General features: G+C 46.4%; 1 protein-coding gene across 3 annotated transcripts; it reads left to right on the forward strand.

Annotated features, from left to right (window-relative positions):
- Positions 1–16,823: 16,823 nt before the first annotated feature.
- LOC147117252 (retinol dehydrogenase 12-like) lies at positions 16,824–90,579 on the forward strand. Of its 3 annotated transcripts, XM_085988064.1 has the most exons (8): positions 16,824–17,213; positions 32,523–32,629; positions 51,806–51,961; positions 53,354–53,458; positions 54,810–55,019; positions 58,243–58,435; positions 89,687–89,767; positions 89,960–90,579. In XM_085988064.1, the coding sequence occupies exons 1-8, from the start codon at positions 17,200–17,202 to the stop codon at positions 90,060–90,062; spliced, it is 969 nt and encodes a 322-aa protein (XP_085844190.1). In that variant the 5' UTR covers positions 16,824–17,199; the 3' UTR covers positions 90,063–90,579. The 3 variants fall into 3 exon arrangements, with proteins under 3 accessions (XP_085844190.1, XP_085844192.1, XP_085844191.1); XM_085988066.1 differs by lacking the exon at positions 54,810–55,019 and having other exon boundaries at positions 16,825–17,213; XM_085988065.1 differs by lacking the exon at positions 89,687–89,767 and having other exon boundaries at positions 16,826–17,213.
- The last annotated feature ends 53,600 nt before the right edge of the window (positions 90,580–144,179 follow it).

Consider the following 144,179-nt stretch of genomic DNA (forward strand, 5'->3'; position numbering starts at 1 on the left):
GGGAGGCACCACGTAGGAGCACACGTAAGAGGAAAATTCTGCACAAATAGTCTCAAGGGTACAATTTTGTGTTTATTGTAAAGATGCCATCATGTCGTTTTTGAACATAAAAATTCTGATGGCAAATGTTGCAGTTGTGGCGTCTGTCATTTCGCTATTGGGGCTTCCACACTGGGGCCTTAGGAATACTTGCAACTGTCAGTATGGTGGTTAGAGTGCTCGGAATCCTCTGGTTCTTGGCCACTGTCAAAGCTCTGGTAAGAAGCAGCGAGGCAAAAGTGATTGATTGACTAGGCTAAGCAAATCTGGCCAGGATGAGTGTGTTCCTTGCATCCCGGGCAGCAATGTTCTCACGTAATGCTGCCGTTGGTTGATGGGCCTCTGCAGGATGTTCGTTTTCGCTTGCCTCCTCCTCCTCCTCCTCATCTGAGGAGAATATGTGAGGAGCCACTTGGTCCTCAGGCATCTGCAAGCCACGACGCTGTGCCATGTTGTGAAGTGCACAGCAAACCACGACGATTCTGGAGACCCTGGCTGCTGAGTACTGTAGGGCTCCACCTGATCTATCCAGGCATCTGAAGCCCATCTTCAGCAAACCGATGGTTTGCTTGATAATGGATCTGGTGGAAATGTGGCTGGAGTTGTAGCGCTCCTCAGCTTCGTTGGCTGGCCTCCTCAACGGCATCATTAGCCACGTCCTCAGGGGATAGTCCTTCTCTCCAAGTAGCCATCCGTTAAGTTGGTCTGGCGGACTGAATAGTGGAGGCACACTAGACTGGCACAGTATGAAGGAGTCATGGCAACTGCCAGGGTACATGGCACAAACATGCAAAATTTCCTTCTTGCGGTCACACACCAGCTGAACGTTGAGGGAGTGGAAGCCCTTGCGGTTGACAAAAATACCGGGATTGCGATGGGGTGCCCTGAGGGCCACATGTGTGCAGTCAACGAAGCCCTGCACCCTTGGAAAACCTGCCAGATTAGCTAATCCAACCGCTCGCGCTGTGACACTTGCTCGATCCAACAACACTCAAGAAGTTCAACACCATCCAGGACAAAGCAGCCCGCTTGATTGGCACCCCATCCACCACCTTAAACGTTCACTTCCTCCACCATCGGTGCACCATGGCTGCAGTGTGTACAATCTACCAGATGCACTGCAGCAATTCGCCAAGGCTTCTTCGACAGCACCTCCCAAACCTATGACCTCTACCACCTAGAAGGACAAGGGCAGCAGGCACATGGGAACACCAGGGGTGCAATTAAAAAGGATATTAGGAAAGCAAAGAGAGAGCATGAAAAATTCTTGGCAAGTAAAATCAAGGAAAACCCAAAGATGTTTTATAAATATATTAAGAGTAAGAGGATAACTAAAGAAAGGGTAGGGCCTATTAGAGATCATGAGGCTAATCTGTGTGTGGAGGCGAGAGATGTCGGTAGGGTTTTCACAAAGGAGAGGGGCGAAGCAGACATTGCTATCGGGGGGGAGGAGTGTGAAATATTAGATGAAATAAACATAGTGAGAGAGGAAGTATGAAGGGGTTTAGCAGCTTTAAAAGTGGATAAATCCCCAGGCCCGAATGAAATGTATCCCAGGCTGTTAAGCAAAGCAAAAGAGGAAATAGCAGAGGCCCTGACCATCATTTTTCAATCCTCTCTGGCTTCAGGTGTGGTGCTGGAGGACTGGAGGACTGCTAATGTGATAACCTTGTTTAAAAAGGGAGAAAAGGATAGACCGAGAAATTACAGGCCAGTCAGCCTAACCTCAGTGGTGGGAAAATTATTGGATAGAATTCTGAAGGACAGGATAAATCTTCATTTAGAAAGACATGGCTTAATCAAGGATAGTCAGCATGGATTTGTTAAGGGAAGGTCGTGTCTGACAAACTTGATTGAATTTTTTGAGGAGGTAACAAGGAGGGTAGATGAGGGTAGTGCATTTGATGTAGTGTATATGGACTTTAGCAAGGCTTTTGATAAGGTTCCACATGGCAGACTGGTCACGAAGTTAAAAACTCATGGGATCCAGGGCAAAGTTTGAAGTTGGATTCAAAACTGGCTTGGAGACAGGAAGCAGAGGGTAATGGTTGATGGGTGTTTTTGTGACTGGAAGGCTGTTTCCACTGGGGTTCCGCAGGGCTCAGTACTAGATTCCCTTGCTTTTTGTGGTATATATCAATGATCTAGACTTGAATATAGGAGGTATGATTAAGGAGTTTGCAGATGATACTAAAATCGGCTGTGTGGTTGATACTGAAGAAGGAAGCTGTAGACTGCAGGAAGATATCAATAAATTGGTCAGGTGGGCAGAACAGTGGCAAATGGAATTCAATCCGGAGAAGTGTGAGGAAATGCATTTGGGGAGGGCTAACAAGGAAAGGGAATACACATTAAATGGTAGGACACTGAGTAGTGTAGAGGAACAAAGGGACCTTGGAGTGCATGTCCACAGATCCCTGAAGGTAGCAGGCCAGGTAGATAAGGTGGTTAAGAAGGCATACGGAATGCTTGCCTTTATTAGCCATGGCATAGAATACAAGAGCAGGGGGGTTATGCTTCAACTGTATAAAACACTAGTTAGCCCTCAGCTAGAGTACTGCATGCAGTTCTGGTCACCACATTACAGGAAAAATGTGATTGCACTAGAGAGGGTACAGAGGAGATTTACAAGGATGTTGCCGGGAGTAGAGAATCTCAGCTATGAGGAAAGACTGGATAGGCTGGGTTTGTTTTCCTTGGAACAGAGGCGGCTGAGGGGAGACCTTATTGAGGTGTATAAAATTATGAGGGGCTTAGATAAAGTGGATAGAAAGGACCTATTTCCCTTAGCAGAGGGGTCAAAAACCAGGGGGCACAGATTTAAAGTAATTGGTGGAAGGTTTAGAGGGGATTTGAGGGGAAATTTCTTCACCCAGAAGGTTGTGGGGGTCCGGAACTCACCGCCTGAAAGGGTGGTAGAGGCAGGAACCCTAACCACATTTTAAAAGTATTTGGATGTGCACTTGGGATGCTCTAACCTACAGGGCTACGGACCAAGAGCGGGGAAGTGGGATTAGGCTGGATAGCTCTTTGTTGGCCGGCGCGGACACGATGGGCCGACATGGCCTCCTTCCATGCTGTAACTTTCTATGATTCTAGGACCACCACCTGCAAGTTTCCCTCCAAGTCACACACCATCCTGACTTGAAAATATATCGCTATTTCTTCATCGTCGCTGGGTCAAAATCCTGGAACTCCCTAACAGCACTGTGGGAGTACCTTCACCCCATGGACTGCAGCAGTTGAAGAAGGTGGATCACCACCACCTTGTCAAGGGCAACCAGGGACGTGCAATAAATGCTGGCCTTGCCAGCGACACCAACATCCCATGAATGAATAAAAAAAAGAAGTGGGGTCTCTGCTCAAAGCGCTTCCACTTCACACCCGTTGCCCTACCCCCTCAGTTAGTGCCCCACATGCTGCCTCCTGTCCCGATTGCTGAGTCTGCCTCCTGTCCTGATTGCTGAGTCTGCCCCCTGTACCGATGGTCGAGTCTGCCCCTGCACAGGTGCAGGAGGAGCAGTCTTTTGCGGGACCCTCACGGGCTTCAAAACCCAGAGGGCTAAGAGCATCTGAGCAGTCAGAGCAGGGACCTGAGCAGTCTGTCTCAACCTCTGCTGAAGCCACAGGGGTTGCACAACATAGAAGTAGTACAAAGAGGAAGGTGAAAGAATTCTAGTTGCATAAGGGTATGCACATGGGTTTGTTATGCAATATTGCACTGTGAAGATTTTGTTGAAATTTGGAGGCGCATAAAATTATTTCTTACCACCACTTTCCCGTCTTGCCCATTTTTGCCTGCTGTCAGGCAAATGGCCTTATCACTTTTAATGAATGGTAGGACATGTCTTAACTGCGAGCAATGGCTGTCTGTGAAAGGAATGGTTTGGTTATTGTAGGATTGCCTTGTGGTGGCAGGTTGGGGGAATGTGGGTTCAGCATCTGGGTGCTAGATGGGTGCACTGTTGCAGCCTAACTAAATTGTGCCATTATGTGGCCATCCTGGGCGTCCCAGGCATCCCAGGCAGCAATGTGCATTGCTGCTGGTGCCATGTCCACATCAAGTTCCTCCTCGTCCTCCCCCTGTTCCTCCCCCTCCTCCTGTTCCTCCTCCTTCTCTGAAGAGGCTCTGCGCCTTGCTCCTCCTGCAGTTCCTATCCTTGCTTCTGCGCTATGTTGTGCAGAGCGCAGCATACCATGATCATTCTAGACACCCTGGCTGGTGCGTATTGAAGGGCTCCTCCAGATCTGTCCAGGCATCTGAAGCACATCTTCAGTATCACAATTGCTTGCTTTATTACACATCTTGTCGTCATTTGGCTTTGATTGTAGTGCTCTTCAGCCTCAATGCTTGGCCTTCTCAAGGGTGTCATCAGACACGTCTTCAGATGATACCCTTTGTCTCCAAGCAGCCAGCCGGTAAGTCTGTTTGGAGGTGTGAAGAGCTGAGGGAGGGTATGTTGTGTATGTACCTTTAAGGGAATAACTGGTCTTAGACTGCAGTACCGGCAGTGACCACCCCTGTATAAAAGGCCCTAGCAGGCTTCTGTAGTTTCAGTTTCAAGCTGCCTCTTGTTCAGTAAAGTACCTGTTAACTGCTCTCCCGAAGTCCGTGTATTATTGAGGCGCGGACTTTACAGTGGCAACGAGTAAGTTCGAACTCACCTGCAGTGTGGCATCATCTCATGGGGATCTCGCCTGAAAGGAAGGTCCTGGAAGGTCGTAGTCTGAGCAACAGGCATTGACCGAGGGCAACCGCCCAAAGAATCCATCGGTGTTTGGAGAATTGCGGGAGAGACTGTGGTTCCAGCAAATCGTGCTGGTAGCAGGTAGCGCGCTGACCCTTCCGGACTGCGGCGGGCTCAAGCTCGATCGAGCGGCTCTAGAAATCAGGCCGCGCAGTGTTGCCGGGAAAAGAAAACAAGAGAGAGAGGGTGGAGCACACAGGGCGCGGTCGGTGCTCGAGAACAGGACAGCGGAGAGAAACTAAACGGGGGGGAAGGAAAGCGAGACGCGCCGAAGCTGCGGGTCGCCGCCATTACCTCGTAGAACGCTAGGAGCAGCGTGGCAGTAAGGGGAAGAAGCAAAAGCGCGGGAGGCACCATTTTATCCCATTGGGGAAGAAGCAAAAGCGCAGGAGGCGCCATTTTATTCCATTGGGGAAGAAGCAAAAGAGCGGGAGGCGCCATTTTAAATCGCCCAAGATGCCAAAAAGGGGCAGTATCACTGCTTTCGACAATGAGGTAGAAGACTGGACCACGTATGTGGAAAGAATCGAAGTGTACTGCAAGGCAAATGAGGTGGCTGATGGACAGAGGGTGTCGGTATTATTAAATCTGATGGGTGCGAGTACGTATGGCCTATTGCAGAATTTAATTACCCCAGCTAAACCAATGGAGAAAAGTTTTGAGGAGATTGTTCATATCTTACAGGAACACTTAAGCCCTACACCACTGCTGATAGCAGAAAGATTCAAGTTCCATAAAAGAAACCAGCACAAAGATGAGAGCAATGCTGAATATCTTACGGAACTACGCAAGTTATCGAAGCACTGCCAGTTCGGAGCAGGACTGGCAGACACCTTACGGGATAAGTTTGTCTGTGGGCTCCAGAGTGAAGGAACCCAGAAACTACTACTTTCAAAAAAGGACCTGACGCTAGAACAGGCTTTCAGCGTGGCAGTATCCTATGAAGCAGCAGCACGGGGAGCTGCGGAAATACAACAGAAACCACAAGAATACAGCGCTAACGAAATGGCGTATGGAGCCGAAAAGTGCTATCGCTGCGGCAGAACAACCCATGAGCAGAAGGACTGCTGGTTTAAAGACAAAATATGCAGGCAATGCGGGAAAATGGGACATATAGCAAGAGTCTGCAGGTCGGGAAAGAAGACCAACATGACAAGAGCTACTAAGGAACAGTATAGGAAAGTAAAGAAACTGGCAGATAGTAGTTCAGAAGATCAGGAGAGTGATAAGGACTCCGGGAGCAGGCGACTAAGTTGTTTAAAGTTGCACAACGTGATCGCAAAAGAAGTTCACCGAACCATTTGGGTCACCCTCATGATAGCAGGGTCCCCAGTGAAGATGGAATTGGACACAGGATCAGCCCTAACTGTCATGAATCGACGAGACTATGAGCGGCTATTCTCACACATACCCTTAAAGGACACGTCCATTGTATTGAAGACATACACGGGGCAAAAGGTGTACCCCAGAGGAAAAATAAGGGTGCCAGTTGAATATAACGGAAAGGAAACACAGAAACTATACATGTATATACTACGAGATGGAGGACCACCATTATTGGGACGTGAATGGATCCGAAGACTACAATTGGATTGGCATTCCATTCTGGCAGTAACTGTGACTGACAAAAAAGATGATGACGTCGCACCTGGACGTCTGTCACAAATTCTATCTGACGTGGAAGAGGTGTTCCAACAAGGACTTGGGACTCTAAAAGGAGTAAAGGCAACCATAAAGATTGAGGATAACGCAACCCCAAAATTTTTCAAGGCCAGACCGGTGCCATATGCGATACGCCCAGCTGTGGAAGCTGAACTGGAGAGTCTGGAGCATTCGGGGGTGCTGTCTAAGGTGGACTGGAGCGAGTGGGCCACACCCATCATTCCTGTAATGAAGAAAGCAATGAGCAGCATGCCTGGGGAGCCAAGGAAGGTTCGCATCTGTTGGGACTTCAAGGTGACTGTGAACCCAGTCCTGCACACAGTACAGTATCCACTTCCACGGATAGAAGATATTTTTGCCTCACTATCTGGAGGGAAATGTTTTACAAAGATTGACCTGGCTCAAGCGTATCTACAAATGGAGGTGGAAGAAGCATCTAGGAAATACCTCACGATAAACACTCGCAAAGGCCTTTACCAGTACAATCGACTGATATTTGGGGTAGCATCAGCCCCGGCTATGTGGCCGAGGGCAATGGAACAAGTCCTGCAAGGGATCCCGGGGACCCAGTGTTATTTGGACGACATCCTGGTTACGGGCGAAAATGACAATGAACACCTTGCCAACCTGGAACAGGTGCTCACGAGATTGCAGGAATATGGGCTACGAGCAAACCGTCCCAAATGCGAGTTCTTCAGGAGACAAATCTCGTATTGTGGCCACATGATTGATGAGGAAGGGTTGCATAAGTCGCCGGACAAGATTGAAGCTGTAGTCAAGGCTGCAGCACCGGAAAATGTGTCGCAACTGAGGTCGTTCCTCGGGTTGGTGAACTACTACCATAAGTTCTTGCCGAATTTATCTACAATTCTGCACCCACTGAACGCCCTCCTTCAAACTGGTGTAACATGGAAATGGAGTGATGAGTGTTAGCGTGCCTTTCAGGAATGTAAATGCCAAATCACTTCAGAAGAAGTATTGGCCCACTACAACCCAACACTACCGATTCGGTTGGCATGCGATGCGTCACCTTACCGCATCCTTATGGCTGTCACACAAATTCCGTGACGGTTCAGAGAGGCCAATAGCCTTTGCATCGCGCTCGCTAACCTCAGCCGAGCGTAACTATGCCCAGATTGACAGGGAGGCCCTCAGCCTGGTGCGGGGGGTGAAGAAGTTCAATCACTATCTGCACAGGCAGAAATTCACCCTACTGACTGATCATCAATCCCTGGTCTCAATTTTTAACCCAAAGAAGGGTGTTCCGGTGATGACGGCGCAACGGCTGCAAAGATGGTCTCTTTTTCTAGGGGCACATCAGTATGACATAGAGTACAAAGGTACGAAACAACATGGAAACGCTGATGGGCTGTCACGCCTACCGTTGCCTACGGCGGAAGAAGCACCTGCAGTGGACCCTGTAGAGATATTCCATGTGACCATAGTCGAATGTTTGCCTGTTACAAACGCAAGTATTGAGAAGGAAACACGAAATGACCCGACACTCTCTCGGGTCTATGATTTGACGGTGAAGGGATGGCCAGCATATGGCGACTCACTGTTGCCAGCATTCTCGCCAAGGAGGGAACAGCTGTCAGTGTGCCAGGGAACCTTGATGTGTGGATCCCGAGTGGCAATTCCACCCAAGTTGAGAGATAGAGTACTCAATGAGCTTCACGAGGGTCATCTGGGAGGGGTAAAAATGAAGAGCCTAGCCAGGGCGTTTGTGTGGTGGCCGGGAATCGATAAAGAAATCGAGGATATGACCAAGAGATGCACAGGATGCCAGAAGGGCCAAAACGCTCCACCACAGGCCCCGCTACATCCATGGCAGTGGCCCTCATCTCCATGGCAATGGGTACACTTTGATTTCGCTGGTCCATTTATGGACTCAATGTTTCTAATCGCTGTGGACGCCCATTTGAAATGGCCAGAGGTCATTAAAATGTCCTCCACCACCACGGAAAAAACTATTGCAGTCCTAAGGACCATCTTCGCCAGGAATGGGTTGCCAGAACAGATCTGTTCCGACAATGGCCCACAGTTTGTGTCTGAGGATTTCCGGAGGTTCCTGAAGAATAATGGGGTGAAACATTACACATCTGCCCCATATCATCCAGCCACAAATGGATTGGCTGAGAGGTTTGATCAGACCTTTAAAAAGGCCATAAAGGCAATGTATAATGATGACATACCACTGCAACACAAGGTGGATAACTTCCTGTTTGCTTACCGGAATGCGACACATGCAGTAACCAACCAAACTCCAGCCGTACTGCTTTTCAACCGGAGACTAAGATGTCGCTTGGATTTGCTCAAACCAAACATAAGACGAGATGTTGAGGATAAGCAGTTCCAGCACATAAATGAGAAGCCGACCAGGAGCTTCAAGATAGGGCAACCAGTCTTGGCCCGCGACTACCGAACAGAAAAATGACAGCCAGGCACGATATGCACACAGCAGGGACCACTAATGTACGCAGTGGACGTTGGAGAGAGCATCATGAGACGCCATGCTGACCAGATTCTAGAGTCACAGGAACAAGCCAAACCTGTACCACAAGCATGTGCACCTGGTAATGAGCCCGAAGTACAGATTGCGTCTACCTCAGAAGCAGGGGTATTGGAAGCTGACGAAACAACCAATGACAATGAGCCAGAATTGACTCCACCGCCAGAACAGGATACTCGAGAAAGGCGCTATCCAGTCCGGATCAGGAAGCCTCCTCAAAGACTGAACTTATAAATGATTATTTCAGTTGATGTATATATTACTGAGAAAATTGTAATTATAATTAGTTATTATTTAGTTGTTAAATGAATGTTATGTACTGTTTATCTAAAAGGGGAGGAATTGTTGTGTATGTACCTTTAAGGGAATAACTGGTCTTAGACTGCAGTACCGGCAGTGACCACCCCTGTATAAAAGGCCCTAGCAGGCTTCTGTAGTTTCAGTTTCAAGCTGCCTCTTGTTCAGTAAAGTACCTGTTAACTGTTCTCCCGAAGTCCGTGTATTATTGAGGCGTGGACTTTACAGGTGGACTGGCACAGGATGAATGAATCATGACAGCTCCCTGGGAATCTGGCACACACCTGCACACTGATCTTTTTTGTGGTGCAGACGAGTTGCACATTGATGGTGAGGAAGCCCTTTCATAGAAACATAGAAACATAGAAGATAGGAGCAGGAGTAGGCCATTCGGCCCTTCGAGCCTGCTCCACCATTCAATGAGATCATGGCTGATCATCCAAATTCAGTACCCTGTCCCTGCCTTCTCCCCATATCCCTTGATCCCTTTAGCCTTAAGAAATATACCCGACTCTTTCTTGAATATATTTAATGAACTGGCCTCCACCGCCCTCTGTGGCAGAGAATTCCACAGGTTCACCACTCTCTGGGTGAAGAAATTCCTCCTCATTTCAGTCCTAAATGGCCTACTCCTTATCCTTAGACTATGACCCCTAGTTCTGGACTCCCCGACCATCGGGAACATCCTTCCAGCATCTAGTCTGTCCAGGCCTGACAGAATTTTGTAGGTTTTGATGAGATCCCCTCTCAATCTTCTAATCTCCAGTGAGTATAAGCCCAATCGACACAATCTCTCCTCATACGTCATTCCTGCCATCCCAGGTATCAGCCTGGTGAACCTTCGCTGCACTCCTTCCATGGCAAGAACGTCCTTCCTCAGATAAGGCGACCAAAACTGCACACAATACTCAAGGTGCGGTCTCACCAAGGCCCTGTACAACTGTAGCAAGACATCCTTGTTCCTGTACTCGAACCCTCTTGCTACGAAGGCCAACATTCCATTTGCCTTCTTAACCACCTGCTGCACCTGCATGCTTACCTTCAGCGACTGGTGCACAAGAACACCCAGGTCTCTTTGCACTTCCCCCTCTCCCAATCTATTGCCATTCAAATAATAATCTGCCTTCCTGTTTTTCGGTTCACTAACACTCCTGGGTGATCTGGGGGTGCCTTGATCACCACATGAAGACAGTCGTTGATGCCCTGCACCTGTGGGAAGCCAGCCAGAGCTGCAAGCTCGAGCACCCACTCATTCTGACTGGCTTCATCGGTGGCAAAGTGTACATAACTGCCTGCCCTGGCAAACATGGCATCGGTGATCTGTGTGATGCATCTGTGGGTGGCCGACAGTGAAATTCTGCAGATATCTCCTGCAGAGCCCTAGAAGGAGCCTGAGGTGAAGAAGTTGAGGGCAGTGGTCACTTTGACAGCCATTGGTTACGCGTGTCCACCAGGTCCACTTGGCAGCAGGTCTTCTTCCAGCAGCTACAAATGTCTGCCATGACCTGATGTGATAGCCTGAGCCTCCTGAGGTACTGCTGTTCAGTCGTGTCCAAGAAGCTGATCCTCTGCCTATATACCCTGTGTTGGGGGTATCGTTTCCGGCAAGTTGCATCCATGTGCTCATCCCCTCCTGTGGATCAGCAGGTTGGTGAGGAGGAGACTGCTGCTGCTCCTGCTGGTGTTGTTGGTGCTGGCGCTCATCTTGGTCCTTATCTGAGGTCCAAGGTGAAACATCATAAGTGGCACCCATGCTGATCTGATAGATGACAGATGTAAAGTGGAGATCAGATGCACAAATCTCCAGTGTAGTGAGAGTGACCTCCCATGTAGTGAGAGTGACCTCCAATGTACTGAGAATCAGCTTCAAAGTACTGTACTGAATTATCAGAACAAGTGCTGTGAGCATAAGCCTCTCCCTTAGGCAAGGAAGCAGGTGTGAGGTCTCAGTACTTATTAAATTTTTTGACTGTCTTTTGTTCAGCCCCCTCAATTGCTGATGTGCTCTCACCTTGCTTTCACTGGAAGTATCCAGGAAGCCCGGGAATCCCATGCATACTCAGTAAAACTTGAAATCCCAGGTAAAAAAGGCTCTCGCTCGCAGCCTAATGCGCTCAAGTTAAATGTAGAAGCCAACGGGTTGAAGCCGGCTTCCCGTCACACTATCAATGTCAGCGCATTTAACCCCCCACCCGCTTCCAAACCCACTCACTCTTTCCTGTTAAAATTTCGGCCAATATTTCTGTGCTTGTAAGGACAGCTTTCGTTATGAGACCCACTCTCTGGAATGCTGAGTTGATCTAAGTTAGCTGTAAAACAAATAGTCATGGTTATGGAGGAGGTGATGCTTTTAGTTGAGTTTAAAAAATGGGACCATTGTAAGGAAGTTAGCAAAGACATGGAGGGCTAAATAATAATAATAATTCAACTTTATTGTCATTGTACAAGTACATGAACAACGAAATGTGATCTTGCAAGCTCCCATGAGTCCAGTACAAATAACGTTAAACATAAATAGCACCGTCCTGGGAGAAGCAAAGCTGCTGCGTCTATACGCGTCACCATTCCATTATTCCTCCTGTCTGACAATCTTCAGCCCAACACCCAAGCCTGCTCACCAGCCGCCCCTCCCGGGGCTCTTTCCGTGACCTTCTCACCAACTGCCCCTTCTTGGGGCTTCTTCTGTACCTGGTCTTCCCTGATGGTCACCCCTCCAGGTATTAACCAGGCCTGGCTCTGCTTAGTTTCCAAGCCTTGCTAGTGACCCTGTCCCTAGTCCCAGGAACAGGGCTGTGCCCAAATTTAGCAACTGTAACACAAGTTTCCCACAGCCTTTGCATCGACATGTGTATTGTCTGTATCATCCCCTCTAACAAAATCTGTAAAATTAAGACTCTGCATTTAGAACCTTTATTCCTGGTACTGAGACAACAGTTCCAAGTTGCTTTCTCTAACAGTAGTAATCAACAGTGAGGGTACAAAGTTTGTATAAACTGGAGAAAGTTGTGGTTCATTGAAGACTGGATTTTGGATAAGCAGTCTCACAACACAGAGGCAGTGGAGGGATAGAAAGAGGTGGTGCAGAGATCGAGTTGAGTGTCTTCAACGTACCTGTACAAGCTGACTCCATGTCTGTGGATGATATTGCCAGGGAGCAGCATATAGATGAGGGAAAGGGGGTCAAGATCAACTCCTTGAGGGCCTCTGGAGATAACAGTGCGGGGGGCAGGAAGAGAAGCCATTGCTGGAGATGCTCTGGCTACAATCAGATAGGTAAGAATGGAACCAAGTGAGGGCATTCCCACTGAACTGGAAAAAAGAGGAAAGGATGTTGGAGGAGGATGGTATGGTCGACCATGTAAAAGGCTGCAGAAAGGTCAAAGAGGATGGGGAGGGTTAGTGCACCATGATCACAGTCAGAGAGGATACCATTTGTGACTTTGGTTGGGGCCATTTCAGTACTGTTACAATAACGAAAACCTGATTGGAGAGATTCAAACATAGAAGGCATGGATTTAGGAGGGACAACACATTCAAGAACTTTGGAGAGGAAATGGAGATTCAAAATAGGGTGGTAGTTTGCAAGGACAGATGGGTCAAGGGTGTTTTATGGAGGGAGGTGATGATGGTGATTTTGAAAGGCAGGGGGACAATACCTGAGGAAAAAGAATCATTTACAATGTTAGCATGTACACCAGGTAGGGAACTCGGGTAGTAAGCAGTTTAGTGGAAATGGCTTAAGGGAGCAAGGGATGGGTCTCATGGACAAGATGTGCTTGAAGAGGGCATAAGGCGAGATAGTAGAGAAACTAGAGAAAGACATGGGTTCAGGGCTAGGGCAAGAGACCATGGAGGAAGGTTTAACTTAGTGGGCAAAGGAAAGGAAGGAAGCAACAGAGGCATCTGAACGGATGGTCTCAATTTTAATGACAAAGAAGTCCATTAACTCTTTGCACTTGTCTTTGGAAGTGAGGGTGCAAGGGACAAGGGAGAGAGGAGCTCATTGACTTCTTTGTCTCTAAGATTGAGACCATCCATTCAGCTGCCACTTCCCTTCCTTCCTCTAGCCCACTGGACCAAACTTCCTCTAAGGATCCCCCCTGCCCTAGCCCTGAACTCACATCTTTCTCCAGTTTCTCTCCAATCACCCCTCATGATCTCTCTGCGCTCATCTTGTCTATGAGACCCACCTCCTGCTCCCTCGACCCTATTCCCACCAAACTGCTGACCACCCAACTTCCTTTTTCTGGCTCCCACACTAGTTGATATTGTTAACGCTTCTCTCTCCTCAGGTACTGTCCCCCTCTCCCTCAAATCTGCCATCATCACACCCTCCTCAAAAAAAACCTTGATCCCTCCAACCTTGCAAACTACTGCCCCAAAACCCAACCTCCCTTTCCTCTCCAAAGTCCTTGAACGTGTTGTTGCCTCCCAAATCCATGCCCATCTTTCCCGCAATTCCATATTTGAATCCCTCCAATCAGGTTTCCGCCCTTGCCACAGTACCGAAACGGCTCTCATCAAAGACATCCTTTGTGACTGTGACAAAGGTAAATTATCCCTCCTCGTCCTTCTTGACTTGTCTGCAGCCTTTGACATGGTTCACCACTCCATCCTTCTCCAATGCCTCTCCACCGTCATCCAGCTGGGCGGGACTGCACTCACCTGGTTCCATTCTTATCTATCTAATCGTAACCAGAGAATCACCTGCAATGGCTTCTCTTCCCGCTCCTGAATCATTACCTCTGGTGTCCCCCAGGGGTCTATCATTGGCCCCCTCCTATTTCTCAGCTATATGTTGCCCCTTGGTGACATCATCCGAAAACACAGCATCAGTTTCCACATGTACGCTGACGACACCCAGCTCTACCTCACTACCTCTTCCATCGACCCCACCACGGTGTCTAAATTGTCAGACTGCTTGTCCAACATACAGTTCTGGATGAGCAAAAACGTTCTCCAATTAAATATTGGGAAGACCGAAGCCATTGTTTTCGGTCCCCGCCACAAACTCCGTTCCCTAGCCATTGACTCCATCCCTCTCCCTAACATCTGTCTGAGGCTGAACCACACTGTTCGCAACCTTGGTGTCATATTTGACCCTGAAATGAGCTTCTGACCACATACCCACAGCATATCAAAGACCGCCTACTTCCACCTCCGTAATATCGCCTGTATCCACCCTTGCCTCAGCTCATCCTCTGCTGAAACCCTCATCCATGCCTTTGTTACCTCTAGACTTGACTATTCCGATGTACTCCTAGCTGGCCTCCCACATTCCTCCCTACGTAAACTTGAGGTCATCCAAAACTTGGCTGCCCATGTCCTAACCCGCACCAAGTCCCATTCACCCATCACCCCTGTGCTCGCTGACCTACTTTGGCTCCCGGTTAAGCAGCACCTCTATTTCAAAATTCTCATCCTTGTTTTCAAATCCCTCCATGGCCTCGCCCCTTCCTATCTTTGTAACCTCCTTCAGACCCACAACCTCCCGAGATATCTGCGCTCCTCTAATTTTGCCCTCTTGAGCATCCCCGATTTTAATCGCTCAACCTTTGGCGGTCATTCCTTCTGTTGCCTAGGCCCTAAGCTCTGGAATTCCCTCCCTAAACCTCTCCACCTCTCTACCTCTCTCTCCTCCTTTAAGACGCTCCTTAAAACCTACCTCTTTGACCAAGCGTTTGGTCACCTGCCCTCATTTATCCTTATGTAGATCGGTGTCAAAGTTGTTGTCTTAAAATACTCCTGTGCAGCACCTTGGGATGTTTTACTACGTTACAGGTGCTATATAAATACAAAAATACAAGTTGTTGTTATTGTTGTTGAGAGGGATTTAAGGAGACGGTTGGTAGTGAAGAAAAGAAGCCAGGTAGTTAACTTTTTTCTCCAGGATCATCCTTAAGTAGTGTGTGGTTTTATAAGAATATAAGAACATAAGAAATAGGAGTAGAGTAGGCCATGTGGCCCCTCGAGCCTGCTCCGCCATTCAATAAGAGCATGGCTGATCTTGTACATCAACTCCACTTTACTGCCCTATCCACATATCCCTTGATTCCCTTAGTGCCCAAAAATCTATCGATCTCTGTTGTGGAGTATTTTAAACCAACACTTGACACAAGATTTTAGATTGATAATCAAGTTGTCTTTATTGCATCGGTGGGGAAACAGTCTGCACTGTCTTAGCCAGACTTTTCCAAATTGGTACAGCAAACACTACATTTTTATACATTACAACACATATGTTCAGCTCATTCAAAATTCATTCCTGCCACCTGATTGGACCTTGGCCCGCATGCATCTTCACTGATTGGTTGCCTATGCCACGTTACATTAAAGTACCGCCTTTATTACCGAAAAAGTATATGTCCGTTATCCCACAAGCTGTTGTTGCACCTATGACCTTTGTTTATGCCAGATGGGGTCTCAGCAACAATGTACTTCTGCCTCATTGTCCTCTTTTCCTGCCTCTCTCGGCCTCTTTTACTTCCAACTCATTGTTTTACTTTCCTGCCAGAACAGAACTTACATCCTCTTCGGCCTCTTATGGTTCCATGTCCGGCTATGTTATCTCAACTACCAATTCAGCAACTTAGAAAAAGCTTACTACTGCAAGGTATGGTCTTTATTACACCATTCAGCGAAACTGCCAGCGATGTCCGTTTAACTCTTTCCCCACTGCAATCTCAGTCTTGAATATACTCATCGACTGAGCATCCACAGCCCTCTGTGGTAGAGAATTCACAACCCTCTGAGTGAAGAGGTTTCTCCTCATCTCGGTTCTAAATGGCCGACCCTTTATCCTGAGACTATGACCCCTAGTTCTAGACTCTCCAGCCAGGAGAAACAGCCTTGCAGCAGCTACCCTATCAAGCCCTCTAAGAATTTTATACGTTTTGGCAGAGGAGAGTTATGCTGGATAGCACTTGATATGATGGTCCAATCAAGTCTGGTGATGAATGGTTATACCAGTTGTGTGCCAGGCACTCTCAAGTCTGCACCCCTTGGACTTTAGGGAGTGAAGATGGTGTCCATACCAGGGGGATTGATTTAGTATTATTAGCTAATTCTATTATATGCCTCAGATGTGTTATATATTGTTTAGCACTTTCCGTTTTTATTACTGCATTATTATTTTAATGTGTTCTTAAAATGTGGGCATTGCTGCATGTATCACCCATCCAGGGTTGCCTGGTGGTGGTGGTGGGCCTTGTCCTTGCAATACTTAAGGTCTTGTGGTAATGGTCTTCACTCAACTGTGTTCAGCAGGGAACTCCTTAGTGATCATGAAGAAACGTAGTGTAACACGCCTCTAGACGTAGGAATGTAACCGGTCCTGTTCTATTTGTTTTCAAGGGTGCGGAATGTTCCGTGTCCAATCTGAATGTGCGAGTATGGGCTCTTGTTATCTCAGATACATCTCTAGCAAGTTAACCAGTGACACTGTTTCTAAGCTAAACTACCCTCTCCCCGCCCACCACACACATTGCCTGGGTCACTGTGACAACAGCGCAAGTTGTTGGTAATTCGTTTTGTAATAAAGGCCGGTCATGTGGCAAATGGGTCATTAACAACAGGCGCGATGTGTCTCCAATGACTCATATGTCCCAGCAACTGAACAGAGCCGCTGAATGAAACGCAATTTAAAAACATAGACACCAGACGGCGTAAAATCAAAATCAGCAAGCTAAATGAAACCCGCCCCGCCCTGATCTTATTCGGAAAAAAACAGCACAGGAGCCGCCTTACTGGGAGGATGTGATTGGCGGATTGCGAGAGTCATGCATGTGACAATCTTCTCAGCTTCTGCGACAGAGGGAGAAGGAATCAGGGAGTGAGTGCGTGCAGCATTCAGGACATCTGCACCCAGCCACAAGTGGATCGGAGCGCAGCCCACCAACCCTACCCGTACCACTGCAGTCAAGTCGTATTCATTCTGGCAACATGTGTAGCAGGAGGTAAAGGGCTTTCATGCACTGCATTCCTGTACCCTAAGGGTGGCAATGGGGCTTTGAAGTCCTTTTAAGAACAGCAAATTCCTTTTTTTAAAAGCACCAGTAATGTTGCTCCCACTTGAGGTTGGAGTGTGGTAGACTAACAGAAGTTAAAGGCAAATAACAACAGAAAATGCGGGAAAAACTCAGCAGGTCAGGCAACATCCGTGGAGAGAAATTTGAGTTGACGTTTCGGGTCAAAACCCTTTTTCAAAACTGGAAAGGAAATAAAATAGATCGAAGGCAGGGCTGCGATCGAACAAAAGAGACATTAAAAGGTATTCAAAACCAGACGAGATGGTAATAGGCCAGTGGAGACAAAAGACAGCTGAGATTAGGTGTGAAGTGTACTGGCAGGATAGGAAACAGCTCCCACCTGGCAGCTGTCTCTTATCCTGCCGGCACACTTCACACCTAATCTCAGCTGTCTTTTGTCTCCACTGGCCTATTACCATCTCGTCTGGTTTTGAATACCTTTTAATGTCTCTTTTACTTCTTTTGTTCGATCGCAGCCCTGCCTTCGATCTATTTTGTTTCCTTTCCAGTTTTGAAAAAGGGTTTCGACCCAAAACGTCAACTCAAATTTCTCTCCATGGATGTTGTCTGACCTGCTGAGTTTTTCCAGCATTTTCTGTTGTTATTTCGGATTTCCAGCATCTGCAGTATTTTGATGCTATTCCAGCACTTTTTAAAATTTGTTTTACTGCAATGTTAGTGTTTATGTCCGTTTGGCTCAGTGACAGAACTTTTGCCTCTGACTCAGCAGATTGTGGGTTCAAGCCTCACTCCAGGATTTAAGCACTTAAATCTAGGTTGACTCTTCAGTTGCAGTATTAAGACATTGTTGGAGGTGCGGTCTTTGGGATGAGACTTGAACTCAGACCCTTTCTGCCTGTTCAGGTGTATGTTTGATACCGGAAGAACTTCGCTGCTGTTCTCTAAATTGTGCCATGGAATCTTTTATATCCATCTGAGAGGGCAGATGGGAACTCGATTCAGTGTCTCTGACAGTGCAGCACTTCCTCAGTAACAAAGTTGCCTCTAAGTTTTTTTTGGGCCGCGCAGCCCCTTTAACGGGCTGCATGGCCCATTCAAAAATCCATGCATGTGCGGTTTTTGCATTTAAAAGCCGGTGAGCTGGCTGTGCTGGAGCTCCAGACTGCTGCATGGCTGCACTTAAAGGGTACATTGCTCAGTACTACACTGTAGTGCTTAAGTCCTGGAGTGGGGCTTGAACCCATAATCTTTTGACTCTGGTGAGAATGCTCCCACTGAGGCAAAGGGTGAAATATATGTAATGTTAAGGTAGGCATTACAGGTTATTCCTTTTAGTAACAAATGTAAATGCTGTTATCGACCTATGTTGTACTCTGATTTTGAGATCATAAGTTCATAAAACTCTGGGACTTAACACATATGTTAGCTTCAGCATAACTTTATACCAAGTGTGCAGAAATAGAATTTTGAAGTTTGTTTTCCTTAATAGCGAGGGGCCGATTGGCCTACTCCTGCTCCTGTTTCTTTCTTTATATGGTGTTGGCTGCAAAATCATTTACAATTTTTATTAGAGTGAAAAACTATTCCTGCTAACCAGTGAGGGATGGAATTTTTGATGTGTAAACTGAACAAATTGTAGATGCCCGTTACTGCCTATCCTCCACCCCGTATAGAAGATTACAATTGGCTTTGATTAATTTTCCATTGATGGGCCTCCTGTATTAAGGCTGTCTCTTGGTGCAGTGAATACAAAATCATATCCTCTCTCCTTGGAGTAGAAAGTCATTTTTGGTGTTGGGCGTTGCTCTTCAATTCAATTCAATTCAATTCAAATCGCTTTATTGGCATGACAAGTTACATCTTATGTTGCCAAAGCATCGAAAAACATTCATGTTTGTTCACAAAAATACAGATCTATCCATACAGTGTATAAACAGATATATCCCTGAGTGTATAAATATACTTTCATATAATTTATATATACTCTTTTCTTATATTTAGTGGTTGTCCCTCTGTTTATGGCAAGCTGTAACATAGTGTGCCGCTAGTGTTACACAATTTCTCTCTTCCCCTAGTAGGTATGGGAGTTTTTGGTCGTCATTCAAATTTCTGAATTCCGGGCATATTTTTGTGAATTTTGGGTAGAAATTCTCCCTTATGCCCTGATATTTTCTACAAGCTGTGAGGAAGTGCATCTCTGTCTCAACCACTCCCTGACTGCAGTGAGAGCATATCCTGTCCTCTCTTGGTAGCCGGGTCTGCCTGTGTCTACCTTTTTCGATCACCAGGTTATGTTCACTAAGTCTGTACATTGTCAAAGTTTTTCTCAGTTTGCTATCCTTTACCATGGTCAGGTAATCAGCCATGTTGTATTGTCTGTTTAGGGCCAAGTAGCAATTGAGTTTGCTTTGGGTTTTTGTTGTTTCTGCCCAATATGACAGATATTTTTCCTTTTGCTTAGCGACGATTGTGTTGGGTCGAATTCTTTGTGTTACGCTGTCACTGTCCTGGGGCTGGTTATTGTTAGTAGTGTTAGTAGTTACTTCACTGAGTCCCAGGACTAGTTGACTGAGGGTATTCTTCTTTATGGTCCTCTCTTGGCATTTCAGGGCTTCGTAATGATAGCATTGGGGGTTGCTCATTTCTAGGTGTTTCCAAAATTTGGTGGCTCTTTTTTGGATAGTGATTATTAATGGATATTGGCCTAGTTCTGCCCTGCATGCATTGTTTACGGTTTTCCTTTGAGTCCGGAGGATACTTTTACAGAATTCTGCATGTAGGATCTCAATTGGGTGTTTGTCCCATTTTGCAAATTCTTGTTGTGTTAGCGGTCCCCACACCTCACTGCCATAGAGTGCAATTGGTTCAATTACTGATTTGAAAATTTTGAGCCAAATGCTAATTGGGATTTCTATTTGGATTGATTTTTTAATGGCATAGAAAGCCCTTCTTGCTTTCTCTTTCAGTTCATTCACAGCCAGTTTGAAATTTCCCGTAGAACTGATTTTTAAGCCCAAGTATGTGTAGTTAGTGGTTTGTTCAATTTTGGTTGTTCCTAGTGTGAAATTTATTTTGGGTCCCTGATGTCTGGATCTTTGCTGGAACACAAGGACTTTGGTTTTTTGGAGATTTATTGTCAGGGCCCAAGTCTGGCAGTACGACTCCAGCAGATCCAGGTTCTGCTGTAGACCCTCCTTAGTTGGTGACAGCAGAACCAGGTCGTCTGCATAGAGGAGGAATTTAACCTTGGATTCATATAGGGTGAGGCTGGGTGCTGTAGATTGTTCAAGTAGTTTTGCCAATTCATTTATGTAAATATTAAAGGGTGTCGGTGAGATTGGCGAGCCCTGCGTCACCCCCCGCCCCTGTGGGAAGTATTTTGTTTGTTTGTCTCCAATTTTAGCTGCACATTTGTTGTTTGTATACATTGATTTAATTACATCATATGTTTTTCCCCCTACCCCGCTTTCGATAAGTTTCAGGAATAAACCGTCATGCCAGATGGAATCGAAAGCCTTCTGGAAATCTATAAAGCATGCGTAGATTTTGCTTTTGTTTTGATGAACGTGTTTGTCAATTAGGGTCTGTAGGGTGAAGATATGATCTGATGTTCTATAGTTTGGCAGGAATCCAATTTGGCTTTTACTCAAGACATTGTGCTCCTCAAGGAAGTTTATAAGTCTTTTGTTTATGATACTACAGAAAACCTTCCCCAGGTTACTGTTTACACAGATGCCTCGATAGTTATTTAGGTCGAATTTGTCCCCACTTTTGTATATGGGCGTTATGAGTCCTTTGTTCCAGATATCAGGGAAGTAACCGACACTCAGAACCAAGTTGAAGAGTTTTAGGATAGCCAGTTTCATTTTATCGTCTGTGTGTTTAATCATCTCGCTTAGTATGCCGTCTGCCCCGCAAGCTTTTCCTGGTCGCAGGTCCTTGAGTCTTTCAAAAAGTTATTTTTCTGTTATTATGGAGTCTAGCGGGTTTTGGTTATCTTTTATGGCCATTTCGAGCTTTTCCAGTTTTTTGCATATTTGGTGTTGCTCTGGCCTTAGTGTGTTTTTCTGGTATAATTTTTCAAAGTGGTTTTCCCATGTGTCTCCATTTTGAATGGCCAATTCGTTGTGTTGTTTTTTGTGTAATGTATTCCAGTTGTCCCAGAAACAATTGGAATCAATGGATTCCTCAATGGAGATGAGTGTATTCTTAATATATTGCTCTTTTTTGGTTCTGAGTGTGTTTCTGTATTGTGTTAGTGTCTGACAATAAGAAAGGCGTAATTCCTCGTTTTCTGGATGTCTGTGTTTTTGGTTTGATATTTTTCTAAGTTTTTTCCTCATGTTATGGCAATCTGGGTCAAACCATTTTTCATAGTTTTTTGTTTTGGGTTTGTTCTTGCGAGCTTTCAAGTTTGACCTTGTTGCCAAATTATCAAAAATATTGTTTAGGTTATTCACTGCCCAGTTTACACCTTTATTGTGAGTGTATATGTTATCCAGAAAGGTGTCCAAGAGAGCTTGAGTTGATTCATTGCTAATTGCTTTCTGGTATTTTTCCGTGTCGTTTTTGGCCCACCTGTACGATTTTTTGGTGTTGTACAGTTTACTGGGTTGTGTTTTTGTGTTTGTTTCTGTCTTTTTAAGATACATAGTAATTTGACTGTGATCTGACAGTGTTGTTTGTGGTTTGACTGTGAATGCTTTGAAAGAGTATGGGTCCAAATCCGTAATCATATAGTCTACGGTGCTGCAGCCAAGAGGTGAGCAATAGGTCGATCTTCCTAGGAGGTCTCCTATGAACCTACTGTGGTAAACCACGTTCACTATCGTTAGCACTGTTCACCACTGTTCGTTATAACTGTATCACTGACCACTATTGTATCACGGTACGAGGTCGCCTCTTGCCACACTGCTATACCTGGGATGACCACTGCCGACTCCGCCTTGGCTCCACCCACCAGGCCAGGTATAAAGGTGAGCGACTGGCTGGTATTCCTCCTGCTTGGATCGGATCACCCACGAGAGTGGGCTGTTATTTAGTCAATAAAAACCTTTAGTCACCTTCGTAACTCTTCGCCTTTTATTGGAGGAATTGATAGGTATATCAATTTTATTGACTAAATTTAATGATGTCCGACAACGAGTCACAACCGGCGGAGGAGCCACCAGCGCAGCTCCCAGGAGCACAGCCACACCAGCCAGCTTGGCTGCGAGCCCTCAGACCGCCGTACCTGGACCTGAACCCACGAGCAGCAAACTCAGCCGCAGACTTTAAACACTGGCTGGTCTGCTTCGAATCATACCTGAGAGAATCCAGCGTCCCTCAGGCATCCAAACTAAGTGTCCTGCAGGCACAACTGAGCCCGAGAGTATACACTCTCATCGAGGACATGACTACCTACGAGACCGCCATCAACCTGCTGAAACAGAAGTACCGGACCCCGGTAAACTACATGTACGCTAGGCACCTCCTAAGATCACGGCCGCAACAGCCAGGAGAATCAGTAGCCGAATTCTCACAGGCGCTATATGCACTCGCCAGGAACTGTGACTTTAAATCGGTGTCGGCAGCCGAAAATACTGAAGATAATATCCGCGACGCATTCCTGAAAGGCCTACGGTCCGAGTACTCACGGCAAAGACTGCTGGAAGCTAAAGACCTCAGCATGGAAAAAGCTGAAGCCCTCGCTATCTCCCTGGAAGTGGCCCACCAAGATCAGGAAGCATTCACCAGGTACTGCTCGCGACCCTGGGACTCGGGCCCGACCCCTACCACAGCACCCTTCCCAGCGCCGCCCCCGGGACCTACCTCTGCGTCGGCGTCCCGGACCCGACCGGCCCCGCCACCCCCGGCACCGGCCCCGACATCGGGCATCCGCGATCGGGCCGCCGGCTGTTTTTTTTGTGGCCAGGAGAAGCACCCGAGGTCGCGCTGCCCAGCCAAGAACTCCATATGTAGAACCTGCCTGAAGAAAGGCCACTTCTCCAAGGCCTGCAGGAGCGGATCCTCAGAGGCCAGCAGTGCCGCATGCGAACTATGGGGGCGGCCATCTTCGTTTAGGGCAACTGAGGCCAGCATCCCCACACATGAGTCATGGGGGCGGCCATCTTTGTTTAGGGCAACTGAGGCCAGCATCCCCACACATGAGTCATGGGGGCGGCCATCTTTGATTAAGGCAACCGACCCCAATAGTGCCTCATGGGGCCCTACCTCGTGGGAGACGCCATTTTACTCACCACGCCCGACCGCCTCGCCCGCAGATGACAACGACTCGCTCAGCTACACACTAGCTTCCGTCACCCTGGACCAAGCCCGCCCGCACCATCTGTCCAAGTCAATGATGGACATCAAAGTGAACGGCCACGCCACGACCTGCCTGTTCGACAGCGGAAGCACGGAGAGCTTCATCCACCCAGACACGGTGAGCCACTACTCCCTCTCTGTCCTACCAACGCGCAGCCGAATCTCGATGGCATCGAGGTCCCACGCCACGGACATCAGCGGCTACTGTGTCGTGACCCTGTCGGTTAAGGGCACGGAGTATAAAAACTTTAAACTCCTCGTCCTCCCCCATCTCTGCGCTGCCGTCCTACTAGGGCTGGACTTCCAATCCCACCTCCAAAGCGTAACCCTAGCATACGGTGGACCCCTCCCCCCACTCACAGTCAACAACCAGCAAACGTTAAACCGCCCACCGCGTAACACCTGCAGCCTCTCCACCCTCAAGGTCCCGCCACCCTCTCTGTTTGCTAACCTTACCCCTGACTGCAAACCCGTCGCTACCAAAAGCAGGCGGTATAGCGCCGGGGACAGAGCCTTCATTAGCTCTGAGGTGCGGCGCCTCCTGAAAGAGGGCATTATCGAGGGGAGCAGCAGCCCCTGGCGTGCCCAGGTCGTAGTCGTAAAGACCGGCGATAAAAACCGCCTGGTCATCGACTACAGCCAGACCATAAACAGATATACCCAGCTGGACGCATACCCCCTCCCCCGCATATCTGACATGGTCAATCAGATTGCACAGTATAAAGTATTCTCGACCATCGACCTGAAGTCGGCCTACCACCAACTCCCTATCCACCCTGAGGACCGCCAGTATACCGCCTTCGAGGCGAATGGGCGCCTATACCACTTCCTTAGGGTCCCCTTCGGTGTCACTAATGGGGTCTCGGTCTTCCAAAGGGAGATGGACCAGATGGTTGACCAGAACGAACTGCAGGCTACATTCCCCTACCTAGATAACGTCACTATCTGCGGCCGCGACCAGCAGGAACATGACGCGAATCTGGAGAAATTCCTCCGTACGGCCCAACGGCTGAACCTCACCTACAATAAGGAGAAATGCGTGTTTAACACCACGCGCCTTGCCATCCTCGGCTGCGTAGTGGAGAACGGAATCATCGGCCCCGACCCAGAAAGAATGCGCCCCCTCATGGAGCTACCCCTCCCCCACTGCCCTAAAGCACTTAGGAGAACCCTGGGGCTTTTCGCCTACTATGCCCAATGGGTACCCAATTACGCGGACAAAGCCAGACCCCTCCTGAAAGCCACTTCCTTCCCCCTCACGGAGGAGGCGTGCACGGCCTTCTCCCTCATTAAGGGAGACATAGCCAAGGCCACGATGCACGCAGTGGACGAGTCCATCCCCTTTCAGGTGGAGAGCGACGCCTCCGACTTCGCCTTAGCCGCCACCCTAAACCAGGAGGGGAGGCCAGTGGCCTTCTTCTCAAGGACCCTACAGGGCCCCGAGATCCGACATTCGTCGGTCGAGAAAGAGGCCCAGGCGATCGTGGAGGCAGTACGGCGCTGGAGGCACTACCTGGCAGGCAAACGATTTACCCTCCTCACCGACCAGCGTTCGGTGGCTTTCATGTTTAATAACAAGCTGAAGGGCAAAATCAAGAATGACAAGATTTTGAGATGGAGAATCGAGCTCTCCACCTACGATTATGAGATCTTGTACCGGCCAGGCAAGCTGAACGAATCCCCTGATGCCCTTTCACGAATGACATGCGCCAGCGCGCATATCGATAGGCTTCAGACCCTCCACGACCAGCTCTGCCACCCCGGAGTCACCAGACTCTACCATTTCATTAAGGCCCGCAACCTGACCTACTCCATCGAGGAGGTCAGGACCATGACCAGGAACTGCCAGACCTGTGCGGAGTGCAAACCGCACTTCTATAGGCCGGACCGAGCAAGCCTGATCAAGGCCACCCGCCCCTTCGAGCGCCTGAGCATCGACTTTAAGGGGCCCCTCCCGTCCTCTGACCGTAATGTGTACTTCCTCAACATCGTTGATGAGTACTCCCGTTTCCCCTTTGCCTTCCCCTGCCCCGACATGACCAGTAGCACGGTCATTAAGTGCCTGAATGCCCTCTTCGCCTTGTTCGGGTTCCCGAACTATATACACAGCGACCGGGGCTCCTCCTTCATGAGTGAGGAACTCCGGCAATACCTCCTAGAGAGAGGTATTGCAGCAAGCAGGACCACCAGCTACAACCCCAGAGGTAACGGTCAGGTGGAAAGAGAGAACGCGACGGTATGGAAGGCCGTCCTCTTAGCCTTAAAGTCTAAGGGCCTCCCAACCTCCCGCTGGCAAGAAGTCCTCCCGACAGCGCTGCACTCCATCCGGTCATTACTTTGCACGGCCACTAACACCACCCCCCATGAACGAATGTTCGTTTTCCCCAGGAAGTCGACTACGGGAACCACTCTACCAACCTGGCTGACCGCCCCGGGGCCGGTCTGGCTGCGGAAACACGTGAGGACCCATAAAACGGACCCCCTGGTCGAGAGGGTGAACCTCCTGCACGCCAACCCCCAGTACGCCTACGTGGCGTACCCAGACGGGCGGGAGGACACTGTCTCCCTACGAGACCTCGCACCCTCAGCCGATCCGGAAACACCGCCACCACCCCCCCCAACCTCAGTCCAGGTAGACGGCATGCCGGAACCCCACGAGCCCTCGCCGACCACGCAAACACCAGCATCAACACCGGATAAGGCACCAGCACCGGATAAGGCAACACCACCGCTGCGGCGATCGGAGAGGCTTACGAAGCCTCCGGACAGACTGACCTACCAGAATTGGTAGTACACTTCACCCCGCCGGACTTAATTCTAAACAAGGGGTGAATGTGGTAAACCACGTTCACTATCGTTAGCACTGTTCACCACTGTTCGTTATAACTGTATCACTGACCACTATTGTATCACGGTACGAGGTCGCCTCTTGCCACACTGCTATACCTGGGATGACCACTGCCGACTCCGCCTTGGCTCCACCCACCAGGCCAGGTATAAAGGTGAGCGACTGGCTGGTATTCCTCCTGCTTGGATCGGATCACCCACGAGAGTGGGCTGTTATTTAGTCAATAAAAACCTTTAGTCACCTTCGTAACTCTTCGCCTTTTATTGGAGGAATTGATAGGTATATCACCTACCATTGACAATGTACAGACCCAGGCTTCGACAGAGCTGCAGGAGCTGTTTTCCGTTGGTATTTGTCTGCTTGTCGCAGTTGTGCCTGTATGGAAGGGAAGGGATATCGAAGTGGTTATTCCCGAATATGTAATTGTTTCCCTGATTATTGGTGAAGTCTGGTTCTTCGCCAGTTCTTGAATTGAGGTCACCACAGATCAACACGTTCCCCTGGGCCTGGTATTGGATAATTTCCCCCTCAATGTTGGAGAAGGTGTCCTCTTTAAAGTACGGGGATTCCATTGGGGGGATATAGAGTGCGCAAATGAAAACATCTTGGGTGTTAGAGATAATCTCCCTCTCAATTTTGAGCCACATGTGGTTTTCGCCCTTTTTTATAAATTTGATGCAATTCTTAAGCTCTGTTTTAAACCAAATCAGTATGCCTCCGAAGTCTCTGCCTTGGGTTACTCCTGGTAATTTATTGGAGGGGACCACCAGCTCTGTGTACCCTTGGGGACGGCCAGTATGTCCTTTTCCTTGATACCAAGTTTCCTGTAAAATGATAATATCTAGATCTTTAGTTTCATCTATGAACTCTGGGGTCCTACTCTTCACGTCGAGCACTGAAGAGCGTAGACCTTGGATATTCCAGGTCGAAATATATAAGGATTTCATGTTAAGTTTCTTGCTATGCTGGCATTTATCTCATGAATTGTGTTGCTATTAAAGTCTGTTCTTGGCAATATTGTGGAAACAGTGATTCTAGTGTTTGGAAATGTATTGCTTGCCTTCCTAATCACTGCTCTGAGCGATGTTGCTACCCCTTTCTGCTGGGCCTTTAGGTCATTTGTGCCCGTGTGTATTATTATGTGTTGGGGGGAGCCTAATTGGGTTTTGGTCAGCCATTCCAGGGCTCTGTCTGTTGTTGGGCACCAGATCTTTTCTAATTTACTTCTAGGGAAGAGCTTTTTCTCCCATAGAAATTTCCCATTTGAGTCTATGAGTATTACGATGTCAGCCTTGTTTGTGTTTACTGTCTGGTGGCTTTCGCCTGGACTCATAGCGTGTGTGTTGGGCTGGGGTGGTCGTGTCTGGTGTGTGCGCTCCTCTTGTGAGCGGCTCGCTTGTGGTTCCACAGTGGTGGGGGAAGACTGAGCTTCAGTATGCTGGTTGGTCTGTGTGGCACCCCTTGTATTGTGTGTCTGCTGCTGTTGTTCAGTGTGGGAGTGCAGCTGTTCAGTCGGGCTCTGTATTGTCTTATCTCTAGCCTCTGGCTGCTGGCCTAATGGTGCTATCTCTCCTCTATGGCTCTCTTTGTTTTCCTGCAGCTCTTTCACCTGATTCCCAAGTAGATTCACCTCTCTCCTGTATCTCTCCCTCTCTTGCTTTTTGTTTGTGTTTCAGCTTAAGGACCTCCTCTCTAAGTTTAACCATCTCTGTCTCTAACTGATTAAATTTATCCTTTAGTTGTATCTGGCTGTGTGATCCCAGGGTATGTGTCTGGTCGGCCCTGGAGGGCTCACTCACTTCCTGGCTAGGCTGCTCTTCTCTTGGTGAGCTGGAATTAGTAGGGGGACTATGTGTGGCTTTCTCCCTGGTAATTACACTGGGGTTAGTCAGTTGTATCATGTGGCTGTGGGGCCCTGGGGTTAGTGTCTCTTCACATTGATGACTCTGGGGGACCACCTCTGGGGTGTGTCTGCGGCAACTTGTCATCTTCTTTCTTCCATTGTCTTAATTTAACCTAAACTTGCATATACTGTAACTTCTTGTATTGTTTTATGGTGCCTTTCTTGGTGGTTAAACGTGTGACATTAACACCGTTTCTATTTCCAGGTAGACAGTTTCTCCGGCAACTCACTTGGGTAAACAGATACTATGTACCTTACTGTAACAGAATCTCATTTAAGCAATGATATACCTATCATCTCATCCAATGAAAAGCGACGAGTTAAGAAAGTAACTATAGGTTTTTATTGGCTAAATAACAGAGCCCACCCTCGTGGGTGATCGGATACAACAAGGAGGAATGCCAGCCAGTCGACTACCTTTATACCTGGGCAGGTAGGTGGAGTCATGGGCGGAGTCAGCAGTGGTCAGCCCAGGTATAGCAGCGTGACAAGAGGCGACCTCGTATAGTGATACAACAGTGTGAACAGTGATAACCATAGAGTAACGATATAACAGTGATAACTATAGTGTAACGCTAGTGAACGATAAAAGTGGTTTACCACAAGCAATTAAAGGCCAGTTTAGTTACATAGACTCTTTATTGTTACATAGGTTCCTTTTGATATGATGTCACTCAATACACATTTTTAAAAGTTGTAGCCATCAGTTAGTGGGAGTCTTAGCAAGTTAGCATGCTATAATAAGAGTCAGAAAGACTTGTACACTGCCTTCAGTCAGCAGACTGTCTGGTTAATAGTTTTTATCGGAGGCCACTTGACCCAAAGAAGGGAACCACCTTTGTTTGGTCAATGTCATCTGCTTCTGTATATAAATGAACTGCCATTTAGCCTGAATACTAAAATCACTTAAGGGAGGAAATTAGACTCTTGTTAGATTAATGATAATTAACCCCTTTGCTTGGACAACGGCAATATTACATCCTTCATATCTTACTAGTTAATCTATCTTGTCTTGTTCAGTGTATAAATCAAACAATTACAAATCAATTCATCCCCAGATGCAATAGTGGTGAGATTTTACTGGCACAATGTGCTTCTCTCTTTGAAAGGAAGCACCACTTTGTTGAATTAAGTATTGGCTTCTTCCAAAGATAAAACAAGAGATCCACTGCCTAGGTAATTGATGGGAACAGAACTTTAGCTAAATTCACGACGAAGTAGAAATCAATGAATTTGGGTGCAGAATGTACCTCCTTGCTGGCTTAGAACCACTGGTGAAAGTTAAAGCATATTCTGCTGTGTCATGATCACTTCATAGGGTACTATGCAAAAGCTTTCTCTCAATACTGTTTGCAAAGGAGCTAATTAAAGTAAATTGGGTGTTTTCTTTTTACTAAGCGTTGTTATTGCCCTGATGTGACAATCCAAGATGACGGTCACTTTGGTATGACCGTGCATTACGCTAGCTTGAACATTTTCTTCATAAGAGTTTATCTTTTGTTCCTCCCTTCCAAAATTTTCATAGTATGAGGAAGGATTTTAGATTACCTACTAAAGTGTGGACTTCCTCATTCTTTGAATGTAGCTTTTAATATATACAAAGTTCCTTCTTGGTTTTCAGTTTTCCTTTGATCCAATGCACCATAGAACTTTCCAATAAAGTAACTTTGTGTATGCTTCCAGTCTCAAAGTAGCTAGTTCTATCTTGTATCAAATCAAAGAATGAAGCTGTGGGTCAGAATGGGTGCTTTTATGTAACTGGGATGGGAACAGCACCTGACCAAATGCTACTGTTTGGCACAAAGCTTTCAATGGAGCCATGACTTTCAATATCTTTCCTAGTCTGGTTGAGATCTGCTGATTCCACACAGACAATCATTCACTGAAACAAAAGCAAAATACTGGTGATGCTGGAAATCTGAAATAAAAACACAAAATGCTGGAAATACTCAGCAGGCCAGGCAACATCTGTGGCGAGAGACACAGTTAACGTTTCAGGTCGATGACCGTTCGTCAGCCACCTTGGTTTGTATGACTTAGAACCACACGAGATACTTTGTTTACCAACAGAATCGTGGGGAGCCAAGCATTTTCACTTTAATTGCTTTTACTGTATAATTTCTTTTGCAGCTTATTAGAAAAATAAGGCTGTATTATGTTTAAAAGAACGTGTTTTCTCCCTGCTAACAATTTGAATTTCTGCTCCCTGGCAGAAGTTATAAACTAACTTATATTTTTACAAAATGTTTGTAAATACCTCAGTACTTTCCCTAATCTGTGCCCTCCCCCCTCTCCCACACACACAAACCAGAATATTCTCTTTTTTAAACTTCTACTGCTTTAAGAATTGTGATATAGAAGTGACAATAAAAGAACACATGGTAGATCTGGTCTGTCTGTCCTGTCTACTTCTTGAATTACGCAAGTATCTAAACATAATAAAGATTATTGGCTATCCCTTTCAAACCTATGTATTCAAGTGTCAACATTCAAATAGTAATAATCATCTTTCCCTTCCTGCCAAAAAAAACAGGATGTGTATTCCATCTCTCGGATCTGTGTAATGGATAAGGAGCTGAACCTATTTCTCTTGAAAGCAGAGCGAGGCAAGGTTATCCACTGCCCATTTTATTCGGGGTCTTCATCTACAGTGTGTTGAATGCCATCATAAGGGATAGAGTTGGAATCTCTGTTCCAAGCATTTATGAAAGTATTGCAAATTATATTGTGTCGTTGGCAGACTCAGTTGGGGCTCTGGTTTGGCTTTGTGCTACCACTTTTTGATATAGTGGTGAATTCTCCAAATAGGGTAATTTGGCTTTTTATGGCCCAAGAGTAGATTTCAGAGGCATTCATTAGAATACAGGGGCATTTTACCAGTTGTTGATTTGTATTGGCAATTAGCAGTGGAGGTGGAGGCCAACATCAGTCTTTGGGACACATGTTGAAAAGAGGCAAATGCCACTTTGTGCATGCTTGTTATTTATCATCGACAGCAAAGTTCAGATGCAGGTTAAACTTGTGACATATAGGACATGTGTCCAAATAGTTTGCCTTCTTGATTCAGATAATTCCTAAGGATTCCTGAAGTGAAAACACATTGTCAAGACATAGTAAGGAGTCTTTCACTTTACTGTGTTGTGCCTGATCTGGGTTTTAAAATTAGAAAAGTGTTCCAATACTGAAATCCCTTGTCTAGTGCAAAATTTCACTAACACTTCAAATTCCCACGCCCCCGCCCCCCCTGGTGTTGAAGGGGTAAGGTAGGCTTGAGTGTAAAACTTAATTCTGAATCTGAAATGATTGGAAAGAGAATATACTGGAAATCATAGCTGTTTTAACATTTCTGGTGACGACCCTTCATCAAAACTGTTATTTTAGAATTCCAGCATTTTCAAGTTTTTAAAATCTCTGTCGTGTAATGAAGTGAATGGAATTGGATCAGTTCCATTCTCCAGCCCAAAAGTTTTAAGCCAGTTTAAGCTCAATTTTGGTATTAAAAGTTCTCATTATTGTCATCATGAGGATTTCAGTAAACAACAACAACTTGTATTTATATAGCGCCTTTTAATTCTTTGGCTTTAACTACCCCAGAGGGCTGTGGATGCTCAGTCGATGAGTATATTCAAGACTGAGATTGATAGATTTTTGGGCACTAAGGGAATCAAGAGCTATGGGGATAGGGCGGTGGGTAAGTGGAGTTGATGTAGAAGTTCAGCCATGAGTTTATTGAATGGCGGAGCTGGCTCAAGGGGCGTTCGAGCCTACTCCTGCTCCTGTTTCTTATGTTCTTGTTAATGTAGGAAAATGTCCCACAGTGTTTCACAAGGACAGAAGATGACAATTGACACCGAGCCAAAGATGGAGATATTAGAAAAGTGACTAAAGCTTGGTCAAAGAGGTAAGTTTTAAGGAGGGTCTTAAAGGAGGAGAGTGAGATGGAAAGACAGGGGTCTCGGAAGGGAATTCCAGAGCATAGGGCCTGGATGGCTGAAGGCAAGGCTGCCAATAGTGGGGTGAAGGGAGTGGGGGGAAGCTCATTTCCAAAGTTGGAGGAACACAGAGTTCTTGGAGGATTGTAGGGCTGGAGGAGGTTTTAGAAGTACAGAGGCATAATAAAGCACAGTGAAATTTCATATCTGTGATAATACGTCAGTCTTTAGCATAAACCAGAATTACAATTAACATGTTGCTGTGAACTTTTGTTTCTCATCAACAGAACAGTTAATAAATGGTCAGAAGCTAGACTGGATGGAAAGACTATAATAATAACTGGCGCTAATACTGGAATTGGCAAAGAGACTGCAAGAGACCTGGCAAAGAGAGGTACAAGTAGCTTAACAACTTGTTATAGTTTAAATGCCTTGAAATTCACTGGTGGTAGTGGTTATATGACTTGAATTTTCTGGGATTAAATATAGCATTTTCAAACTGTTATTTTTTATTATTGATTGTAATAAAGATTTTGTGACTCAAGTTTAAATGTAGCACATAAATAGTGACCTCGAGACAAATATAAATTTAGTGATGTTGGGAAGTACATCAGACCAGGTGGAAAAAGATGGAAAACTGTACAAATTCCCACTAAATTAGAAGTCCCAATTAATATGTCCCGACCTGGAAAAGGTACAATAAGGGGTCTACCTTCAGAGGTTGGATGGAATAGAAATAGTTTCACTATGTTTCTAACTTGCCTTCTGACCTAGGGGTGCAAAATGTTCATTCCGATACACTGAGCACATTTTGTTTAAATAGTAAGATATTAAAATGAATAACTTTTTATACAGTATCGCATGTAATATGCATTTCTTATTCACATTTTAATATCTTAAACTGCAAGACTGTATCTGTAACCACAAAAACATACAAGTTCATATTTGTTGTGATAATTGTATTTGATGAATAAATTGTGTGTAAATATCACCTAAGGGTAAAGTAGTATAATTTTATGTTGGAATATCAGACCCATAATACAACAACAACAACTTTGTTTATATAGCACCTTTTAAAGTCCCAAGGCTTCACAGAAGTGTAAACAGACAAAAAATCAATTCCAAGCTGAAGTAGGAGATGTTGGGAGTGATCACTAAAAGATTGGTCAAAGAAGTGGGTTTTAAGGAGGGTCGCTTAAAGGAGGTGAGGAACTTGGAGAGGTATAGAGATCTAGGAAGGGAGTTTTAGAGCCTAGATGGCTGAAAGTGCAACTGCCAATGATGGATGCAGGAGCCCAGAGTTGGAGGAACACAGAGTTCTTGGAGGGTTGGAGGGCTGCAGAAGGTTACAGAGATGGAGAGGGGTGGGGCCATGAAGGAGATATGAACACAGAAAGAGAATTTTAAACTTGAGGTGTTGGGGGACTGGGCACCAAGGTAGGTTAGTGAGCACAGTGGTGATGGGTGAGCAGGCCTTAATGCAGGATAGGATATGGGCAGCAGAGTTTTGGATGAGCTGAAGTTTATGGAGGGGGAGCGATGGGAGGTCAGCCAAGAGAGTATTGGAATAGTCGAGTCCGGAGGTGACAAAGGCATGGATGATTGTTTCAGCAGCAGGTTGGCTCAACCCGGGCTGGAGATTGGTGATATTACAGAGGTAGAAGTAGGTGCTCTTTGTGGTCGAGAGGGTATGGAGTTGGAAATTCCGCTTGGGGTCAAATAGGATGCCAAGTTTGCAAACAACAGTCTGTTCAACCTGAGACAGTGGCAAGGGTATGGAGTTTATGGCGGGAGTCATAAACAATGGGTTCAGTTTTCCCAGTGCTCAACTGGAGGAAATTTCGGCTCATTCACGACTGGAAGTCGGACAAGCAGCCAGACAACAGAGGCAGTAGAGGGATCAAGACAGCTGATGGAGTGATAGAACTAGGTGTCCTCGGTGTAGATGTGGAACCTGACGCCATGTCTTCGGATCATGTCACCATAGGGCAACATGTTGATGAGGAGGGGTCCAAAGATATATAAATGTGCTTTAAACATAAAATAAGGCAAAATGGGTTGATCCAGATTGCTTCAGCTGAACAGTGTTGGAGAGGTGTTCTGACAGAGAGGCACTTGGATATTAATGACTCAACTATACAGCTATCATTTGTGTACTAATGTACAGTTTTTCATGCTTGCACAGAGTGGATGAATGTATTGTTTTAATGCAAAATTTAGCTACTACCAACCACTACAAGTGAAAGGTGCCAGTGTATCTATAATTCATGGACAAGAAATATACACCATTTAGCAGCCACCACAATGATTGAAGATGACAGATAAACAAGTGATGATGCATTTCTGAAACACTCAAGTGCTGCTTCTTTCAACAGCACAGTTTGCCCTGCCTGTTTGTACTGGCTTCTCAGTTCTGATGAATATATATACTGTACATACAGAATTAGTCACTGGATGTACATCTGCTACTGTACATATAGGAATTGTGTGCAAGCTTTACTTTTATTCTGAACGTTGCTCACAGATAAACTGTGAAGCGTTTGGTACTCGGCTGAACCACCATCTTCCACATTTTTGTTGTGTGGGAACTGCGAGTAGGAATGGCATCCAGTCTTGGCAGGGACCAGTCTGATTTTATATAAACAAAAAGTAGGACTTCTGTGGCTCAGGCCTTTATAATTTTCTTTACAGAGTATGCAGCTGAGCCGAGCTGGCAGAGTCCTGCGCCCTCCGACTAGGACTCTCCACTGCTGTCCCTGTCTCCACCATCTGCTGATGCTCACTTGTGAGCTGTGATACACCAGGTGACAACACTGCACTATCTCGCGAAGGTACCACCGAGGTGTGAGTGTCTGCACTGGTGCTGGGTGCGCTGAATTCTGCTGACGCTGCGCCCTCAGAGGTTGCAGCTTCCTCTGAGGAGTCTGGAGGCTCAGGCTGTTCTTCCTGGATAGTGGGGATGGGGGCTTTTGATGGTCCTGTGGGGAGTAAAGGAAAGAGTCCGAGATGTGAGGCTAAGGTTACATGCACATTGAATATTGCAGATGATCAAAAGTCAATCTGTTAGAGCATCAGAATCATTATCATGCAATGTCAATGAGAGAGATGATAAACTATTCTGTCACCAGCTTGCGCTGATGCACCCATCTGTCCGTGCCCCACTTGGGCATCCTCCTCCACTCCCACGATCTCCAGGGCCGCCACCTCCCAGGGGGTGAGCTGGGCTACTGAGGGTGGCCCTCCTCCTGTCCTTGCTCTTTCCCTCTTATTGTGAGCTCTCTTTTCCTGCAATGAGGGAGACAAGTGGAGTTTGAGTGAGAATGAAGGAGTGAGTGTAGAGAATACATCTCATTGATGGTTAGAAGGAGACAAAGATGGGGTGAGGTTAGAAGGAGACAAAGATGGAGTGAGGTGGCAAGACCAAGGGCCCTCCCTGTGTGTTGTAAGTTGTTTTCATAGCATCACCGCGATAGGGAGTGTGAGGGCTGCATCGTCGAATAGTTAGTGTAATGATATCAGCAAATAGTGATGGTATTTGCCTGTTTGATTATGATGCCTTACCAGCATATTTGCCTGTTTGATTATTTATGCCTTACCAGCAGAGGGCATGTGAGAGAGGCAGAGTTTAGTTTTAGTTTCGTTTTAGATGGATCTCTAAGATGGTGTCTCCTGTAATGCTGTTAACAGAGTTGAACATACTTTAGATTAAAAGACATTCTCTTTCATAAATGTGTCGTCATTGAACCCAAATACAAATCAATACATGGTGTCAGAAGTGATTGAAAGAGATGAAGAGGAAAAATCTGAAGTTAAATCAGCTCTCCACATATTAGCAAGCCAAAAGAGAACATCGTTACTTACCATTGCAGAATAGCTAACGAAGTGAAAAAATGGAAGGTTTACACCCACCGGCGAAGCTTCAGTTGACAGGTAATGTGGCTGAAAATTGGAGGAGGTTCAAACAACGTTTGGAGTTGTATATAGCGGCAATCGGAGCTGACGAGAAAAGTGATAAAATGAAAGCGTCAGTGTTCTTACATGTCGTGGGTGATGAAGCGCTGGAGGTGTATAATAACTTCACATTCGCTGCTGATGGAGACAAAATGAAGCTAGATAAAATAATGGAACAGTTTGAGGCCTACTGCATACCTAAACGTAACGTGATGTTTGAGAGGCACAGATTTTTCACATGTGTACAGAAAACGGGAGAGACTATTGATCAGTATGTGACTGAACTGAGAAACAGAAGCAAAACATGTGAATTTGGGGGACTGACAGACTCGCTGATAAAAGACAGACTGGTGTGTCGTATTCCAGATAATGGTCTAAGGGAAAGACTGCTAAGAGAGCAAGATCTAGACCTAGGAAAAGCCATAGCACTGTGTAGGGCTACAGAGACTGTGAAGTCGCAGGCAAAGGAGCTGTTCAGTGACAGTAGCTGCAATGTGGATGCAGTGAGTAAGAACGGACACAAACCGTTTAACAAAAAGAGCGCCAATGTGAAAAAAGAGGCGTGGCCAGCGAACAAAAATGAAAGGGGCAATCGAAAGTCATGTAGTCGATGCAGTACACAGCATCCACCAAAAAAGTGTCCAGCATATGGTAAAACATGCAATAGTTGCAACAAAAACAACCATTATGCCCGTTGCTGTAAGAACCAAGCGCAACAAAGCAAGGTCCATGCAGTAGATGAAAGCGAGATAGAGGAGTTCTATGTAGATGTTGTGTCTGAAAACAAAAAAGAAAAAAGAGACTGGATGTTGACACTAAAAGTGAATGACATACACATTCCATTTAAATTGGATACTGGAGCACAAGTTAATGTGATATCAGAGACTGATTTTAAGAAAATTAGACCCAGACCAAAGATACATGGAATAAAAGTGAAAGTGACAGGATACTCCGGTACTGATATACCAGTGAAAGGAAGATGCATTATCAAAGTGACACACAAGGACAGAGAGCACACGCTAGCATTAATCGTGGTGCCAAAGGATGTGCAGGCCATACTAGGTTTAATAGCCTGTGAGAGACTGAACCTGGTAAAGAGTCCTCGTTGTGGAAAGCGAAGGAGAGACAGTCTATGATGAACTTATGAAAGAGTACAACGACCTATTTAAGGGTCTAGGCTGCCTTCCAGGAGAACACACGATCAGAGTAGATAAAAGTATGCCAACGGTCATACATCCATGCAGAAAAGTTCCGTTTGCTCTTCAAAAGCAACTGAAGGCAGAGTTGGACAGGATGGAAAGCCTGAACGTGATTCAGAAGATAGATGAGCCAACTGAGTGGGTGAGTTCCCTCGTCGTTGTGGACAAAAAGAATGGAAAGCTCAGAATTTGCCTGGATCCAAGAGATCTAAACAGAGCAATAAAGAGAGAGCACTTCAAGCTTCCTACATGTGAGGAAATCATTTCACACTTTGCAAATGCCAAATATTTCAGCAAGTTAGATGCATCATCAGGATTTTGGCAGATGAAACTGGACGAGGCAAGTTCAAAACTGTGCACGTTCAACAGTCCATTTGGCAGATACAGATTCCTAAGGTTACCATTTGGCATTGCCTCAGCTCCTGAAGTGTATCACAAAACTATCCATATGATCTATGAGCACCTGGAGGGAGTTGATACATCAATGGATGACATCATAGTATGGGGAACCACGAGAACTGAGCATGACGAGAGACTGAAAAAAGTGCTGGAAGCAACAAGGAAAACAAACCTGAAGCTGAATAGAGAGAAATGCCAGCTCGGGGTGACAGAACTGACATTCGTGGGAGATATCCTTAGCAGTGAGGGCATCAGACCAAATCCCAGAAAGGTGTCCGCCATTGAGAATATGCCAAAGCCACAATGCAAAAAGGACGTGCAGAGGTTTAATGGAATGATCAACTACATGGGTAAATTCATATCCAACCTCTCAGAAAAGATGGCGCCACTGAGACGACTAACTGAAAAGAACATAGAATGGGAATGGAATCATGAGCATAAGAAGTCATGGAGCGATCTAAAGAAACTGCTCACAGAGGAACCAGTTCTGAGGTTTTATGACCCAGCGAGACCCATCAAGATATCATCAGATGCATCACAGAGTGGGCTCGGTGCCGTTCTTCTGCAAAAATATGACTACTGGCAACCTATTGCATATGCATCGCGCTCAATGACAGACGCGGAGACGCGATATGCTCAAATAGAAAAGGAGCTGCTCAGCATCACATACGCCTGTGAAAGATTTCACCAGTTTGTGTCAGGACAAGCAATCAGTGTAGAGACTGACCATAAGCCCTTGATTGCATTGTTCCAAAAGCCACTAAATAGCTGTCCGCTTAGAATACAAAGAATGATGATCAGGCTGCAACGCTATACGCTGAATGTTGCGTACACACCAGGTAAGCTGATGTATACAGCAGACACGTTGTCCAGAGCTGTTGACCCAAGTGAGCCCGCAAACACCAAAATGGATGAAAAAGTGAACGCCTACGTGGACATGATCACAAGTGCACTGCCCATAGCAGATGCAAAAATGGAGCTCATAAAGACTGAGACAAACAAAGATGAAACAATGAGACGACTGAGGAAAAGCATCTTGGATGGATGGCCCAACATGAAGTAAGACTGCTCACCTGACATGGCAGAGTACTGGAACTGCAGGGCGGAACTATCAGTGGTCGAAGACATCATCTACAAAGGAAGTAAAATAGTTATCCCAAAGAGTCTGAGAAAAAAGATGCTAAAAAGGATCCATGGAGGACATCTGGGAATCGAAAAGTGTAAGAAAAGAGCATGAGAGGTGATGTACTGGCCACGAATCAACCAAGATGTGACAAATGAGGTGTCAAACTGCACAATATGCCTGAAATATCGAGCAAGCAATCCGGTAGAACCACTAAAGCCACACCCAGCACCAGACAGACCTTACCAGAAGGTAGGCGCTGACCTATTCGTATGTCAAGGGAAGGACTATCTTGTAGTCACAGACTATTACTGTAGTGTCCGTGTGTAGATAAAGACACTGAAGACAGGAGTTGGTTCATAGGTATTTACTAAGCAAGTCTGGGGGGGGTTTCTAAAGGATATACACAATACACAGGCTTATATAGCCCAAGTGGCAATTACCGGCATTACGCACACCTGGGGCTCTTAAAGGCACATACACCACAATTCCTCCCCTTCTAGCTAACTAGTACATCATATTTTAAGTAATTATTAATTACATGTTATATGCAAAATAATATACATTGCTGTATTAATTAATTATAAGTTAGCCTCTCAGGAGGCTTCCTGACTCGGTCCGGATAACGCCTCGGTGGTGTAGTAGGTTCTTCTGGCAAGGTTGATTCGGCTTGAAGGCCAGTGTCGGGTTCATCGGGCTCCAGTATCACCGGATCGGAGGTAGATATGGGTATCTCTACTTCATCGTTAGATGTATAGAGTGGTGGTGTAGGTTGTCCCTTTTCGGATGACTTGATGATTTGGTCAGCATGGCGCCTTATTATGCTGTCTCCGATGTCCACGGTATACATCAGTGGTCCTAATCGTGTGCAGATAGTTCCAGGCTGCCATTTCTCGGTACGGTAGTCCCGGGCCAAAACCGGTTGGCCTATCTGGAAGGCCCTAGTTGGCCTTTCATTCATGCCCTGAAACTGCCGGTTCTCCACGTCCCTTCGGATGTTGGGCTTAACCAAATCCAGCCGGCATCTTAGGTTTCTATTGTAGAACATCATGGTGGGAGTTTGGTTAGTAACCATATGCGTTGCATTCCTATATGCAAATAAGAAGTTATCCACCTTGTGCTGAAGTTTTATGTCTTCATTACCCATGGCCTTTATGGCCTTCTTGAAGGTCTGGACAAACCTTTCAGCCAATCCATTGGTGGCGGGATGGTATGGGGCGGACGTGTAGTGCTTTACCCCATTGTTCTTTAAGAACTTTCTGAATTCTTCGGACACAAATTGCGGTCCATTATCAGAACATATCTGCTCCGGCAGCCCATTCCTGGCAAATATGGTCCTTAATACTGTGATGGTTTTTTCCGTGGTGGTGGAGGACATCTTTATTACCTCCGGCCACTTGGAGTGTGCATCAACTGCGATTAAGAACATTGAGTCCATAAATGGACCAGCAAAGTCGATGTGCACCCTTTGCCAGGGAGATGAGGGTCACTCCCATGGATGTAGAGGGGCCTGTGGCGGAGCATTTTGGACCTTCTGGCATCCTAGGCTGCTCTTGGTCATGTCTTCGATGTCTCCATCGATACCTGGCCACCATACAAACGCCCTAGCTAGGTTCTTCATTTTCACTCCACCCAGATGCCCCTCGTGAAGCTCCTTTAGCACTTTATCCTGGAGTTTGGGTGGAATCACCACTCTGGATCCACACATCAAGGTTCCTCGGCACACTGACAGCTGTTCTCTTCTTTGCGAGAATGCTGGCAACAGTGGTTCGCCATGTGCTGGCCATCCCTTCACTGTTAAATCGTAGACCCGTGAGAGAGTAGGGTCATTTCTTGTCTCCCTTTCAATGGCAGAATTTGTCACCGGTAGACATTCCACTATGGTAGAGTGGAATATCTCTGCTGGGTCTACTGTAGGTGCCTCTTCTATCGTTGGCAACGGTAGGCGTGATAAACCGTCAGCATTCCCATGCTGTTTTGACCCTTTGTATTCAATGTTGTATTGGTGTGCCCCTAGAAAAAGGGACCACCTCTGTCGTCTTTGTGCCGTCATAATGGGGACACCTTTTTTAGGGTTGAATATGGAGATGAGGGGTTGATGGTCAGTCAGCAAGGTAAATTTTTGTCCGTGTAGGTAATGGTTGAATTTCTTTACTCCCCATACCAGGCTGAGTGCTTCCCTGTCTATCTGGGCATAGTTACGCTCAGCTGAGTTCAATGAGCGTGACGCAAAAGCTATCGGCCGTTCCGAGCCATCAGGGAATCTATGGGACAATACCGCTCCTATGCCGTAAGGGGATGCATCGCACGCCAGCCTGATTGGTAGTGATGGGTTGTAATGAGCCAAAATTTTCTCGGATGTGATTAAGTCTTTACATTTATGGAAGGCACGTTTACAGTCTTCGTTCCATTTCCAAATCACTCCTGTCTGTAGAAGATCATTAAGAGGGTGTAGAATAGTTGATAAGTTCGGTAAAAATTTATGATAGTAATTTATTAATCCCAGGAATGACCTCAATTGTTAAACATTTTCAGGTGCTGGGGCTTTTATAACTGCTTCAATTTTTTCAGGTGACTTATGCAACCCTTCCTTATTAATTATGTGGCCACAATATGATATCTGATTTTGGAAAAATTCGCACTTGGGGCGATTTGCTCATAGGCCCCGTTCTTTCAGCCTAGTGAGCACCTGCTCCAAATTGGCAAGGTGCTCGTTGTCGTTTTCTCCTGTTATAAGGATGTCGTCTAGGTAGCATTGAGTCCCCGGAATCCCTTGCAGGACTTGCTCCATAGCTCTTTGCCAGATAGCTGGAGCTGATGCTATTCCAAAAACCAGTCGATTGTACTGGTACAGGCTTTTGTGTGTGTTTATTGTGAGATACTTTTTAGAGGTCTCCTCAACCTCCATCTGTAGATATGCCTGTGCCAAGTCAATTTTTGTGAAACGTTTCCCTCCGGATAGTGAGGCGAAAATATCTTCTATCCTCGGAAGAGGATACTGTACCGTGTGAAGGACCGGGTTTACAGTCACCTTAAAGTCCCCACAGATGCGAATTTTTTTCTGTTCCTCAGAGTTATTTTTCAATGTTTTTTTCATGACTGGAACGATGGGTGTTGCCCATTCGCTCCAATCTATTTTGGATAATACGCCTGCCTTTTCCAAATTCTTCAGCTCTGCCTCGACTGCTGGACGTATTGCGTATGGCACCGGTCTTGCCTTAAAAAATTTTGGAATTGCTGTATCTTCCACTTTTATTGAGGCGGTGATGCCTTTCAAGGTTCCTAGTTTCTCTTGAAACACTTCTTTGGCGTTGGCCAAGATGTCTTTTAATCGTTCAGGTATGATGTCATCATTGTTTTTTGCCTTACTGGTCACCGTCAGTGCCTGAATGGAGTGCCAGTCTAAACGTATCTTCCTTATCCATTCACGTCCCAACAACGGTGGACCACCATCTTGTAGAATGTATAAATACAACTTTTGTATTTCTTTGCCGTTGTATACCACAGGCACCCTTATTTTTCCTTTGGGGTAGACTTTCTGCCCCGTATATGTTTTTAAGATAATGGATGTGTCTTTTAGAGGTATATGCGAAAATAGCCTCTCGTAATCTCGTCGATTTATTACGGTTAGAGCTGATCCTGTATATTGCTCCATTTTAACTGGGGACCCTGCTATTGTGAGGGTAACCCAAATGGTTTGGTAATCCTCTTTGGCAAGTACATTATGTAATTTGAGACAGCTTAGTCTCTTGTTTCCGGAGTCGCTATCGCTATTCTGGTCTTCGGAGCTATTGTCCGTCATCATTTGTACCTTCCTGTACTTTTCTTTATTGATTTTTTGTTTTCTGTCAGTGGATTTATTTTGTCCAGATTGGCATACCCGTGCAATGTGTCCAATCTTACCACATTGCCTGCATGCTTTGCCCTTGAACCAGCAGTCCCTCTGGTTATGGGTGGATCTGCCGCAGCGATAACATCTTCCGAACTCCTGTGTCATTTTATGGGTGCCGAAGTCCTTTGTCTCTTGTTGTATCTCTGCAGCTCCTTTTGCTGCTGCTTCGTATGATACAGCCATACTGAAAGCTTTGTCCAATGTTAAATCTTTTTCAGAAAGCAGTCTTTTTTGTGTTCCTTCACTTAAGAGACCGCAAACAAATTTGTCTCGAAGATAATCCGATAGTCCTGCTCCGAATTGGCAGTACTTTGATAGCTTTCTTAATTCGGTTAGGTAATCAGCGTTACTTTCATTCTTGTGTTGATTTCTCTTGAAGAACTTGAATCGTTCCGCTATCAGCAGCGGTGTTGGGTTTAAATGCTCCTGCAGGATATCAACAATTTCTTTAAAAGTCTTGTCCTTTGGTTTGGCTGGAGTGATTAAATTTCGTAACAGCCCGTATGTCTTCGCGCCCATTAAGTTCAGAAGTACTGAAGCTTTTTTTTCATCTGTTATTCCATTTGCAGTGCAATAAACCTCTACTCTTTCCACGTATGTGGTCCAATCTTCTATTTCACCATCAAAAGCCTCAATATTACCAGATTTAGGCATTTCAGAAAAGATACGGCGCTTCCCGCGCTTTTTTTTTCTGTAGCAACGATATGGCATTTCCCGCGCTTTCCCGCCGCTGCTACCGATAACAACGCTGTTTTACTGTGGTTTCCGTTTATTCACTGTTGGAGACTCGTTCCCGACGGAGGTCTAAACGCTGACCTGCTTGCCGTGCCGGCCGTCTCTCGAGTGCACCCTCCCAGTCCGTTATTGCTTGCCTCCGATTTCGCTGCCTGTCTCAGCTGTAGAGCCCGCCGCTGGAGCTCCAGCCTGACGCCCAGGAAGGATTAGCGCAGTACCTGTCACCAGCTTGGCCAGCTGGTGAAACCACAGTTTCTCTTACTTCCTTGAGTCTTCTGGACGCTGGAGGAATCGATGTCCTTGAGGTGCTGCCGAACTGCAGGTAAGTCCGTTTCCACTTCGTCGCCACTGTAGTGTCCGTGTGTAGATAAAGACACTGAAGACAGGAGTTGGTTCATAGGTATTTACTAAGCAAGTCTGGGGGGGGGGTTTCTAAAGGATATACACAATACACAAGCTTATATAGCCCAAGTGGCAATTACCGGCATTACGCACACTTGGAGCTCTTAAAGGCACATACACCATAATTTCTCTTAAAGGCACATACACCACAATTACTCCCTGTATCCAGAGGTTTGTAGACTGTACACCACCACTGCAGATGCTGTGATAACATGTATGAAAGCCATATTCTCCAGACATGGCGTGGCAAGCGAGGTCTTCACAGACAACGGACCCCAGTTTTACAATGCAAGTTTCCGACACTTTGCCAAAGAGTGGGACTTTGTCCACACAACGTCAAGTCCTCACTTTCCACAGTCCAATGGACTAGTGGAAAAATCAGTCCAGACAGTGAAAAGACTGATGTACAAGGCAAGAGACAGTGGAACTGACTTCTACCAGAGCATGATTGTATACCGCACAACGCCGCTCGAGTGTGGTATGTCACCAGCCCAACCCCTTATGGGACGTCTGCTAAGGTCAAACCTACCCATCCCGGAGAACCTCCTGAAAACAAAAGAGGGGGAGAAAGTGTGGAAGTTCAAAGAACAACAGAAAGAAAAGCAAAAGTACTACTATGACAGAGGAACACAAAACCTACCTGAACTCCACACTGGTGACCAAGTAAGGTTCAAAGACAAAACAAACATATGGACTCAGAAGGGAACTGTCCTGAGTGAAGTTCAACCAAGATCATACACCATTCAGACAGATGAGGGTGCTGTTCTGCGAAGAAATCGTCGAGATCTTCTCATGGGACCAGCCACAGCAAGTCAAAAGACTGATACTGTTGAACAACTTGATCACACAGCAGGTCAAAAGACTGATACTGTTGAACAACCTGATCACACAGCTGAGAAATCATCACCTGAGGCAACAACTCAGATTCAAGGACAATCAATCAGAAAATCCTCAAGACGCGTGAAGCCTCCTGAGAGACTCATTGAGCAAGTTTAAGGACTATTGTTATAGAAGGAAGTAATGTTATCTTATTCTCTCTTCAAGTTATAGAGTATTAGCATATTTCATGTGAACACACAAAACAAGGTTAAAAAACCTTGATAATAATATAAGTTCATTAAGTGTTACAGTTAAAATGCAGAGTAATACAAAGAAAACATGTTAGATAAAAGTAAAATACTTTTGTTTTAAGAAAGGGAGATGTAATGATATCAGCAAATAGTGATGGTATTTGCCTGTTTGATTATGATGCCTTACCAGCATATTTGCCTGTTTGATTATTTATGCCTTACCAGCAGAGGGCATGTGAGAGAGGCAGAGTTTAGTTTTAGTTTTGTTTTAGATGGATCTCTAAGATGGTGTCTCCTGTAATGCTGTTAACAGAGTTGAACATAATTTAGATTAAAAGACATTCTCTTTCATAAATGTGTCGTCATTGAACCCACATACAAATCAATACAGTTAGGTGAATGTGACCATAGAGAGAGGGAATGGGTAAGGGTGCAGGGATGTCCGTGTCAAGTAGGATGTGGAGGAAGAGGTTGTCAAAGCTGTGTGCTGGTGAGGAGAGGCAATGGGGATCAGATTGAGGGTGATGGGAAAGTCATACTCACTTTTCCAGTGCGCAGAAGGTCATGAAACCTCTTCCTGCACTGCAGCCAGGTTCTGCGGCACATAGACAAAGAGTTGACCTCCTGGGCCACTTGCAGCCACACAGCTTTTGTCTGCTGGGGAGGCTTCTTCCTCCCTGAGGAAGGGAAGAGCACCTCTTTATTTGCTCTTGCTCCCTCCACCAGAGCTTGCAGGGCGATGTCATCGAACCTTGGTGCAGACTTTGGCCTACTGCTGGACATATTGGCTGGAGGAATCTATCACAGCAAAGGGCATAAGGTTTGCAGTCTACAGAAGAAGCAAGGCTGCTTGCAGGTCTTAAATCCAGCAGCACTGATGACATCATCGGAGGTGACTTTCAGGATGGAAAGACTAAGTGGGCCAGGGGTTCCCACACGCTGGAACTCAATTGCCCAATTAGGGGTAAATCGCATATTTTTCCCACTTCAAATTGGAGTCAGGTGGCTAACACGAAAAGCGGCTGACACGCCCCCAGCCCGCACCAATGGCAAAATCGAGCCCCATCTCTCCTTGCTGTAACAATTTGTATTTTTTTTATTCGTTCCGTGATGTGGGCTTCACTGGCAAAGTCAGCATTTATTGCCCATCCCTAATTGCTCTTGAGAAGCTGGTGGTGAGCCACCTTCTTGAGCTGCTGTAGTCCGTGTGGTGAAGGTACTCCCACAGTGCTGTTAGGGAGGGAGTTCCAGGATTTTGACCCAGTGCCGATGAAGGAACGGCGATATATTTCCAAGTCAGGATGGTGTTTTAACCCATGTTGTCTGACATGATCTTCCTGCATTCTTTTTAATATATAAAATTAGGATGTTTTATTTGTAGCTTGTAAATCTCCAGGTTATTATTATGGTGTATGGTTAGGATTATGTTGCACAAATTAAGCCATTGCAGGTTGCAGTATTAACCTCCAATACTGTGAAGAAAGGTTGAGAACCACTGTCTTTTTGTGTTGTAGTGCTGTAGCACATTATCAGCCTGCCAGTCCCACCCCGGAGAGTAGTTCAGACAAAAAGCACCTGTCTTAGAAATTTTAGGGCAAACTTATAAGTATCAGCCTTGGCTCAGTGGTAGCACTTTTACCTCTTGAGTTAGAAGGCCATGGGTTCAAGTTTCATGAGATTTGAGCACATCATCCAGGTTGACACTTCAGGAGAAGACTGAGGGAGTGAAGGAGTGCTGCACTGCCAGAGGTGCCATCTTTCGGATGAGCTGCTAAACCGAAGTCCCGCGTGCCCTCTCGGGCGCACGTAAAAGAATCCATGGCACTATTCGAAGAAAAGCAGGGGAGTTTTCCCAGTGTTCTAGCCAATATTTATCTCGCAACCATCATCACAAAAAACAGATTATCTGGTTATTATCTCATTGCTGTTTGTGGGACCTTGCTGTGTGCAAATTGCCCTATTGCCCTAAATTATAACAGTGACTACACTTCTACTTCATTGGCTGTAAAGCATCTTGGGATGTCCTGAAGTCATGAAAGGTGCTATATAAATGTAAGCTCTCTCTTTATAAATATCTGAGCTGAAGTATACATCTTTGAAAGCTTATGAGACATTTCAGACTGATAGATGAATTTCTTTTTAAGAATATATGTCTTTTTTTTAGTGTGCCTGTGTTTATGTATGTGATTTATGTACATATAAATAATATAAAATAAAAAATTGATACCCATCTCTTGTACCTCTCTTCAGTCTCCAAATGAGAGAAGGTTAGTCAAACACTTCTTCATAAAGATGGTCTCTCTCTGAGGTCTTTGAGCTCATAGATTTTTTTTAACCTCCAGTGACTATGGCACAATATACAGCCCACTGCACTGAACTGGTAACTAAGAGGTTATAGAAGAAAAAACACAGTGCTTCTTTTATGTCATCCCAACCTTCAAATTCCATGATAAAAGGAACAGACTCTACATTTTATAAACTAGACTGGTAATGTGTTGCTTGAATTTCACCATCCGATAAATTAATTGGATGCCATGGTAACAGCCAGACCAGTTGTCCATATTGATTTTGCAAGATGAATGCAAAATTGGGTATTTGTTAAACTGTTTTGCAATAGTAGATTGCAGTTGGATCCAATTCTTTGTTAGGAAACCAATCTTTGCTTGGATTTAAATTTAAAATGCTCAGTCTTTTGAATTAATCATTAGAAATGAGTGTGTTTTGTTTCTAATCTGTTTTCCAAGGTTTCTGATCGAATATTTTCAAGACAATAATCTCTATATAACTTTAATTATCTGGGCTACCCTGTTCTATTGAGGAAAGTATTTGAATAATTTTGAACCAGACAGTAGTTAAAAGATCAAGCATTAGCTCACCTTGGTAGTATCCAGCTGCTCTTTAGTGAAAACCGAAAATGTTGGAAACACTCAGCAGGTAAGGCAGCATCTGTGGGAAGAAACCGAGTTAACATTTCAGGTCGATGCCCTTTCATCAGAACAGTGCTCTTGATACAACATTTTGTTTTTCCTTCAAAACTATTGCGCATGCAAAGAAAGATCATTTTTGAATGTTTGTTTAATTATGCTTCATGCACTTGTAAAGTTTGGCAAGTAAACCATTAATTGTTGCCTAATTTACTCTGGAACAAATAATCCAATCCAATAAATATTCTACAAGTAGAAATACATCAGTGGTTGACGCATCCTAATTGATTCACTTTTTAAATATTTGTGTAATGTATCTTGCACAAGATTTACTTGTCAGTACTTTTGCACTAGTGAAGGTCCAAGGCATCGTTCATGGTGAGTCCAAGGAATTTTTGTCTTTGATGCCTCTATTACCTTTATGATTTTTGTCTCTTTTTTTCTTCACACCTTCTGGTCCTTTCTCAGTCTTCTCTGTCCTGCCAGCTCTTCTCCCATGTTTCATCTTCTGGTCATTTCTGTGTCTTTGTCTCTGTGGGTAGTATTGTGGTGCACAACATGACCTGGCTTCTGGAGGACTGGAAGGTAAGTATAATGTTACATATGCTTTTACTGCTTACAGTAAAGGTTGAAACTAACACCCAATTGTGACAGAAATAGGGTGTAAACTAAATAGACTTAACTCTTAATGGGCCAAAATTAGGGGGAACGGTAGCATAATGGTTATGTTACTGGACTGGTAATGCTCTGGAGACATGAGTTCACAGCAGCTGAGGAATTTTAATTCAATTAATTAAATCTGGAATTTAAAAAAAAGCTAGTATCTGTAATGGTGACCATGAAACTATTGGATTTATCATTAAAAACCCATCAGGTTCACTAATGTCCTTTACATAGAAACATAGACATAAGATAGGAGCAGGAGTAGGCCATTCGGCCCCTCGAGCCTGTTCCGCCATTTAATGAGATCATGGCTGATCATCAAAATTCAGTACCCTGTCCCTGCTTTCTCCCCATATCCCTTGATCCCTTTAGCCTTAAGAAATATATCTAACTCCTTCTTGAATATATTTAATGAATTGGCCTCAACTGCCTTCTGTGGTAGAGAATTCCACAGGTTCACCACTCTCTGGGTGAAGAAATTCCTCCTGCATCTCAGTCCTAAATGGCTTACCCCTTATCCTTAGACTGTGACCCCTGGATCTGGACTCCCCCGCCATTGGGAACATCCTGCATCTAGTCTGTCTAGTCCTGTTAGAATTTTATAAATTTCAATGAGATCCCCTCTCATTCTTCTAAATTCTAGCGAATACAAGCCCAATCGACCCAATCGCTCCTCATAATTCATTCCTGCCATCCCAGGTATCAATCTGGTGAATCTTCGCTGCACTCTCTCCATGACAAGAACATCCTTCCTCAGATAAGGCAACCAAAACTGCACACAATACTCAAGGTGTGATCTCACCAAGGCCCTGTACAACTGCAGCAGGACATCTTTGCTCCTGTACTCAAATCCTCTCACTATGAAGGCCAACATACCATTTGCCTTCTTAACCGCCTGCTGCACCTGCATGCTTACCTTCAGCGACTGGTGCACAAGGACACCCAAGTCTCGTTGCACATCCCCTTTTCCCAATCTATTGCCGTTCAGATAATAATCTGCCTTCCTCTTTTTGCCACCAAAGTGGATAACCTCGCATTTATCCACATTATAATGCATCTCCTAATCAACAACCTGTCCAAATCATACTGGAGTTTCTCTGCATCCTCCTCACAGCATACACGCCCACCCAGCTTTGTGTCGTCTGCAAACTTGGAGATATTACATCTAGTTCCCTTGTCTAGATCATTTAATATATATTGTGAATAACTGGGGTCCTAGCACCGATCCCTGCAGTACCCCACTAGTCACTGCCTGCCACTCGGAAAAAGACCCATTTATTCCAACTCTTTGCTTCCTGTCTGCCAACCAGTTCTCTATCCAAGTCAGTACCTTGCCCCCAATCCCATGTGCTTTAACTTTACACGCTAATCTCTTATGCGGGACCTTATCAAAAGCCTTCTGAAAGTCCAAATACACCACATCCACTGGTTCTCTCTTATCTATTCTACCAGTTGCATCCTCAAAAAATTCCAGTAGATTGGTCAAGCATGATTTACCTTTTGCAAATCCATGTTGACTTTGTCCGATCCTGTCACTGTTTTCCAAGTGCTCTGCTATTACATCTTTTATAATGGACTCTAGCATTTTCCCCACTACCGATGTCAGGCTTACCGGTCTATAATTCCCCATTTTCTCTCTACCACCTTTTTTAAATAGTGGGGTTACATTAGCTACCCTCCAATCCATGGGAACTGTTCCAGAGTCTATAGAATTTTGGAAGGTGACCAGCAATGCCTCTACTATTTCTAGGGCCACTTCCTTAAGTACCCTAGGATATAGATTATCCGGCCCCGGGGATTTATCGGCCTTCAATCCCATCAATTTCCCTAACACCATTTCCCTACAAATACTGATTTCATTCAGGGAAGAAAATCTGCTGTCCTTACCTGGTCTGGCCTATGTGACTCCAGACCTGCAGCAATGTGGTTGACTCTTAACTGCCCTCTGAAATGGCCTAGCAAGCCACTCCAGTTGTACACAACTGCTACAAAAAAAAAAGAATAAAGCGAGACAGACCACCCGGCATTGACCTCTGCGCCGGTTTCGGACATGACAATGGCACACCCAGCCAAGTCGACCCTGCAAAGTCCTCCTCACTAACATCTGGGGACTTATGCCAAAATTGGGAGAGCTGTCCCACAGACTAGTCAAGCAACAGCCTGACATAGTCATTCATATTCCCAGAATCCTACCTTTCAGCCAATGTCCGACTCCTCCATCACCATCACCATCACATGTCGTGTCCCATCGGAAGGACAGACACACCAGGGGTGGCGGCACAGTGGTATACAGTCAGGAGGGAGCGGCTCTGGGAGTCTTCCAAGTTGACTCCGGACCCCATGAAGTCTCATGGCTTCAGGTCAAGCACGGGCAAGGAAACCTCCTGCTGATTACCACCTACTGCCCTCCCTCAGCTGATGAATCAGTACTCCTCCATGTTGAACACCACTTGGAAGAAGCACTGAGAGTATCAAGGGCACAGAATGTACTCTGGGGGGACTTCAATGTCCATCACCAAGAGTGGCTCGGTAGCACCACTACTGGCCGAGTTCTGAAGGATATAGATGCCAGACTGGGCCAGCGGCAGGTGGTGAGAGAATCAACATGAGGGGAAAAACCTACTTAACCTCATCCTCCCCAATCTACCTGTCGCAGATGCATCTGTCCATGATAGTACGGGTAGCAGTGACCATTGCACAGTCCTTGTGGAGATGAAGTCCCATCTTTTAGCTTTTCAGATAAGTTTCTTACACTCATTTGCCTGGCTTTTATATTTGTCTGAATCCATGTGTAGCTTCAAAAATTAGGAACAAGAGCCCCCAAATTCCTCTGTTTGGGGGGTGTAGGGGTAGAAATTTGAAGCTGGACCCGAGTACAGTGAGTTCCAGCCCTTTTTCTGCCGGTCAGAAAGTCCTGTAGCTTTGGGGGCCAGAGCATAAATATTAGTAGGCCTGGTTTCTGCTAGATGAAGAGAGTTACAATCGAGTCCATTAAAGGTAGGATCTTATTCTGCTTTTTTTAATTTGGACTTGTAATTGTTTTGTTGTACTTGTTTACCTTTTGAATAAAATACATTTTGAATCAAACGAGAATACAGATTTTTCACCTCGGCATGAAGATGATGATAGCTGTGGGGGTCTTGAGCACAAGTTCAGTGGCCATGTTTTTAAAAAAATTCTTACCCTTGTACTATATGTTCTTGTGCACATAGGAGCCCATATTATCATGGCATGCAGAGACACCGAAAAAGGTGATGTTGCAGCTAAACAAATAATAGAGGAATCTGGAAATCCTAATATAATGGTGAAGAAGTTGGATTTAGCTGACACCAGCTCTATTCGGGAGTTTGCTGCAAAGATCAATGATGGTATGCTGTTCTTTGTTTCGAACTGTAACACATTCTCGTTTTATTTTGGTGTGCTGTTTTGTGAAAATCCCCCCAAAAAGAGCAGGTCGCAAACCTGCACAATTAGAAGAGTGAATAGAATAGTTTGTAGCATTACGAATGGGATGCCATCCTCGTAGAATCACAGGCCTCGGGATTTGCAGGGAGGGTGTGGGCAAGGCCGCAATTGGCTGTAGCCAGGGATGTGGAGGCCCTGTGGATCTCAATGACAGGGCCTCATTTAAATAAAATGCTGCAGTCTCCCACCTAACAACTGGCCAGATCGGCAACCTGGCCGGCGGGCGGTAGCATAAGCGAATGTCAGATCACTGGCAGATAGTGAGGTTCGGGGCTTTGACAACCATGGGGTGGGTGGCGGGGTGGGTAACTGGGCAGGTGTAATCAATCGGGGGGTGGGTAGCCCACTTCAAGGCAGGCATAGGCTTCCTTGTGTGGCCTGATGGAGCACTCCTGCCCCTCCTGGCCAACAAGAAAATCTGAAAAATCAATTTAAAACTTACCTGCTGGGCCTCCTCTGGCCCAGGATCCAGCTACCAGCAGGTTCTGCCTGGCGGTGGAGCCGACACTGCCCCCCACCCCCCCCCCCCCCCCACAGTGCTCTGGCCTCTGCTTGATAGTGACCATAGGGGCTATAGAAATCACAGGAAGAAGGTGGCCATTCATTAAATCCTATTTCAGATTGTTGACTGGGATTTATTTAGACTTTAGTGAGGTAGGTTTATGTGTCATACTGTTCGCAAAACACACTCTCGACCAACTAGAATCTCTTCATTAGTTAAGTATATATATTTGTAAAATGCATTACCAACATGGCTGGAAAAGAAATCGCTTTCAGTCTTTGATGTTACTCAGTTTTGGCACTCATACTCCTGGGAAGGCTGAGTAATCAAGAGTGTGTAGTAAGGTCTTGACTTTATTCAATAGCATTGCCCATTATTAACAACTCCTATGCATCAATTCTGACTTGACTATACTCCTCTGCAAGCAATTGTCACACAAGCAATAGGTAGCCCCTCTAAACCACAGAGTAACTTTCAAAACACACTTCAGACCAAATAGAATCATTTCTAGTTAATTGTGTATGGGTGTACAATACATTACCAGCATTATTTAGGACAGTTTAGAAATTATAATTTCACATTGCATTTTTTTCACGTACATGCTTTTGAGTTGGATCAAAAATGGTTTTTACGACAAGAGTGCATTTTATTTTTAAAAAGGGGGTAACAAGATTTTAAAATAAGCAACATTGAGTAAAGTTTTCCATTACAATAATCAATGGATTAATGTTAAATTCTGCAAGATATTACAGTGGATTCTGACTAGATTTTCTCTGTTGTGTGTCTCCCTCAGAACAGCAGCATGTTAACATTCTGATCAACAATGCTGGAGTCATGATGTGCCCTTATTCCAAAACAGTAGATGAGTTTGAGCTGCAATTTGGGGTCAATCATTTAGGTGAGTTTAAGTATAGAAAATCATACTGATTTTCTAAAGTTCTCTGATACATCAAATAAATTAGTTTTCAGATGTCTTTATTGTAAACTTTGGCTTCCTTGTAATTATTTCCATTTTTAAATCTCCTTCATAGGAGTGCAAATTTGGATTTGCAGTTTTATGGGTGCCATTGTAGTTATTGGCCCGGAATTTATGGTCAGCGGTGAAGCAAAGGCGTTTGCCGCTGGCTCAGAAGTAAGCTTTGCACAAAGATCTCAAACTCTATGTCAAAGTTCAGGTTTTCCGACGTTCAATTCAAATCAACGGAGTATAGTGGGAATCCCCTAGTGCGAGCTGCTGTGATGTCAACAAGATGTCTTAGCAGCCAATCAAAATGCAGAATTCTCACAGACAGCAAACAAGGAGTAAGCTCTTAAAATTCTAACTTTTAAAATACGTTAGAGAGGGCACAACAAAGATTAGTGCCCTCACATGGGGGGAAAAGGCAAACCTGAAATAAAGATGAACAAACTTTAAAAAAAAATTATATTTAAAGTTTCTTAAATATTTTAATTTTTATTAAATTGATAAAATTCACACTACACAAGTAAAAATTAGTTTTTTGAAGCCCATAACCTTTGTTTAGCTGTCAATAAGCTGTTCAAATCCCAGTTGCACCTAATCCTTTTGGGTCTAATTTTTTAGTAGGGAATTTAACAGCGTTTTCGTCAGTTTCCCTGATTTCAATGATTACACTGATTGCCGGCTCTATGCGGTTGGGGGTGGGGGGGCATACAAAGCGCAGCCGGTGTTGGAGCAGTGGATGAGAGACCGCCAGTTTAGGATTTGCCAAATCCCAAAGTTGCGGTCAGTTTCAAAGGCGGAACAATGACGAACATTGCCAGTTCGCCGTCATCTGGACCGCAAATTCCGAGCCATTACCTCTGCATGCCAAGGAGTAGTAGACACTGCATTTTGTAAAAGCAAAGTGTTTAAGGATGATCTTAATCTATTTCCTTTTCAAAGGATCTGATTTAGTCCAGTTTCATCTTTGTTGTCGTAAGCCCTGAATAGTATTATTAAAACCTTTTGTTAGGCTTTTGGTTTCTGTAGTGGAGTTAAAGCAATCGCGATCATATGAACTGCTCCTCTGACTAGAAAGTTGGGAGGGGGAGGGAAAAAAATGTATCCATTCCTAAAATAATGTATTCCAGACTCTCAATGCAAAGAACCTATGTATGTTGTGGGGGAAAGGGATGAAAGAGAACCTGGAAGCTCCAAATGGCAACATGAGGTTGTGAGGAGTTCGCATATCCGCTTCCCAAGTTCATTTAAAATAGTGAAACTGTATGAATGTTTGCATTTTTTTCAGGTCACTTTTTATTAACCTATTTAATGATTGATTTGATAAAACGGTCTAGTCCTGCTCGTATCATCAATGTCTCCTCTGCGGCACACAAAATAGGAACCATTAACTTTGATGACTTAAATAGTGAGAAGCGCTACAATTCCACGAAAGCCTATGCACAGAGCAAACTAGCCAATATCGTGTTTACAAGGGAACTGGCTCGAAAACTCGAAGGTAAAGCCAAGTTTAAAGTAGTAAGTAAGAAGTCACTGAATTACATAAATGGAGCATGAATGGTTTTGTGAGCATTATGCTTAGTTGCAAAAAAAAATCAATGTCCCTTAAAATTGCATTGAGCCTCCATTTAAACAAAAAAAACTATTTACCAAAATATGCCAATTTTCCAAAAGTCTGCTTTTGAGAAACCGCATTGCACTGTTTTTGTTTTTCTGGCACTTATATTGTATTTTTCCCTATGCTTTTCCCTTTTTTTGTAGAGACAAAGCTTTGTTTCATAGCACTGTTTCAATGATGCAGGGTTTGCTTTTTATGCTCAAAGCATGTGGCAGAACAGAAGAACAAAATCCAATCAAAAGTTGAAAATTTTATTTTTGATTGTGGTGCCAAAGAATGGATTCATGGTTTGGGTCACCAATTTACAACTGTGTGCATATGAGTAAAGTACAATACTCGGATGTAAAATGATTAGGAATTCTTACCACTTTTTGCCATTTGTGACTGTGTCAGCTGTAGCTCAGTTGGTAGCACCCTCGCCTCTGAGTCAGAAGGTTGTGGGTTCAATCCTGCTCCAGAGACTTGAGCACAAAAATTCCAGGCTAACACTCCAGTGCAGTACTGAGCGAGTGCTGCACTGTCGGATGAGAGTTAAACCGAGGCCTTGTCTGCTCTCTCAGGTGGACGTAAAAGATCCCATGGCACTATTTCAAAGAAGAGCAGGGGAGTTAATCCCTGACCAATATTTATTCCTCAATCAACATCACTAAAACAGATGATCTGGTCATTCTCACATTGCTGTTTGTGGGAGCTTGCTGTGTGCAAATTGGCTGCTGTGTTTCCTACATTACAACAGTAACTACACTTCAAAAGTACATCATTGGCTGTAAAGCACTTTGGGAAATCTGGTGGTCATGAAAGGCGCTATAGAAATGCAAGTCTTTCTTTCTTTAACCCAATTTATTTGTCCACTCCAATATGAAATGTGTGACTCTGGTATTTTCTACTTATTGGTCCAAGATAGAACCTTTCTGTTTAAGTTGTGCATTTACAGAAAGTCCTAGTGAGTTTGACGAGGAATCTGTGGTGCAGTGCATTAGGATACTGCCTGCTGATCTCTGGTACCTGTGTTTAAATGTAGCCCAGGAAGTAGCATGAATGTTTTCTCTGTGTGTGCAAGGTTACTAAGCACCAAGTTTGAGCTGGTGGGCATGTTTTGCATGATATAAATGTGCTGTAATAATCGCTGTTAAAATTGGTAATCTGATGCTGTGTGGCCATAAGGTGTTAAAAATGATGTAGGATGCACGCTCTGATGTCCGAGTTAAAGCACATAGTTCGGGCAAAGGGACACAGATAGTAGGGTCACAAAGTTAAGGAAGGCAGTTTGAGTGCAGGAACATGTTAGCTGAAGCTCTGCAACAATAGTTGTGAGGGGAAACCAAAAGTTGTCTGGAGTCACACGAGTGGAGGGTGCATGTTAGGCAGCAGTACTCAAGAAATTCACTGAAGGGAGTGGAATGAGGTTGTGGATACATTTGAAGAGGAGGCCTTGAAGTCAATCTGCTGGGCAATGGGCAGCCATTGAAGATTGGATGGGTCACAATTCAGTACCGATTTGGATAGGGAGCTTTGAAAATCGAGTTGTTGGAGAAGTAGATTTGAAGTTAAATAAGGTCAACTATATTTGCTGTTCTCCAATCCTCCAGTACCATCCTGTTGGCTAAGAAATCCCCAAACATTTTGGAATTGTTGGAGAGGTGGGCTTGAAGTTCGAGGATCTTCAGAGAGACGGTGGGCGGTAGGACATGGCGTGGTAGTTCAAGAAGAATCGAGGGTAGGCTTCTTAAGGATGCAAGTGATGGCAGTAGTTTTGAAGAGGGTGACAAGGTTGAAAATATTGGCAAACATTTAGGTTGAGGAGAGGTAGTTGGGTCAGGCTGGGATCGAGGGAGCAGATGTTGGGTCTTGAATTGAGCCTGAGAAATGGGAGTGAAAGAGTTATTTTGCAGGGTGGTGGGAGTTGGGAGCTGCTGTGGGGCTGGAGGGGTGCAGCTATCCAAGCAACTAGCCTCACTTTTTTGGAAACTATCTTCATTAGCTTTTTCTATTGGGCATCAGAAGTTACGATAAACATTTAGCGATTGGAGGAGCCAGCTTTTGGTGCAGAGCTCAGGATTGCCCTTGGCCTCCAGAATAATACTGGAGCAGTAGAAGTCTTGGCCGCAAGAAAAGCAGCAATATGCTTGCAGTGATTGTTAGATCTTGCAGTTTTCACAAGTCAGGGGTGAGCTTTCTGTGCAGAAGCCCAGGCCTTTGTATTTGAGATTGTGAAAATGGCTTTTGCACCATGGAGTGGTAGGAGTGAGATTGGCTAGGATCGAGTGAGGATGAGGTCATCAAAGATGGAGGCAAGGCAGTAATGACCAATAGTGAGGACACTGGCAAGAATTGTGGGGGAGCAGCTGGCAGGGGGTGCGGGGGGTGGGGGCAGTAATCATAGGGTTCAGGGTAAGGAAATGAAAAGAAAAGAGTAATGGTAACTTAGACCTTCAAATATTAGGTGGATGTACACACAGGTATGAGGAGAATTAGGTAGGGTGAAAAGAAGGGTGGAATGGTATCTAAATGGAACTCTGGTTTACACCTATTGGAGTTGTGGGAGTAGAGATGGGGCCAATACTGGGGGGGAATGATCAGGATGGGAAACTAAGTTTTGTTGGAGATGAGGGAATCAAAGGTGAGGGAGTCATTGAGTGAATGAACAATTGCAGAGCTGTTGTGGCAAATGAAGGGCCAAAGGCTTGGTACTTGGGGCTTTGAGAGCAGTCCTAAGTGACTTTTTAAAAAATTTGCTCCTGGGATGTGACCGTCACTGAATGCTGAATGTGGAACGCGTTACCACAAGGAGTAGTTGAGGTAACCAACATAGATGCATTTAAGGAGATGTTAGATAAGCACATGAGGGAGAAAAGAATAGAAGGATATGCTGATGGGGTTAGATTAAAAGGGGTGGCAGTAGGCTTGTGTGGCATAGGCCAGTAGGGCTGAAAGGCCTCTCTTTGCTGTAGACTCGATGTAACTCCATATCAATTTACCAAGAACTCTTTGCAACTTTTCAAGGAAAATAAAAGTATATATTTGTAACAAATAAGTGCAATCAGGGGTGTATAATGGTCATCATTTGCCACTATAAGTGCAATTATTACACTTTCTCTAATAGGGACAGATGTGATGGTCTTTACCTTGCATCCTGGTGTGGTCCGGACTGATCTATCCAGACATTTGAATGTCGTAGCCCGGTTTGGGCTGGCAGTGCTGCGACCTTTCACCAAATCACCATCAACTGGTGCAGAAACTACAGTTTATTGCACCGTGGCTCCAGGACTGGAGCAGGAAACTGGACAATATTTCAGGTAAAAGCAGAAAGAAACCAGTGTTACTTTTAAAGAGGGAAACAATTATTTTTAAATGCAATATGACCAATAACTATTACATTCTCAAAGTGGTGATGTTAATAAAATGGTTTTATGTAGTATATTTCTGTAGCTCAATTTATATAGGAACTTCATGAGGAGTAGGCCTCACATTGGTTTCAAGTGCAAACTGAAACAACATTTTCCAGTAAAAATCCTGACTCTCGTATTTGTGAAGGCTCTTGAAATGTCATAATGCCATTAACTCCTCCAGTGGCTCAAACCCATACAGATTGTGGTGAGAATGTGAAACTCGCTACCACAGGGAATAGTATAGATGCATTTAAGGAGAGGCTAGCTAAGCATATGAGGGTGAAGGGAATAGAGGGTTATGCTGATAGTTAGATGAGGAAAGACGGGAGGAGGCTCAAGTGGAGAATAAACGCCGGCATGGACTGGTTGGGCCGAAGGCCTGTTGCTATGCTGTATATTCTATATAATCTTATGTAGATTGGAAGTGTGCCACTCTCAGCCTCGCTCGCTCTCCCAACTTTAAAATGCAAAACATCCTTAAACAAGCAACTTTACTAATTAATTTAGTCTTGAGGAAAAATGGCACCAATGTTCATCACCTTGCATAAGGCAAATCTAATGTTATTGGCCCAGAATTTGCCATGGGTAATGACTGCAAACTACCAGCATTACCCCTCTGAAACTGACTGCAACTTCAAGATTTAGTGCATGTGCATCTAAATGCATAAATCCTGAAGTTGCAGTCAGTCATTCACTGCTCTGACACCGGCTGCATTGTGGAACCCTCCCCCCAAATAGCTGGCAATCAGTGAAATTGACAAACGTGGGCTTTTCCACGGTAATATCACTGTTAAATACCCAGTTAAATGTTAAGCCTTGTTGGAATAGGTGTAACTGGGGTTTTGACAGTGTATTGACTGGCCCTGAGAAACTATAATTTTTATATTTGTGGAGTGTCAAATTTCTCCATTATGATAAAAATTATAATTACATTTTTTTAAAGTTTGTTCATGATATTTCAGCTTTTACCTTATCCCCATTTGAGAGCCCCAACCTTTGTTTTGCTCGCTGTAACATTTTTAATAAGTCAGGATAAAAGCAGCAGCTTCTTTCCTAGTTTCCTGTCTGTGAGAATTCTGCAATGTGATTGGCTGCTTAGACAGCTTGTTGACGTCACTGTAGCGTCGCACTAGGAATTCCCACTATAGAGCGCTGGAATTGCTTGAACGTCGAACAAGACAAACCTCTCGCCACAGAGATTGTGAGATCTCTCTCAGCAGCTTTCTTCAGGGCCAGAGGCGAGCGCCTTTGCTTCGCCGCTGACTGCAAATTATGGGCCGTTATAACATTTTGCCAATGTTTCCTTTGTTTTTCTTCCTATATCACAAAATACAATTCTACTACATCTTGGTGGCATAAAAGAGATCTTTTTGCCGAGCCCTACTTTTTCTCGCTACTTCTTTCTTTTTCACTGCAACTATCAATTGATTTATTTGGTTTCCACTAAGACATGTTTCAATGTTTTGGTGAACGAAAACAATGAGGGACAATCATTGTTACATTGTTATAGTATCACATCGTTAAATGGAACTACTTTGGTATGGAACTACTTTGGTATGGTGTAGTTATATCACTATGTGGCACGCTGTGCACGGTCGGACATCTTGTATCACTCCGCACCATGCGGCAGCACTGTAACAAAGCAAGAAATACAGCTAAGTAAAAGCACTAACTAAAATGAACTAAAAGTGTCTGTAACATATATAGTGTAAGAACACAAGGAGCCACAACATGGTGGCAGCGGTATAAGTGAGTACAAAATTGTGCTATATGAACTACGATTAAGACGAAAAGTGATTTTATGAGCTGATTGTGAGTGCCAGTGTCTGCGGTGATTGAAAGTGAATCGTACGGGAAACTAAAATGATGGCTGCCGCTGCACTGACTGTGCAAATGCAACCCCTCATGAACTGGGAAGCCGACGATATAGTAGAAGCATTCCGCAAGTTCAAACAGAAATGTGAGCTTACATTCAAAAGCTTCCTGAAGGGTACTACCAACGAGGAAAAGGTTAGTTACATTATGTTGTGGACAGGAGAAAAAGGTCTAGATTTGTATAATAGCTGGAGTTTGACTGAAGAGGAAAAGGAAAACCCTGCGACAATTTTTGACAAATTCAGCAACCATCTAGAGCCTAAATCCAATCACCGTATACACAGTTACAAATTCCAGAGTCTAAGACAGGAACCCGGTGAAACAGTTGACAATTTCCTGACAAGGCTGAGAAATTAAGCCAGCAAGTGTAAATTTAAGGAAATGGAGGAAAGCCTTGTGGACCAGTTAATATGGGGGTCAGCGCATGTAGAGGTACAAAAAGCCCTGATAGGAAAAGAAAAGCTCGGAATTACAGAGGCTATAGATACTACGAGAGCTCATGAAGCCATGAAGCAGCAAATGAAAACGCTGATTTCTCAAACGGCTGACATGCGGACGGCTTCTGAGACAGACAACAGAGTGGATGCAGTGAGAGAAAAGTACAACACACAAAGACATGCACATGACAACGGGGGAAACATGTGCAGAAATTGTGGAAGACCACACGATTACACAGACAAGAGGAAATGTCCAGCATATGGAACAAGCTGCAATGCATGTGGTAAACTAAACCACTGGGAAAAGAGGTGTAGAACGAAGAAAGAAGGAACATACATCAAAAACAAAGGCGGACAGCAGAACCAGAGAAAGAAACACAATATCCATGCCATGGATGAGCAGGATGATGATGATGATCACGACAATGCACTAAACATCGAAACCATAAAGATACAGCTTCACGAGATGTCCAGAGCAGAAAATACTCCGAGGAGAGAATTGCACACCATCATCCAAATCAAAAAAAAGGTCAACGGTCAGCCCACAACCATCAACTTAAAGTTGAAGCTGGACACAGGGGCTCAGAGCAACATTCTCCCATTGAGACTGTACCAGCAGATCTTTCCCGAAAACCTGAGAGAAGATGGCTACCCGAAAAATGGTTGTTTAAAGGCAAGTAATGTCACGCTGACAGCATACAGGGGCAGTGAGATTAAACAACTCGGAATAACCTTTATCAAAGGGACATATAAAAGAAAGAACATCAACTGTATGTTATGTCACCAACACTGAAGGGCCAGCGATCCTGGGATTAAACAGCTGCGAGAAGTTGAGATTGATCTCAGTGCATCACGAGCTGACGGAAACGTCATTGAAGATAGACAGCAACACCCCGCTGGAGAACCGCCCACAAATCGAGATTAAAAAAGACTTGATAGACATGTATCCGGAATGTTTCGATGATACAGTAGGATGTTTCGGAGATTTCCAATACCACATCACCATCGATCCAGAGGCAAAGCCCGCTATCCATGCTCCACGAAAAGTACCCATCGAGCTGAAGACAAAGCTTGAAAGAGAGCTAAAGGAGATGGAAGAAAAGGGAGTGATCGTAAAGGTCACTGAACCCACAGACTGGGTAAACTCAATTGTGGTACGAGAAAAGCCAAACGGGCGTCTCAGAATATGTTTGGACCCCAAAGATCTAAACCAGGTGATAGAGGGACCACTATCCTACCCCAACGCTAGAAGAGATTACGCCATCACTGGCAGGAGCCAAGGTTTTCTCAAAACTAGATGCCAGAAATGGATATTGGAACGTGAAGTTGGATGAGGAATCAACAACACTGACAACATTCAACACACCACTTGGGCGTTACAAATTCCTGCGGCTACCATTCGGGCTAAAGGTCAGTCAAGATATCTTTCAACAGAAAATAGACGAGACATACAGAGGCTGTGAAGGAGCTATAGGAATAGCTGATGATATTCAGATCTACGGAGCAGATGAAAAAGACAATGACATGCACCTACATGAGGCCATGGAGAGTACCAGGAAGGTTGGCATCAAGTTAAATGCAGATAAGTGCATAGTTAAAGTCAAGGAATGCCAATTCTTCGGTATGATTTATACACCAGAGGGAGTCAAGCCAAATCCAGTGAAGATTGCGGCGATTGCTGAAATGAAACCACCCAAAGACAAGAAAGAGCTGAGGAGTTACCTCGGCTTGGTCCAATACATGAGTTCTTTCATCCCACACATGTCGGAACATACAACAAATCTCAGAGAGCTATTGAAAGAAGACGCTGAATACCAGCGGCCTGAATCACACAAAAGGAATTTCAAACAACTTAAAGAACTGTTGTGCAAAGAAACAAGTCTGTCATATTATGACAGAAGAAAACCAGTCACTCTGCAAGTAGACGTTTCTACCAGAGGACTAGGGGCAGCTCTAGTGCAGGAAGGAAAGCTGATAGCTGTCGCATCAAAGGCCTTGACGTCAGCCGAGACGAGATACGCCAACATAGAAAAAGAACTATTAGCAGTAGTGTACGGATGCGAGAAATTCCATACATACCTATATGGCAGGCGATTTACAATAGAGAGTGACCATCGTCCACTAAAACATCTATAAAAAGAATCTGTGCAAAGCGCCTGCAAAACTGCAAAGACTACTTCTAAGGATCCAAAGCTATGACTTCACGCTTAAATATAAGCCAGGAAAGGAAATGGTGCTGGCAGATGCGTTGTCTCGATTGTCACCATATGAGAAACACGAGGTGGAGGGCCTAGCAGTAAAAATCCACCACCTAGTGAATGTTAGCCCTACAAAGCTCAGTCAAATCAGAGATGAGACTAGCAAAGATGAGGAGTTGTAACTACTCACACAACAAGTAATACAGGGGTGGCCGGAGACAATCCAGCAGGTACAGGCGACAATTCGTCAATACTGGACGATTAAAGACGATATTGCAGTAGAAGACGGTATTCTCCTTGCTGGATCGAGGATCATCGTGCCAAAGACGATGCAGACACAACTTCTCCATCTCATACATGAAGGCCACATGGGAATGGAGAAATGCAAGCTGAGAGCCAGATCAGCTGGATAGGCATGTACAAAAATATCGAACAGATGGTCTCTGAATGTGATATATGCCAGAAATACAGAAATGCACAACAGAAAGAGATGATACCTAGTGAAATACCGTCAAGACCATGGCACACTGTTGGGGCAGATCTCTTCATGTGCAATCAAGAATGGTATCTCATAGTGGCAGATTACTATTCCAAGTTTCCTTTTGTGAGAAGGATGAAAGACTTGAGAGCCACAACTACCACCAGGATTGCAAAGAGCTTGTTTGCTGAACAAGGAATCCCGGAAAATGTAATCTCTGACAATGGAACCCAGTTCACATCGAGTGAATTCAGAGCTCTGGCAGAAAAGTATGGGTTCAAAATAGTAACCTCATCCCCACATTTCCCAAGGGGACACGGGTTCATCGAAAGACAGATCCAGACTGTCAAGAGAACTCTCATCAAAAGTAGTGAGATGGGGGAAGACCAAAACCTTGCCCTCCTATCACTCAGATCAACACCACTGAAAGCAGACATGAAATCACCTGCGGAATTGCTGAATGGGAGGAAGTTTAAGACTACACTACCAGCAAAATACATCCGCCCCAGGACCAGGAGGACTTCAGACAAAAGCTGGCAGAAGCACAAATCGTAGGAAGCAAATATTACGATAAACAAACATGCAAAGACGCTACCAGAATTGCTGAATGGACAATCAGTGCATGTGCAAGACTCGGTGTTGAAAACCTGGAATCCAGCCAACGTCATTGGAAAAGCTGATACTCCAAGATCCTACTTCGTAGAGACTGAACCTGGTAACCAATACAGATGGAACAGACTCCACATCAGACCTTCACCTGAACTGGATAAGCAGTAGACAACATCAGCAACATTGACAACACCAGCTACCACAACCAGTACAACACCAGAAACAAGCTCTACAAATCAAACCACCACGAGCATGCACACTCCAACTCCAAAGGCGACAGCAACAACAACAATGAGAGCGGAACATGTAAAGTCCGCGCCTCAATAATACACGGACTTCGGGAGAACAGTTTAACAGATACTTTACTGATCAAGAGGCAGCTTGAACCCGAAACTACAGAAGCCTGCTAGGGCCTTTTATACAGGGGTGGTCACTGCCGGTACTGCAGTCTAAGACCAGTTATTCCCTTAAAGGTACATACACAACAATTCCTCCCCTTTTTAGATAAACAGTACATAACATTCATTTAACAACTAAATAATAACTAATTACAATTACAATTTTCTCAGTAATATATACATCAACTGAAATACTCATTTATAAGTTCAGTCTTTGAGGAGGCTTCCTGATCCGGACTGGATAGCGCCTTTCTCGAGTATCCTGTTCTGGCGGTGGAGTCAATTCTGGCTCATTGTCATTGGTTGGTTTATCAGCTTCCAATACCCCTGCTTCTGAGGTAGACGCAATCTGTACTTCGGGCTCATTACCAGGTGCACATGCTTGTGGTACAGGTTTGGCTTGTTCCTGTGACTCTAGAATCTGGTCAGCATGGCGTCTCACAATGATCTCTCCAATGTCCACTGTGTACATTAGTGGTCCCTGCTGTGTGCGTATCGTGCCTGGCTGCCATTTTTCTGTTCGGTAATCGCGGGCCAAGACTGGTTGCCCTATCTTGAAGCTCCTGGCTGGCTTCTCATTTATGTGCTGGAACTGCTTATCCTCAACATCTCGTCTTATGTTTGGTTTGAGCAAATCCAAGCGACAACTTAGTCTCCGGTTGAAAAACAGTACAGCTGGAGTTTGGTTGGTTACTGCATGTGTCGCATTCCGGTAAGCAAACAGGAAGTTATCCACCTTGTGTTGCAGTGGTATGTCGTCATTATACATTGCCTTTATGGCCTTTTTAAAGGTCTGAACAAACCTCTCAGCCAATCCATTTGTGGCTGGATGATATGGGGCAGATGTGTAATGTTTCACCCCATTATTCTTCAGGAACCTCCGGAAATCCTCAGACACAAACTGTGGGCCATTGTCGGAACAGATCTGTTCTGGCAACCCATTCCTGGTGAAGATGGTCCTTAGGACTGCAATAGTTTTCTCCGTGGTGGGGGAGGACATTTTAATGACCTCTGGCCATTTCGAATGGGCATCCACAGCGATTAGAAACTTTGAGTTCATAAATGGACCAGCGAAATCAATGTGTACCCGTTGCCATGGAGATGAAGGCCACTCCCATGGATGTAGCGGGGCCTGTGGTGGAGCGTTTTGGACTTTCTGGCATCCTGTGCTTCTCTTGGTCATATCCTCGATTTCTTTATCGATTCCTGGCCACCACACAAACGCCCTGGCTAGGCTCTTCATTTTTACCCCTCCCAGATGACCCTCGTGAAGCTCATTGAGTACTCTATCTCTCAACTTGGGTGGAATTACCACTCGGGATCCACACATCAAGGTTCCCTGGCACACTGACAGCTGTTCCCTCCTTGGCGAGAATGCTGGCAACAGTGAGTCGCCATATGCTGGCCATCCCTTCACCGTCAAATCATAGACCCAAGAGAGTGTTGGGTCATTTCGGGTTTCCTTCTCAATACTTGCGTTTGTAACAGGCAAACATTCGACTGTGGTCGCATGGAATATTTCCACAGGGTCCACTGCAGGTGCTTCTTCCGCCGTAGGCAACGGTAGGCGCGACAGCCCATCAGCATTTCCATGTTGTTTCGTACCTTTGTAATCTCTGTCATACTGATGTGCCCCTAGAAAAAGTGACCATCTTTGCAGCCGTTGCGCCGTCATCACCGGAACGCCCTTCTTTGGGTTAAAAATTGAGACCAGGGGTTGATGATCAGTCAGTAGGGTGAATTTCTGCCCGTGCAGATAGTGATTGAACTTCTTCACCCCCCACACCAGGCTGAGGGCCTCCCTGTCAATCTGGGCGTAGTTACGCTCGGCTGAGGTTAGCGAGCGCGATGCAAAGGCTATTGGCCTCTCTGAACCATCACGGAATTTGTGTGACAGCACCGCTCCAATGCCGTAAGGTGACGCATCACATGCCAACCGAATCGGTAGTGTTGGGTTGTAGTGGGCCAATACTTCTTTTGAAGTGATTTGGCATTTACATTCCTGAAAGGCACGCTTACACTCATCACTCCATTTCCATGTTACACCAGTTTGAAGGAGGGCATTCAGTGGGTGCAGAATTGTAGATAAATTCGGCAAGAACTTATGGTAGTAGTTCACCAACCCGAGGAACGACCTCAGTTGCGACACATTTTCTGGTGCTGGAGCCTTGACTACAGCCTCAATCTTGTCCGGCGACTTATGCAACCCTTCCTCATCAATCATGTGGCCACAATACGAGATTTGTCTCCTGAAGAACTCGCATTTGGGACGGTTGGCTCGTAGCCCATATTCCTGCAATCTCGTGAGCACCTGTTCCAGGTTGGCAAGGTGTTCATTGTCATTTTCGCCCGTAACCAGGATGTCGTCCAAATAACACTGGGTCCCCGGGATCCCTTGCAGGACTTGTTCCATTGCCCTCTGCCACATAGCCAGGGCCGATGCTACCCCAAATACCAGTCGATTGTACAGGTAAAGGCCTTTGTGAGTGTTTACCGTGAGGTATTTCCTAGATGCTTCTTCCACCTCCATTTGTAGATACGCTTGAGCCAGGTCAATCTTTGTAAAAAGTTTCCCTCCAGATAGTGAGGCGAAAATATCTTCTATTCGCAGAAGCGGATACTGTACTGTGTGCAGGACTGGGTTCACAGTCACCTTGAAGTCCCCACAGATGCGAACCTTCCTTGGCTCCCCAGGCGTGCTGCTCAATGCTTTCTTCATTACAGGAATGATGGGTGTGGCCCACTCGCTCCAGTCCACCTTAGACAGCACCCCCGAATGCTCCAGACTCTCCAGTTCAGCTTCCACAGCTGGGCGTATCGCGTATGGCACCGGTCTGGCCTTGAAAAATTTTGGGGTTGCATTATCCTCAATCTTTATGGTTGCTTTTACTCCTTTTAGAGTCCCAAGTCCTTGTTGGAACACCTCTTCCGCGTCAGATAGAATTTGTGACAGACGTCCAGGTGCGACGTCATCATCTTTTTTGTCAGTCACAGTTAGTGCCAGAATGGAATGCCAATCCAATTGTAGTCTTCGGATCCATTCATGTCCCAATAATGGTGGTCCTCCATCTCGTAGTATATACATGTATAGTTTCTGTGTTTCCTTTCCGTTATATTCAACTGGCACCCTTATTTTTCCTCTGGGGTAGACCTTTTGCCCCATGTATGTCTTCAATACAATGGATGTGTCCTTTAAGGGTATGTGTGAGAATAGCCGCTCATAGTCTCATCGATTCATGACAGTTAGGGCTGATCCTGTGTCCAATTCCATCTTCATTGGGGACCCTGCTATCATGAGGGTGACCCAAATGGTTCGGTGATCTTCTTTTGCGATCACGTTGTGTAACTTTAAACAACTTAGTCGCCTGCTCCCGGAGTCCTTATCACTCTCCTGATCTTCTGAACTACTACCTGTCAGTTTCTTTACTTTCCTGTACTGTTCCTTAGTAGTTCTTGTCGTGTTGGTCTTCTTTCCCGACCTGCAGACTCTTGCTATATGTCCCATTTTCCCGCATTGCCTGCATATTTTGTCTTTAAACCAGCAGTCCTTCTGCTCATGGGTTGTTCTGCCGCAGCGATAGCACTTTTCGGCTCCATACGCCATTTCGTTAGCACTGTATTCTTGTGGTTTCTGTTGTATTTCCGCAGCTCCCTGTGCTGCTGCTTCGTAGGATATTGCCATGCTGAAAGCCTGTTCTAGCGTCAGGTCCTTTTTTGAAAGTAGTCGTTTCTGGGTTCCTTCACTCTGAAGCTCGCAGACAAACTGGTGTCTGCCAGTCCTGATCCGAACTGGCAGTGCTTCGATAACTTGCGTAGTTCCGTAAGATAGTCAGCATTGCTCTCATCTTTGTGCTGGTTTCTTTTATGAAACTTGAATTTTTCTGCTATCAGCAGTGGTGTAGGGCTTAGATGTTCCTGTAAGATATGAACAATCTCCTCAAAACGTTTCTCCATTGGTTTAGCTGGGGTAATTAAATTCCGCAATAGGCCGTACGTACTCGCACCCATCAGATTTAATAATACCGACGCCCTCTTTCCATCAGCCACCTCATTTGCCTTGCAGTACACTTCAATTCTTTCCACATACGTGGTCCAGTCTTCTACCTCGTTGTCGAAAGCAGTGATACTGCCACTCTTCGTCATCTTGGGCAATTTAAAATGGCGCCTCCCGCGTTTTTGCTTCATCCCCAATGGAATAAAATGGCGCCTCCCGCTTCTTCCCCAATGGGATAAAATGGCGCCTCCCGCGCTTTTGCTTCTTCCCCTTACTGCCACGCTGCTCCTAGCATTCTACGGGGTAATGGCGGCGACCCGCAGCTTCGGCGCGTCTCACTTTCCTTCCCCCCCTGTTTAGTTTCTCTCCGCTGTCCTGTTGTCGAGCACCGACCGCGCCCTGTGTGCTCCATCCCCTCTCGTTTTCTTTTCCCAGCGACGCTGCGCGGCCCGATTTGTAGAGCCGCTCGATCGAGCTTGAGCCCGCCGCAGTCCGGAAGGGTCAGCGCGCTACCTGCTACCAGCACGATTCGCTGGAACCACAGTCTCTCCCGCAATTCTCCAAACACCGATGGATTCTTTGGGCGGTTGCCCTCGGTCGATGCCCGTTGCTCAGACTACGACATTCCAGGACCTTCCTTTCAGGCGAGATCCCCGTGAGATGATGCCACACTGCAGGTGAGTTCGAACTTACTCGTCGCCACTGTAAAGTCCGCGCCTCAATAATACACGGACTTCGGGAGAACAGTTTAACAGGTACTTTACTGAACAAGAGGCAGCTTGAAACCAAAACTACAGAAGCCTGCTAGGTCCTTTTATACTGGGGTGGTCACTGCCGGTACTGCAGTCTAAGACCAGTTATTCCCTTAAAGGTACATACACAACAGAACACACCAAAACACCGCAGAGAGGAATGGTCACCTCCAAATCCACAAGATGGAGGGACAACATCCAACCACCTGAGCGATATCGTGAAAAAAAAACCTCCCAATTCTTTGTAGTTGATAATAGTTAAGATATATTTGTTAAATTAAATTGTTAAATTTCATGTTTTAGTTTTTTGAGAAAGAGGGATGTTACATTGTTATAGTATCACATCGTTAAATGGATCTACTTTGGTATGGAACTACTTTGGTATGGTGTAGTTATATCGCTATGTGGCACACTGTGCACAGGCAGTGCACAGTGCAGTGTCGGACATCTTTTATCACACCACACCATGCGGCAGCACTGTAACAAAGCAAGAAATACAGCTAAGTAAAAGCACTAACTAAAATGAACTAAAAGTGTCTCATATATATATATAGTACTTGCTGAAGTGCCCGGCGGTGCCGAGGGTTTTTTGAGGGCATGTTGTTGTTGGAAGAGAGAGAGAGAGCGACTGGGGGAAGAGAGAGAGCGACTGGGGGGAAGAGAAAGAGACTGGGGGTGTTGTGTATGTAACTTTAAGGGAATAACTGGTCTCAGACTGCAGTACCGGCAGTGACCACCCCTGTATAAAAGGCCCTAGCAGGCTTCTGTAGTTTCAGTTTCCTGGCTGTCTCCATTCAGTAAATACTTGTTATAATCAACTCCTGCAGTCCGTGCCTCAATTATACACGGACATAATACTGGCAACGAGTAAGAAACGAACTTACCTGCAATTCGGCAGCACCTCAGACGATGTTATTGAAGGTCGAAGCCAGAAGAAAGAAAAAAAAATAATAATCCAAAGAAACTTGAGAAACGGGCGTTGACCGTGGGCAACCGCCCTCCAAATCATTGAACTGAATAGTGCAGGAGAGACTGTCGAGAGCCAGGCTTGGTTCTCCAGTCTGTGGTTTCCCAGCTAATCGGGCTGGTGGCAGGTAGTGCACTGATCCTTCCTGGGCTGCGGCGGGCTAGAACTCGATCGGGTGGCTCTGCAATGGGGCCGGGCAGCGAGTCGGGAAGCAAAGAGAGAGAGAGAGGGTGGAGCACACAGGGCGCGGCCGGTGCTTCGAAGCTGGGCAGCGTTCAGACCTAAGAAGAGGGAGGGAAGTGTCCCAGAGAGTCCGCTCCATGACGGGAACGGTTCTTCAATTAATGGAGCAAATATTGAAGCGCGATAGAAAAATAAAAATACCGCGGAGAGCGGCGTTGGCAGCAGCGATCGGGGAGGCGCGAAGACCATAGGGCGTCGCCATTACAGGATAGTAAAATAAATATAATCGCCAGCAACAGCGTTGACAGCAGTGGCAGCGGCGGGAAATCGCGGGAGGCGCCATTTTGATCCATCGGGGACGAAGGCAAAGCGTGGGAGGCGCCATCTTAGATTTTCAAGATGCCAAAGACTGGCGATATCACTGCCTTTGATAATGCAATAGAAGACTGGACCACGTATGTGGAAAGAGTCGAGGTATATTGCGAGGCAAACGAAATAGCCGAAGAGAAAAAGGCATCGGTATTGCTAAATTTAATGGGCGCAAGAACGTACGGCCTATTGCGGGACCTGATTACTCCAGCCAAACCGAAGGCGAAGAGTTTTAACGAAATTGTTGCTACCCTACAGGAACACCTAAATCCTACACCGCTGCTGATAGCAGAAAGATTTAAATTCCACAGGAGAAATCAGCATAAAAATGAGAGCAATGCTGATTACCTTATGGAACTACGCAAGCTATCAAAGCACTGCCAGTTTGGAGCAGGACTGGCAGATACCTTCCGGGACAAATTTGTCTGTGGACTCCTGAGTGAAGGAACGCAGAAGAGGTTACTCTCAGAGAAAGAGCTGACGCTAGATAAGGCTTTCAGCGTGGCACTATCGTACGAAGCAGCAGCAAGGGGAGCTGCAGAAATACAACAAAAGCCACAGGAATACGGCACCCACGAAATGACACGGGGATTTGCAAAATGTTATTGCTGCGGCAGAACAAACCATGACCAGAAGGACTGCTGGTCCAAGGACAAAATATGCAGGCAATGCGGAAAGATGGGACACATTGCACGAGTTTGCAGGTCTGGGAAGAAGACCAACGACAACAAAAAGGCTACTAAGGAACCGTACAGGAAAGTACAAAAGATGACGGACAGTAGTTCCGAAGACCAGGTGAGCGATAGTGAATCTGGGAACAAGAGACTAAGCTGTCTCAAACTTCACAACGTAATCACAAAAGAGGATCACAGAACCATTTGGGTCACCCTCACGATAGCAGGGTCCCAAGTCAAAATGGAATTGGATACAGGATCAGCTCTAACCGTCATGAATTGACGAGACTACGAGCGGCTATTCTCACACATACCCTTGAGAGAGACATCCATCGTCTTGAGGACGTATACGGGGCAAAAAGTATACCCCAGAGGAAAAATAAGGGTGCCTGTCGAATACAACGGCAAGAAAATACGGAAATTGTATCTCTACATTCTGCAAGATGGTGGACCACCGTTATTGGGACGTGAATGGATCAGAAAGATAAGTTTAGACTGGCACTCCATTCAGGCACTGACTGTGGCTGGTAAAAAGGATGATGACGTCACTCCTGGATGATTGTCAACAATCTTAGCTGACGCCAAAGAGGTATTTCAACAAGAACTGGGCACTCTTAAAGGCGTAACCGCCTCGATAAAAATAGAGGAGAATGCAATTCCCAAGTTTTTCAAAGCAAGACCGGTACCATATGCAATTCGCCCAGCTGTCGAGGCAGAGCTGGAGAATCTGGAGAATGCAGGCGTGTTATCTAAGGTAGACTGGAGCGAGTGGGCGACACCCATCATTCCTGTCATGAAGAAAACGTTAAACAATAAGTCTGAGGAGCCAAGGAAGGTTCACATCTGTGGGGACTTCAAGGTGACGGTGAACCCAGTCCTTCACACAGTACAATATCCTCTTCCAAGGACAGAAGATATCTTCGCCTCACTATCTGGAGGGAAGCGTTTTACAAAAATTGACCTAGCACAAGCATATTTGCAGATGGAGGTTGAAGAATCCTCTAGGAAGTATCTCACGATAAACACTCACAAAGGCCTTTACCAGTATAATCGACTGGTATTCGGAGTAGCATCAGCTCCGGCGATATGGCAAAGAGCGATGGAACAAGTCCTGCAAGGGATTCCGGGGACTCGGTGTTACTTGGACGACATCCTAGTGACAGGTGAAGATGACAGTGAACACCTTGCCAACCTAGAGCAGGTGCTCACTAGACTACGTGAACATGGGCTACAAGCCAATCGCCCCAAGTGCGAGTTTTCTAAGAAACAGATATCGTATTGTGGCCACATGATTGATGAAGAGGGGTTGCATAAGTCCCCTGACAAAATTGAAGCAGTAGCTAAGGCTCCAGCGCCTGAAAATGTGTCGCAACTGAGGTCATTCCTCGGATTGATGAACTACTACCGTAAGTTTTTGCCGAATTTGTCCACAATTCTGCATCCGCTGAACGCCCTATTACGAACAGGAGTAGCATGGAAATGGAGCGATGAATGTAAGCGGGCCTTTCAGAAGAGTAAGGACCTAATCCCTTCAAGAGAAGTATTGGCTCACTACAACCCATCACTACCGATAAGACTGGCGTGTGATGCATCTCCCTACGGCATTGAGGCGGTACTGTCACATAAATTCCTTGATAGTTCAGAGAGGCCGATAGCTTTTGCGTCACGCTCGTTAACTTCATCCGAGCGTAACTACGCCCAGATTGACAGAGAGGCCCTCAGCTTGGTGAGGGGGGTGAAGAAGTTCAATCACTACCTGCACGGTCAGAAATTTACTCTACTAACTGATCATCAACCTCTCGTCTCCATTTTCAACCCTCAGAAGGGCGTACCGATAATGACGGCACAACGGCTACAGAGGTGGTCCGTTTTCCTAGGGGCACACCAGTATGACATCGAGTACAAAGGAACTAAACAGCATGGGAATGCTGATGGATTGTCGTGCCTACCTTTGCCAACGGTAGAAGAAGAACTGGCAGTGGATCCAGTGTAGTTATTCCACTCGACCATAGTCGAATGTCTCCCTGTGATGAATTCAAACATAGAAAAGGAAACACGAAATGACCCGACACTCTCCTGGGTCTATGATTTAACGGTGAAGGGATGGCCCAGCACATGGCGAACCACTGCTGCCAGCATTCTCGCCGAGAAGAGAACAGCTGTCAGTGTGCAGAGGAACCTTGATGTGTGGATCCAGAGTAGTAATTCCACCCAAATTGAAGGATAGAGTGCTCAATGAGCTTCATGAGGGTCATCTGGGAGGGGTAAAAATGAAGAACTTAGCCAGAGCGTTTGTGTGGTGGCCGGGAATCGATAAAGAAATCGAAGAGATGACCAAGAGCTGTACAGGATGCCAGAAGGTCCAAAACGCCCCACCACAAGCCCCTCTACATCCATGGGAGTGGCCCTCATCTCCATGGCAAAGGGTGCACATTGATTTTGCTGGTCCCTTTATGGACTCGATATTTTTAATTGCGGTGGATGCACATTCAAAGTGGCCAGAGGTAATAAAAATGTCCTCAACCTCCACAGAAAAAACTATCACAGTCTTACGAACCATATTCGCCAGGAATGGGCTGCCTGAACAGATTTGCTCCGACAATGGACCACAGTTTGTGTCTGAAGAGTTCCGGAGGTTCTTAAAGAACAATGGTGTTAAGCATTACACATCCGCCCCATATCATCCAGCCACTAATGGATTGGCCGAGAGGTTTGTTCAAACATTCAAGAAGGCTATCAAGGCAATGTGTAATGAAGATATACCCCTACAACACAAGGTGGATAACTTCTTGTTTGCCTACCGGAATGCGACACATGCGGTTACCAACCAAACTCCAGCCATGATGTTCTTCAATCGAAGACTACGATGTCGCTTGGATTTGGTTAAGCCAAACGTCAGAAGAGATGTGGAGAACAGGCAGTTTCAGAATATGAATGAAAGGCTGACCAGGAGTTTTAAGATAGGTCAACCAGTTTTGGCCCGGGACTACCGCACAGAGAAATGGCAGCCAGGAACGATCTGTACACGGCAAGGACCTCTAATGTATACCATGGATGTTGGAGAGAGCATTGTAAGACGCCATGCTGACCAGATTCTAGAGTCACTGGAAAACGTCAACTCCACACCACGATCTGATACACCTGGCGATGAAACCGAAGTACCAATTGCATCTACCGCAGAATCGGTGATATTGGAAGCAGACGAACCAAACAATGACATTGATCCCGACTCAACCTTGCCAGAAGAACCTGATATCCCAAAGAGGCATTATCCAGACAGAATCAGGAAGCCTCCTCAAAGACTGAACTTATAATTGCTTAACTTCAACCAATGTATCTAGCAACCATAATTGTAATTGTAATTAGTTATTATTTAGTTGTTAAATGAATGTTATGTAATGTTTATCTAAAAGGGGAGGAATTGTTGTGTATGTACCTTTAAGGGAATAACTGGTCTCAGACTGCAGTACCGGCAGTGACCACCCCTGTGTAAAAGGCCCTAGCAGGCTTCTGTAGTTTCAGTTTCGAGGTTGTCTCCATTCAGTAAAGACTTGTTATAATCAACTCCTGCAGTCCGTGCCTCAATTATACATGGACATAATAGGGGGAAAGAGAGAGAGAGACTGGGGGAAAGAGAGAGAGACTGGGGGGGGGGAGAGAGAGAGAGAGAGAGACTGGGGGGGGGAGAGAGAGAGACGGGGGGAGAGAGACTGGGGGGGAGAGAGAGATAGACTGGGAGAGAGAGATAGACTGGGAGAGAGAGAGAGAGAGAGACTGGGGAGAGAGAGACTGGGGGAGAGAGAGAGAGACGGGGGGGGGGAGAGAGAGAGAGACTGGGGGAGAGAGACTGGGGGAGAGAGAGAGAGAGAGACTGGGGGGGAGAGAGACTGGGGGAGAGAGAGAGAGAGACTGGGGGAGTTGTTGGAGACAGACGGAGCGAATACACACGCTGAAGATGGGCTGCTGAATTTTTTAGTGTTTTTAGTGTCTAAAGTGGGGAAAAAAGTTTCATTTCAAGTTTTAAAAGGTTTTAAAATTAAATTTATTTCTAGTTAAGTTAGTTTAGTTTAGTTTAGTTTAAGTTTAGATTAGTCTAGATAAAGTAAGGAAGGAAAAGACCACCAAAAAGACTACCAAAGAAAAAAAACCAGAGGAAAATAGAGAAAAAATAAAGTAAAAAGCCAAAGCAAAAAGCAATAAGAGAAGAATTACACAAACCATAGAAGAACCCGAACAGCAGCCACACGGGGCCTCAGCAGCAGCAGTTGAATCGGCAGCATCGGGACCGAGGCAAAGCGATTCGAGGAGGTGAGGTGACTCGGGCCGCAGCCTAGCAATCCAGCAACCGGCACAGCCGAGGGGACTCGGGCCGCAGCCCAGCAATCGGCACAGCCGAGGGGACTCGGGCCGCAGCCCAGCAATCCAGCAACCGGCACAGCCGAGGGGACTCGGGCCGCAGCCCAGCAATCCAGCACCCGGCACAGCCGAGGGGACTCGGGCCGCAGCCCAACAATCCAGCAACCGATTGGGAACGGGGCACAGCCGAGGTGACTCGGGCCGCAGCCCAGCAATCCAGCACCCGATCGAGAACGGGGCACAGCCGAGGGGACTCGAGCTGCAATCCAGCAATCCAGCACCCAAACGGGAACGAGGCACAGCCGAGGTGAGAAAGAAAGCACGGGAAAGGCCCGAGGAGCCAGGCCATCAGGCACAGAGACCTCTTAGGAGAAGGGGAGCAACCAGAAGGCTCCCAACCAAGACTGTGAGTACAGGGCCCAGGGAGGGAGACTGAAGCCAGGGAAAGGTCCGAGGAGCCAGGCCGAGACAGAGGCCCAGAGACCTCTGAGGGGGAGGGGAACAGCCCAGAGGCACCGGGAAACAGCGGCTCACAGACTCAGACCTGGGAAGGGTGAACCCAGGAGCCGAGGCCCAGGGACCACGGGGTCGGAGAGGGGGACCGGGAAAGGTTGCGAACAGGGAGAGGGAAACACCAAACCCGGGGCCCCAGAAAAGCTTATTCTAAGATCAACACCAATAATGAGCGAATCAGAAGAGCCACAACAGCCCCCGAGGGACACTGAGAGCAACTGCTTCCAGAATCCCCCCAACACCACAAAAAATGCTATAAAATCGACCAAGCATGAGCAGATGAGAGAAAAACCAGAAACTCTTTTTGCTGACTGGTACAACACTGGGACAAAATGTAACCTCATTTTCTACTCAGATCAGCCAGCGGCGTGGATCACAGCAATAAAATCACACTATACCAGTGTTAAGCTAGAAAAAAGCGCTAATGGGTCCAAAATGAAAATTAACACACCAGGAGACAGGGCAACCACAACTGTCAACGTGTACAATACCGGAACAATATTAGTGCAAGGCAACCTCGACAACTTTGCAACGGCCTTCAAGACACTGAAAGGAATAACTGAGAGGGGAAGGAACAGCCCCAGAGTGGCTAACAGGGGAAAAGCGACAAACCCCAGCATAACTACCAGGGAGGAAGCCACACATAGTCCCCCTACCAATTCCAGCTCACCAAGAGAAGAGCAGCATAGCCAGGAAGTGAGTGAGCCTTCCAGGGTCGACCAGACACATACCCCGGGATCACACAGCCAGATACAACTAAAAGATAAATTTAATCAATTAGAGATAAAGATGGTTAAACTTAGAGAGGAGTTCCTTAAAATGAATCACGAACAAAAGCAAGAGAGGGAGAGACACGAGAGAGCTGAATCTACTTGAGAACCAGGTGAATCTACTTGGGAATCGGGTGAAAGACCTGCAGGAAAACGAAGAGAGCCATAGAGGAGAGATAACACCATTAGGCCAGCAACCAGAGGCTAGAGATAAGACAAGACAGAGCCCGACGGAACGGCTGCACTCCCACACGGAACAACAGCAGCAGACACACAATACAAGGGGTGCCACACAGACCGACCAGCATACTGAATCTCAATCTTCCCCCACCACCGTGGAGCCACAAGCGAGCCGCTCACAAGAGGAACGCACACACCAGACACCCCAGCCCAACACACACACTGAGTCCAGGCGAAAGCCACCAGACAGTAAACACAAACAAGGCTGACATCGTAATACTCATAGACTCAAATGGGAAATTTCTATGGGAGAAAAAGCTCTTCCCTAGAAGTAAAGTAGAAAAGATCTGGTGCCCAACAACAGACAGAGCCATGGGATGGCTGACCAAAACCCGATTAGGCTCCCCCCAACACATAATAATACACACGGGCACAAATGACCTAAAGGCCCAACAGAAAGAGGTAGCAACATCGCTCAGAGCAGTGATTAGGAAGGCAAGCAGTACATTTCCAAACACTAGAATCACTGTTTCCACAATATTGCCGAGAACAGACTTCAACAACAACACAATTCATGAGATAAAGAGACTGCGAATCAAAATACAACATGCACCTGGCCCAACACCCCACCCTTGATGAGGAATGTCTTTACGACCACGTCCACATCCAAAGGAAAAGAATATCGATCTTTGCTAAAGCCCTGAAGGACGTCGCTTTTAACCGGGTCCATACCCAGACTCCAAGAGGACCCCCCCCCCCGACCACCAGAGATCATCGGGGTACATATCAGGACCACTACAAAGACCACCACCACACCAACCGAGACCAGAGAGGATCCCCATGCACAACAACAATATCAGACCTGCACCACTCCTGCCCCACAGGGGAACAGGACCGCTCCCAGCCAGACAGAGGGAGAGATGCACAGGACGTACGCAATACCTCAGACAGAGACAATCCATTAAGAGACAATAAGCAGATGTGCAGCAGCATCTACTTCCGCCTTATGGATCAAGGACTAATTAATAGAAAGAACTGTAACCAAATAGTATTAACTTTTATAGACAACTGAGATGATCTTTTTTTCCCACACTTAGACACGACAAACACGTACCACTCTTTAACCTATCATAGTAAAAGATCAAACTTAACATGAAATCCTTATATATTTCGACCTGGAATATCCAAGGTCTACGCTCTTCGGTGCTCGACGTGAAGAGTAGGACCCCAGAGTTCATAGATGAAACTAAAGATCTAGATATTATCATTTTACAGGAAACTTGGTATAAAGGAAAAGGACACACTGGCTGTCCCCAAGGGTACACTGAGCTGGTGGTCCCCTCCAATAAATTACCAAGAGTAACCCAAGGCAGAGACTCCGGAGGCATACTGATCTGGTTTAAAACAGAACTTAAGAATTACATCAAATTTATAAAAAAGGGCGAAAACTACATGTGGCTCAAAATTGAGAGGGAGATTATCTCTAACACCCAAGATGTTTACATTTGCGCACTTTATATCCCCCCAATGGATTCCCCGTACTTTAAAGAGGACACCTTCTCCAACATAGAGGGGGAAATTATCCAATACCAGGCCCAGGGGAACATGTTGATCTGTGGGGACCTCAATTCAAGAACGGGCGAAGAACCAGACTTCACCAATAATCAGGGAAACAATTACATATTCGGGAATAACCACTTTGATATCCCTTCCCTTCCATACAGGCATAACTGCGACAAACAGACAAATACCAACGGAAAACAGCTCCTGCAGCTATGTCGAAGCCTGGGTCTGTACATTGTCAATGGTAGGTTCATAGGAGACCTCCTAGGAAGATCGACCTATTGCTCACCTCTTGGCTGCAGCACAGCAGACTATATGATTACAGATTTGGACCCATCCTCTTTCAGAGCATTCACAGTCAAACCACAAACAACACTGTCAGACCACAGTCAAATTACGATGTATCTCAAAAAGACAGAAACAAACAACATAGAAACACAACCCAGTAAACTGTACAACACCAAAAAATCGTACAGATGGGCCAAAAACGACACGGAAAAATACCAGAAAACAATTAGCAATGCATCAACTCAAGCTCTCTTGGACACCTTTCTGGATAACATATACACTCACAATAAAGAAGGCGTAAACCGGGCAGTAAATAACCTAAACAATATTTTTGATAATTTGGCAACAAGTGCAAACTTGAAAGCTCGCAAGAACAAACCCAAAACAAAAAACTATGAAAAATGGTTTGACCCAGATTGCCATAACATGAGGAAAAAACTTAGAAAAATATCAAACCAAAAACACAGACATCCAGAAAACGAGGAATTACGCCTTTCTTATTGTCAGACACTAACACAATACAGAAACACACTCAGAACCAAAAAAGAGCAATATATTAAGAATACACTCAGCTCCATGGAGGAATCCATTGATTCCAATTGTTTCTGGGACAACTTGAACACACTACACAAAAAACAACACGACGACTTGGCCATTCAAAATGGGGACACATGGGAAAACCACTTTGAAAAATTATACCAGAAAAACACACTAAGGCTAGAGCAACACCAAATATGCAAAAAACTGGAAAAGCTCGAAATGGCCATAAAAGATAACCAAAACCCGCTAGACTCCATAATAACAGAAAAAGAACTTTTTGAAAAACTCAAGGACCTGCGACCAGGAAAAGCTTGCGGGACAGACGGCATACTAAACGAGATGATTAAACACACAGACGACAAAATGAAACTGGCTATCCTAAAACTCTTCAACTTGGTTCTGAGTGTCGGTTACTTCCCTGATATCTGGAACAAAGGACTCATAACGCCCATATACAAAAGTGGGGACAAAGCCGACCCAAATAACTATCGAGGCATCTGTGTAAACAGTAACCTGGGGAAGGTATTCTGTAGCATCATAAACAAAAGACTTCTAAACTTCCTTGAGGAGCACAATGTCTTGAGTAAAAGCCAAATTGGATTCCTGCCAAACTATAGAACATCAGATCATATCTTCACCCTACAGACCCTAATTGACAAACACGTTCACCATAAAAAAAGCAAAATCTACGCATGCTTTATAGATTTCCAGAAGGCTTTCGACTCCAGCTGGCATGACGGTTTATTCCTGAAACTTATCGAAAGCCCGGTAGGGGGGAAAACATATGATGTAATTAAATCAATGTATACAAACAACAAACGTGCAATTAAAATTGGAGACAAACAAACAAAATACTTCCCACAGGGGTGGGGGGTGACGCAGGGCTCGCCAATCTCACCGACACTCTTTAATATTTACATAAATGAATTGGCAAAACTACTTGAACAATCTACAGCACCCGGCCTCACCCTATATGAATCCAAGGTTAAATTCCTCCTCTATGCAGACGACCTGGTTCTGCTGTCACCAACTAAGGAGGGTCTACAGCAGAACCTGGATCTGCTGGAGTCGTACTGCCAGACTTGGGCCCTGACAATAAATCCCCAAAAAGCCAAAGTCCTTGTGTTCCAGCAAAGATCCAGACATCAGGGACCCAAAATAAATTTCACACTAGGAACAACCAAAATTGAACAAACCACTAACTACACATACTTAGGCTTAAAAATCAGTTCTACAGGAAACTTCAAACTGGCTGTGAATGAACTGAAAGAGAAAGCAAGAAGGGCTTTCTATGCCATTAAAAAATCAATCCAAATAGAAATCCCAATTAGCATTTGGCTAAAAATTTTCAAATCAGTAATTGAGCCAATTGCACTCTATGGCAGTGAGGTGTGGGGACCGCTAACACAACAAGAATTTGCAAAATGGGACAAACACCCAATTGAGATCCTACATGCAGAATTCTGTAAAAGTATCCTCCGGACTCAAAGGAAAACCGTAAACAATGCATGCAGGGCAGAACTAGGCCAATATCCATTAATAATCACTATCCAAAAAAGAGCCACCAAATTTTGGAAACACCTAGAAATGAGCAACCCCCAATGCTATCATTACGAAGCCCTGAAATGCCAAGAGAGGACCATAAAGAAGAATACCCTCAGTCAACTAGTCCTGGGACTCAGTGAAGTAACTACTAACAATAACCAGCCCCAGGACAGTGACAGTGTAAAACAAAGAATTCGACCCAACACAATCGTCGCTAAGCAAAAGGAAAAATATCTGTCATATTGGGCAGAAACAACAAAAACCCAAAGCAAACTCAATTGCTACTTGGCCCTAAACAGACAATACAACATGGCTGATTACCTGACCATGGTAAAGGATAGCAAACTGAGAAAAACTTTGACAAGGTACAGACTTAGTGAACATAGCCTGGCGATCGAAAAAGGCAGACACAGGCAGACCAGGCTACCAAGAGAGGACAGGATATGCTCTCACTGCAGTCAGGGAGTGGTGGAGACAGAGATGCACTTCCTCACAGCTTGTGGAAAATATCAGGGCATCAGGGAGAATTTCTACCAAAAATTCTCAGAAATATGCCCTGAATTCAGAAATTTGAATGACGACCAAAAACTCCCATACCTACTAGGGGAAGAGAGAAACTGTGTAACACTAGCGGCACACTATGTTACAGCTTGCCATAAACAGAGGGACAACCAGTAAACCTAAGAAACGAGTATATACAAATTATATGAATGTATATTTATACACTCAGGGATATATCTGTTTATACACTATACGAATAGATCTGCGTTTATATGTTCAACCATAAATGTATTTCGATGCTTTGGCAACATAAGATGTACCTTATCATGCCAATAAAGCGATTTGAATTGAATTGAATTGAGAGAGACTGGGGGAGAGAGAGAGAGAGACGGAGAGAGAGAGAGAGAGAGACTGGGGAGAGAGAGAGAGAGACTGGGGAGAGAGAGAGAGACTGGGGAGAGAGAGAGTGGGGGAGAGAGAGAGAGATTGGGGGAGAGAGAGAGAGAGAGACTGGGGAGAGAGAGAGTGGGGGAGAGAGAGAGAGTGGGGGAGAGAGAGAGAGAGTGGGGGAGAGAGCGAGAGAGAGAGTGGGGGAGAGGGGGAGAGAGAGAGTGGGAGAGAGAGAGAGAGTGGGGGAGAGAGAGAGAGTGGGAGAGAGAGAGAGAGAGAGGGGGTGTGTGGGAGGGGGGAAGGGGGTGTGTGGGAGGGGGGGGAAGGGGGTGTGTGGGAGGGGGGGGGAAGTTGGGGGGAAAGGGAGCCAGCAGACCCTCTCCCCTCTGCCAGTGTTGGTTCCTGTCTGGGCCGGAAGCCTGAGACTGGAGTTGCGCTGCCGGCCGTTGGAGAAGCCTAGGCCTCGGGCCCCTGCACTGACATGGCCCAGCCTACCTTTTAATACCTTGAAACATGAAACTTAAAGTACTTATAGAAAGATTTACCAAAAATGTTTTATAACATACATTTTACAACCTCACCAATCTTTTTATTAAAAAAGGGGGTCCACACCTGTCAGTGTGTTGTATCAGAAACAACAATGGCCACCGCTTGCTGTTCAGTTGGAAAGATTAGGCCCCACCCACACACTCGATTGTCTCTCCAGGACCCGATTGGGAGCACTGAAGCCCCACCCACTCTATGTTCCTGTACTAAGATGGCCACGCATGCACTCTGTTACACACTGAATCAAAATGGCATCGCACTGAAACTTTTCGCCCTCCTTGACAAAGATGGCTGTCGTTAACCTGGGGCTGTCAGCAGAAGAAATCCCCTCAGCTGCAAACACGGGACCTTCAGATAATTATTCGGGGCTTGCGACCTACCCCAGTTGCTTATGAAGCCTCCCCACCTACCGACCCCGGGAATGGAGCGGAGGCAGCAGACCCTCTCCCCTCTGCCAGTGTTGGTCCCTGTCTAGGCCGGGAGCCTGGGACTGGAGTTGCGCTGCTGGCGGTTGGAGAAGCCTAGGCCCCGGGCCCCCGCACTGACTTGGCCCCGAGAAATAAATCACATACTGGACTTATTTATTACACGCAAATTATATAATGAGCTAGTTGGGCTCCTAAGTACCAAATTTGTGCTGGATAAAATCCCCTCCACACACAGAAAGTGGGAAAAATAAATCAATAGTTAGTAGTTAGGAATCAAGATGGCTGACACTCACCTCGGTTCAGAATGATAAGGCCCGCCCACACACGCACCGATTGGTCAACCGTCAGGTCGCTGAATTGTAGGATTGGTCAATGGTCCTGTCACTCGACTGTAGGATGGCCCGCCCGCACACGCAATGAACCCGCCCCCGTGACGCAGCAATTGGTCAACCATCAGGTCACTGAAGTGTAGGATTGGTCAATGGTCCTGTCACTCGACTGTAGGACGGCCCGCCCGCGCACACAATGAACCCACCCCCACTTGATGCAAATGAGCGGATAATGAGCGGAATTTTGAACGTTTTTTGGATACTGTCAGCACAATTTTTGTCCGACCAAAAAGTAAATATGCCTACAAGAGTCCCCTAATGAAGAGCTTTCTTTTGCTATAACATATGTGTAGGTACGCTCTATAACTTTTGATTGTATAGCCGGACAGAGAGACAGATAGAGAGACATATCCTTTTATATATAGACTAGCTGAAGTGCCCGGCGGTGCCGAGGCTTTTTCGAGGGCATGTTGTTGTTGGAAGAGAGAGAGAGAGAGCGACTGAGGGGGGGGAGGGAAGGCGGGGGGGAAGGGAGGGGGGGAAGGGAGGGCGGGGGGGGAAGGGAGATGGGGGGGAGGGAGGGCGGGGGGGTGGAGGGAGGGCGGGGGGGAAGGGAAGGGGGGGAAGGGGGGAAGGGAAGGGGGTAGGGGGGAAGGGGAGGGGGGGCGCGGGGGCGGGGGGCCCCCCCGAGGGTCGCGGCCCCCCCCGAGGGTCGTGCCCCCCCGTGGGTCGCGCCCCCCCGAGGGTCGCGGCCCCCCCCTGAGGTTCACGGCCCCCGCAGAGGGTCGCGGCCCCCCCGAGGGTCACGCCCCCCCCCCGAGGTGAAGACCGCCGATTGCGGCTGTGCGAGACGGCCGGGGGGCCGGTTGCCAGGGTGACGCTCAGCAAGCCCCGCCCCCCGGCCGAGCCAGAGAGAGACGCCGCGTCTCAGCTCCTGCTGCGCGCGCACCCTAGCGGCGCTGGGCTGAGGCTCGGCCCTCCAGCCTTCGAGTGGGGCTGGGAGGTGCCTAGCTCGGGCGTGGGTGCGGAGGAGACGCCGAGGCTTCTAGGCCTACCTGGAAAAACGGGGAAAGGTAGGAAAATTAATGAGATTAGATAAGTTAATTACTTTCTAAATCATTTTTTTTTAAAACAATATGTGTTTTAAAAGCAACGTTTTTTTTTAAGACGCAGAAAGCGGGAAAAAGAAAGGAAAAGTTTGGAATCAAGATGGCGGCGACTCACCTCGGTTCAGAACGATAAGGCCCGGCCACACACGCACCGATTGGCCCGGCGGCACACGCCAGCAACCCAGCGTACGATTGGTCGAGCTCGAGGTCACTCTGTCGCTAATGAGCGGATAATGAGATGCTAATGAGCGGAACGTTGAAGGTTTTTGGGATACTGCGGGCGCGATTTTAGCCCGGCCGAAACGTAAATATGCTTAAAACCGTCTCGGAAGCGTAAGCTTTCTTTGGAGGTAATGCGCGTGTAGGTACGCCCTGTAACTTTCGAGCGCATAGCCTGACAGACGCACAGGCGATGACAGACAGAATGACAGACAGACAGATGTGCCGATTTATATATATAGATATAGATATAGATAGATAAGAACACAAGGAGACACAACAATCATTATTTCATATACCCTCTTTAGCATCACCTTGCTACTCAGTAGTGGACCCTTCCAATATTTTATTCTTATCAACCAAGACATGCAAAAGAGGAAAACACATCTGGCGAGTTGAATTGTTGTAAAGCAACTGTGCTGTTGCTGATCGCTGCTGGTCTCACCTGATTGGCTATTTGTAGCATTGCTGTAATTGATCACAGTAGTGAAATGACAGAAATGAGCAAAGTTATGTGTTTACAAGGAGGAGTGAAGAATATCCTTGTACTCTGCTTTTCCGTCCAATAGAACAGAATAGCTCTACCACATTTTGATGACATAACACAAAAGACCATAGGTCAAACCTAATTTAATATGCTTTAGATTATTTGTTCTGTGCAAGGTGGTGAGAATTAGTGCTGTTTTGTTTTGACTGTCAGGAAAGTGGTTTCATAAATGGCAATCTGATAAGTCTGTTTTATTACTATATATATCAAACACTCATTTACAAAAAGGTTTTAAGTACTGAAGATGTGGCAAAATAATGGGAGCAAAACGTCCTAAGATGCAAATTAAAAGCATTTTGTGAGCCTTATAGCTTTGGGAGTTTGTGCTTGAACTTACAAATGAGTGGAATGTGTGTATGTACAGTGATTTTTATTGCACCATCTACTGTAATTTCAAAAGAAGAATATTTGCCTTTTTATTTCCATTAGATGATGGATTTGTCATCTTTTAATTGTATTAATTGCAAAAAAAATGACAAGAATCTTGGCATTTGGCATAACAGCGAGCTAAAAACCTGTTATGGTTTCAACAACAATTTGCATTTATATAATGCCTTTCAAGGTACTTTACATAGTGAGGAGAAGGGAAGAAGGAAAAACAACAGATTAAATGAATGGACACCAAGTAATGGCGTGAGAGTTAGGAGAGGTGACTGAAAGCTTGGTGGAAAAGATGGGTTTTGGGAAGATTTTTAAAGGTGGAAAAAAGTGCAAAGACGGAGAGTTTTAAGCAGGGAGGTCGAGATTAGGGTGGTTTGCCAGAGGCTTTGTCGAAACTGATGGGCTGAATGGGGGGGGGGGGGGGTGGGAATATCACAAAATTCCAGAGATTTGGACTGAAGTATATAGGAGGGGTTGCAAGGCTGGAGCTGGTTGCACAGATGGAGAGAGTGGGTAAGAGCATGAAGGACTTTAAAGATGAAGACAAGAATTTTAAATTTGATGCATTGGGGAGCCAATCCCAGTCAGCAAGAACGGGAGTGATGGGTGAGTGGGACTTGGTGTGGGACAGGTTACATGCAGCTGAGTTTTCAACAGGTTGGAGTTAAATGAAGGTCAGCAAGGAGGACAATGGCGAAATCAAATGGAGGTGATTTTAAAAAAAACATGGATGAGGGGGTATGCAGAGGTGGAAGTAAGCAATCTTTGCAATTGGGTGTGAGGTGGAGTATAAAGCTCTTCTCTGGGTCGAACAGCACACCAATATTTTGCACAGTCTGGTTTAGCCCAAGCCTGTGGCTGAAAGGGGATGGAGTACATAGTCAAAAAGGGGTCAGAAATTGCTTTTCTTGACACTCTTGAAAATTATAATTACCTAGTTGAATGCACAGATAGGGAGCTGTTTATTTTTTTTTAATAATTAAAGTAAGTCATCTGACTTAGTGGGGCTGGTTCATGAATACAAAATTAACTTAATTTGAAAATGGAAATTGATTTTTAAGAGATTTCCTCTTAAATGAGGTGAAACTGAATTAAAATTGACCGGCAATGAATTGGGTATTCAGTTTTATCAGTTGATTTTATGTTCTGCTGCACTTCATAAAAGAGAAAGCAATACATATTCTTATAACTGGGCAGATCGGGTTTAGTTTTTGAGTGCTATAACAGTTCCATTTAGGTGAATACAACTGTAGCTGCAAATGGGGAAAAGTGTATCTAAAGGGAAAATTTTGGAAGGTTAACGTTTTCACATTGCATGTTGGTACATAAGAACATAAGAAATAGGAGCAGGAGTAGGCCAATCGGCCCCTCGAGCCTGCTCCACCATTCAATAAGATCATGGCTGAACTGATCCTAACCTCAAATCTTCTATCACTCTCCATCCCACCCGAACCCATGTGATCTCCCGGGAGAGGCGAAAAACCAGATAAAAAACCCAATGGCCAATTTGGGAGAAAAAATCTGGGAAATTCCTCTCCGACCCATCTAGGCGATCGAAACTCTTCCAGGAGATCACTCTGTCCCTATATTTTCTACAGTACTTACCTTCTGTAAAGGCGATCTCCACCCCAGCCAGGAACAGGAATAAAACCATCTCCTGAAATCTAACACACAATTAGAACACAAGAAGTAGGAGCAGAACCAGGCTACACGGCCCCTGGGCCTGCTCCACTACCCACAGGGCCATGACCATTCCGAACCTAGACTCATGTCCAATTTCCTGCCCGCTCCCCGTAACCCTTAATTCCCTTTACTTCTAGGAAACTATCTATTTCTGTTTTAAATTTATTTAATGATGTAGCTTCCACAGCTTTCTGGGGCAGCAAATTCCACAAACCTACCACCCTCTGAGTGAAGAAGTTTCTCCTCATCTCAGTTTTGAAAGAGCAGCCCCTTATTTTAAGATTATGCCCCCTAGTTCTAGTTTCACCCATCATTGGGAACATCCTCACCGCATCCACCCAATCAAGCCCCTTCACAATCTTATATGTTTCAATAAGATCGCCTCTCATTCTTCTGAACTCCAATGAGTAGAGTCCCAATCTACTCAATCTCTCCTCATATGACCACCCCCTCATCCCCGGGATTAACCGAGTGAACCTTCTTTGTACTGACTCGAGAGCAAGTATGTCTTTTCTTAAGTATGGACACCAAAACTGTATGCAGTATTCCAGGTGCGGTCTCACCAATACCTTGTATAACTGCAGCAATACCTCCCTGTTTTTATACTCTATCCCCCTAGCAATAAAAGCCAACATTCCATTGGCCTTCTTGATCACTTGCTGCACCTGCATACTAACCTTTTGAGTTTCGTGCACCAGGACCCCCAGATCCCTTTGTACTACAGTACTTTCCAGTTTCTTGCCATTAAGATAATAACTTGCTCTATGATTTTTCCTGCCAAAGTGCATAACCTCACACTTTCCAGTATTGTATTCCATCTGCCAAATCTCTGCCCACTTACTTAGCCTGTCTATGTCACTTTGCAGGTTTTTTATGTCCTCCTCACTCACTACTTTCCCTCCCATCTTTGTATCATCTGCAAACTTTGATATGTTATACTCGGTCCCCTCCTCCAAATCGTTAATATAGATTGTAAAGAGTTGGGGACCCAGCACTGACCCCTGCGGAACACCACTAGTTACTGATTGCCAGTCTGAGAATGAACCATTTATCCCAACTCTCTGCTTTCTGTTAGAGAGCCAATCCTCGACCCACGCCAGAATATTACCCCCAATCCCGTGATTTTTTATCTTGAGCAATAATCTTTTGTGTGGCACCTTGTCAAATGCCTTTTGGAAGTCTAAATACACTACGTCCACTGGTTCTCCTTTATCCTCCCTGTATGTTACTTCCTCAAAGAACTCAAGCAAATTTGTCAAACATGACTTCCCCTTCATGAAACCATGCTGAGTTTGTCCTATTAAATTATGTTTATCCAAATGTCCCGTTACTGTCTCCTTAATAATGGGCTCTAACATTTTACCAACCACAGATGTTAGGCTAACAGGTCTATAGTTTCCAGCCTTCTGCCTACTACCCTTTTTAAATAAGGGTGTTACATTAGCAGTTTTCCAATCTGCCGGGACCTTTGCTGAGTCCAGGGAGTTTTGGAAAATTATTACCAATGCATCCACAATCCCTACCGCCACTTCCCTCAAGGCCCTAGGATGTAAGCCATCAGGTCCAGGGGATTTATCCGGCTTAAGTCCCATTATTTTACCAAGTACCACTTCCTTAGTGATTTTAATCGTATTTAGCTCCTCTCCCCCTAGATCCCCCTGTTTGTCCAGTGTTGGGATACTCTTAGTGTCCTCTACCGTAAAGAGTGATACAAAATATTTGTTCAGCGTTTTTGCCATCTCCATGTTTCCCACCATTAATTTCCCGGTCTCATCCTCTAAGGGACCAACATTTACTTTAGCCACCCTTTTTCTTTTTATATAACTATAGAAACTTTTGCTATCTGTTTTTATATCTTTTGCTAATTTACTTTCATAATCTATCTTCCCTTTCTTAATCAATCTTTTAGTTATTTTTTGCTGTCTTTTAAAGACTTCCCAATCTTCTATCCTCCCACTAGATTTGGCTACCTTATATGCCCTTGTTTTTAGTCGGATACTATCCTTAATTACTTTACTTAGCCACGGATGGCTATCTTTTCTTTTACACCCTTTTTTCCTCAGTGGAATATATATTTTTTGGAAGTTGTAAAATAGCTCCTTAAATGTACACCACTGATCATGTACCGTCTTACCCTTTAATCTATTTTCCCAGTCCACTCTAATCAATTCCGCTCTCATACCTTCATAGTCTCCTTTATTCAAGCTCAGCACGCTTGTTTGAGATCCAACCTTCTCGCCCTCTACTTGAATATGGAATTCAACCATGTTATGGTCACTCATTCCAAGGGGATCCTTTACTAGGACATTTTTAATTAATCCTGTCTCATTACACAGGACAAAATCTGAGGTTGCTTGCCCCCTGGTCGGTTCAGTTACATACTGCTCAAGAAACCCATTGTGCCATGGAGTGACAAGGTAAGGTTTGAATGTGAATTTCCACACGTAGTGTTCAAGCTGAATAGTGCAATAACCTTTGAGGAGATAGGAAAAGCTAGATCTGGACCAAACTTTTGTGCTTTCTTTTTAAAGGAATGTAATGAAGCTGTTTCACATTTATGAATAAAATGGAGATTTCAACATCTTCCTTTTTAATTTTTTTCCATCCAGGGATTGTGATCGTGCATCCTGTTCATCGGCTGCATACGATAATGAAACGGCAAAGAAATTATGGGAAGTAAGCTGCCAAATGCTGAAAATCGAGTGGCACTGAAAACTTGATGAATAATAGTCTGACCTTCGCCCTCAACAGCATGTTATATGCATGGCTTTTTTAAGTTCAATTTCTTCTGTTCTTAATCAACAAGACTGAGGTTGAATCTGAATAATACAATCACATTAACTTTATTGCCAATGAAATGCAAATGATTTAACTTTCTCTTTTAAGATGTACATGTGTGTATATGATCAGACTTGCATTTTCCATTGTTCTTATGGACTACATTTATAAACTCTTAATGGCTGCAGTTCAGGTTTTTGTTTGGATGTACTAAAATTGTGCTTCATACTATTCAAATAAGAATTATACAATTTTTAAACGAATATTGTAACTTTTAATCCAGTAGAAAAATAATCAATTTGTACTAAAATTAAATATAGTATTTATTGTTAATGCAAGCTTGTTCCTCTTGTGCATGTTCCGCGCTTTGAGAGGCTATAACCATCTTATAATATGTTGTGCTTTTTTTTTCTTCGCATATATATAATTAAAACATTTTGATTATACTCTACTTACGGGAGGAATAGATTGATCTGTTGTGATACCTTTAAAGTATCTTGGTGTGGTTGTCCTTGTATCAGGAAACAACTCCTGATCTTGGGTTGCAGCAACTTGTTTATGGGGGTTTGTGAGCGCCAATTTGTTGTGGTGAAAATAAATTCACATCTAAACCGTGTAAAAGTAAAAAGATGCAGTTTATTATCAGAGCTCTGGGAGAAGAGTCTCAGACCCCGCGGTCTGTGCGAGCACCTTCTCGTTCTCTCTTGGTTGGTACAGCTTTTTATTCTATTTTCATCCAATCACATTGTATTACAATAATCACCTGATCACATATGGCTTATTTATTCTTTTCAGTATTAGTAAAGGTTAGTTACATCTTACTATGCCTTTGGTCGCAGATTAAATTCCCATGACCCCTATATTCTGCTGTGTCTACAATTTTTAGCTAAAGCAGCACATTTCTTGTCGCTTAACACACATTCTGCCTTGTCCCACAGCTGCGTCTTATCTCTGTTTTGCAAAGTTTCTCTACACACTGTCCTTTGTGCAAAACTAGCGAAAGTAGCACGAAAGTCTTTTTCACATGAGAAAGTCTTTTTCATAAAAGAAAGTTGTTATTCTGAGAGGGTTCATTTTAACACCTTCAGTTCGACCAGGGAATATGAAAGTCTACCCACTGGGGGTCGTGTTAAGATTGCTGTTGTTGGCTTATTTCGCCTATATGCTAGTCTCCTTTCTTCTTCTCTGAGGTGGTTTTGGGAGGGAGTGGATTGTGTCGAGTGGATGCTCAAGAGTAAGTCTCATACTTGCACCAGATTATGAATGCACTTGAGGTGAACGTTCCTTGGAGCTCATTATTTCATCTCATTGAGGAGAGAGCTGCTGGGCCTGGAGGGGAGATATAAGCTCCCTACATGTCTTTTCTGAGAATATATAATTGTGTAGAGGAGTTGGTAGGAAGGCCTTGGTGTCTTGTGTTTGGGAGGCTGTGCCTTACTTTTAGAACTGAGGATGCTTGAAGCATATTTGCAGTCTCGTGTCTGCCAGAGGAACTTGGAGATGAAATTTTCCAAGTCTTAGAATTGTTTGGCTGGGACTTCAATATTCTCTTGGGGTTATTTGCTCCAGAGTGGAAGGACAGCTCCATTATATATGGCCAGCCATCTGGTCTTGGTTGAGTAAAGTGGGGTAAGTGTTTGTCCATCCAATCCCTCATGACCTTGGCCAGTCCTAGTAATGTGTCTCTTGTAAAAATACCATGGCCTTGATTTTTAACCCCCCACCCCTCCACGGGCAGGAGAGGGTCGGGTGAGGAGGGGGGTGGTGGGGTTAAAATATCAGGATCGAGCAACCTGAGCCCATTGCTGCCCCTTTTAATTTTAACATACAGAAATCAGGCTATTTATGAGGCTCACACAAAACACTATTGGGAGCCTAATGAACATTCCAAAGTCGTGGCCTGATGACATCACCGGCACCGCGACTTAAATTTAACTGGAAGTGAGTGGGAGGCCCAAGCTGTCGGATGCCCGGTAGCTAATACGAGACAGGAGCTGCTGACTCCCAAAGGTAAATGCTGAAGTTCTGCTCCTTTGGCACTCCATGTGGATCAGGAGGAGCAGGAATACCCCCACCCCCCCTCCCCCAGCCCTCACAAAGAAGCCTTCAGTCCCCCAGCCAGAATCTATGCCTGGAGCCTTCTGCTCCTTTTTATATTGAGGTTGGCAGGGCCTCCGCGTCCCCAGCCTTACCAAGTTCTTTGGCTGATTTTTGATGTTTAGGGAAGTGAGATATATGTATGTTGTGTGCATGGTGGCCATGTTTGTTTCCTGTTACAAAAGCAGCATTACATGGATGTTCTGTATGTGTGGGATCTGTGGGGTTGCTCAATTTATTCCACCATTCCTTCTGTTCCCCTGGCTAACAGGTGTATCCCTATGGCCACTCATAGTTTTCCTCCAAATGCACAGCCATCAGTGTCCATTCTTCACTCTGCTTATTAAAATATCCTCTCCCACTTCCTTTCCCTAGTCTGAGTGGCAGGGGGAGGCTAGCCTACGCTCATTTCTTCTCCCTGACTCCTGCTCAGCCAGCTAGGCATGGATAAATGTCTATTTTCATCATGGGCCCCATTCATCAATTACTCTGCACAATAAAGGTCTAAGTCTATTTGAGTTACATAATAGGTGAGAGTTCTCTTCATCACAGAACACCATTTGCAGGTCTGTGTGCATTCAATGGCTGTCACAAGTTTTGATAACGATGGTAATAGATGTCTGAAGTTTTAACGCAGAAAAGTGCAAAGTGATACATTTTGGTAGAAAGAATGAGGAGAGGATATATAAACCAAAGGGTACAATTCTAAAAGGGGTGCAGGAACAGAGACCTGGGGGTATATATGCACAAATCCTTGAAGGTGGCAGGGCAGGTTGAGAAAGTGGTTAAAAAAGCATATGGGATCCTGGGCTTCATAAATAAAGGCATAGAGTACAAAAGCAAGGAAGTTATGATGGACCTTTATAAAACACTGGTTTGTCCTTAAGTGGAATATTGTGTCCAATTCTGGGCACCGTACTTTAGGAAAGATGTGAAGGCCTTAGAGAGGGTGCAGAAAAGATTTACAAGAATGGTTCCAGGGATGAGGGCCTTCAGTTATGTGAATAGACTGGAGAAGCTGGGGTTGCTCTCCTTAGAGCAGAGAAGGTTGAGAGGAGATTTGATAGAGGTGTTCAAAATTACGAGGGGTCTACACAGAGTAGATAGAGAAACTGTACCCATAGGTGGCAGGATCGTGGTCTCACATTTAAGGTGATTGGCAGAAGAATCAAAGGCAACATCAGGAAAAACCTTTTTGCACAGCGAGTGGTTATGATCTGGAATTAGAACTTACATTTTTAGAAAACGGCCTGAAAAGGTAGTGGAGCTAGATTCAATCATGGCTTTCAAAAGGGAATTGGCTAAGTTCCTGAAGAAAAAAACATTCAGGGCTACAAGGAAAAGGTGGGGGAGTGGGATAAGCTGAAGTGCTCTTCCAGAGAGCTGGCATAGGCTCGACAGGCCGAATGGCTTCCTGTGCTGTTACCATTCTATGGCCAGAATTTTGCTGGCGCTCAGAGGGCGGGTTCTGAGGTGAGTCCGCTGTCAAAATCTAAAAGAATGACCGGGTCGGGATCCCGCTCTGAACCCGCCTCCATGTCAGTTTACCAAGTGCAGGGTCTGCCTGTGCTTTGCAGACCCAGCACTAAGTGATGCGTCAGCCAATTGAGATAGGTAAGAGGGTCTTTAAAGGTAGTTGAACAGCATTTTACCACCTTCTAGCCATTTTTCCAACTTTTCCACAAGGTTCCCATTGCTCAGGGATCATGTCAGGTATGTGTGTCGGGTTCTCTATGATTCTCCATTGATGTGAATAGGTGACAGCTGCTAAAGGGGTATAAAAGCTACCATTTCACAGCTGTTCACTTTCCAATGTCAGAAGCTTGAGCCTTCAGGATTTGGAAGACACTTTTGAGCTGTATGCAGTTTGCAAGTGTTTGGAGTAAACTTTCTATCCACTGTCAGTTCCTTGGAGCAACCTCTCTCACCATTGACAGATTGCTTCTGTCATCTCAACTTCAGCTGACATTTATTCCAGCAACATCGGTGCCCTTGAAGAAATCTCACCTTGGTTCTCAGAGTCTCACTATGATCAGCCCCCACACCAGCAGCACCAAGGACAACACCAACCTTCTCCATACTAACCTGATGCTGCAAAGATGACAGGGCATCAGCACCCGACAACATTGCTGCCTGGGACGCCACCGATGGCCTCACCATGGCCAAATTTACGTCTCATGACGCTGTACACCCTGGCTGCCACATGATGCACCAGGTTGGCACCACCCCACACCAGCACCTTAAAGCATCCCTACAATGACCAAGCCATTCCTTTCATGCGCATCACCATTGGGGTGGGGGGAGACATTATGTCTTACCATTCACTGGAGCTCACTAAGACACTTCCAAAGGTGCACACAAATCTGTCCAAGAAGGCAAAGTGTTGAAAATAAAGGTTTCAATGTTTGACACCACATTACCAGAAACTTTACATGAACATTGCATAAACCACCTTTGTGTGTTGTTAGTTGGTATGATTGGACAAGGATGAGTGTGAGGGGTGGCTAGTGAGATGGGGAAGTGATAATGTAGAGAGAGAGGGATGGGTGGAGGTGCAAGGTAAGTTGGTGTGAGTCAGGATGTGCAGGAGTCGGGTAGGGAAGGCAAAATGATGGGGATGAGATGAGTGGCACAGCAGGATGAGGTTGAGTGTGGCTTTGCAGTAATGTTTCATGATCTACTGAGGTCATTAAAAGGTTTGCGCCACTGCAGCCTGGTCCTCCTTGTAGTGTCCGCGTATCAATAACACACGGACTGCAGGAGAACGGTAATAACAGGTGTTTACTGAACAGAGGGTATGCTGGAAACAAAGTACAGAAGCCTGCTACGGCTTTATATACAGGTGTGGTCACTGCCGGTACTACAGTATAAAAGCAGTTCTCTCTTAAAGGTACATACACAACAATTCCTCCCCTTTTAGATAAACAGTACATAACATTCATTTAACAATTAAAGAATAACTAATTACAATTACAATTTTCTATGTACTATATACATCAGCTGAAGTAATCATTTATAAATTCAGTCTTTGAGGAGGCTTCCTGATCCTGTCTGGATAGCGCCTTTCTCGAGTATCCTGTTCTTGCAGCGGAGTCGATTCTGGCTCATTGTCATTGGTTGGTTCATCAGCTTCCAATACCACTGATTCTGAGGTAGACGCAATCTGTACTTCGGGTTCATCACCAGGTGCGCATGCTCATGGTATGGGTTTGACTTGTTCCTGTGACTCTAGAATCTGGTCAGCATGGCGTCTCACGATGCTCTCTCCAACGTCCACTGTGTACATTAGTGGTCCCTGCTGTGTGCATATCGTTCCTGGCTGCCATTTTTCTGTTCGGTAGTCGCGGGCCAAGACTGGTTGCCCTATCTTGAAGCTCCTGGTTGGCTTCTCATTTATGTGCTGGAATTGCTTATCCTCAACATCTCGTCTTATGTTTGGTTTGAGCAAATCCAGGCGACATCTTAACCTTCGGTTAAAGAACATTATGGCTGGAGCTTGGTTGGTGACTGCATGTGTCGCATTCCGGTAAGCAAACAAGAAATTATCCACCTTGTGTTGTAATGGTATGTTGTCGTTATACATCACCTTTATTGCTTTTTTAAAGGTCTGAACAAACCTCACAGCCAATCCATTTGTGGCTGGATGATATGGGGCAGATGTGTAATGCTTTACCCCATTATTCCTCAAAAACCTCCGGAAATCCTCGGACACAAACTGTGGTCCATTGTCAGAGCAAATCTGTTCTGGCAAGCCATTCCTGGCGAAGATGGTCCGTAGGACTTCAATAGTTTTCTCCGTGGTGGTGGAGGACATTTTGATGACCTCTGGCCATTTCGAATGTGCATCCACGGCGATTAAAAACATTGAGTCCATAAATGGACCAGCAAAATCAATGTGGACCCGTTGCCATGGAGATGAGGGCCACTCCCATGGGTGTAGCGGGGCCTGTGGTGGAGCATTTTGGACTTTCTGGCATCCTGTACATCTCTTGGTCATTTCCTCGATTTCTTTATCGATTCCCGGCCGCCACACAAACGCCCTGGCAAGGCTCTTCATTTTTACCCCTCCCAGATTACCCTCATGAACCTCATTGAGCACTCTATCTCTCAACTTGGGTGGAATTACCACTCGGGATCCACACATCAAGGTCCCCCAGCACACTGACAGCTGTTCTCTCCTTGGCGAGAATGCTGGCAACAGTGAGTCGCCATGTGCTGGCCATCCCTTCACCGTCAAATCATAGACCCGAGACAGTGTCGGGTCATTTCGGGTTTCCTTCTCTATACTTGAGTTTGTAACAGGTAGACATTCGACTATGGTCGAATGGAATATCTCAACAGGGTCCACTGCAGGTGCTTCCTCCACCGTAGGCAATGGCAGGCGCGACAGCCCATCAGCATTTCCATGCTGTTTCGTACCCTTGTACGGGGATAGTCAGCATGGCTTTGTCAAGGGTAAATCATGTCTAACAAATCTGATCGAATTTTTCGAGGGGGTGACTAGTGGGGTGGATGAGGGAAATGCTGTGGATGTGGTTTACATGGACTTCAGTAAAGCTTTTGACAAAGTCCCGCATAGGAGACTGGTCAAGAAGGTAAGAGCCCATGGGATCCAGGGTGCCTTGGCGCGTTGGATCCTAAACTGGCTGAGTGGCAGGAGGCAGAGGGTGATGGTCGAAGGTTGCTTTTGTGACTGGAAGCCTGTGTCCAGTGGGGTACCTCAGGGATCGGTGCTGGGTCCCTTATTGTTTGTGATCTACATAAATGATTTGGGTGAGAATGTAAAAGGTATGATCAGTAAGTTCGCAGATGACACGAAAATTGGTGGGGTGGTAAATTGCGAGGAGGAAAGCCTCCGGCTACAGGGCGATATAAACGGGTTGGTCAGATGGGCGGAAAAGTGGCAAATGGAATTTAACCCTGAAAAGTGCGAGGTGATGCATTTTGGACGGACAAATAAGGCAAGGGAATACACAATGAGTGGTAGGACCCGAGGAAGTACAGAGGGTCAGAGGGACCTTGGTGTACATGTACATAGATCCCTGAAGGCAGCGGAGCAGGTAGATAAGGTGGTTAAAAAGGCATATGGGATACTTGCCTTCATTAGCCGAGGCATAGAATATAAGAGCAGGGAGGTTATGATGGAGCTGTACAAAACGCTGGTGAGGCCACAGCTGGAGTACTGTGTGCAGTTCTGGTCGCCTCACTATAGGAAGGATGTGATTGCTTTGGAGAGGGTGCAGAGAAGATTCACCAGGATGTTACCTGGGATGGAGCGCCTCAGCTATGAAGAGAGGCTGGACAGGCTGGAGTTGTTTTCCTTGGAGCAGAGAAGGCTGAGGGGGGACCTGATTGAGGTGTACAAAATGATGAGGGGCATAGATAGGGTAGATAAAGAGGAACTTTTCCCCTTAGTGGGGGGGTCAATAACAAGGGGGCATAGATTCAGGGTAAGGGGCAGGAGATTTAGAGGGGATTTGAGGAGGAACTTTTTCACCCAGAGGGTGGTTGGAATGTGGAACTCAATGCCTGAAAGGGTGGTGGAGGCAGGAACCCTCACAACATTCAAGAAGCATTTGGATGAGCACTTGAAATGCCATTGCATACAAGGCTATGGACCAAATGCTGGAAAATGGGATTAGACTGGACAGGGATGGATGGGCGGCGCAGACACGATGGGCCGAAGGGCCTCTTTCTGTGCTGTAAAACTCTATGACTCTATGACTCTATGACTCGATGACTCTATGTCGTATTGATGTGCCCCTAGAAAAAGTGACCATCTTTGCAGCCGTTGCGCCGTCATCACCGGAAGGCCCTTCTTTGGATTAAAAATGGAGACAAGAGGCTGGTGATCAGTCAGTCGGGTGAATTTCTGCCCGTGCAGATAGTGATTGAACTTCTTCACCCCCCACACCAGGCTGAGGGCCTCCCTGTCAATCTGGGCGTAGTTACGCTCGGCTGAGGTTAGTGAGCGCGACGCAAAGGCTATTGGCCTCTCTGAACCGTCAAGGAATTTGTGTGACAGCACCGCTCCAATGCCGTAGGGAGACGCATCACATGTCGACCGAATCGGTAGTGTTGGATTGTAGTGGGCCAATACTTCTTTTGAAGTGATTCGGCATTTACATTTCTGAAAGGCACGCTTACACTCATCACTCCATTTCCATGCTACTCCAGTTTGCAGCAGGGCATTCAGTGGGTGCAGAATTGTAGATAAATTTGGCAAGAACTTATGGTAGTAGTTCACCAACCCGAGGAACGACCTCAGTTGCGACACATTTTCCGGTGCTGGAGCCTTGACTACTGCCTCAATCTTGTCTGGGGACTTATGTAACCCCTCTTCATCAATCACGTGGCCACAATACGAGACTTGTTTCCTGAAAAACTCGCATTTGGGGCAGTTGGCTCGTAGCCCATATTCTTGTAATCTAGTGAGCACCTGCTCCAGGTTGGCAAGGTGTTCACTGTCATTTTCGCCCGTAACCAGGATGTCGTCCAAATAACACCTGGTCCCCGGGATCCCTTGCAGGACTTGTTCCATCGCCCTCTGCCAAATAGCCGGAGCTGATGCTACCCCGAATACCAGTCGGTTGTACTGGTAAAGACCTTTGTGAGTTTTTATCGTGAGGTATTTTCTAGATGCTTCTTCGACCTCCATTTGTAGATACGCTTGGGCCAGATCAACCTTCGTAAAGCGTTTCCCTCCAGATAGTGAGGCAAAAATATCTTCTATCCGCGGAAGTGGATATTGTACTGTGTGCAGGACTGGGTTCACAGTTACCTTAAAGTCCCCACAGATGCGAACCTTCTTCGGCTCCCCAGGCGTGCTGCTCAATGATTTCTACATTACAGGAATGATGGGTGTGGCCCACTTGCTCCAGTCCACCTTGGACAGCACACCCGAATGCTGCAGACTCTCCAGCTCTGCTTCGATGGCTGGGCGGATCGCATACGGTACTGGTCTGGCCTTAAAAAATTTTGGGTTTGCGTTATCTTCAACTTTTATCATTGCCGTTACACCTTTTAGAGTCCCAAGTCCTTGCTGGAACACCTCTTTTGCGTCAGTTAGAATTTTTGACTGTCGTCCGGGTGTGACGTCGTCATCCTTTTTGTCAGCCACAGTTAGCGCCTGAATGGAATGCCAATCCAGTTGTATTTTTCGGATCCATTCCCATCCCAATAATGGTGGTCCTCCATCTTGTAGTATATATAGATACAGTTTCTGTGTTTCCTTGCCGTTGTACTTAACGGGCACCCTTATTTTTCCTCTGGGGTAGACTTTTTGCCATGTATATGTCTTCAATACAATGGACGTGTCCTTCAAGGGTATGTGTGAGAATAGCCGCTCGTAGTCTCGTCGATTCATGACTGTTAGGGCTGATCCTGTGTCCAATTCCATCTTTACTTGGGACCCTGCTATCATGAGGGTGACCCAAATGGTTCGGTGATCCTCCTTTGCGATCACGTTGTGTAACTTTAGACAACTTAGTCTCCTGCTCCCGGAGTCATTATCACTCTCCTGATCTTCTGAACTACTGTCTGTCATTTTTTTTACTTTCTTGTACTTTTCCTTAGTAGTTCTTTTTGTGGTGTATGTAACCTGTTCCACCTTAAGAGAACTTAAGCCTGGTCCACCTTAAGAAAGGTACTACTTTCTTTGGCTGCTGTATACGTAATACCGGTGGTGACCACACCGGTATATAAGCACAGTGTAATAATATTGTATTCAGTATAGTCCTGACCTCCAACCAGTAAAGACCTGTTGAATTTACTCTTGTGGTCTGTGTAGTAATTCTCACTATAACACACAGACTTAACAGTGGCGACGAGTCCGATTCTTACCCTGCTGCAGTAATTTCTACGGCGACTTCGTCCACAGACAGGACGTCGAAGAGAGGTTTCCACCCTCATCACCTACTGGAAGACACGTCAAGCGGCAGGCATCGAGCAACCGGAGTGCAGAAGGCATCCTGACCTTGAAGCCTCCATCAGCGACTGTCAGCTTCTTCTATTACCTCGTGGTGGGTAAGCCGGGCAGCAACGCGACAGAAAGTCAACCGCGTTGGCTGTACAGACGGGGCTGGGAAGATGGAGGAATAAGGGCGGTGAGGTCGATCGCGACCGGAGATAAGGGCCGGGCCGCTTTCGAGCGAGAGGCGCAGCGCGGGACATCGATCGTGACCGGAGATAAGGGCCGCATTCGGGCTAAAGGCGCAGCGGCTGGGGAAGCTGAAGGCGCGAGGGCCACGGTGAAGCGGAGACAGCGTCGGGGGACGGGTGAAGACCGCCAAGTGCGGGAAAACCGCCATTTTGTGGGCGGAGGACGACGACAAGAGCGGGAAGCCGCCATCTTGGATAGCATTAAAAATACAATAAATTGCTACGATGCCTAAACATGGGAACATTAATGCCTTCGACAGTGATATAGAAGACTGGGCTATGTATGTAGAACGCATACAAAACTATTGTAAGGCAAATAAAATTCCTGATGCAGATAAAGCACTAACATTACTAAACTTAATGGGTGCGAAGACATACGGGAATTGAAACACCTGTTATCACCAGATGAACCGGCGGATAAGACGTTCGAACAGATTGTTACTGTCCTAAAAAATCATCTTAACCCCACGCCGCTGATGCTAGCGGAACGATTTAAATTTTACGATAGAAGACAGCTGCAAAATGAAAGCAATGCTGAATATTTGATGGAATTACGTAAGCTAGCAAAATATTGTCAGTTTGGAACGGGACTGACAGAGGCACTTCGAGATAGATTTGTGTGTGGTTTATTTAAACAGGATACACAAAGGCGACTGCTCGAGGAGAATGAGCTGTCTCTCGAGAAGGCGGTCACTATGGCAGCAGCACATGAGGCCGCAGCGAGAGGCACGGCAGTAATGCAGCTACGGCCACCGGAACTCGGTACAAACAAATTGGGTTTGAGTTCTGTCAAATGTTATCGTTGTGGAAAGACAACGCACGATCAGAACCAGTGTTGGTTTAAAAACCAAGCATGCAGAACGTGTGGCAGGCTTGGCCACATAGCTAAAGTATGCCAGTCAGGAAAGAAGACCAGCAACAAAAAGTCACCGCAAGGAAAATATGCAAAGGTACACAAGGTGACAAAGAACAGTTTGACCGAACAGAAGTCAGATTCAGACGCTAGCAGTAATGAACTGGATAGCTTAAGAATACACAACGTTGGTAAGGATACAGACCTCCAGACAATTTGGGTCACTCTTCAGATAGCAGGAGTCCAAGTAAAAATGGAATTGGACACTGGATCGGCATTGACGGTCATGAATAAGAAAGATTACAGAAGGTTATTCCAACATATTCCCTTACAGGATACGGAGATTATATTGAAAATGTACACGGGGCAAAGAGTGTACCCCATCGGAAAAATAGAGGTAGAAGTGGTCCACAAGGGCGAAGGAAGCCAAGTAATGGACTTATATGTGCTACCTGAAGGAGGTCCACCACTACTAGGACGGGAGTGGATTAGGAAAATGAATATGGACTGGCACTCCTTGAAAGCACTAACGGTAGATTCCGGGGAAACAGCTGTCAAACCTAAACGATTGTCCAGAATATTGGATGAGGCTAAAGAGGTGTTCCAGCCGGGACTGGGAACACTGAGAGGAATTACGGCAAACATCAAGATTGATGAACATGCACAACCAAAATTTTTTAAAGCCAGACCGGTACCCTATGCAATACGACCTGCAGTTGAAGCGGAGCTGGAAGCACTAGAACGTTCAGGTGTACTGTCTAAAGTAGATTGGAGTGAGTGGGCTACGCCCATTGTTCCCATTATGAAACGTCCTGCGAACAATAAGCCAGGAGATCCAGGGAAGGTTCGCATCTGTGGAGATTTCAAAATCACCGTTAATCCGGTGCTTCACACGGTGCAGTATCCGCTTCCACGGATTGAGGATATTTTCGCTTCACTGTATGGCGGGAAACACTTCACCAAGATAGACCTGGCGCAGGCATACTTGCAGATGGAGGTTGAAGAAGAGTCACGCCAATACCTCACGATCAACACGCATCGAGGATTGTACCGGTACAATAGGCTGGTTTTTGGAGTGGCATCGGCTCCAGCAATTTGGCAGAGGGCCATGGAGCAGGTATTACAGGGAATTCCAGGCACACAATGTTACCTGGATGACATTCTGATCACAGGTGATGGTGATGAACAACATCTCGCTAACTTGGAACTGGTGCTCAACAGACTGAAAGAGTATGGACTTAGAGTAAATCGGCAGAAATGTGAGTTCTTCCAGAAGCGGATCTCGTACTGTGGTCATGTCATTGACCGGGAGGGGCTTCATAAGGCTCCTGACAAGATAGAGGCAGTTGTAAAGGCTCCTGCACCAGAGAATGTCACTCAGTTGAGGTCGTTTCTAGGATTAATTAACTATTACCATAAATTTCTGCCAAATCTATCCACGGTACTGCATCCGTTGAACGCTCTTTTACAGAAAGGGGTACCATGGGACTGGGGCGAAAACTGTAAGAAGGCATTTTGCAAAAGCAAAGAATTGATCACCTCAGAGGAAGTGTTGGCTCACTTCAACCCGACACTGCCTATTCGGTTGGCTTGTGATGCTTCTCCATATGGTATTGGGGCAGTACTCTCACATAAATTGCCAAATGGCACGGAAAGGCCAGTCGCGTTTGCATCCAGATCATTGACCTCCGCTGAGCGCAACTATGCGCAGATCGATAGGGAGGCGCTTAGCCTTGTATGGGGAGTGAAGAAGTTTAATCATTACCTACAGGGCCAAAAATTCACACTTCTGACAGACCATCAACCGTTGGTGTCCATTTTTAACCCGAAGAAGGGTGTTTCGGTGATGACAGCACAGCGTCTCCAGAGATGGTCTCTTTTCTTAGGGGCACATCAATATCAGATAGAATTCAAAGGTACGAAACAGCATGGCAATGCTGATGGCCTGTCGCGCCTGCCACTACCTGAAGATGAAGACACGATGAAAGTTGACCCTGTTGAGTTATTTCATTCGACCATTATCGAGTGTTTACCTGTCACCAATGCAAGTATTGAAAGAGAAACCAGGAACGACCCGACACTGTCCAGAGTTTATGAGGTGACAGTGAAAGGATGGCCAACACGGGGTGATCCTCTGTTACCGGCATTCTCGGCGAGGCGAGACCAGCTGTCCGTCTGCCATGGTACTTTGATGTACGGGACAAGAGTGATTATTCCTCCCAAGTTAAGGGAAAGAGTTTTTAAAGAACTACATGAAGGTCATCTGGGGGGAGTTAAAATGAAAAGTCTTGCTCGGGCTTACGTATGGTGGCCGGGTAGTGACCAACAGATTGAGGAGTTAACGAAAAGCTGCGCTGGGTGTCAAAAAGTGCAAAATGCACCTCCGATAGCACCGCTACACCCATGGGAATGGCCTTCAGCCCCATGGCAACGCGTACACATTGACTTTGCTGGTCCATTCATGGACTCCATGTTCCTAATCGCGGTGGACGCACATTCCAAATGGCCAGAAGTCATCAAGATGAATACCACTACTTCAGAAAAGACAATTGCGGTGTTAAGAACAATATTCGCAAGGAACGGATAGCCAGAACAGATCTGTTCGGACAACGGACCACAGTTTGTAGCGGAAGAATTCCAACAATTCTTAAAGAAGAATGGAGTTAAACATTATACCTCTGCCCCATATCATCCGGCGTCAAACGGGTTGGCTGAAAGATTTGTCCAGACATTCAAAAAGGCTATTAAGGCCATGAATGATGATCAGATTCCGCTGCAACACAAGGTCGATAAGTTCCTGATGTCATATAGAAACGCCGATCATGCCGTGACTAACCAAAGTCCTGCTATGATGTTTTATAACAGGAGGTTGCGGTCCAAGTTGGACTTGTTAAAAACAAATGTGCGGAGGGAAGTGGAAAACAAACAGTTTCGGCATATTAACAGCAAGACCACTCGAACTTTCGACGTAGGACAACCAGTGATGGCAAGGGGCTATGGAAATGAAAAATGGCAGTCCGGAACAATCCGGGCCAGACAAGGACCTCTGATGTACACCGTAGATATTGGTCATAATGTGATAAGGCGTCATGCGGATCAACTGGTAGAGTCGAGAGCAAGGGTCGAACCCATGGTTGTGACAGAGACAGCTGTGGAAGACGTTCATGAACCTGAAGCATCTACCTCGGCCGAGAATGTACTTGATGATGATGACACCCAATACATTGGCAACCAACTAGAGGAGGCACCTCAACAACAAGAGTCAGAGACCACTGAAAGGCGTTATCCAAGCCGAATCAGAAAGCCTCCTGAGAGACTGAACCTTTGAACTGTTATACCTGAAGTTATATATGTATATATGTTATGTTTATTTGGGGATATGACTGTTAAGCTAAAAAGGGAGGATTGTGGTGTATGTAACCTGTTCCACCTTAAGAGAACTTAAGCCTGGTCCACATTAAGAAAGGTACTACTTTCTTTGGCTGCTGTATACGTAATACCGGTGGTGACCACACCGGTATATAAGCACAGTGTAATAATATTGTATTCAGTATAGTCCTGACCTCCAACCAGTAAAGACCTGTTGAATTTACTCTTGTGGTCTGTGTAGTAATTCTCACTATAACACACAGACTTAACACTTTTAGTGTTGGTTTTCTTTCCCGACCTGCAGACTCATGCTATGTGTCCCACTTTTCCACATTGCCTGCATACTTTGTTCTTAAACCAGCAATCCTTCTGGTCATGGGTTGTTCTGCCGCAGCGATAGCACTTTTCTGCTCCATATGCCATTTCGTTGGTGCTATATTCTTGCGGTTTCTGTTGTATCTCCGCTGCTCCCCGTGCTGCTGCTTCGTAGGATACTGCCATGCTGAAAGCCTTTTCTAGCATAAGGTCCTTTTCCGAAAGTAGTCGTTTCTGGGTTCCTTCACTCTGGAGCCCACAGACAAACTTATCCTTTAAGGTATCTGCCAGTCCTGCTCCGAACTGGCAGTGCTTCGATAACTTGCGTAGTTCCGTAAGATAGTCAGCATTACTCTCATCTTTGTGCTGGTTTCTTTTATGGAGCTTGAATCTTTCTGCTATCAGCAGCGGTGTAGGGTTTAGATGTTCCTGTAAGATATTGACAATCCCTTCAAAGCTTTTCTCCATTGGTTTAGCTGGGGTAATTAAATTCCGCAATAGGCCGTACGTTCTCGCGCCCATCAAATTTAATAATACCGATGCCTTCTTTTCATCGGCCACCTCATTTGCCTTGCAGTACACTTCAATTCTTTCCACATACGTGGTCCAGTCTTCTATTTCGTTGTCGAAAGCAGTGATACTGCCACTCTTCGGCATCTTGGGTGGTTTAAAATGGTGCCTCCCGCGCTTTTCCTTCTTCCCCAATGGATTAAAATGGCGCCTCCCGCGCTTTTCCTTCTTCCCGTTGCTGCCAATGCTGCTCCTAGCATTCTAGATAGTAATGGCGGCGCCCCGCGGCTTCAGCACGTCTCTCTTTTGCTAATTAATTTTCTTAGTTTTATTTTTCTTCGATGCTGTCCACTGCGCGTCTCTTTTCCTTCCCCTCTTTTTATTTTCTTTAACGCTGCCCGGCTCTTGAGAACCGACCGCGCCCTATGCGCTCCACCCTCTCTCTCTCTTTTCCTTCCCGATGACGCTGCATGGCCCCCTTGCAGAGCCGCTCGATCGAGCTCAAGCCCGCCGCAGTCCGGAAGGGTCAGCGCACTACCTGCTACCAGCACGATTTGCTGGAACACCTTGACTGGGGAGCCAAGCCCAGCTCTCCACAACTTCCCCTGCGATTCACTGAACTCCGATGGATCACTGGGCGGTTGCCCACGGTCGACGCCCGTTGCTCTGGCTTCGACCTCCAAGAAGCTTCTTCTCAGGGATGGATCCCCGCGAGGTGATGCAGTACTGCAGGTGAGTTCGAACCTGCTCGTCGCCACTGTAGTGTCCGCGTATCAATAACACATGGACTGCAGGAGAACGGTAATAACAGATGTTTACTGAACAGAGGGTATGCTGGAAACTGAAAGTACAGAAGCCTGCTACGGCTTTATATACAGGTGTGGTCACTGCCGGTACTGCAGTATAAAAGCAGTTCTCTCTTAAAGGTACATACACAACACTCCTGACAACATCTCTGCTCTTGTCCTCCTGTGCAATGTGCAACCAGGTTGCGTCGGTGTCCTGGGGAGGTGTCTTCTGCCTATGAGAAGGGAAGAGGACCTCCCTGTGTGCTGTGACTCCCTCCAAAAGCATATGGAGAGAGTAATGGGAGAGCCTGGGTGCAGCCATGCACCTTTGTGTAGTGCTTGTCAGTATTTGCAGCACCTCAATGCTGTAGAATATTGACAGTACAAACTGTCAAAATGAATGTGGACATGGTCCCTTTAAGGAAACCGGCTGATGACGAGTCACCAGATGATGTCATCAGACCCGCTTCCTTTTAATTGGCCGGGAACCTTGCAGGGTGGGCTTAACAAGACCAATCAATGCAAAATCACTTGGAGGAGGTGGGATGAAGATGGGAGCAGGGTTTGAAGTCATCATCTACTCCGGCCACACCAGACTGGCCACGGTTGGTGAAATCGTGGCCTATGATTCTATGCTTTTGTTCAGTTGGGAATTTGAATATAAATGACTAGTGAGGCCAGTGTGTGCATGGTAAACTCGTGCATTTTTAGCACTGGTGTTTGTTACACAACTGCTCCATGAAGAGATAGGTGTGTGAGAACGAGAAAGTTATTTTAAAGGAGTTAAAAGAGTCTGAGCATTGCCTGGAGCACACATTCCAGGAGGTGGTCACCCCACAACTACAGAGAGCTCAGGAGGATAGTAAGTGGGTTGCCTTCTGGCAGGGTAGGAAGAAGCAGGCAAGCAAGAATTCTGCAGGAGTGTGGCACTCTCGGCACTGAATACTGGTGAGGACACCTCAGGGGAGTGCAGGCTAGAGCACATCCATAGCACCATGGGGCAAATGACTGCACGGGGGACACAGTAATGTGCAGAAATGCAGTGAGCATAGGGGATTCGATGGTCAGGGGGATAGACAGGCATTTCTGCAACCACTGATATGAGTCCTGCATGGTGTGTTGCCTCCCTGGTGCCAGGATAAAGAACATCACTGAGAGATTGCAGAACATTTTGAGGGGGGAATGTGAACAGCCAGAAGTTGTGGTTCATGTGGGAACCAATGGTATAGGAAGGAAAAGGGTTGAGATCCTGCAATCAGAGTTTCAGGACCTCAAAGATAGTAATCACAGAATCACAGAAACCCCACAGTGCAGATAGAGGCCATTTCGGCCCATCGAGCCTGCACCGACACATATCCCACCCGATCACCGTAACCCCTACACCAACACATATCCCACCCTATCCCTGTAACCCCACTAACACTAAGGGTCAATTTATCATAGCCAATCAACCTAACCCGCACATCTTTGGACTGTGGGAGGAAACCAGAGCACCCGGAGAAAACCCACGCAAACACGGGGAGAATGTGCAAACTCCACACAGACAGTCACCCGAGGCCGGATTCGAACCCGGGTCCCTGGCGCTGTGAGGCAACAGTGCTAACCACAGCGCTAATCTCTGGATAACTCCCAGTGCCACGTCCTTGTGAAGATAGAAATAGTAGGATAGGACAGGTTATTATGTGGCTGGAGAAATGGTGCAGGAAGGAGGACTTTGGATTCCTGGAGCATTGGGACCTGTTCAAGGTGGATGGGTAGCACCTCAACAGAGCTGGGATCAATGTCCTCACAGGAAGGTTAACCAGTACTGTGGGGGAGGGTTTGAATTAGTTTGGTGGGGGAAGGGCACCAGTATGAAACATTAGAGAGTAGAAACAAGGTGCACAGAATTCTGGGAGAGACAAATAGCACCAGAGTAAAGAATAGTTCAGAAATAGGAGGGATCAGACTGGGGCAAATGCGAGGCAGTTTAAGAAGGGTTTGGAGTGCCTGTGCGTATATGCACGTAGGGTGGTAAATAAGGTTGGTGAGCTGTAGGCACAAGTAACTAAATGGGACTATGATGTAGTAACAATAACAGTGACCTGCCTCAAAGAAGGGGAGGATTAGGAATTACATATTCCTAGGTACAAGGTATTCAGGAAAGATAGGGAAGGAAAAAAGAAGTGAGTGGCAGTATTGATCAAATAAACTATTATAGCACTGGCGAGGGATGATGTAGTTGAGGGGTCAAAGACAGAATCCATTTGGTTAGAATTAAGGAACAATAGAGGAGCTATTATGCTACCAGGTGTGTACTATGGGCCACCAAATAGTGGGTGGTTGACTTCTCGGGGACAAGGGATATCCACTGTGCACCTGGCTGATGACACCGCTCTGTACGCCCAACACCCCTGCTGAGCTGCGGTACAATGAGAGCCATCAAGCTACCAGGAACATCGTTGAGCACACAATCGGCGTGCTCAAGCAACGGTTCCGCTGTCTGGACCATTCTGGAGGAGCCCTGCAGTACTCGCCTGAGCGAGTCTCCCACTTCGTTGTTGTGTGCTGCATGCTGCATAACCTGGCAATCCTCAGGACCCAGCCAATGTCACCAGGCCTTGGAGCACCACCAGAGGAGGAGGAGGAAGAGGAGGAGGAAGATGAGGAGGATGATCATCAGCAGCACCAAGGTGGGAGGGAGGCCCACAATGTAGAAACTGGAAGGGCCATCCATCAACGGCTGATAGCAAGCCGCTTCTAGGCCCCTGCTTTTATAGATATGTGAAGAGAAAAAGATTGGTGAAGTCAAGCGTAGGTCCCTTGCAGTCAGAATCAGGGGAATTTATAATGGGGAACAAAGAAATGGCAGAACAACTAAATACATATATTGGTTCTGTCTTCACAAAGGAGGACACAAATAACCTCCCAGAGATGCCGGGGAACATAGGATCTGATGAAAGGGTGGAACTGAAAGAAATCAGTATTTGTAGGGAAATGGTGTTAGGAAAATTGATGGGACTGAAGGCCGATAAATCCCCAGGGCCTGATAATCTACATCCTAGGGTACTTAAGGAGGTGGCCCTAGAAATAGTAGATGCATTGCTGGTCATCTTCCAGAACTCGATAGACTCTGGAACAGTACCCATGGATTGGAGGGTAGCTAATGTTACCCCACTATTCAAAAAAGGTGGTAGAGAAAAAGCGGGGAATTACATCGGTAGTGGGGAAATTTTTTTTATTTTTTTATTATTCGTTGATGGGATGTGGGCGTCGCTGGCTAGGCCTGCATTTAGTGCCCATCCCTAATTGCCCTTGAGAAGATGGTGGTGAGCCGCCTTCTTGAACCGCTGCAGTCCATATGGTGTAGGTACACCCACAATGCTGTTAGGAAGGGAGTTCCAGGATTTTGGCCCAGCGAGAGTGAAGGAACGGCGATACAGGTCCAAATCAGGATGGTGTGTGGCTTGGAGGGGAACTTGTAGGTGGTGATGTTCCCATGCGTCTGCTGCCCTTGTCCTTCTAAGTGGTAGAGGTCGCGGGTTTGGAAGGTGCTGTTGAAGGAGCTTTGGCGAGTTGCTGCAGTGCATCTTGTAGATGGTACACACTGCAGCCACAGTGCGCCAGTGGTGGAGGGAGTGAATGTTGAAGGTGGTGGATGGAGTGCCAATCAAGCGGGCTGCTTTATCCTGAATGGTGTCGAGCTTCTTGAGTGTTGTTGGAGCTGAACTCATCCAGGCAAGTGGAGAGTATTCCATCACACTCCTGACTTGTGCCTTGTAGATGGTGGAAAGGCTTTGGGGAGTCAGGAGGTGAGACACTTGCCGCAGAATTCCCAGCCTCTGGCCTGCTTTTGTAGCCACAGTATTTATATGGCTGGTCCAGTTCAATTTCTGATCAATGGTAACCCCCAGGATGTTGATAGTGGGGGATTCAGCGATGGTAATGCCATTGAATGTCAAGGGGAGATGGTTAGAGTCTCGCTTGTTGGAGATGGTCATTGCCTGGCACTTGTGTGGTGCGAATGTTACTTGCCACTTGTCAGCCCAAGTCTGAATGTTGTCCAGGTCTTGCTGCATATGGACACGGACTGCGTCAGTATCTGACGAGTCTCGAATGGTGCTGAACAGTGTGCAATCATCAGCGAACATCCCCACTTCTGACCTTATGATGGAGGGAAGGTCATTGATGAAACAGCTGAAGATGGTTGGGCCTAGGACACTGCCCTGAGGAACTCCTGCAGTGATGTCATGTGATTGAGATGAATGACCTCCAACAACCACAGCCAATTTCCTTTGTACTAGGTATGATTCCAACCGATGGAGAGTTTTCCCCTTGATTCCCATTGACTTCAGTTTTGCTAGGGCTCCTTGATGCCACACTCGATCAAATGCTGCCTTGATGTCAAGGGAAGTCACTCTCACCTCACCTCTTGAGTTCAGCTCTTTTGTCCATGTTTGAACCAAGGCTGTAATGAGGTCAGGAGCTGAGTGGCCCTGGCGGAACCCAAACTGGGCGTCAGTTAGCAGGTTATTGCTGAGTAAGTGCCGCTTGATCGTACTGTCGACGACACCTTCCATCACTTTGCTGATGATTGAGAGTAGACTGATGGGACGTTAATTGGCCGGGTCGGATTTGTCCTGCTTTTTGTAGACAGGACATACTTGGGCAATTTTCCACATTGCCGGGTAGATGCCAGTGTTGTAGCTGTACTGGAACAGCTTGGCTAGGGGTGCAGCTTTTCTGGAGAACAAGTCTTCAGTACTATTGCCGGAATGTTGTCAGGGCCCATAGCCTTTGCAGTATCCAGTGTCTTCAGTCGTTTCTTGACATCACGTGGAGTGAATTGAATAGGCTGAAGACTGGCATCTGTGATGCTGGGGACCTCAGGAGGAGGCCGAGCTGGATCATCCACTCGGCACTTCTGGCTGAAGATAGTTGCAAATGCTTCAGCCTTGTCTTTTGCACTCACGTGCTGGGCTCCACCATCATTGAGGATGGGGATATTTTTGGAGCCTCCTCCTCCTGTTAACTGTTTAATTGTCCACCACCACCCACGACTGGATGTGGCAGGACTGCAGAGCTTTGATTTGATCCGATGGTTGTGAGATCGCTTAGCTCTGTCTATCGCATGTTGCTTTCGTTGCTTGGCATGCAAGCAGTCCTGTGTTGTAGCCTCACCAGGTTGACACCTCATTTTTCGGTATGCCTGGTGCTGTTCCCGGCATGCTCTCCTGCACTCTTCGTTAAACCAGGGTTGATCTCCCGGCTTGATGGTAATGGTAGAGTGAGGGATATGCCGGGCCATGAGGTTACAGACTGTGGTTGAATGCAATTCTGCTGCTGCTGATGGCCCACAGCGCCTCATGGATGCCCAGTTTTGAGTTGCCAGATCTGTTCGAAATCTGTCCCATTTAACACGGTGGTAGTGCCACACAACATGGTGGAGGGTATCCTCAACATGAAGACGGGACTTCGCTTCCACAAGGACTGTGTGGTGGTCACTTCCACCAATGCTGTCATGGACAGATGCATCTGCAACAGGTAGATTGGTGAGGACGAGATCAAATAGGTTTTTCCCTCTTGTTGGTTCCCTCACCACCTGTCGCAGACCCAGTCTGGCAGTTATGTCCTTTAGGACTCGGCCAGCTCGGTCAGTTGTGGTGCTACCGAGCCACTCTTGGTGATGGACATTGAAGTCCCCCACCCAGAGGATATTTTGTGCCCTTGCTACTCTCAGTGCTTCTTCCAATTAGTGTTCAATGTTAGAGTCCATTATAAAAGATGTAATAGCAGAGCACTTGGAAAGCATGGCAAATGCACTATAATGTGGATAAATGTGAGGTTATCCACTTTGGTGGCAAAAACAGGAAGGCAGATTATTATTTGGATGGCAATAGATTGGGAGAAGGGGAAGTGCAAAGAGACCTGGGTGTTCTTGTGCACCAGTCGCTGAAGGTGAGCATGCAGGTGCAGCAGGCGGTCAAGAAGGCAAATGGTATGTTGGCCTTCGTAGCAAGAGGGTTCGAGTACAGGAGCAAGGATGTCTTGCTGCAATTGTACAGGGCCTTGGTGAGACCGCACCTTGAGTATTGTGTGCAGTTTTGGTCGCCTTATCTGAGGAAGGACGTTCTTGCCATGGAAGGAGTGCAGCGAAGATTCACCAGGCTGATACCTGGGATGGCAGGAATGACGTATGAGGAGAGATTGTGTCGATTGAGCTTATACTCACTGGAGTTTAGAAGATTGAGAGGGGATCTCATCGAAACCTATAAAATTCTGTCAGGCCTAGACAGACTAGATGCAGTAAGGATGTTTCCGATGGCCGGGGAGTCCAGAACCAGGGGTCATAGTCTAAGGATAAGGGGTAAGCCATTTAGGACTGAGATGAGGAGGAATTTCTTCACCCAGAGAGTGGTGAACCTGTGGAATTCTCTGCCACAGAGGGCGGTGGAGGCCAGTTCATTAAATATATTCAAGAAGGATTTGGATATATTTCTTAAGGCTAAAGGGATCAAGGGATAGGGGGAGAAGGCAGGGACCGGGTACTGAATTTGGATGATCAGCCATGATCTCATTGAATGGCGGAGCAGGCTCGAGGGGCTGAATGGCCTACTCCTGCTCCTATCTTCTATGTTTCTATGTTTCTATGAAATGGCTTCTGCCATTGAGAACAACATGAATGAAACCAACCCGCAACCCCTAAGCCGGCCAAGGCAGCAATGATTCCAAAGACCAAACATGTACATTTTGAATACAAAAACTTATTTATTTTACAAACTCTGTGTGTGTCATTTCTTCATGACAAACTAATAGAAAGAAACACAAAAAAACAGTCATTAACATAACTGGTTCTCACAACCTGGAGATAATGTCCAAAACACTAAACAAAAGTTTGACCACGAACCTCGGCCTTGAAGAAAAAAATGAACAACATTTTGTCACACCTCCTACTTTTTGCCCTTCGAGAGTGATCTCCTTCCCTTGCCCAATTCCCCCCTTCCCACCCTATTGCTCCTTCGTAATGGGACCCCAGTGGCTGCAGCAAGGCTGGTGGAAGGCTGCTGATTGTCACAACCTGAGACTGCAGATGCCCTTGAAGGACGGCCTCGACCAGCTCTGGGCCTGGAGGGCCCGGCTGCAGACTGCACCAACTCTGCATGGGCGGCAGCAGTCTGTCCTACCGGCGGTGGCAAGTGCAGTGGAGAAGTGACAGTGATGGCAGCAGGAATGCTGTCATCTTGAGAGAGGACAGCAACTCACTGCTCGACCGACACACTGGCACTTCCACGGGGCAGCACTTCAGCATCCGGAGCAATCTGCTGGAGCACAGATTGCTGGACTGCCACGGCACAGTGAGAGCCCCGGGGAAATGTGTCCGAACCAGCGAGGATGGCAGCAGTCAGTGCTCGCGTGGCCTCAATCTGAGTTTGCATGAGAGCAGTCAGAGATGGGGTCATGGCAGCCAGTGACTGAATTGCAGCACTAAACATTTGCGCGACATCCGCCTGTGCTACAGCGAAGTGCTCCACACTCCTTGCCAGTGAGCTCAGTGTGCATGTCCACCGCCTGGGTGTTCATTTCAGCGATCAGCCGCTCCTCCTCTGTGTCCAGTGCAGTAGGAATCACTGGCATACTCTCCCTCTGGGGAGAAGGCCCCAGAGCTTCCCTACCCTCATCACGTTGCTGCAGCCCGCTGGGTCCTGGAGCTTCACTCTCATCAGACCCTTCCCCCCTGCTCCCCTCCAGGGAAGGCGTGTTCCCAGTGTGGGCATGGGCTTCCTCGGGAGAGGGTGGCGCTGATGCTCTGGCTTCATCTTCCTCCTCGCCTGCAGCTTCACTCCCACTGGCAGCTTGAGGGCCCGCCTCCTCAGCTGGTGAATCACCATCTGAAAGCAGGGAGGTACAAGAGTGCCTTTAGCATGAGGACAGGGTGACAGTAAGGGAGGAATGAGTGCAGCGATTTAGTAAGTTGGATTGAAAGTGTCAAAGGCTGGTGTTCTGAGGGACAAGTGGAAGGAGAGAGGACAAAAAGGTGATGACCTTACCATTGCTGTCCAGAACGGGGTCGGCCTCTCCAGTGGCGACGGGACCGATTACCCGGCTTGCCACAATTCTGTGGACGCGCTCCTCAAGATCGCTGAGGGGTTGCAGCTGAGGCCGCCCTCCACCCGTCCATTGCTGCTGTCTCCTATTATGAGCTAGCTTGGCCTGCAAGAAAAAGGACGGTGTGATAAATCCAGAAAGTGGAACAAGGAACTCAAAGAGGCTAGGTGTTAGAATTAACATGAGTACTTTATTAACAACTGGGAAACACGTTTACAGACAGCCTGCATCAGCATCCTGGCATTCCACCTTGTGCTGACCTAACAGGAAGCAAACCTCTGACCTTAACAGGAAGCAAACCTCTGACCTTAACAGGAAGCAAACCTCTGACCTTAGTAGCAGCATTGGCTACAGCACCACCTGGTGGATAACCTTAATCATAACATCCCAGATTACTATATCCCTCCTCCCTTAAGATTTCAGTATGAATTTCTTAACAAACAACCATTCCTGAGGGTCACATAAGGAGTCTCCATTCATCATGTTCCATACTTGACGAATCTAACAGTTCAGTATCAATCTCTCTGGTGGCTTGCGAGTCTTTGCACAGAATCACAGAATCCCCACAGTGCAGATAGAGGCCATTTCGGCCCATCGAGCCTGCACCGACACATATCCCACCCGATCCCCGTAACCCCTACACCAACACATATCCCACCCTATCCCCGTAACCCCATGTATTTAATCCCCCTAACACTAAGGGTCAATTTATCATAGCCAATCAACCTAAACATCTTTGGACTGTGGGAGGAAACCGGAGCACCCGGAGGAAACCCACGCAAACACGGAGAGAATGTGCAAACTCCACACAGACAGTCACCCGAGGCCGGATTTGAACCCGGGTCCCTGGCACTGTGAGGCAACAGTGCTAACCACTATGCCACCGTGCTGAACGTCTAACAGTAAAGTCCCTGCTTGTTTGTGGTGAAGCCACCAGCTGCTCCTGAGCAGTGCTCAGAGTATCTGACTCTGCAACCATGGTTTCCCCTTGACGGATAGGTTTCTGTGGAATTATCTCTGTCCCTGGTGGTGGCACCACAGATGCACTTGGATAACTGGGGGCAACCCTGTCTTCAGTCATTGCATCTGGAACCTTCATTTCAATTTTCCCTTGTCTGGGAAGTATCTGATCTACATGTCTGTGTACTACCCTACCATCTCCCAACATGACATTGTATGATACTGAACCTGTCATTGAGTCTATGAAGCCAGGAATCCACTTTGTTCCATAACTGAAATTCCTGGTAAGGATCGCATCTCCTTCTCCAAAACTTCGGCTCTTTGTTCTTTTGTCATGGATCTCTTTTTGTTTGTTTTGTCTGTTTTCCATTTTCCTTTTTAGGTCTGGGTGGACAAGGTCAAGAGTGGAGCGTAGTCTATGACCTAATAACATCTCAGCAGGAGAGAGTCCTGTGGTGGATTGAGGTGTTATTCTGTAGCTGAACAGAACCCGTGACACGTTGGCTGCTAAAATCCCTTCTGCACTTTTTTTCATCATCTTCTTAAATGTTTGTGCGGCTCTCTCCGCAAGTCCATTCGAGGCCAGATGATATGGAGCCGAGGTCACCTGCACTATGCTGTTTTTTCTCAAGAACTCTTTTGTCTCTGTACTCACAAAACAAGTGGCATTGTCACTCACCACGATCTCCGGTAGCCCTTGATTACTGAAGCTCCGACGCAGGCAGTCTATAGTAGTAGTGGCGGAAGCAGAATTTACAGGATAAACATCCATCCATTTGGAATGTGCATCAATGATTATGAGGAACATCTTCCCCATGAATGGACCCGCATAATCTAAGTGCAAGCTTCTCCATGGTTTATCCGGCCACTCCCAGGGGTGGAGAGGAGCCGCTGCTGGTGCCTTCCGGTGTTCCTGACAAGTGCTGCATGTCTTGACTAGATTTTCTATCTCCTCATCTAGCTTTGGCCACCACAAGTAACTCCTAGCCAAGGCTTTCATACACGAGACCCCAGGATGACACTGATGTAGTTGCTCTAGGATAGACTGTCGTGCTGGCTGTGGAATAATCACTCGTGCTCCCCACAACACGCAACCATCCTGCACACTCAGCTCTGTTTTCCTGACACTGTAGGGTGTGAAGTCAGCCCCTTCCGGATGCTGTGGCCATCCCCTCACCACATATTCTCGAACTCTAGACAGTACTGGATCTTTACCTGTCCATGTTCTTACTTGCTCTGCAGTCACAAGTGCCGTGTCAGTGTCCTCCAACATCAAAACTCTGTCCTCTGGAGTTGCACGGATAGGTGTGCCTGGCAGTGGAAGACGGCTCAAGGCATCTGCGTTCCCATGGTACTTGCCCACCTTGTAGACGATGACATACTCATATGCCCTCAATGTCACTGCCCATCTCTGGATCCAGGGTGACACCATCTGTGGAACTGCTTTTATTTCGTTGAAAAGAGAGAGAAGAGGTTTATGATCGGTGCATATGATGAACTTCCTGCCATATATGTACTTGTGGAACCTCTGTAACCCAAACATTACTGCTAACCCCTCTTTGTCGAAATGGGAATAGTTTTTTCCGCTGGTGTTAGAGTTTGGGACATAAACCCTAATGGTCTTTCAGTTCCATCTTCCATGCAGTGTGAAAGAACTGCCCCCACCCCGTAAGGTGAAGCGTCACAAGAGAGAATGATGTCTTTCTCTGCATTGTAGTGAACCAGCACATCCGACGACAGCATCAGTTTCTTGGACTGTTCAAATGAAACCCCCTGCTCCTCTCCCCACTGCCACTGTGTCTCCTTGTGCAGTAGCTTGTGAAGAGGTGCTAACACAGTTGACAAGTTTGGTAAGAACCTGTTATAATAGTTCAGCAGTCCCAGGTAAGCTTTTAACTCAGCCACATTTGTAGGAGCAGGGGCGTCCTGCAGTGCTTGTACCTTCTCCTTGAGTGGATGGAGTCCGGTGGCGTCCACTCTGTGTCCTGGGAACACTGCCTCATTCCCCAGGAAAGTGCACTTACTCCTCTTGAGCCGGAACCCTGCCCTCTCCAATCTCTGTAGTACCTCTCTCAGAGTGCTCAGATGCTCCTGGTCGGTTCTTCCCGTCACCAGAATGTCATCGAGATAGATGGAAACATGTGGAATCCCTTGCAGTACACCTTCAATTGTCCTCTGGAAGATAGCTGGACTAGATGAGACACCAAACGGTAAGCGGTTATGTGTAAACAAGCCCTTGTGTGTATTTATGGTGACATACTTCTTTGATTCATCATCCAGTGTAATCTGCAAGTAGGCATGACTCATATCCAACTTTGTGAATTTCTTTCCTCCAGCCAGGTTTGCAAAGAGATCCTCTGTTTTGGGAATCGGATACTGCTCTAGTTTGCACACCCATTTGACTGTCAATTTATAATCTCCACAGAGTCTTACCGAATTCACAGAATCACAGAATCACAGAAGCCCCACAGTGCAGATAGAGGCCATCTCGGCCCATCGAGCCTGCACCGACACACATCCCACCCGATCCCCGTAACCCCTACACCAACACATATCCCACCCCATCCCCGCAACCCCACGCACTTAATCCCCCTAACACTAAGGGTCAATTTATCATAGCCAATCAACCTAACCCGCACATCTTTGGACTGTGGGAGGAAACCGGAGCACCCGGAGGAAACCCACGCAAACATGGGGAGAATGTGCAAACTCCACACAGACAGTCACCCGAGGCCGGATTCGAACCCGGGTCCCTGGCGCTGTGAGGCAACAGTGCTAACCACTATGCCACCGTGCTGCCAAAGAATTGTCCGGTTTTAAAACAGTTACTATGGGAGCTGCCCATTCCGAACATTTCACTGGCTCCAGTATGTTCTCTCTCAATAGATGGTCAAGCTCAGCCTCTACCTTTGGCTTCATGGCATAAGGCACAGGTCGTTGTTTAAAAAACCTTGGCGGTGCCTCCTTGTCTACATAAATCTTAGCTGGGGGGCCATTAAATGTGCCAAGTTCCTCCTTGAACACATTCTCATGTTCACTCAACACTTCTTGCAAAGTCAACTGTTTGCCCGCATCTATTTGATGTACTGCTCCCCAGTCTAATTTAAGTTCTTTTATCCAGCCCCGACCTAACAGGTTTGGTCCGGTACCCAATACTATAACTACAGGTAGCTGTTCCACTGTGTCCCTGTGTTGCAGTTACATTAGCTGTACCTAATGTCGCTACTCGTTCACCTGTATATGTTTTAAGATGCAGGGAGAAAGGCTTTAACTCTGGAACTTTTGCACAGTTCCACAATTTTGAGTACTCTGCCTTGTTCATTATGGTCACGCCGCACCCTGTATCCACTTCAAAGTTCACCTTAGAGTCATTTACTGTCAGTTGCAATGTGATAGGAGCCACTTTTGGAACATTCTCTAACATGCTATACATTATGAACATGTCCTCTTCTTCCCCAGCTTCCCCGCTGATGTGGTGTGCTCCATGTTTTTTCACTTCTCTCCCTTGGTTTTGCTGCCTTCCCCCTTTTGGTTTGGATTCCTCCACAGGTGATTTCGCCTTGCAAGCTCATTTTATGTGTCCTTGTTTCCCACACTTGTAGCACTTTTCCTCCAGAAACCGGCATTCACTCGCCAGGTGATTGCCCTAACATCTACAACATGCCTTCACATGCTCATGTTGTGGTTTCTGACGCATGTTCAACTTGTGCACAACAACCTGACCTGCAACTTGCATAGCATTAGCTCTGTCTGAACCCTGTATTTCTGTTACATCTCGGTTCGCTGTCTCTATGGCTTGAGCAAGTTCCAATGCTTTTTCATAAGTAAGCCCAGTCTCAGATAATAATCTACGCTGCATTCGGTCATCCATAATTCCACAAACGAGCCTATCTCGCAGCATTTCCTTCAGGTTGTTCCCATAATTGCAATCTTGTGCTAATTTACGCAACACCACTACATAGTCCATTACGCTCTCTTCCTCTTTCCTGTTCCTTGAATTAAACTTGAACCGCTGTACAACCTCACTAAGCTTAAGGTTGAAATGTTCTTTTAGCAAAGCCACTAATTCAACAAATGATTTGTGTCTGGCTTCCCACTGAACTAAGCAGAATGGCTTTCCATTTTCCGGCATCATTTATTTCATTTGCTTCAAAAAAATAACCCAACACTTCACCGTATTCCTCCCAGGTTTGTGCTTGACTATCAAAAGCGGAAACCGTTCCTACCATGGCAGCCATGCTCTCTTCCAACTGGTAGCTAACTTCAGCTCATGATTTTGTTGTTTAAAAGTCCTGGCAGACTTCTCTTCTTTATCCAGGGTCCTTTTTACCTCATCACCAAATGTGATAAATCCATGTAGTGAGACAAGCACTCGAAGAGGCAATATCGTAGAATTAGCACGAGTACTTTATTAACAAACAGAGTAACAAACATCATGCCTGCATCCAGGCATTTCACCTTTGCTGACCTTGACAGTAAGCAAACCTCCGACCTTAACAGGAAGCAAACCTCTGACCTTAGCAGCAGCATTGGCTACAGCACCACCTGGTGGATAACCTTAATCATAACATCCCAGATTACTATAAACACAAACTGGGGGAGGGAGAGAGAGAGCAACACAAACTGGGGGGAGGGGGAGAGAGCGAGAACAACACAAACAGGGGGAGGGAGAGAGAAAGAGAGAGAACACAAACTGGACGAGAGAGTGAGAGAGAGAGAGCAACACAAACTGGGGGGAGGGGGGAGAGAGAGGGAACAACACAAACTGGGGGAGGGAGAGAGAGAGAGAGAGAACAACACAAACTGGGGGAGGGAGAGAGAGAGAATAACACAAACTGGGGAGAGAGCGAGATAGAGAGAGCAACACAAACTGGGGGGAGGGGGGAGAGAGAGAGAACAACGCAAACTGGGGGAGAGAGCGAGATAGAGAGAGCAACACAAACTGGGGGGAGGGGGGAGAGAGAGGGAACAACACAAACTGGGGGAGGGAGAGAGAGAGAGAGAACAACACAAACTGGGGGAGGGAGAGAGAGAGAATAACACAAACTGGGGGAGAGAGTGAGATAGAGAGAGCAACACAAACTGGGGGGAGGGGGGAGAGAGAGAGAACAACGCAAACTGGGGGAGGGAGAGGGAGAGAACAACACAAACTGGGGGAGGGAGAGAGAGAACAACATAAACTGGGGGGAGGGAGGGAGAGAGAGAATAACACAAACTGGGGGAGAGAGCAAGAGAGAGAGAGAAACACAAACTGGGGGAGGGAGAGAGAGAGAGAGAGAGAAACACAAACTGGAGGAGAGAGAGAGAGAGAACAACACAAACTGGGGGAGGGAGAGAGAGAGAGAGAGAAACACAAACTGGAGGAGAGAGAGAGAGAACAACGCAAACTGGGGAGGGAGAGAGAGAGAACAACACAAACTAGGGGAGAGAGCGAGAGAGAAAGAGAAACGCAAACTGGGGGAGAGAGCGAGAGAGAAAGAGAAACACAAACTGGGGGAGGGAGAGAGAGAGAGCAACACTAACTGGGGGGAGGGGGAGAGAGAGAGCAACACAAACTGGGGGAGAGAGAGAGAACAACATAAACTGGGGGAGGGAGAGAGAGAGAGAACAACACAAACTGGGGGAGGGAGAGAGAACAACATAAACTGGGGGAGGGAGAGAGAGAGAGAACAACACAAACTGGGGGAGGGAGAGAGAGAACAACATAAATTGGGGGGAGAGCGAGAGAGAGAGAAACACAAACTGGGGGAGAGAGCGAGGGAGAGAGAAACACAAACTGGGGGAGGGAGAGAGAGAGAGACAGAACAACACAAACTGGGGGAGGGAGCGAGAGAGAGAACAACATAAACTGGGGGAGGGAGAGCGAGAACAACACAAACTGGGGAGGGAGAGTGAGAGAGAGAGAGAAACACAAACTGGGAGAGAGAGAGAGAACAACACAAACTGGGGGAGGGAGAGAGAGAGAACAACACAAACTGGGGGAGGGAGGAGAGAGAGAGAACAGCACAAACGGGGATGGAGAGAGAGAGCAACGCAAACTGGGGGAAGGGGAGAGAGAGAGAACAACACAAACTGGATGGAGGGAGGGTGAGAGGGAACACAAACTGAGGGAGAGAGCGGGAGGGAGAGAGAGAGAGAGAGCAAGGCAAAATGGGGAGGGAGAGAGAGAGGGAACTGTTAGATCCATGTATCTTGATGTTCTGTCCTTCAATAATTAGGCAAGAGACTGCAGGGAACGATCAACAGGTGTTTACTGAATGAGGGTTACTCTAGAACTAACTTTACAGATCCCTACTCAGGGTTTATATACAGGTGTGGTCACTGCTGGTACCACAGTATACAGGAGCTGTAAAAAGTAGTTCTCCCCTTAAAGGTACATACATTACAATTCCTCCCCCTTTAGATTAACAGTACCATAACACTCATTTAACAATTAAATATCAAACTAATTACAATTAACACTTTTAACATGCAACATTAACTGAAAATAGTCTATTTATAAATTCAGTCTTTGGGGAGGCTTCCTGATCCTTTCTGGATAGCGCCTTTCCCGAGTGTCTTGCTCTTGGTGCGGAGGCGATTCTGGCACCCTGTCGTCGGTTGGTTCATCCGCTTCCGGTGCTACTGTTTCTGGGGTAGATGCTACCTGTACGTTGGGTTCATCACCAGGTACGTATGGGCGAGACATGGGGTTGACTCGTTCCTGTGACTCTAGGATCTGGTCAACATGGCGTCTCACAATGTTCTCCCCAACATCCACTGTGTACATTAGTGGCCCCTACCGTGTGCATATCGTTCCTGGTTGCCATTTCTCTGTTCGGTAGTCACGGGCCAAGACTGGTTGCCCTACATTGAAGCTCCTTGTCGGCTTCTCATTGATGTGCTGGAATTGCTTATGCTCAACATCTCTTCGTACATTTGGTCTGAGCAAATCCAGACGAGATCTCAACCTTCAGTTAAAGAACATCATGGCCGGGGCCTGGTTGGTGACTGCATGTGTCGCATTTCTGTAGGCTAACAGGAAATTGTCCACCTTATGCTGCAGTGGAATGTCGTCATCGCACATGGCCTTTACTGGTTTTTTAAAGGTTTGTACGAACCTCTCAGCCAATCCATTTGTGGCTAGATGATACAGGGCGGATGTGTAATGCCTTACCCCATTCCTTTTCATAAATCTTCGAAACTCTTCGGACACAAACTGTGGTCCGTTATCAGAGCAAATCTGCTCTGGCAAGCCGTTCCTGGCAAAAATGGTCCGTAGGACTGCAATAGTTTTCTCCGTGGTGGTGGAGGACATTTTGATCACCTCAGGCCATTTCGAGTGCGCATCCATGGCTATTAAAAACATTGAGTCTATGAATGGACCAGCAAAATCAATATGCACCCGTTGCCATGGAGATGAGGGCCACTCCCATGGGTGTAGAGGGGCATGTGGTGGTGCATTTTGGACCTTCTGGCATCCTGAGCAGCTCTTTGTCAGGTCCTCAATTTGCTGATCGATCCCCGGCCACCACACATAAGCCCTAGCAAGGCTTTTCATTTTCACCCCTCCCAGATGACCTTCGTGAAGCTCATTGAGGACTCTCTCCCTTAACTTGGGTGGAATTACCACTCGGGATCCACACATCAAGGTCCCCTGGCATACTGACAACTGTTCTCTTCTGGATGAGAATGCTGGCAACAGTGAGTCGCCATCTGCTGGCCATCCCTTCGCCGTCAAATCATATACCCGAGACAGTGTCGGGTCATTTCGGGTCTCCTTCTCTATACCAGCGTTAGTTACTGGCAAGCATTCAATTATAGTCGAATGAAATATTTCAACAGGATCCACTGCTGGTGCTTCCTCCGCAGTAGGCAGTGGCAGGCGTGATAGCCCATCAGCGTTTCCATGCTGTTTCGTGCCCTTATACTCGATTTCATATTGGTGCGCCCCTAGAAAAAGGGACCATCTTTGTAGCCGTTGCGCAGTCATCACCGGAACGCCCTTCTTTGGATTAAAGATGGAGACAAGTGGTTGGTGGTCAGTCAGCAAGGTGAACTTCTGCCCGTGCAGATAGTGATTGAACTTTTTCACTCCCCACACTAGGCTGAGGGCCTCCCTGTCAACCTGGGTGTAGTTACGCTTGGCTGAGGTTAGTGACCGAGACACAAAGGCTACTGGCCTCTCTGAGCCGTCCGGGAATTTGTGCGACAGCACCGCTCCAATGCCATACGGTGATGCATCACACGCCAACCGAATTGGCAGTGCTGGGTTGAAATGACCCAACACCTCTTTTGATGTGATCAATGCTTTGCTCTTCTGGAAAGCTCGTTTACATTCGTCACTCCACTTCCATGGTACCCCCGTTTGCAGTAGGGTGTTCAGTGGGTGTAGTACGGTAGACAAATTCGGCAAGAACTTATGGTAGTAGTTCACCAGCCCGAGGAACGACCTCAGTTGTGACACATTTTCCGGTGCTGGAGCCTTGACTACTGCCTCAATCTTTTCAGGGGACTTATGTAACCCCTCTTTATCAATAACGTGGCCACAATACGAGATCTGCTTCTGGAAAAACTCGCATTTGTGGCGATTAGCTCGGAGCCCATATTCCTTCAATCTAGTGAGCACCTGCTCCAGGTTGGCGAGGTGATCACTGTAATTTTCGCCCGTGACCAGGATGTCGTACAAATAACACTGGGTCCCTGGAATCCCTTGCCGGACTTGATCCAATGCCCTTTACCAAATAGCCGGAGCTGATGCTATCCCGAACACCAGCCGGTTGTATTGGTAGAGACCTTTATGAGTGTTGATCGTGAGGTACTGTTTCGAGGCTTCTTCTACCTCCATTTGCAGGTATGCCTGGGCCAGATCAATCTTAGTGAAGCGTTTCCCTCCAGATAGCAAGGCGAAAATATCTTCAATCCGCGGAAGCGGATATTGTACAGTGTGAAGGACTGGGTTCACTGTCACCTTAAAGTCCCCACAGATGCGAACCTTCTTTGGTTCCCCAGGCGTATTACTCAACGACCTCTTCATTACAGGAACGATGGGTGTAGCTCACTCGCTCCAGTCCACTTTGGACAGTACTCCTGAACGTTCCAAACCTTCCAGCTCTGCTTCGACGGCTGGGCGGATCACATAAGGTACCGGTCTGGCCTTAAAAAACTTTGTGCTTGCATTTTCCTCTATTTTGATCGTTGCTGTTATGCCTTTTAGTGTTCCGAGTCCCTGCTGGAACACTTCTTGTGCGTCAGTTAGCATTTTTCACAGTCGTCCCGGTGTGACGTCGTCATCCTTTTTGGCATCTACAGTCAGTGCTTGTATGGAATGCCAATCTAACTGTATCTTCTGGATCCATTCACGTCCTAGTAGTGGTGTTCCTCCGTCTGGCAATACATATAGGTCCATTTTTGGTGTTTCCTTGCCGTTATATATAACGTTCGCCCTTATTTATCCTTTGGGGTAGACTTTTTGCCCCATGTACATCTTCAAGACCATCTTTGTATCTCTCAAGGGTATATGTGAGAATAGCCGCTTGTAGTCCCTTCGGTTTATGACTGTTAAAGCTGATCCTGTGTCCAATTCCATTTTAACTTGGACTCCTGCTATCTTGAGCGTGACCCAGATAGTTTGGTGATCCTCCGTTTTGATCACATTATGTAGTTTCAGACAACCCAGCTCCTTGCTTCCGGAGTCTGTATCACTTTTCTGTTCATCTGAACTACTCTCCGTCACCTTATGTACCTTCTTGTACTTCTCCTGTGGAGATTTCTTGCTGCTGGTTTTCTTTCCCGACCTGCAGACTCTTGCTATGTGTCCTATTTTTCCACACTGTCTGCACACTTTGTCCTTGAACCAGCAATCCTTATGGTCGTGTGTTGTTCTGCTGCAGCGATAGCACTTCACTGTTCCGTATGACATTTCATTTGTGCCATATTCTTGCGGTCTCCATTGTATCTCTGCCGCGCCCCGTGCTGCTGCTTCATCTGATACTGCAATGCTGAAAGCCTTGTCCAGCGTAAGATCCTTTTCTGATAGAAGCCGTTTCTGGGTTCCTTCACTTTGAAGCCCACACACAAACTTGTCCCTTAAAGTATCTGTTAGTCCCGTTCCAAACTGGCAGTGTTTCGATAGCTTGCGCAGTTCCGTCAAATACTCAGCATTACTTTCATCTTTATGCTGGTTCCTTTTGTGAAACTTAAATCTTTCCGCTATCAGCAGCGGTGTGGGGTCTAAGTGGTCCTGTAGGATTGACACTATGTTTTCAAAATCCTTTTCCACTGGCTTCTCTGGGGTTACTAGGTTTCGCAGTAAGACATATGTTTTTGCACTCATTGAATTCAACAATACCAGCGCTTTCCTGTCATCTGGCACTTCATTCACCTTGCAGTACACTTCTATGCGTTCGACATATGTCGTCCAATCTTCGCCTTCAATGTCGAACACTGTGACACTGCCACTCTTCGGCATCCCTGGGTGTGGTTAGACTGGCTCAAAATGGCGTCTCCCACGCTCTCCTTTCTTCCCCGCTGCGGCTCAAAATGGTGTCTCCCGCGCTTTCCTTTCTTCCCCGCTGATGCTGCTCGGCCCTTGAACACCGGCTGCGCTCTGCACGTTTTCCTGCACGCCTCTCTCCCCCGTTGACGCTGCTCGGCCCTTGAACACCGGCTGCACTCTGCTCTCTCTCATTGACGCCGCCCGGTCCTGAACGCCGGCTGCTCCCTGTGTGCTCTACCCTCTCTCTCTCTCCCGTCGATGCTGCTCGGCCTTTTTCTGTGCCGTCGGTCGGCTCTAGCTTCCGCTGTCTGGGAAGGGACTGCGCAGTACCTGTTGCCAGCCCGTTTCGCTGGACCACCATGACTGGAAAGGCAAGCCTGGCTCTCGACAGCCTCCCCTGCGATGCTCAAATCTCCGCTGGATGACTGGGGGGTTTCCCGTGGCCGACGCCCGTGCTTCTAGACTCGGCCTTCTTCCACTGTTCTCCAGGAGTGAATCCCTGGGAGGTGATGCAGAGTTGCAGGTAGGTTTGAATCTGCTCGTTGCCAATGTTAGATCCATGTATCTTGATGTTGTGTCCTTCAATAATTAGACAAGAGACTGCAGGGAATGATCAACAGGTGTTTACTGAATGAGGGTTACTCTAGAACTAACGGTACAGATCCCTACTCAGGGTTTATATACAGGTGTGGTCACTGCCGGTACTACAGTATACAGGAGCTGTAAAAAGTAGTTCTCCCCTTAAAGGTACATACATTACAGGGACAACACAAACTGGGGGAGGGAACGAGAGAACAACACAAACTGGGGGAGGAAGAGAGAGAGCAACATAAACTGGGGGAGGGAGAGAGAGAAAGAACAACATTAACTGGGGGAGGGAGAGAGAGAGAGCAACGCAAACTGGGGGGAGGGGGAGAGAGAGAACACAAACATGGAGGGGGTCCAATGCCCCTGCACCACTGAGTATTTAGAATAATTCAAGCATGGAGGGTGTCCAATGCCCCTGCACCACTTGTGACATAGTTTTAACACAATACAACATCTTTAATGGGATTACCACCAAGCCAAAACATATCTGATAAAAATACAAACGGAAGAAAACGAGCTTCCTTTTTTTTCATAATGCAATTGCCTGACACTTTAATAAATGGCACCATTCTTCAGCCATAAATGGATTTCAAACTTTCACAATCTATGGACACAACAATTCATAGGCATATGCAATTTGTTCAATTAACTCTAAACAAGTAGTACAATCTCACAGCTAGGAACTAAATTCACACATTATTTCCTTTGGAGTTGGGACCAGTACATAATACAAAATATAAAATATTAACGAGCTTTTGGTAAACTTTTAATCTCAATCTGGATTTCCAATAACAGTTTAATTGCTGTGGGCATCTGCCTCCTGCAGATTCCTCCCTTCGTGGGCTAGGGGTGCTCCCTTCCCTGAACATCCAAAGATACGATAGTCCTCTGTACCTCCTGAAACTCTGAAAAAGACTTTTAAAAAACCATCTAGCCAGGTTCCCTGGCTCGGGGGAATGTGATCGGGTCCCACGACCTCGGCTCACATAGACAACATTCTGGAACGGTACCATACTTAAAACTTGTACTCTAATAATTAACACTACCGAATTGCAATATAAGATTAAAATTAACACATTCTAACTTAATCCTCTATACACGTTACTTGAACAAAGCTATATACAAGCGCCGCCCATTTCTGGGCGGCCAGCCTAATCCCTGTTTGGACTGCTGCAAGCTATTGCCTGCAGTGAAGCTGGACTGATCCCAACTTCTAGTCCCTCACAGCTTATGGCTGCTGGTTGGGGACTTCTGTCTTTTGGCTTCCCCCTGACTCGGGAGACTGCCCTATTCCACTGGAAAGAAGGTGACCATACTTTCTTGGGCTGGGGTACCCGAAGAGACCTCCTAGAGAGTTTTGCTGGTGGGGCTACCCTGGCGAGCGGTCCCTTAGCTCGGGTCACACTCCTTGCTGGCTGGGGACCTTCTCCCTCGGGTCCCTCCCTTCCCAAACCTGGGCTGGGGACAGGCAATCCCTCGCCACCAGCTGCCGGTGGCTGAGAGTCTTCCCCTTCAGGTCTAGAACCTGGTTCAGGCTCCTCCCCGGAGTCCCACAAGAGAGGGAGAATCGCTCAGGCCAAATGCTGGGGAACTTCTCCTCTCACGCACGCGACTGCGCCTGCGTGTGCTGTTTGTGTGAGTGTACGCACTGCGGGTTGAGGATTTCTATTCTCAGGTTCAATCCCAGCTGCCCGTTTCCCTGCCTCCAGCTTAAACAACCTGCATTGTTTAATATAACTGGCAGCCTGCCAGTAACCCTGTTCTAAATCCTTTTCCCTTACCAGGGCGGCCTTAAAGGCAGAATCTTGGGCTTGGACCTGCTTTTGGTCCGGGGCCAAAATGATCCCCTGTGTGCCTCCCTTGTCCTGGATTGCTGCTACCGGGCCTGCTCTACAGGGGTCCCAGAACTCTCCTTCCCTGTCCCCCTGCTTAAACAACTTACACTGGTCATGAATGGCTCCTCCCCTAACAGAAGCCACAGCGCCTGCCTGTGCAGCCTGTGAGCTTGTACCCGCTGCAGGCTGAGGATTTCTGACCTCAGGTTCAATCCCAGCTGCCCGTTTCCCTGCCTCCGGCTTAAACAATTTACACTGATTCACATGGAACCATTTTGTGCGCCGGGGCAGTTTTACTGCATAAACCATGGGGCTGGCTCTATCGACGATACTATAGGGTCCCATGTACAGTGGCTCTAAACTCCCCACCCGGGCGTAGTTCCTAACCATCACCTGATCCCCTATCTCCCACTGATGACTCTTGCTAGGCTCGAGCAGCAAACGGTTATTCCGACGCTGCTTCCCCATACTACCTGCTGCCTGCCCATAAATCTGTTTTAGGTGCTCGAGGAGTTCTCGGGCGAATCTATCCCGACTTATTTCTCGAAGCTGCCCTTCAGTAAGGACTGGGGCCAAGACATAGGTGGGGGTCCTCATAACCCTACCGGTCATGAGTTCGTGCGGGGAATACCCTGTACTCTTGGACTGGCTGGCCCGGATCCCCATGAGGACTAGAGGCAGGGCCTCTGCCCATTTTTGGGGTGACTCCACTGTCTCCTTCCTCAACTTTTCCTTAAGGGTGCGGTTCATGCACTCCACAATCCCCGAGGACTGTGGATTGTGAGCTACATGCCACTCCCCCTTGATGCCGAGCAGCATAAGGGTGTTCTGCATGACTTGGCCGGTGAAGTGGCTTCCCTGGTCGGGCTCCACAAACTGGGGTAGTCCCCACCGCGAGAATACTTCCCGCACCAAGATCCTTGCAGTCCCTAGTGCTGTGGCCATTTTGCAGGGGAAGGCTTCCACCCACTTGGAAAACACGTCTACCAGGACGAGGCAATATTTGTAGCCTCCCTGGGCGGTGGGCAGGGGCCCGATGTAGTCAATCTGGATCGACTGCCATGGTCCCTCTACCCTCCTAACGTGTCCCATGGGCACTTTCCTTCTGTGGGGGTCGGGGTTATTTGCGGCGCACACAAGACAGCTAGCGCAGAACTCGCGGACGTCTTCCCGGAGTCCTGGCCACCATCCCATCTGTTCCATCCGTTGCCAGGTGGCCTCAGGCCCGGGGTGTCCCGCTCCTGGCCCCTCATGGGCCAGTTGAAGGAACTCCCTCCGGTGTTGCTGGGGTACTACCCACTGTTCCTCTCTGAACAGCATGCCTTCCCTTATGGAGAGGGGGGCTGCGCCGTAAGGGCCTTCTAACTTCCTGCTCTCCATTACTGCACTAAGGACCGTTTTCAGGACAGGGTCCTGGGCTTGGACCGTTTTAAGATCTGGGGCTAACACTACCCCTAAGCTCCCTCGGGTCCCATCCCTGCCTCTAACTGCCGCCACGGGCCCGGACTCATACGGGTCCCAGAAAGTGCCTGTGTGAGCACCCTCCTTGGCCAGCATGTCGGCTTGCTGGTTACCCTGGCTGCGGGGTTCTGTGGAGGAATGGGCCTTTACTTTGTGGATGAAGACCTTGCCTTCCTCCCCCACGGCTGCCAGGATTTTCTCCAGCAGGAGCTTTACTGTTAAGGGCCTCCTGTCGGCGGAGGTATACCCGCGACGGGACCAGGTGGCCAGGTATTCCGTACATGAGTTGCAAGTGAACATGCTGTCAGAGCAAATCGTGTATGGGGTAGGAAAGATTTCGGAGTGGGTAACCACGTACATCACCGAGGACAGTTCAGCCTGTTGGGCGCTCATGGTGTTGGGGAGCTTGATTGCCAAGGCAATGTTTGCCGCTGGGTCATAGACTCCACAACCCGTGAGTCGTTTGCCAGCAGATACCATGCTGGAACCGTCTACATAGATCTCGTGGCCTGAGGGATGTATCCCGGCCCGTAAACCTATGTTCACCTCCCATACCCCTTCTATGAAACACCGATGGGCTGTTCCAGGATATACCATATTGGCCGCGAGCTTTGGCTCGCAAAGGCCCCTCACCCTCAGATCCATCTGTGAGAGGAGGAGGGTCCAGTGCGCAATGCGGGCACTGCTCACTGTCCCATCTTTAATCCTCCCATCCAGAAGCATCTGGGTGGGTATGTGGTGTATGAGGAGAGTGATGGGAGAGGTGCCTGTGAAAATCAAAGATCTTTTCACAGCCCAATGTGTGGCCAAAAGGTGCCACTCACAGTTAGAGTAGCTCCTCTCCACATCCGTGAGTACTCTGGAAGAGTAGACTACCGGCCTCAGCCTGCCGTGCTGCTCCTGGAGCAGCACCGCACTTAGGCTACCCCCGCTAGCCACTACCTCCAGGAAAAACTCTTTCCCCCCATCTATGGCCCCTAGAGCTGGTGCGGTCTGCAAGTCTCCCTTGAGTTTAACAAACACTGCCTGCCAACCCTCATCCCAAAGTCACTCCACTCCCTTATGTAGGTGTCGGAGCAGAGGGGCTGCTGTGGCTGCATAGTCCTCAATGAAGTCTCTGTAGTACCCCATTAGCCCTAGAAATGACCTCACACCCCTGACTGTGTTAGGGACCGGTAACTCTTGTACCGCTTCCCTCCTAGCCTTATGTATGGCCCATTCTCCAGCGTGGATGGTCAGACCCAGGAATTTGACCTCCTGCTGGCTGATCTGCACTTTCTTTGGGTTTACCTTGAAACCCCTTTTCCCAAGCAGCTCCAGCAGTTCGGCTAATAGTGGGCCGTGCTCCTCTCCTGAATCAGTGAACAGGAGCAGGTCATCCACGTATTGAACCAACTGTGTGGGTTGGCTAAAATCTTTTAAACTATCTGCCATACACCTCTTCAGGCGAGACAGAGGGGGAGGTATAAGAGGAGGGGGTGTCGCAATATTAATTAAGGAGTCAATTACTGCAGTAAGGAGGGATGATATATTAGCAGGGTCCTCTAATGAGGCCATATGGGTGGAGCTTAAAAACAAAAAGGGGGCAAGCACTTTGCTGGGAGTGTACTATAGGCCTCCAAACAGTCAGGGGGAGATAGAGGAACAGATATGTAGGCAAATCTCAGAGAAATGTGCAAATAATAGGGTAATAATAATGGGGGATTTCAACTTCCCCAATATTAACTGGGATAGTCAGAGTGTGAAAGGCTCAGAGGGTGTAGAATTCTTAAAGTGCATCCAGGAGAGCTTTTTGAGCCAGCATGTAGAAAGTCCTACAAGAGAGGGGGCGGTACTGGACCTAATTCTAGGGAATGTGGCTGGCCAAGTGGAAAAAGTGCTAGTAGGTGAGCACTTTGGTGATAGTGACCATAATATGGTAAGATTTAAGGTGGTCATGGAAAAGGACAGGGATGGGCCGGAAATAAAGGTTCTAAATTGGGGGAAGGCCGATTTTAATAGGATAAGGCAGGATCTGGCCAAAATGGACTGGGATCAGCCACTTGTAGGAAAATCCGCATCGGAGCAATGGGAGGCTTTCAGAAGGGAGATTGAGATCATACAATGGCAACATGTTCCCGTAAAGGTCAAGAGTGATTCCAAAAACCACAGGGAACCTTGGATGTCAGGGGATATACGAGAATGGATTAAGAAAAAAAGGAGGGCTTTTGGTAGATACAAAAGGCTAAAGACGGAGGAAGCCCTAGAGGAGTACAAAAAGTGCAGGGGGATACTTAAAAAAGAAATTAGGAGGTCAAGGAGGGGCCATGAAATAACACTGGCGAGCAAAATAAAGGAAAATCCGAAGATGTTTTATAAGTATATTAAGGGTAAGAGGATAACTGGGGAAAAAATAGGGCCCATTAGGGACAAAAGTGGCAATCTGTGTGTGGAGCCGGAAGATGTAGGAGGGGTTCTAAATGAATTTTTTGCATCTGTTTTCACTATGGAGAAGGACGATGTAGACATAGAAATAGGGCGGGGGGACTGTGATATGCTCGAACATATTAACATCAAGAGGGAGGAGGTATTGGTGGTTTTAGCTGGCCTAAAAATGGATAAATCCCCAGGCCCGGATGAAATGTATCCCAGGCTGCTGTGTGAGGCAAAGGAAGAGATTGCGGGGGCTCTAACACATATATTCAGGACCTCTCTGGCCACAGGGGATGTGCCAGAGGACTGGAGAACCGCTAATGTAGTACCATTATTCAAGAAGGGTAGTAGGGAAAAACCGGGGAACTACAGGCCAGTGAGCCTAACATCAGTGGTAGGAAAATTATTGGAAAAAATTCTGAGGGACAAAATTTGTCTCCACTTGGAGAGGCAAGGATTAATCAGGGATAGTCAACATGGCTTTGTCAAGGGAAGATCATGTCTGACTAATTTGATTGAATTTTTTGAGGGGGTGACTAGGTGTGTGGATGAGGGTAACGCAGTGGATGTGGTATACATGGATTTCAGTAAGGCCTTCGATAAAGTCCCGCACAGGAGACTGGTCAAGAAGGTAAGAGCCCATGGAATCCAGGGTGCCTTGGCACATTGGATACAAAACTGGCTTAGTGGCAGAAGGCAGAGGGTGATGGTCGAAGGTTGTTTTTGTGACTGGAAGCCTGTGGCCAGTGGGGTACCACAGGGATCGGTGCTGGGTCCCTTGCTGTTTGTGGTCTACATTAATGACTTGGATATGAATGTAAAAGGTATGATCAGTAAGTTCGCGGATGATACAAAAATTGGTAGGGTGGTAAATAGCGAGGAGGGTAGCCTCAGTCTGCAGGATGATATAGATGGGTTGGTCAGATGGGCGGAACAGTGGCAAATGGAATTTAACCCGGAAAAGTGCGAGGTGATGCACTTTGGGGGGACTAACGAGGCAAGGGAATACACAATGAATGGAAAGACCCTAGGCAAGACGGAGGGTCAGAGGGATCCGGGTGTGCAAGTACACAGATCCCTGAAGGCGGCGGAACAGGTGGATAAGGTGGTAAAAAAGGCATGTGGGATACTTGCCTTCATTAGCCGAGGCATTGAATATAAGAGCAAGGAGGTTATGATGGAGCTGTATAAAACACTGGTTAGGCCACAGCTGGAATATTGTGTGCAGTTCTGGTCGCCACACTACAGGAAGGATGTGATCGCATTAGAGGGGGTGCAGAGGAGGTTCACCAGGATGTTACCAGGGCTGGAGCGCTTCAGCTATGAAGAGAGACTGGGCAGATTGGGTTTGTTTTCCTTGGAGCAGAGGAGGCTGAGGGGGGACATGATTGAGGTGTACAAAATTATGAGGGGCATAGATAGGATGGATGCTGAGGAGCTTTTTCCCTTAGTAGAGGGGTCAATAACTAGGGGGCATAGATTCAAGGTAAAGGGCGGGAGGTTTAGAGGGGATTTGAGAAAGAACTTTTTCACCCAGAGGGTGGTTGGAGTCTGGAACTCACTGCCTGAAAGGGTTGTGGAGGCAGAAACCCTCACAACATTTAAGAAGCATTTGGATGTGCACTTGAAATGCCATAGCATACAAGGCTACGGGCCAAATGCTGGAATATGGGATTAGATTAGACAGGGCTTGATGGCCAGCGCGGACATGATGGGCCGAAGGGCCTCTATCCGTGCTGTATTACTCTATGACTCTATGACACTGGTGGAAGATGCTGGGGCTGTTATGGAAACCTTGTGGCAAGCAGTTCCACGTGTATTGTTGCCCCTTAAAGGTAAAAGCAAACTTGTACTGATCCTCCCTCCTTAAAGGGATGGACCAAAACACCTTAGAAATATCCAGCACTGTGAAAGATACTTTTAATTGAGAGCGGGGTCATGACACCTCTTATAAGGAAATAGCCACCAACCAGCAGAACCAATCCAATCGGAGCCAGGACGAACCCATGATCCTATTGAATGGCGGAGCAGGCCCGAGGGGCCGTATGGCCTATTCCTGCTCCTACTTCTTATGTTCTTATGTACTTCCTATCAGGTCGGCAACTGCTGCCACCGTGGGTGCACAGGCTGGGATATTGCTGTTAAGCACCCGATAGTCCACCGTGGCTCTCCATGTATTGTCCGGTTTTCTGACCGGCCAAAGCGGAGAGTTGACATGGGTGGCTATGGGCCTCAACACTCCCTGTTGTACTAGAGAGGACATGGCTGCCTCCATGTCGGGTTCTGCTTCTTTGGGGAAATTATACTGCTTCTGGGGCCGGGCCATGGGGTCCCCGTCCACTCTAACCTCAAACCCTGTGACCCTCCCGCAGTCGTGTTTATGCGTGGCAAACGCAGCTAGATTAGCCTGCACGACTGCCTGAAATTCCCCCGGGGTCGTAACCTTCGTTAGGCTCCACAGTACACAGGGTCCCCTTCCCTTCCTTGCTCGGGATGATTACTACACCTCCCTCTTCACCCGCGTTGGCTCCCCACAGGCAATGATTGCGGAGATCCATGAGGATCCCGTGGCCCACCAGGAAGTCGGCTCCTAGGATCCCCTTCCCTCCCTCCGCCTCCCACCTTGCCAGGATGCATGTCCATTTGGTCCGGATCGTGCCCAGGCAGATTGAGAGCAGCTTGGAGAATACTCCCGCCTATTCCTTACCGGTGAACCCCGATAAGACGTATGGAACCCCACTAGACAGAGGTGAGGTGGTGGGACTAGCCGCGTGGATCATGGTGCATGATGCTCCCGTATCCAGTAGATAGGTCCCTTTAACCCTCTCTACCTCCATCTGTACAAGCGGTCTCTTCCATCCGTCATACCGGAGGTCACACAGGTAGACAGACTGCGTGGGCTCTCGTCATAGTGGGGTGGCAGAGGGGGCTGAGGGAACTACCGCCCTGGTGGTGGCAGCTATTTTTCCCTGGCTGGCCAGGAGGAGAGATCGTAGGGACTGTAAAAATGACTCGATCGCAGCGGGAGGGATATATGGCCCTGCCTTTTGATTGGGGCTGTGGGTTCCTTTCCCTTGTTATCCTTCCAGGGATTCTTACAGTCTTTCCTCCAGTGACCGTCTTTCCCACCCCCATAACAATTTAACCTAGCCTGGGAGGGACGGTTCCCCTCCTGGTGCCACTCTTTCTTACTCTGGCTCTCAGGTTTAACCTCATGGACTTTTCCCTTGGGTTGGGGCGTCCCGATACAGCTCGTGTTTCTACATGCCTCCACCCCCCCTCGCTGCCAGAGCTCCTGAAAGCTTGGAGCTGTGGGTGGCGGTCGTGGGACCTCTGATTCCCTGACCAACTTCGTTCTGGGTGTTGCCTGTGGGACTGTTCTATTTGGGTTGCCGGTAAAATCCGACTGGCCTATCTTCGGGCCATATTCAAGCTTTCTATCTCTTCCCTACAGGGGCCATGATCTGCTTCCTCAAACCCTTGGTTGCAGGCCAGCTTATACGCTGCCTTTACCTCCCTAACCTTTTCCTCCTGCTCTTTTACTTCCTGTATGAGGCGGGCATTCTCCTCCCGCATCCTCATCTCATTGCTCTTGGCCTCTGCAACTAGGCACTTCAGGTACTCTAATTCGTACCTCGTGTGGCTTTTGCCCTTGCTAAGCTGATCCACCAGGCGCTCTATCTTGGCCTGGTATTCTTCAATCTCCATTTCCCTATCCCAACTCTCTGCTCTAACTTCCCTAAGCTTGCGGGAACCTAATCACAAACAGATCAGTGGGATAAAGTGAAAACCAATAACTGCTGCTCTCTCCAGACCCAGACCACCGTCTGCTACATCGCATACTGTTGCCGACGGTCCTGTCGCGGTTGCCATTTTGTAGAAACAGTGGGGGGTATTGGGGTTATTGTCTCTGGCCAGTCAGAAGTATCTGAGCTGCTCCAGAGCCCCGTGCGGTTTCGAATCGCTCCCCTTTTCTGGTTCTGACCGCCGGACTTATTTCAGTAGCGATGTAGACAAAACGAGACTCATGGTTGGGTGCAAAGAAGACCAGTATTTATTGAAAATAAGAATAAATTGAAAATAATGATGAATACAGCACTCTTTTACTTAATAGAGCGCACCTTTGCTTAATACAGCACACCTTTGCTTAATGTAGCACACCTTTGCTTAATACAGCACACCTTTGCTTAATACAGCACACTTTTGCTTAATACAGCACACCTTTGCTTAATACAGCACTCTTACTTAATGGGGGGGAGAAACAGACACATCGAGGGAAAATTGACTAAAATTACAATTTAACAATCCCCCTTTAATTCCCACCCCTAATACCTATCTAGGTCGCCTTGTAAAGGGCCAGAAAGTTTTATGCTCACCAGTAAATGCCTGCTCCGTGCCCCTGCGGTCTGTCTTGGATTCTTCACCGCCCCGAAGTAGAGATACCCAGTAATTCAAAAGTAACTGCTGGTATTCCACTTCTTTGGGCGGGCTGTTGAGCTGTTCCCCTTGCAGGCAGGGCATCGGAAGCAAGGTGGCAGAGAGAGAGAGAATGGCTTCCTGAGGGGCTATCTTTATACCCCATTGGGAGCCATTGTCTTCGCGCCCAAATCTGGACGTATCTGGGCTATACAGAAGGGATCGATCTGTCCCCATTGACTGTAATGGGTTTGAATGTGTTACCCACTCATTTAAACTGGTTTTCGACCAGTTTGAAATGTCCCACTGAATCCTTAAGTGTTCAGTCAACAGCACTCAAGTGCTTTGTAAACAATCCATTGTCCTGCGGTCACCGCCCAACCGCAACTGATTGACAGCTTTAAGTACTTAAGCCCTTGAGTCAACATTGTAGAGGGCTTATAAACAAACAACCCTTTGTCCTGTGAGTGAAACTTCCTAAACTGCAGTTGCTTGACAGTTTCAAGTAATTCAACAAATTCGCACAGGCTGGTGTTTTTTTTTCAAATCCTTTGTCAGCCAGCGATGGTAGATATACAAGCAGGCTGTCTTTGTCTTCTGCCATGAGGCCTGACAGCCATTTTTATACCTTGGGTTTTTAAGGTATATTCCACCCAGGTTTTCTTTAATCAAAAATAAACTTCGGGGGCTGTAGAAATTTTCTGAAATTCTTGTGAACCTTACAAGAGAGAGAGAGCAACACAAACTGGGGGGAGGGGGGAGGGGGAGAGAACAACACAAATTGGGGGAGGGAGAGAGAGAGAGAGAGAACAACACAAACTGGGGGAGGGAGAGAGAGAGAACAACACAAACTGGGGGAGGGCGAGAGAGAGAGAGCAGCACAAACTGGGGGGAGGGGGGAGAGAGAGGGAACAACATAAACTGGGGAGGGAGAGAGAGAACAACATAAACTGGGGGAGGGAGAGAGAGAGAGAACAGCACAATCTGGGAGAAAGAGAGAGAGAGAACAACACAAACTGGGGGAGAGAGCGGGAGGGAGAGAGAGAGAGAGAAATGCAAACTGGGGAGGGAGAGAGAGAGGGAACAACACAGACTGGGTGAGGGAGCGAGAGAACAACACAAACTGGGGGAGGAAGAGAGAGAGCAACATAAACTGGGGGGAGGGAGAGAGAGATAGAACAACATAAACTGGGGGGAGGGAGGGAGAGAAAGAACAACATAAACTGGGGAGGGAGAGAGAGAGAGAGCAACACAAACTGGGGGAGGGAGAGTGAGAGAGAGAACAACACAAACTGGGGAGGGAGAGAGAGAGAGAGCAACACAAACTGGGGAGAGAGAGAGAGAACACAAACTGGGGGAGGGAGAGAGGGAACAACACAAAGTGGGAGGGAGAGAGAGAACAACACAAACTGGGGGAGGGAGAGAGAAAACAACACAAACTGGGGGAGGGAGAGAGAGAGCAACACAAACTGGGAGAGGGAGAGAGAGAGAGCAACATAAACTGGGGGAGGGACAGATGGAGAGAAACACAAACGGGGAGAGAGAGAGAGAACAACACAAACTGGGGGAGGAAGAGAGAGAGCAACATAAACTGGGGGAGGGAGAGAGAGATAGAACAACACAAACTGGGGGGAGGGAGAGAGAGAAAGAACAACATAAACTGGGGAGGGAGAGAGAGAGAGAGAACAACACAAACTGGGGAGGGAGAGAGAGAGAGCAACATAAACTGGGGGAGGGACAGATGGAGAGAAACACAAACGGGGAGAGAGAGAGAGAGAACAACACAAACTGGGGGGAGGGAGAGAGAGAAAGAACAACATAAACTGGGGAGGGAGAGAGAGAGAGAGAACAACACAAACTGGGGAGGGAGAGAGAGAGAGCAACATAAACTGGGGGAGGGACAGATGGAGAGAAACACAAACGGGGGCGAGAGAGAGAGAGAACAACACAAACTGGGGGAGGGAGAGAGAGAAAGAACAACATAAACTGGGGAGGGAGAGAGAGAGAGAGAACAACACAAACTGGGGAGGGAGAGAGAGAGAGAGCAACACAAACTGGGGAGAGAGCGAGAGAACAACACAAACTGGGGGAGGGAGAGAGAGAGAGATAGCAACACAAACTGGGGAGAGAGAGAGGGAACAATACAAACTGGGAGGGAGAGAGAGAGAACAACACAAACTGGGGGAGGGAGAGAGAGAACAACACAAACTGGGGGAGGGAGAGAGAGAACAACACAAACTGGGGGAGGGAGAGAGAGAACAACACAAACTGGGGGAGGGAGAGAGAAACACAAACTGGGGGAGAGAGAGAGAGAACAACACAAACTGGGGGAGGGAGAGAGAAACACAAACTGGGGGAGAGAGAAAGAGAGAACAACATAAACTGGGGGAGGGAAAGAGAGAACAACACAAACTGGGGGAGGGAAAGATGGAGAGAAACACAAACGGGGAGAGAGAGAGAGAGAACAACACAAACTGGGGAGGGAGAGTGAGAGAGAGAACAACACAAGCTGGGCGAGGGTGGGAGAGAACAACACAAGCTGGGGAAGGGAGAGAGAGAACAACACAAGCTGGGGGAGGGAGGAAGAGAGAGAGCAACACAAACTGGGGGAGGGAGAGTGAGAGAGCAACACAAACTGGGGGAGGGAGAGTGAGAGAGAGAGCAACACAAACTGGGGGAGGGAGAGTGAGAGAGAGAACAACACAAGCTGGGGGAGGGTGGGAGAGAACAACACAAGCTGGGGAAGGAAGAGAGAGAGCAACACAAACTGGGAGAGGGAGAGAGAGGGAACAACACAAACTGGGGAGGGAGAGAGAGAGAGAACAACATAAACTGTGGGAAGGAGAGAGAGAACAACACAAGCTGGGGAAGGGAGGAATAGAGAGAGCAACACAAACTGGGAGAGGGGGAGAGAGGGAACAACACAAACTGGGGAGGGAGAGAGAGAGAGAACAACATAAACTGTGGGAGGGAAAGAGAGCGAGAGAACAACATAAACTGTGGGGGGGAGGGTGGGAGAGAGAGCAACACAAACTGGGGGAGGGAGGAAGAGAACAACACAAACTGGCGGAGGGAGAGTTCATGTCAGCCTGAGATGTGCCCTGTTGTATAATGGCCCAGAAATTCGGGTCAGGGGTTTCCCGCGGGTGTAAGCCTCTGACCTGCACTTACCTAGCTCGCCGGCCGTTGAGCTGTGGGCCCCCCGTGGAATTCCAATCCTGGGCCTGCTCCAACTGCCGGCGCACAGTGCTTGCGTATCTCAGGGGCGCAGTTATTTCGATGCGTCCCCTGGGATCACGTGGGCCATGGAGAGCCAATCGGAGCAGGGAATGCCCATTCATAAGTTTGACAGGAAGAGCTGTCAAAACTTAGAAATACTACGGGCCCCAAAACATCACTAAATCTTCAAATACATTTTTTTCTTAAAAACACATTTTTAAAATAAATGATATATTACATGAAATAACTATTTTAAACAATAATTTAAATTTTTGAAAATTTTTTTTTAATTTTCTAACGGGGCTAAAAATAAACTTACCTTGCTTTAAAGTATTTAAAAATAATAAACCTGTGGAAAAAATGTTTTAATTTTAATTAATTCACCACTTACCTTGTAAAAAGCAAGCCTTACGCCTGCTTTTTAAATGTGTAACTTCTGGAGACTTACCCTCCCGGGAAAACCAGCAAAAAAAAAGTAAGTTCGATGCGCACGCGCAGCCTCTCCTGTGCACGCGTTCGAACTCTGAACCCCTTCTTTCAGGGGAATGGAAGTGCCGGTTTCCCGCGCATGCGCAGTGCATGCAGGAAACCGGCACTTCCATTGGGCCTATGGGTGAGTACCCCGTGCGTACTCACCCGTGGAGACCCGAATTTCTGGGCCAATGTTTTTTATTCTGGGAGTCGGGCAGCTTTGGTGCTTCTCCCTGTGGGCCGAGACTCACCTCACTGAAGCTGGGCTTCAGCGGTGGGTTGCGAGAGTCAGTGAATTGAATTAGGTTTGGTTTTGGTTTTATTTATTATTTTTATAACTTGCTATGTGTTGTAAAAGTCATAACATTTTATGGAAACTTTAGTTAAAAGTTGCTTATATCAATGATGTATTTGTTGAATCAGTGGTATTTACTTGGTGTTTCTCATTGTGGTCGATACTGTAGGAACATCACAGATGTGGTTTTTATTTAAACATTACTTATCCTTAAATCTTTCTATTCTTTTGTGTTCTTTCTTTGATTTATAAATTATGTTATTCATCTCACTATAAAACAAAAAGTAAATTATTTTACTCAAGGCTTGGTGATAAATGCAATAACATTTGCAAACAGTGGGCAAATGTCACGTGATCAAATATCATGCGATTAAGCATCACATGAACGGTGTCATGTGATTGAATGCCATGTGATCAAATGTTCAGGAATACATCAAACAAGAGTTGACAACCCTATGGAAAGCATGGCCCAGGAAAGAGCTCACCGGAAAGGACAGAGATGCAGAGGGTGAATTTTTGTACAGGCTCTCCTGCTTATCTGTTGTAACTTCATCAGAAGTTACGGACACCTCGGAAAAATAGCATAAACACCATTTAACTTTTAACATGTTTCTGCATTTTCTTGTATTCATCTTTCTCCTTTCTCCCTACTTCCGATTCGCGAGTTCAAATCATTTATGGAAATGGTGAACAACAGTGGTCCCAGCACTGATTCCTGTGGAACACCACGCTCCACCATGTGACCTCCTTAATTCAATTTCCTTGAGGAGGGGTTGGAAGGCCTGAGTCAGAAAAATTCTATGCTCTTCTTCTGTGCATGGGTGCCATGTCCTGCTGCCTTGTTTAGCTGGTTGCTGCAGAGGGACCTGCTGTCGACATTCTTGAGAAGTGGGAGAAAAAGATTGATGAGACATGCAGTGAAGTTATCTGAGAGTCAGGTGAGTGAGCCAAGCGTTGCTCCTTCCTTACATGGTTGCTGCTGAAGTGTGCAGGCTGAACTGCTTTTTTTAAAGGCTGCATCCCAGTTTCCATGCTCTCCAACAGCTTACACTCATTTTACATGGGATTTACAACAAGGATTGCTGTAAAAGGTATGTAACTGAGCTGGCCCTGGAAACTCTCGTGTAAATACCTGTCCTGATCACTGGTGGGCAGCAACCTTTTTTTTATAGCATGACTGCCTCCATTTTCAGCATCTCATTTCTAATGCTTCTATCATTTATTTACATCTTTTTATAGATTTTCCTCCTGTCATGTCCAATAATTTATACAGTGGCAGGATTACCAAACTAGTTCAACTCAATATTGATTTTTTAATATATCCCAACATCTGAGTGGCTTTACTTACTGCCATTGCGTATTGTTGCGATAGCTTCAATATATTGTTAATGAGGACCCTGAGATTTCTTTCATTTTCGATACATGTTTTCTTTCCATTTAAGTAATCGTCCCTTCCTGGATTTTCTGCCTTCGTGTGAAGCACTTTTCATTTATTTACATTGTATTTTATCTGCCACCTGTCGGCCCAATTCATATATTCAAACCCCTCTGTAGCATATCCTGTTGTACTTTGGAGCCTACCACCTTCATTAGCTTTGTATCATCTGCACATTTAGTCACTGTGCATGTGACCCCTAGCTCCAGATTATTTATGAAGATATGAAACAAAAAAGATTCCAAAGCAGATGCCTATAGGATTCTACTGGTAACCTTCTCCCATGCTAATAACAATCCCTGCACAACTAACACCTGGAATCTGTTGGTCAACCAATTACGTATCCAATGTTCTCCCACTCATTCCTGGAAAAAACGGCAGAGAAAGCAGATGAATGGGGGGACCCCTGTGGAAATGCATCCCTTGCAGTTTAAAAGAAACGCTAATAACAATGTCTTTCCTATTTATTTCTGCTAATGATTTTGCAACATTATCTGTTCTTCTCAACAACTCTTGGAAAATATCTTTCTCGTGTTCACAGATAAATATCATTTCACATCAAATGTGGTGCACTCACTTCACTCTCCTATCTTAATTCTTGCCTATTTTTCTTTACTCTTCTCATGGTGCTAATTTCTCTAGTCTCATACTTTTCTTTCTCCTTCCACTCAATGTTAATACTCTACAACAATTTTCCTTCATTATTCATTACTTAACTCCATTCAGATTCTCTGCATTTGTAACCATAGAATTATATAGAAGTTACTGTATGGAAACAGGCCATTCAGCCCAACCAGTTTGTGTCGGCGTTTACCGTTCACGCAAGCAAATAGTTCTAACCATATTTACCCAACCTGTTCCCATATCCCTTCAACTTCTTTGTATCCTATAATATACTTTTTAGATTATCACAAATAAGAAGCTAAAATGAAGATATACTATAATTTTAAGCTAACTTGTTAATACTTCATACTTTTATTGTCCTTGGATAATGCAAGACTAAAGACATTGGCCTGTAATTTGCGGTCATAGCAAAGCAAGGCACTCGCCGCTGGCCCCAAAGAATGTTGCCCACAGAGATCTCTGTGGCGAGAAGTTTGCCTTTTTCGATGTTCAATTGATTGCAGCGCTCTGTCATGGGGATCCCTATGGCGATGCTGCAGTGACATCAACAAGCAGTCTAAGCAGCCAATCACATTAAACAATTGTCACAGACAGGAAACCAGGAAATGAGAAGCTGCTTTTATCTGGACTTTTAAAAAATGTTACAGAAAGCGAAACAAAGACTGGGACTCATGGGGATATGGCAGAAGCTGAAAAATCAGGAAAAAACTTTAAAAAATGTTAAGTTTTTAAAAAATTGTAATTTTTTATCATAACTCCAAAAATATAAAAATTAGTTTTTTTGGGCCAGAACATTTGTTTAGTAGTCAATACGCTGTTAAAACTCCAGTTACACACATTCCAATAAGGCTTAACATTTAATGGGGTATTTAACAGCGATATTACCACGGAAAAGCCCAGTTTTCATCAGTTTCACAGATTTCACTGATTGCCGGCTATGGGGGGTGGGGGGGTCCACAGCGCAGCCAGTGTCGGAGCAGTGAATGACTGACAGCAACTTCAGGATTTCCCCATTTAGATGCGCATGCGCTAAATCCTAAAGTTGCGGTCAGTTTCAGAGAGGGGTAATGACGGCAAACACTCGTAGTTCACTATCATTCACCACTGCAAATTCAGGACCAAAGTTTTTTTTTTACATTTCCTATCTCCAATTTTTTTTCTTCCTCTTCTGAAGCCAAGGGTGAATTTTCACAGGTACCAGCTATCCTTTGATACCTTGCCTAAGCAGCCATTCACATAAAAAGTCCAGACAGTGAGACTCTGGGTCCATCACAGACAATGTTATTTTCACTGGATATCCACGTGAGCACCCTTTCCAGTAGGAGTCAGTGGCTGAGAAATAACCTTGCTCAGCAGGTGTTCGCTTACCATTCTCTATGCATTCACATATTCTGGCCCCAGTCATTATCTGTTGTTTGCGAGATTATCAATGGTATTATTAAGGTGTCAATCAATTACATGTCAGAAAAGCAACATGTCATTATTCCAAGGTTTGTAATTTAAAAAAGAAGCAATTGTGTCATAAAATGATCTCAGAGTATCTATTCTTGCAAAAAGGGGGTTGTACTTGTGTAATATTGGTTATAAAACCCAATTTAACTCTTGCTTACTAGCATTACAAGGACATGTTTATAAATAATCTATCATAAAATAGGAAATGTTGTTGTGAGTCTGAACTTTC

Source organism: Somniosus microcephalus, chromosome 5 (genome assembly GCF_052327205.1).
Source record: "Somniosus microcephalus isolate GS21.2 chromosome 5, FLI_Smic_1.0, whole genome shotgun sequence".
In the NCBI taxonomy this organism is placed as follows: domain Eukaryota; kingdom Metazoa; phylum Chordata; class Chondrichthyes; order Squaliformes; family Somniosidae; genus Somniosus; species Somniosus microcephalus.

Bases quoted from the DNA above. Each gene is read 5' to 3' on its own strand.
- LOC147117252 (XM_085988064.1), top strand. The intron at 51,962-53,353 runs GTATGCTGTTCT...TGTCTCCCTCAG, and splicing joins TGCTGCAAAGATCAATGATG to AACAGCAGCATGTTAACATT. The intron at 55,020-58,242 runs GTAAAGCCAAGT...TTTCTCTAATAG, and splicing joins ACTGGCTCGAAAACTCGAAG to GGACAGATGTGATGGTCTTT.